The sequence below is a fragment of the Numenius arquata genome, chromosome 2 (assembly GCF_964106895.1).
Source record: "Numenius arquata chromosome 2, bNumArq3.hap1.1, whole genome shotgun sequence".
Lineage (NCBI taxonomy): Eukaryota > Metazoa > Chordata > Aves > Charadriiformes > Scolopacidae > Numenius > Numenius arquata.
In genome coordinates, this window is record NC_133577.1 from 45967185 (window position 1) to 46108110 (window position 140926).

Genomic DNA, 140926 nt, shown 5'->3' on the forward strand with positions numbered 1-140926 from the left:
GCTTCTGCTCCTGTTTGCCATGTTTGTCCCACTGTCTCCAGGCTCCCTCCCACCAAAGGCTGGGAAGGGAAGATACTTTACTCCTGAAAGCCCTGGAGAAGGCGGGACGGGCTTCAGCTCGGTCTCCAGGTCGCTGTGGGACGTGGTCGGTACAACTCACAGCAGTGAGCGTTGTTTGCCATTCTGTTCCGCATACAAATTCTGGGAGGGATAAAATTTACTTTCTCTTGTGGGAGTAATGTGTTCATTTAAACAGGCCATTGTGGTTTAACTGCTAAAAAGTCCAGGAATGCCTGTGTCAGTTCTTCCCTTCCAACATTTTATTCTATCCTGTCATTTTGTCAATTATCTTTAAGGCTATTCTGCCAGTTCAGTGCAGTCAGCAGAAAACAAAACAGGGAGACTGCTTTTTTCTGCCTTTTTTTTTTTTTGGGGGGGGGGGGGGGGGGAGGGGGGGGGTGGGGAGAGGAAGAAGCAGAGATGAAAAAAAAAAAAAAGCCCCCAACATCCCAAGCCGTTTAAAGTGCCTAAAGTGGTAGAATGACTCAGTAAAAAAATGAAACCCAGTCCACTCAACAAGGTATCTTAACCAAATAAGATATTATAAAAATTTGAAATAAAAGTTGTCCTAAATAAGTAAAAAAACATTCACTCACACAGACACACACACACGCTCACATCTTGCAGTCAGGAGTTTAGCTCAAATCTCTTTTTCCCTGGTCACCTTAAAATGGGGGAGAGGAAAGGCCGCTGGAACTGCCCTCACTCACTGGGGGTTACGGGGCGCCTTTGTGACAGTTAGAGACTTGCTGTTACAGAACCATTTATTGGATTAGCTCATGTCAAACCCTGAAATTATTCCTAGGTCACAGGCTGTTTTGGTTTGGGTGGGAACCTGTGCTGCTGCAGGACAGCTCTGCACCTCTTCGCATTGACAAGCTCTCGTTGCGCTACTGTGGAACGCATCTTCAGAATTAGATCCTGCCAGGGACGGCAGCCCCATTTAGCAGAGAGGTTCTGTTTCCACAGAAACCAGACCACTGAAGGCTGCAGAGGGCAGATGCAGAGTGAGAACATCTGTGACCACTTAGGTTAATTGCCTTTCCCAACTCTTCTCCCAGCTCTGGTCTCTGGTGGCCCTCTGAATATCAATGGCAGATCACCAGGCATCTTGTTGCAGGCTTTCTGCCATCCTGCCCCATCTCCTGAGGTTATCTAAAGCTGGTTTTAAATCTGTGCCCAGAGGGTCCCAAAGGGCTACTTACAGAGAGTCTGCTGTCTCCTTTGTCCCCAGCTCCCTCTCTCTTCCTGGGCCTCATTTAGGCCTCTGCTCCTCAGATCTACAGCTGAGCAACATTTAGGGAATCTTCCTAGCTTCCCAGGTCTAATGCAGCGGTGCATGATGTCTTATGCGATAGCTCAGGTACAGCTGTGATAGGAAACATGTAAGCACCTGCTTTAAATAGTTATTTTACTCTTTAACATGCTTTCATAACAAATAAATATTTTCAGATAAAAGGGATACAAAGACACTGCGTTACATTACAGATATTTCCAACATGGTACTCTATGCTTTCATTGTTACTACGCTCTGATACAGTTTTTTCTAAGAATTTAATATTTCCAAAAAAAAAGAATATCAGAAAAGATATTGTCCGTGCTGGTGCATGAAAATGATTCAAGCCTTACCTCCTCTGCCAAAATACTTAATCTAAACTCAAGCTACAAACAGAAAGAAAAGGAGATTTTTAAAAAGCAAGTTTGAAACCACTCTTGAAAGCCACAACAGTCAAAAAAAGACTGCAGCAAACGAAAACAGGGGCTGAAATTCAGGCAGTTGCCATTGCCCCAGGTTTCGTTGTGGTTCTACCTCAGTGCTACAGTGGCTTGGTAGTTTCCTTTCTGAAACTCTTCAGATGTGGGAAGAAGTTGGCTGTGGCTACAGGGACTGGGGGCGTCAAAAGAGAGGTGAGATATCAAAGCTGAAGGAAACAATCGAAACTAGTTATTTTTAGCAATGATTATTAAGCGCCGATACAGAGATCTTTAGCAATGTAGGACCAATTTATGACATCTCTCTGTTTTTTCAGGCCATCGGAGGCGTACCCGGGACAGAGAAAATGTCCACACCAGCTCCTTCAGACCATGGGCTACCCGCACATTTTAGAGGTAGCCTTCCTTCTGGGGAACAGATTTGCTGATACTGTTTTAGAGGCCCTGGGGATGTGCAACAAAGCTCTGTAACTACAAAGTTGTACTATGACTTTATTCTACTCCTCCTGGACATCCAGGCTGATCAGTGACAAATGCTGCTTTTATTTACTGTTTTCATGTGAAGTTCTTACATGGACATTCTTATGGCAGTTCCTCATAATGGCATCAAAACTATAAAAATCTTCAGTACTCAGAAAATGTGAAGACACAAACCTACCTGCATTTAGGGACAAATTTCAATACAACTGACCTTGGGACAAATTCTGGCCCATTAAATGTATTTAAACCTCTCTTTGCATGTAGCTGATATAAGTATTCTCAAGAGGTATGTGTTCCTATTAAAATGAAAGAAAAAAAAAACACACCAAAAATCAACCAACAAACAAACGCTTACTGGCTTGGAGGCTTAAAGTATTTAGGGCAAGTTATACATTATTTAACTTTTCACCAAGACTGTACTTCCTAATGATTCTTATGGCAAAATCAGAATATTGACTGTAACTAATAATATACTTACAAAGTCCACATATATTCAGACTACATAGAATTTTGTCTTGTGTTTCTCATGAAAGTAAATAACCCATAGAGCCCCGTACCTGTAGTTTGTAATGACCTCAGGAGTCCTTAATGCTATTGTAGCCTTATTACATGCACCTGGAGGCCTATTACTCTTACATTTTTGCCAGGTCTTCATTTTGTTTTCCACACTATAGTAGATGTCCTGGTGCAATGAAAGGCAATAAAGACCAAGATTTTGCTTTATTTTATTCACATCTTAGCGGTCGCTTGTTCCTGAGTCATTTCTGAACCTCCCACCCTTTCGCTGTTGAGAATTAAATTTGAAAATTGCGGGAAAAGGTTTCATCCAAATTAGTGTCTGAAATCGCTGCTACAGCGGTGGGTGGGATTCAGGTGAAGGTGGCGGGACACTCACCTTTCCAGCACTGGAGTTCAAGCCAGTCACTAAATGAACCGCAGACCTCCTGAGGTGGGTGCAGAGGGAGCGCCGGAGCTGGGAAGCCGGGCTGGAGGAACAGGGGTTTCGGGGCGGCTCCCATCCAGCACATCCCTGCAAAGAAAGAGCAAAGCGAGCCCCAGCACCAGCCGGCTGGAGGAGGAGGCATGTGGGATTGGCTTCTACAAGGCACGAAGCAGCGAGCCCGATGTGCTGTGTGCTGGGAAGCTGCAGCTGACTCACGGCTGGAGCTCCCCTTGGGAGGGACGGGTGCCGACAAAGCTGACTGACACCTCAGCTTCCTCACGAAACAAAGTTGTCTAGTCATAAATAAACATGTCATTTCTGGCAAAAATGCAGAGAATGAGTGCATTTCAGAATAATACTGGTGTAAGAGCTTAAGTCTCACATGCTGCATCCTCTCTCTCTGCCTGAACAACCAGCTGGGAACAAAACAACGGGGTGCTTGCCCAGGCTCGAGCTGGGGCCTGGGCAGGTTTCTTGGAGCTCGGAGTACAAGATCACAACCATTACCTAGAGCTTTCTATTGACACGAGTCCTTTTCACTTCTGATGTGAGGAGCCAAGGCTTCCTCCAGCCCCTCAAAATGTGGATCCCAAGCAAAATGCTGCAGCTGGCTCCTGCCTTCCCAAAACGACAGCCTTCCCCCCGCTGCCTGCTGTTTGCCCCCTCTCCAGCTGCCGTCCAAGCCCAGCTGGTGCTCTGTGACTCACGCCGGGCACCAAGCAGGACCAACGCCGCTTGAGGCAGCAATAACCTCCTGCATATGCTAGTGCAGGTCTCAGACAGTTTAGAGCATACTCGTTCTAGGCCGTTTTTGTGCTCAGCCCATTGCCCACCTTCTGTTTTGTCTCTCTGGAGAGCACCCGGGGGTCAGCAGGACCGTCTCTGTGGTCACCTTCACCTCCACGCAGCTCCTCAGTCATTGTCCCTGCATTTTCTCACTCAGGGGAGACGAGAGGCCTGTAGGAATAACAGAACAAAATTAAACTGAGCTATTAAATGAATGAGTGACCTTATTTACGTGAAAAGAAGATGATAACAGTAGCAACCATGGCCAAAAGAACTGCAAAACAGATCTTCAGATAACAAGAATTATTAAAATTTTACACTTTTAATTTCTGATGAACCAGCATTTTCCTATGAATTACTGACCAAAACATATTCCAATTCTAAGGCAGGAAGTATTTCTAAGCTTTCCCTTAGTCAGTGGTGCCATTAAGCACATTTAGAAGACATTTGAGTTTACGCTCCTTTCTTCTCTGACCACAAGCACACACACAAACCCATACCACGACAGGCTGACATCAGTGGGACCAAGTAATGGTTGCAGAGCCAGGCCCCACGCAGAGCCCTAGACACAGCCTTGTTCTTATTTGGGATAAAAGTGAATGCATTTTGATGAGCTAAGCAACCAAACTGGGTTAATATCCAGTTTGTCAACAAACTTGTTTTGGCATGTTGGCTAGACCATGGCTGCTTACCCTGAGTAAACCCAATCTTGGGTTATTTTGTTCCAGGAAAAATGAAGGATCCTGAAATTTCCCTTGCAGTCAGCAGCGCCAGCTGTGTGAGGAGAGAGCTAGGAGCTCAGAGAGGCCCTTGCAAGGATTTGGGAAGCGTTGGGCTGAGGACTAGCTGGGAACGTCTGTCATTCCAGACAGACAAATCACGCACGCTCAGAGCAACGTGATGCTGAGCGTGCAAAGAGCGAGCCCAGGCCCTGCTCGTACAACAAGGGGATGTTCTCTGCCTGCACCAGCTGCAGAGGAAGAGCTGTTTGCACAAACATCTGGAAAACTCCCCTGTCAGCTGACCAGTGCTGAGGAGCCGAGGAGGGCAGCCTGAGGAGCCCAGGAGCTGAGGGCACTTCTTGAATCACACCTGAACTAACATAGCCAGAACTAAATATACTCTAGTTAGTGTGTTTATCTATAAATATAGACACATATATATATATATTATCTATGAGTAATAAATAACAATCCATTCCCTGTCACAAGCACATAAAGGCTTTCTGGAGATAGACATACAACCCATCAGGTGCCTTCCAAAGTATTTTTCATAAGGAAGGTCTTTCAGGATCAGGACCATGTTTACAGCCTTTATGAAGATGTTTACAGCCTCAACTACAAAAATGTCCAAATATTGCAATGGAAATTCAGACACATCATTTTTATTTTGTTTTTGGTGCAGAGGAGTGGTTTTTTTTTCTTATTTTTACATTTTATTTTTAGAATTTGGTGAAGGGTTTGGCTGGTTGTATAGCAAAAGCTGCTGTCATGTAAACACTAGTAACTTCTCAAAGACAAAAATGTGTGTATGGTTCTAATTTTACGTACATGAGGTCATCGGTTGAGTGTTGGAGGACCCAGTGCCGGTCGGACACGAGCGGATGGATGGGTCGCACAGCGGCTTCTTGATCGGGTTTTAGCTTCAGGCGGGTACCGGAGGCCGGATGGCTGCGCAGGGAGCGGGAGAGAAGGGCTGGATTTACAGATGCTGACACAGGGATTTTACCAGCCTTCAGAAAGTCCGCGCCTTGTGGGCTCGGGCCCGCAGGAGGCGAGCGGGGCTGCCGTGACCCACTCGTCCTGGTCACGGGCGAGTCCCGGTGGCAAGCAGCTCGCCAGGCTGCAGCAGTCCTCCTCCCTTACGCAGGGGGGGCTGGGGGGTCCCCGGGCCACTGACTCCCCGAACCCCGTTGGCCTCCTCCCGGGGCTCCCTCCGCATCTCGGGGGATGAAGGCTGCGCCCGGCCGCACTAGTGGGCCCTGACCCTTCACGAAGCAGCACACCTGTCCCGGCCCGCTTCACCCCGGGCCCGCCCCGGTCGGGCCTGGCGCCACCCGTGACGGCCGCCGCGGCGGGGAGGGACCGCGGCGCCGACGCAGGCCGCCCGCCCGCGTTTGCCGCGCCCGCCCGTACCGCCCGGCGCTTCCTGCGGCGCGGGGCGGCGGAGGCCGGGCGGAGGCGGGGAGGAGGAGGGGAGAGACGGGGAAGGGAGCGGCGGGGCAGCGGCGGGAGGAGGAGTCGGTGCCGCTGCCGCCGGATGCTGCGAGGAGGCGCCGCGGCTCCCCTGCGCTGCCGGCCGCTCACCTGAGCAGGGAGGAGGAGGAGGAGGAGGAGCCGGCGGCCGAGCTGCACGGAGCCCGGCGGCGGCGAGGCGGGCGGAGGTTCAGCCGGGCGGGCTCGGCCATGGCGCCGGGCGCCTAGCGGGGCCGGCAGCGCGGCAGGAGGCCCGCGTCCCGCCGTGTGCGCCCGGCTGGCGGCGGGAGGGCAGAGCCGGCGGCCTCCGCCGCGGCCTAGGAGAGCGGGCGGCCTTCCCTTCAGCGCGCCGGGCGCGGCGGCGCCGCCGCGGCCCACAAGATGTCCACTCGGACGCCGCTGCCCACCGTCAACGAGCGGGACACGGAGAATGTGAGTGCCGCGCCGGGCCTCTGCCCCCGCCCGCCGCCCTCGCCCCGGCACCTGGCGGTGGCCTGGCCTGTCCCGCCGCCCGGGCCAGGTGCCCGAGGGGGGGGCGGGCGGGCCGCGGCCGTCCCCTGGCCCGCCGGGCCGGCACCCCCGCCTCAGGCTCTTCCATGCGGCGTTGCCGGGGCGGGTCCGGCGCGATGGGCTCCACGTCGCCCCAGCCCGGCGGCGGCCCCGGGCCTCCCCGCGGGGTCGGCGGCCGGACAGCCCCTTCCACGCGTTGTTGGGCCGGGCCGGGCTGGGCTGCCCTTATATGTACTTGGCTGGAGCCGGCGGCTGTGGGCGCACACGGGCGGTTGGCTTCGGTCCCCCGCCGTGGGGAGGCCTGCGGCCCCCCGCGGGCTGCGGGCCGGGCTGCCCTGCCTTCAGGCGTCCCCCACGGTGGGCACCCCCCTGCCTGGGTCGGGGCACCCACTCGTGGGCCTTCGATCTGCCAGGCGCTGGGCCCTGTCTCGCCTGCCGGGATTCAGCCGTACTTGCTCTTTGTTTGGTTTGCACCTCGGAGATGGTCCCCGGCCTTGCTGTTGCTGTATTCCTTCCGCTGTTCTGCTTTGTGCTGCGTCTGGGAGAGGCTGTCGTCGTGTCCTTGGTACCTCCCCAGTTGATTGTTTGTTTCTTCCTTTGTGCTCTCTTTAAACATCTTTGCGCTCTTCCTCTGCTCCGCCCGGACTTGATGGAGTAGAAGCGCGGTGTTATTCTCTGTTGCGGTGGTCTTCCTGCAGAAAAAAACCAGTCTTGGTTCGGATAGATGGTGGACCTGAGATATCTTAAAATGCTGGCCCGTGTCTGGTCCTGTCCATTGGTGGTGATTATTTAAATAGGCAGTACCATGGGAGGTGTGAAATTTGCATCTTAGGAGAGGGGACCAATGTTAGAAGAGATATGTTTGGAATGTGCGCTAGATATCGTTACTTGCCTTTGGGAAGGTGGCAGAACATGCAGAAAAAGGAGTCATAGGAAATTTAACGCGTGCAATCATTGCAGCCAACTTTTAGTTGGGTGGAAAGCGATCAGTAAGACACAAAGGAAGATGGCCTGGTGGTTTGAAATCGGTTGAAGAAGATGCTGTTTTGTATTGGTTCAATCCATAGAGGTTCTGGCCAACACTAGGAGCTCATAACGTTTGTTACTGTACAAGCCAAAGCAGCAGTGCCTGCTGAATAGGTTACTGAATTATATGAAATGAAAAGTGCATATGAGAAGAGGGTTTGGAAGACAAAGGTAACAGAAATGAGATAATAAAGAAGTGAAACCCGAGCTTGATGTCTTATTATAATGAGCTTATAATGAGTTATCAGTCGCTCAGTGGAAGTCGAATTGACATAGCTGGTTCCTAGTTAAAGCTTAAGGCAAGTAGATGCATTTGGCCCGTCCTTACTCTCCATAGACTGATGATCCTATATTAGTGTCAGAACGAAAGCAAGTGCTTGAGATGAAATTGAAAGTTTAGTTAGATTTAACTAAATGACAAAGTCCAGGTTTGAGTGATACATGTTACTCCTGAGTCTGCATTTCAAATGTGTATAGGAATGTAGATGAGAGATGACAGGAAGGGATAAGAAATATTTATGCATATATCCAGTAATATAGTACATAAGAATTACAAAGTACATTTACACAAGGCAAATGGAAATATTCTCAAATGTCATCACCTATAAAATGAAAACTTCAATTAAAGCGTTAGTAGTTCATTTAGGAAATAGTATGCTACTTTTGGATGCTCTATTTTGACACCTAGAGATAAGTAAAGATTATTTTATTATTATTATTTCAGGGAGTACATGGAGTATCTAAAAAAAAACACCACAAAACAGTTTTGTACAGGATATCAAAATATTCAAAATTGCACATTTGGTCCTGAAAACCTTGGTGTAAGTCTGTAACCTAATACCAATAAATATACTCCTCCAGTCAGATGAGCAATAAAGAGCTGTGCAGTGGGAAGTTCCCAAACCTGCACAAAGTAATTCTAGTGCTGCCATCAGTATGGCCTCTGCTGCGTTCCGGAGCAGACATCTCCAGGAGGTTGTTGCTTCTGCCCTCTGGGGAGCCTCAGGAAGCCCTCTCCAGTACCTGTGGTCTCACCCACCAAAGACCTTTTGCTGAAGTGGCCAATGTGGGATGGAGGAGGAGGAGGTTGGTTGCTGACTTCCCAAAGAGCAGCATTCCTTGGTTTAAAATGGACTCTGTCAGGGTGAGGTGATACTCGTAATTTACTTTTAATGTGCTTCCTCCTGCTAATAAACGCTAATGGACTGGGTAAGTGTTTATGCTGATGGGCCTTGATGCCCAAAGTTTGGCCAGTCAGCTCTGGATAACTGAGGTGGTGAGAAGTTGTTGGAAAGAGTGAAGAGTTAGAGAGCAGCGTAAGTATAAGTGGTTTTGGCCTGGTAAATAAATCCATCTTTGTAAGGCATATTTCTAGTTCCTGAGTATGTATATTAGCAAAGCTCTCCCAAGTCCTGCAGCTAATGGTGATCTTCAGAAGAGTGCTCTTCTCTTCCCGTCTCACACGTGGCCATCTCGGCAACGTTGCTCCATTGTGTGACTCTCAGGGGACAGAGTAGCTCTGTATCCCGGAGAGAGCTGATGGATGGCTCTGGGTACAAACCTTCGTGCGCGCCCAGCTGCGCTGTGCACGTGGTGTGAGGTCGTCCCATGAAATCATGGGGAACTGCCCCGCCACCGCCACCCCTGCCTCTTGGCAGTTGCTTTCAGTGCTCTTTAAAACGGAAAATAAATAAAATTTCAACGTATGCTCTTCTCATTTGAATATGCAAGCGTATGTTCTGTCATTTGGGAAAAAAAATTATAATAATTGGATATAGCACCTATCATAAGAATATACATTCCTTGAGGAATTATGGGAGTTCCTGGGGGATGGGTGAAAAATATGCATATTTCCATAATTCTTTGTGCCTTTTATCCATCAGCGCCCTTTGAAATAGCCTAGAAGGGATAGGATCGTGCAGCAGATTACTTGATAAGGTCTTATCAGGAAGCTGGAGTGAAAGGTACAGGGGCCACCGACAACGGACAAACAACAGGTGGAGGGAAACGGCGGTTGTGAACAAGTCAGGGTGTTATAACTGATAGGTCTGCTCTAGAGAAATTCACACCCTTTTTTTTTTTCCCTGCCTTCTTTTCCTTTTTGCTATTCTTTATGTCTCCCTGTGCTGCATTTAACTCTTCTAGCATATGTCCATAAATATTTTTCATTGGAAATGCTATTTCTCTTTCATGACAGCTATGTTTAAGGAAACAAAATAGAATATGATTGTCAGGCAGTTATTCCCATTGAATGGCTTATTGGGAAACTTGGGGAAATGAATGGGTGGAGGCAGTACAGTAAAGATTGTTTTCATGCCTATTGCCAGATTTATTTCTTTCAAGTGAGGGGTAAGAGTAGTTTTTAAAATAATAATCTTCCTGTGTTTTGATTTTGTACGTGTCATTATTTACGGCTTCTCTTGAAGCTGTAAGGTGGGCTGCGGCAGGTGATGTCTCGGTATGTTCAGACCCTTGCAGCTGGGGTTAGTTGGGGTGAACTGAGCTTCCCATTGCTGCTGAGGCTAGAGGAGGAGAGGGATGGGAATCCAAAGCTCTGAGCTAGAGCAGCTCTTTTGTTTTCATTGAGTTGGTATTAATTGAGGAAAGAGGAGCTTTTCTGTTTTTCCCTTCATATTGTATTTTATCGTGCCATTAAATTATGGGGTGGTTTTCCTGAATACAACAGTAATAGATTCTCTTACATGTTTTTGGGGAGCTCTGTATAAGAAGACTCATAGAGACTCAACAGTCGGCTATATACTACTTGCTTTAGTAAAATTAATAATGATGAGAATGCTGTAGTTTGCTTTTTCTGACATAAGGACCTCTTAGTCTGGCATAAGAATACATTTATATTTTTTTTTCTATAGTAAGTGTAATTTAATCTTTTGAAGGCATTACTATTATTTGTGAAGGGATTACTATTTATTTGTGTTGTGATGTCGCCCCTCTAGCTAAGTTTTAAGGCATTACTTTGCTTTGTACTTTTTAGACACGTAAAAGTTGTTAGTTCCGTTGCAGAGATTTCGCACGTTCAGGGCGGAGGCAGGAGCCATCAAGGCAGGAGCGCGGGACGGTGACGCCGGCCGGAGCCGAGGAGGAGTGTGGGAATCCTGGTCTGTCTGACCTTGCCGGTGCCACGTGAGAGCAATTGAGAGGTGTCATAGCAGAGGGAATTTTAAAGGAAGGATGATACGGTGACCTATGATCACGTGATTTGCTTCATTATCATACAGATAATTATAATTTTGACACACGCACACGCGTTTGCAGCGCTGCGAGGGAAGGTGATATCTCGGATGCCAGCTAGCGTGGGTGTGGTTAAGGATGACTTTCTGATAGTGGGGGCTACCAAGCAGCTGCATTTTAAAGAGAAAAAAAATTGATCAGGGCAAGAGACAGGAGGATGGAGTGGTCAGGTTGGGGTAATAATAATTATACCATGCTTAATTTCTTTCTTTTATTTTTTTTTTTCCCTTCTGGATTTGCTTTTGCACAATAAGAACACATGGTTTTGATTTGGACAGAGGGGGCGTGGGAGAAAGTATCTGACAAGAATTCCTTAGTTCAGTGCCTTGAGCAGAAGACTGGCCTAGTTTCCGAGCCTTCTGGGTTCAAGAGTACAGCTGTATCTTTCTTATCCATGGGAGATTGGCTGTAGCAAAGTGGAGAATGCCTGTGTTTTTTCCTTGTGAGATTATTTTCCTTGATCATAAATACACCATTAGGTTGTATGTTTGTTTGACCGGTAAGAACAGGGCATGTTCTCCTAATCTTATTTTAAAGGTTTGTGTTTTCTCTCTGCAGCTTTTTTGTTTGTTTGTTTTGGTTCAGGTCTTGAGCTTCGATGTTGAGAGCATTATGCATGGAGAGAGCAAGGTGCATTTTGGTATGAAGTATCCATTTTGAAATTAACCTTCCAAGTGAATCATAGAGAGCCATGGCACAGCTGATAGAGACATTTAGTTTCATTTTCCTTCTGTAAAGATAAATATTTTGGAACAAACAAGTGAAAATGTAGCTTCACGCTTCAGTGTTCTTTCTAGGCATTGTAAAAAAGTGTAAAAAGTTCAGAAAGAGTTAATGCAGTTTGATTGTACTACTTGTTTCATTTCATACTTCATGGGGTTTGGAAGTTCGTAGGTAAACATAAAGTTAGATTGTTTGTGGTTGGTGTTCTGAGAACTGTCCTTACGTGGTCAGTGGAGTTGGACACTGAGATAGAACAAGGAGATTATGTTCCACGGAGCCTTGTTACTGGTGGGGTCTCTACCATCATATTTTTCTGATCACACGGACTTACTGTTTATATTGATACAGCTTTTTTTAATTTTCGAACTCTGCACTTAATGTTTTCATCATCAGTAAACGTAGGATTATTTTTTTTTCTGATGACACCCAATTATATTTGGAAAGTAACGTTTCTACTATAAACATGGTAAGTTTCTATCATCACAATTGCTGTTATTTAGCAGAGGTAGCTCCTGCTAACTTCTAAGTGGTATCAATTGTTTATACACAGAGAAAGCAGTAATTTAGTTTCTCTTTTAAGTGCAGATACAGTGATTTCTGTAAAATTGCATTCTCGGTGATTTGTATTTGCACTTGCAGAGGTTTTTTTCTTGTTCTCGGAGTTCAGTATAGACTAGCCTTAATGTCTTACTGATGTTTGAGAGAGAACTTTAAACGCTGCTTTCCAGTAGAGTGGATTCATTGAGAAATGATCCTGTAGAAAGGAGAGATGATTTTACTATTAATGTGGAGCTAAAAATCTATGGTGTGACTAAAGCCCTGAGACAGATTTCCTACAGATTTGCCTACTAAAAACTTGAGAGTTCAAGCAAACTTTCCAGATATTGTGGTATCAGAGAGAAAGCATTTTCTTGCTTCTGTTTAAATATTATCTATATCATCTTTTAGTAGCTTCAACCTTTCCTTTTCTCTTTTTTTTTTTTTTTAACATGTTTCGGCTCTCTGCTGCCCTCCAGGTTAAATACACTACTTGTAAGTTGCTGCAGACAGTGACATGTTTCAAACTTAGCTTATTTGTGTTGTGGTCATGACATAATCTATTAATTTTTGTCGTTGTTGGAAACACAATGCTTGCTTTTTGTGGTTTGTTTTTTGTTTTGTTGTGTTTTTTTTATCTTTCTGGAATTTCAGAATCACCAAAACTTTTTTTTTTTTTTTTTTTTTGGTGGGTCTTTGTTCTCAAATGTTTGCTGACCTCTAGGTAGTGGTAAATTAAGAAGTTTTCTCCATAGTTGAATATTTCTGAAAACAACTATGAAAGCAGTAAAGTTCCATCGAAACATTCATGTTGTGCAGTGTAATGAATATAATGAGTATATAATGCATCTGAATCTGAATTCTAATAAAAAGCTCTTTCTCCACATCAACTACTAAGCCTGTTTAATTGCTAACATTTTTCTTCTTTTTTTCACATTCTAAATTAACATTTTTTTGGTGTTCTGTCTGCTCAGTGCTAGACTGAGCTTTAAATTGGGCCAGTTGTATTTCATCTAAGAAAGAAAACTCCTCTCTTCTGCTTTTGTTTTTGTTTGTGTTTGTTTTTTTTTTCTGTGAATAGCTTAGTGAAAGCTTCTCATAGCTTTTAGGTAAAATCAAAGGATTGCTGAGATCTCAGTGTCAGTTTAAGGCTTCAGAGCCGAACGTCATGACGCAGCTTAGACAGTTTTGGCGAGCATCCTAGCGGATCTAAGGTTAAACATTCCAAGAATAAGATGGTCCTTGTTCTTAAGGCAGGTTTCCCTGTGCTTCTTTCATCTTATTTTTTCCTAAGTAGTGACCAAACATGCTATAGCTGTCATGGTGAAATAGTTCAGGGAGAAGTATTGGAAAGTACTCTCTGTGCTTGTCATAATCGTAGAATCATAGAATGGTTAGAGTTGGAAGGGACCTTAAAGGTCATCCAGTTCCATCCCCCCTGCCGTGGGCAGGGACATGTCCCACTAGAGCAGGTTGCTCAAAGCCCCATCCAGCCTGGCCTTATACCCTGCTTCTTTTTCAACTGAGATGCCAGTTGAAAAAAAAAAAAAATTTGGTTGTTTGCTTTTTGGTTTGGGGGTTGGTTTTTTTTTTCAGATGAGTGTTTAGTTAGGGATTTTTCTATGTATGCTTTCAAAGAAAGCACCGACTTCTGCTGAAAGACACATGTTCACAGTCAGTAAGGCAGCTGCACAGTTAAATTCAGCTGGGCTACAATTACCCTTTAAAGGAATGAACTGGAGGTGCTCATGAAGCAGTGCTGTGGCTTAGGCTGTAACGATTGATCCATAGAGTGTATTCATGTAAAACCCAAAAGTGCAGGTTTTCTGTGCATCTCTGTAGAACAGAAGATCATTATGTTATTCTAAAATTCTCCATCGTGTCAGGACGGCTGATGGACAGCCACTGGACATGGTGGAGAGCAGAGTTCCTTCTGCTAGAGCGAATGTGTTATCTGCCTGTGTTCAAGTTCTTCCATTCTGTTGTTTGTTGTATATGGGTCCAGGAAAAAGTAATTTTCCTTCTTTTATCTTGCTGTTCCCATGCTTCTGGGACAGATTAGGTGTGTGCTGTGGGTGTCACAGTGAGAAGTGGGCTGCACCCGGCTCGTGTTAGCGTCCATGTGGCTTACAGCAAGGTGACTTGTAAAGGCTGCTGCTGAGCTGTGGAAGATGTAGGTGCTCAGTACCAATGACTGCTGGCCCTCTGTGTGCAAACTACTTTAAGCTTGCAACGTTTTATAAAAGTGTGAGACGTGTTATAGAAACCTACATTCATAATACAGTAATACAACATGTTTTGAAAGAAAAGGATTATTTTTTCTTCACGCTTGCGTTCTTCAAAAGACTGGCAATATATCAGAAAGAGGAATCTTGGTTACAGTAAACTTTAGCCAGTTTCACTGTTGTAATTTCTGAGCTGTATACCAACTCTAAAGAAGCACTAGCAAAATATCAAAAAGCAGTAAAACGTTCTTTACATTGTTCAGTCATTTTGAATGCCGAGTAAGTATAATGCCCCGGTACGTGTGTTCCTAGTCCTAGAGGTTTCTCAGGTAAGGATTGATAAACATGGCTGAGCTCTACTGAGGAGAGAATGAAACACGTTCCTGACTTCATGTCAGTGTCTGCCTTGTTCCTCTTGACCCCAGTTGTGTGTTAGCAATAAGTGGAATAATCTGTTTTACATTTAAACATGTGGCCTGCAGAATTCACTAAAGTAGAAAAATGTTAATTGGAGCAGAAAATGATATCCAAACTTATATTTTAATTGAGTCAACATAAGGCGCTTTATCCAGTTCTCTTGCAGAACTGTATTTTAAACCTATATAGTTGTGATGTGGATGGCTTGAATAATAAGACAGAACTTTATTTCACCTCTGACAAAAGCACTTGTGTAGCACATGGATGTTCCCGTAGCTGGACATGCAGGGTTATGGGACAGCCCATGGCAGTCTTTTGCAAGAGCAAGTAACGATAATATTACTGGTGACAAAGTCTTAATTGTTTTTGTATTATAAAGTAATAGTAGTGCATGATAACTTTTAAGATATCAAGCAGAGACAAAATTAGGCAAGGTTGTTAAAGGGAAGTGATGCCTTTTGTTAGGCGGATGTGGCTGGAGAAAACAGACAAGATTTGGATAGCTGAGGCTCCAGCAGGGTTTGTTGTAGGGGCTGCTGCCCGTGGCCAGCCTGGCTCTCCAGCCAGAGGTGGAGCAGAGGCAGCTCAGGCTTCACCCCCAGCAGGAGTGTGGTTTTACTGCTCCCCTCGGCCTCTGGAGAAGGACCCATCACTGTGATGTAGTAAAACACGGTCCTTATCCTAAGTGAAGGCACGGCCTTAGTCCCTGCCACAGAGCACTGTTTCCAGCTCTCTTGGGAGCCTTACCCCAGCTTCCTCTCTTCCCCACTGCTGGCTCTTATCTCTTGCATCTTAACCCAATGCCTAGGAAGAAAGTAGAAGAAAAATAAAGTAAAAAATCTTTTACTTGTCTCCAAGCAGCCCGCTTTTTACAGGGGAAAAGGCTGTTTATTTGTAACCTTAAACTTAAGTGTTATCACGCAGACCATTTTTCTTATTTAGTCCCTCAAATATTTGACCAAGTTTGTTTCAGACCTGATGATAGTTTATAACCTGCCATCACAGCAACTTTATCCTTGCATAGTTCCCAATATCCATCTTTCTGAGATTTCATTTACTCATCTTCATTAAATTGCTGGCCATTTAATACCTGTGATTTCATACCTTATCACATTCTTGCCCCCCCCACCTTGTTTTCCCCTGCATTTTGCTTACTAACATGCTTTTGTGCTTGAGCTTGCGGACTAGTTGCCAACTTCCTTCTGCTTCTCGCTGTTTCTGGGACCTTTTCCAGTTTTGCTCATTTAATGACATAAGCAAAACCAATACAAAGCTTTGCTAAAGCTACGTAATTGTAGCTCCTGTTTATCCTTCAAGTAATATCTTTTTGTATGAATCCCAGGGAGCGTTTCAGTATGGGAATAATCTGAGTTGTAAAGTGAAAGGGAGTGAAGAAATGCTTTGCTGTGGGTGGCTGGGGGAGTTGTTTTTGTTTTAGGGGCTCTTCTTGAAATTATGAGCAAAAAGGATTGTTACAGTCTAACTGACAAGTGTTTGAAGTTGTATTTCTACATTGTTAGACTGCAATCTGCATTGCCTTCCCTCCCCCAGTAAAGTTACTGTGCTTTCTTCTCTCAGGTAACAGCAGAGAGGAACCAAAGCTTTACAGTGATTACTTAGAAAGGACATATGGTTTTATAATGGTCTTTGTGGAGAGAGGTTTTCATCGTGAACTCGGTAGATATGTGAGGAATTTAATGTGCGGGAATGGCAGAGTTGGAGAAGCGAAGTACGGGACGCACTGCGGGATGTGGAGCTGCAGTGTAAACGACTGACTGGTGCCTAAACAGTAAATATCTGAAATTCCTTTTGAGAGTGCATGCTTGGCTTCAGTTATGTATAAGTATCTTTCTAATTCTTAGATGTTTCTGTCATTACTTAAAATAAGCAGAGGCATAGCTCAAAAATTCAGAGAATCTCGCGAGTTAAGAAGAGTCTGATTTTTGCTGTGGAAATTACCTTAGCCTGTTAAATGGTGCGTTGAGCTCTTACAGAGGATATGGTTGTTTTCCACAAATGGATTACATGTGTAATGTATTTACTCATATCTCTATTCCAGATAATATTATCGATTGAAGGTAATAGAATTCTTTAAAGCATTTGGGTTTTTATTTAGTAATTTTTTTTCCAACAGTAATCAGATTTTCTTCCCCCTGCAATTATTACAGTAAGGACTGTCTACCAGTGGTTAAAAAGAATCAGGAAAACGTCATTACTTGGTGAAGGACTAAAATAGTACTTTCTGCTTAAGATCAAACGCCGGAAGGAATAACAATTGTAATCATTCAATACAATGAGATGTATACAGAAAGTATTAGTAATAATGTCTCTGAGTAGTCTTTACCAGGCATACCTAGGTATAATAACTTTTCAAATTTCCTTTTCTTAATTTGATATTAAATGAATAAGACTGGCTGCTCTTTGGAGTTCTTTCTTCCAGTGATGGATGAACGTAAGATGCACACGAACAAAGAAAATTTATGAAAGCATTTCACAATGAAACTCTTGCTCCATCTACTCCATCGTCCAGAGAAATCTTATCTACAGAAAGTTGGTGTGAGCGATGAGGGTCGAGCTGATACAGATGCTGGAGTTAGTCAATGGAAGATGTAACTATTATTGGAGAATGTGTGCCTGCAGCAGTGTTTGTAGACAGGCTCAGGGAAATCTAATTCCTCAACCTGTGCAAAGCAAAGTAGACTGATAAAATAAAAACTGCATTCAGAGGTCCTTTTTAAGAAAGCTATTCTTGCTTATCCAGAGATTGCAGAAGTATAGTGTTGATACCAAAATCAAATTTGATGTTTTCTAAATACTACAAGATAAAATATTTATTATTATTATTATTATTGCTGCTGTTGTTATTTTTTTTGTGTGACCTTTTGTAAAACTGTGTTTTGGTATTGTGTACAAGCTTTTTCACTGTTAATCGTTAAATCCATTTCCCAGTGGTATATAATATTTTGTTTAAATAGAATTATTTTCAAAATTAGTAGTGTCAGGCCTTCTGGAGTAGCATAGAAGAGACAAACTGGATTCCTGTATCCCTCTGTTTGTTTTCATTCCCTTCACATAATAATTACTGACCTGAAGAAGCTGAATTAAATACAGCACTTGACTATTAGGCTAAAGTTATTATGAAAAAGTGAGATATTAATGATGCATGAGCCATTTTCCTAATATTGTCTTGATTTAATTGAAGGTATTTCTGAGGCTACCTCAGGGGGTGATAAACAGAAAAAAGAGGAAAGCAAACCGGGAGACTGTCAAGTATATTGGCAGGTAGTACAGTTATCATAAATAAGTTTTATTTTATTTTTAATTTTTATTTATTTTTATTTATATTTATTTTTAATATTTTTAATCATAAGTTAAGTTTTCCTCCAGATAATTTCTGAGACAGATTAGAAAGCTGTGCCTGATTTCAAGACAGTTATTGGGGGGCAGAAAGTGATCAGATTCTTTGTTGGCTGCTTGGTGAAATGAAAAAGATACTTAACACAATAGCTCTCATCCCCTGGGACTGGAAGGGTTGTAGTTAGTTTGGTAAATTAAGGGAAAAAATATTACAGATGGGGTTCCCAGTGAGGCTGTGATAATTTAGGGATCACAACAAGCTGCTCTTTCCCCCTCTCTTAAGAGGGAAGGAGCATCATAGGACTGCGGATGGGAGAGGGACCCTTGGCAGGCTGATGGTGGAAGACACAACGTAACTTTGCTGTCTGACCCGTCCTAAGGCTTGGAATAATTCAGTGATGGCCATTTGAAATCTGCATAAGGATGACTCGCCTTTAAGGTTTTGAGGATGGATTCCCAGTTGCTGGTAGGGAGTCCTTGTCACATGCTGCCGTTGTCCTCGGTTCCCATGACTTCTCTGCTTTCCTTACTTTCCCTCCGGTAAGACTGAATCAAATTAATTCCTGTTTTTAATATGAGACAGCATCTGATTAGGTAAGCCCCCTCAGTTGGGGATTTCCAGACTGTAAGACACCTTGCTGAAGCATTATCCAAACTAAATCATACTTCATACTTCTCTTTTTTTTTTTTTTGAACCTTTTCTCTTACTTTTGAATTGGCTGCTTGTTTTAATGACTATTCATTTTGAATACATACTGGTTTTGTTCAACCCTTTAATCGTAGATTCTTTGGCTTGTATTCTTAAGCTTTATCCATATGTATATGCACATTATTTCTTCCACATTTTCCTACCTCTTTATTTTAATGGGCTGGGTAAATCCAGCATCTATTGTTTTTAATATTTCTTTTGCATCCTGTGATGTTTTTTCTTCCACTTCCTCTGCTCACTTATGTAACATGGACTATTTCATTTGTTATGTTCATTCTTTTTCTCATGTTTGGCTTTCACATCTCAGCTATACTCACACGTGATTTCTGTTTATGGTTTGAATTCAGTACATTGACAGGTACCTATGGTGTATGTGTAATTGTCAGTATCATCATCTACTGTACTACTGCATCTGCCAGTTTAAAGCATATAAAGAAATATATTCTTTTTTTTCTAGCTGTACTACGTACTTTGCAAAATCTTTGAGGGATATTGCTGCTGGTTGCCTCTTCTTCCCTCCCCCCCCCTTTTTTAAGTTTAGCTTTCTAGTTCCACATATTTCTAAAGTGCTAAATTATGGTAGTTTGTGATCATAAATAATTGAAGCCCAAAGGTTAAAAAAGATTGTTGCATGAGTTGAGAAACAAGGGGCTCTGAGGAGATTGTGGTCTGAGCTCTGTGAAGAGCTCATTCTTTGATCATAAGATATGAGCTGGTCCAAGGGGTATACGGTGTTTGGACAGCTTAAAGTTAAGCGTAAATCTGTGTGAGGTTGGGAATATATTTGCTAAGTTGAAATGTGGTGTAGTGTTATCCACATAAGGGTAAATAGTTACTACAGCCCAGCTGAGGACATCTTATTTGATCTGTTAATTAATACTTACATGAAAAACAGGGCAGAGCACTCAGCAGAAGACTGTCTTCATTTTGCTGTGGGTTTGTTGTTTTTTTTGAGTTCACCATGTACCAGCTGGCTTGCATACATCATCATAATCTTGTGTGTAAAACGTGGTTTATGCTGTCAGAAGCCCAGCTAAGTTTAGTGGTGTCCTTATAACTTTTACCTGCAGCTCCCACCCTCAGATCAGGCTCAGCTGGGCTGTTTGCAACAGACAAACCCATTGTAACTGGGTGCTGCTGTGTGCAGGCTTGTTGCTAGATGTGTCCTATGCCGTCTATGGTGCTTCCTTCTTTTAGGAAGGTGGTTGGTTTTCCTGTGCCAAAATACACTTTACTCCTCAAAGTCAACCTTTGTATCGATGCTTATGAAAAAAATACGTCTGCAGAATGCTGAGCCTGATTATATCCTGGCTTAACTATTGAAACTGCATCTCCATGGCAGACGGTAGGCACTCTGCACTTCAGCCTCCTGAGGTGAGACTTTCTAACGACATCAGAAGGCCCTTGCTGCAGAGGGATGGGCCGGAAAATATTACTAAGCCTTCAAGCTGAAGAAACTAAGCCAGAATGCTCCAGTGCAAGAGGCCATGGAAGTGCTTTCCAGGTCAGGAAGGATGCCCTGGCCCACCCCCCGAGGCTGCAGCTCCTGTGGAAGGGCATGAGGTGGGCCCTATTAATCTGCTGTAGGGCTGTGCTTTTTTTTTTCCTTTTCTAATTCTCAAAATTAAGTAGTTGGTTGCCCAACTACTTTTAGATACATTTGTGTTGTATGTACTATTTTGTATGAAGGAAAACGTTAAGATGAGTGTCTGTACCCTTTAGATTAAACTTCCAAGATCCGTAAAAGGTGTATGTCAAATGAATATTGTGAAATCCTTCTGAATATTGCATAACTTCATTTGAAACATAACTTGACATGATCCTCAAACATCGCAGAGTCCTACACTGCCCTACAGTTTCTTTTCTAGGACATGTGTGCATCAATTAGTATGTATTGCTATCAGGTTGGATATTTTAATTGGTCATCTCATCACTTCTTAGAAGCAGGCTTTACTTCAGGAAGTTAATAAGACCTTGAGGTAAAATACTCTTCAAAATAAGATGGTGATCTGTCTTGATGGATTCATCATTGGATCCATTGGATGGATCCAGTAATGGCGATGTAAGACTTTAGAAATCCTGTCCAGCTTGCTAAAGGAGTAACTTAATTTTCCCTTTCATGTAACAGAAATGTTAAGAGTGCTTTGCCGATGCGTTTCACTCCTAAAGGGTAGCTTCTTAAGGTCACATTTTTGTGCTCATTTCACACACCCATGCAGGTAAACAACACAAATAAACAAGTCTACTTACTTGTTTGTGGGATTTCTTTTGTTTGGTTTGGGGATTTTTTGGTTTTTTTTTTCACCAGTCCTGCTGGTTTTTTACCTTGTTGTGGAATAGGCATAAGTATCTCCTAGCTAATGTTTCACTACTGGTGTCAATTTGCCTCTGGATTATCAAGAAAAGTGGTTTTCTTTTCCACGTTGTTCCTGTCCTGCCAGTGTGGTTCCTTGAGAGCTTAACATGAGCTAGTGTGGCCCCGTCTGAATGGTGCTGGGGGTTCCTCATCCACCTGGGGCCTGTGCTGGTGCTTGGGCATATCTCTGGTTGGGTATGTACTCCAGGAGCTGGAGGTTCCCCTGGCAGGGGAGCTGCTGGGTTCTGTCTGGCCTGGCTCACTGGGTCGGCTGTCTGTCCTGCTGCCCCAATGGCAGGGCAGGCACATCAGCGGCATTGGCTCGGTTTCAGCAGCCATCATGCTACTTGTCGCTTCTTCCAGAGTCGTTTTAGGTATGCAGCGGGCAAGGAAAAAATTCCCATTTCATAAACGTTGACAGGAAGAATGAGTTGGGATTCGGAGCCTGGTCCCAATTAGCTGTGTGTACGCTTTCCTTCTGCAGAAAAAACCTCCGCTGGCCCAGAGGATGGGTTGTTTGATCATGAGTATCAGAGACACGTAGCTCTGTAATCTGGTCCCTCTTTTGTGAGTAAACCCTGCCTCCCACTGCTGTTGTCCTTGTCTGGAGGCAAGCCTTGGGTTTCCAGATTGTAGTCTCCAGACTGTAGAAACAGCCCTTTCCCCTCAGTTTTGAAGTTTGATATGAAAGCATTTTCCACTTCTTGTACTCCTGCAAATGTTTGAGAGGCTCCATGTGCCTGATATGATCCTGAACTGTAAGTTGTTTCATGTCTCTCTTCTCCTGCCTTTCATCAGGCCGATTGAAAAATGACCTGGCTGCATCGTTTGTAAGTGCAATAAAAACTCCTGCCGGTTTCCTTTGCCAGAAGTTTTGCTTTCTGGGTGTGTTCAGTGTGTTCCTGTTCTTGTTTGGTTGGTTCAATTAACGATCAACATTAGCATTTTGTTTTCTTTTTGTTTTACTGAAGGTTTTGGAGCAGACTGTGAGTGCCGTGGCGTTCAGCAGCAGTGCCCCGTCACTGCCGGCGTCTCTGGGTGCTGGCAGGATGTCCTGGGTGAGCTGGGAATGCTCCCTGGGTTTGAAGATCTCATGAAATAAGTCAAAAAAGACCAGCAAGGTTAAACTGATCCCCTCCTGAGGAAAGAGCAGTGGCTGGCAAGAAATGTTGTAAGAGCTCTCTCTGTGAAGGGCGGTGTTTAAATGTGTCCAGGAGGCTGCAGCAGGAATAGCCTTTCTCCTTCCTTCCCGCCCCCAAGTGCTTTTCTTCAAAACCACACATTTGTGTTAGGTTTCATGGGTGAGGGACGTTAACCATTTTATTTTGACAAGATAGGAAATGTTTTACTCTTCTCATTGCTAGGGCTGACTGTAGCTTCTAGTATTATACCAAATGACAAAATAAAAATGAGTAAACCCAAGAGGATTTTAGGAAAAACTTGTGGGTTGTTTTTTTTTCTGGTGGGTTTTTTTTCCGGTATTTTTTTTTTCCTCCCCTCAGTCCCACCTGTGGTTTTACTGCAGCAGCTTTTAGCTGGCTTGTCTCAGTTTTCACTGGGCCTATGGGGAGGGTTCAGTTTTGTTGTAGCAATTAGTGGAGATGATATGGGCCGACTGTCCTGAATTAGCCCTGGAAAATCTTGTTTGTGTGTTTGGGATGAGTCAGGAAGGAAAATGCCAGGTTGAAATAACTGTGTTGATTCTGAGAGCAATGGAACAAAGGCAGGAAGGCCCTGTCCTGCTGCACCTGCAGCCTGGGCCTGGGAGAGGAAGAAGCACCTTAGCTGAGTTTGAGTTACCAGACGTGATTTAATGCTATGAAGGTATTTGTTTTTCTGAAAAGTTTTGGCTGAATTTTCAGGGGAGGACCGGTGCTGCTTTTTTTTTTTTTTTTTTTTTTTACTTTTTAAATAAAAAGTATCTGTGATTCAATGTGATGATGAGCTCCACCCTTCCATATGGCATAAGTGGTGTGTTTAAAATAAAAAATAAAAAATTGGGAGCAAGGTTACTATAACATGGACAGGATTTGTGACAGGGTAGTGTCACCATATGAAAATGACAAGTACTCAGAAGAACTTTGTGTGTGAAGTTTAAAGCCATTGGTTAGCTGTAGGTGATGCGCTGGTTTCTATCCTAGATGGCTTCAAGTAGGGAGCTGTAAACACTGCATCCTGTGTAGTTTGAGACTGGGAAAACAATTCTGTGTTGAAGTTGGCAAACATATTTCTGATATGTCTCACAAAGCTAGGTTGAGCATGTAAAACACAAATAATCAAACAAAAACCACAAACAAACCAAAAAAACTCCACCAAAACTTCTAAGGGGTTTAGATATCATAGTAAATCTGTTCCTGTGCTTGTTACTTAATGCTCCGCATCAGTTTACCTGTCACCAGCATAAATGTATGCTTTTAGAAAGACATCTTTATTGTGTATTGACACTAAGGGATTGTACTTCATCTTCCAATAGAAATATTTTACTATTAGCTTTGACGTGGGTTTTTTTGGTGGGTTTTTTTTTGTGTGTGTTTTTTTTTTGTTTGTTTGTTGTTTTTTTTAATACAGAATATTACAATTGGGGAGAAAAGGAAAGAGATACAAAAAAGAGCAAGGGGAAGTTACTTTGTTTAGCATTTCACTTGATAGTATATATTGAGCTCCATGATTATAGTTTTGGGTTTTTTTAAAAAAAGTTTTATATAAAATGCTTTCCAGAGTTGCAGCATCAGTTAATGAAATGTTACCAGCTTTATTCATAAGCATTGTTTCTTACTGCTGATAGCTTCATGCTCTTTCAAAAGTTCATGCCTGGAATTCCTGTGTATTATGTAAATCTGATATAGACAGAAAGATGCACATGACTGTGTTTGATTATTTTCTTTGTGCACAACTGGAAAGCCTGTGTGAGCAGGCTCAGGTTTGTGTACAAGTTAAAGATAAACTTTTCACAGTTTTGTGCCTCTGCTGTGCACTGGTCTCGATAACCAATTTAAAATCTGTGTATACATTTTCCGTTTCCCTCACTGTGGTTTTTGTTTGTTTGGGTTCTGGGAGGCCTTTTTGAGCTAAGTCCTGCATACTACCCTGTTGCAGTGGAGTAGGTTGATCACCTTAAATATTTGGGGGTTTTATAACAAAATTTCGTCATACATTCACAATCTGGTATGCATTTAATTGCTGATAAATCATTAAAAGGATCAGTGTGCATACACACACATTCAGTCTTTTTAATTGCCCCCTCCAAAGCACTTTTGTACAGGTCTGAGAGGTAAGAAAAGCTACAGTAGATAGTGCTTAATGTTTTGGTTGAGATCAGAGGTGCATTAGAGACTGTAGTGTGATGTGACGGGTACATGTGGCAGGAGTAAGCTGTGGGTTTGCACAGGTGTGGGTTTACCTGGAAGAGGACTGAATCCTCCTTGGCACTAACTGATGGATCAGGTACTGTCATCTTGTGCAGTTCACGGTTGCACCAGGCTTCATACCTGGAAGCCTGGACCTCTGGGTGCTCTTGATACGTGATGCAGAACAAGCTGATTAGAACATCTCTGTTGGGTTCTACCTTGAGGTTTACCAAGGTCTTTCAAAAAATTGAACCCTTGTTATTACAAAAGAAAAAGACTTGCCTGAGTGGTTTGCTAGAAGCTTCTAGATCCTAAAGGAATGGTTATGGGCAGCAAGCAGTTAAACACAAAAGCAGCTGGACATCCAGGACACTATTTCTCATCTTTCTCCCCTTTCCTTCCCCTGGATTGTGAATCAAAGCTGTTGCAGATCAGAACCAGTTAAAAGACGGTCTTCTGAACCCTTCAGAGACCTTCTATCTGGGCTGGCTATTTTGATTGCCTTGCAAAATCTGACAGCTGTTACAAGCGTTGATGTGTATGGCACATGCTTGAAAATGTTTGCAGTTCTGAATATAAAAATTGGCTGCAAGAAACTTAAGTTCAGGAGATGATATTGAGAGAGGAAGTGTGGTGATGTGCCTTTTCCAGCACCGTGTGTGCGTGCTTTGCTTCCAGGGGCTGACTGTACCAAGGAATTTGCCTCACGGTAATTTAAGCAGGGGAAAATTGAGGACTAATATGTTTGCTTAATCGAGTGAGGTGTATTTGTAGGCAGATCAATGTGTGGGAGTTACCCTGTTACTCAGAGGGACTAGAGAGGCCTTCAGTGTTGTTTGAGAAAGACTATGTGGTTTTGGGGCCAGAATAGTTCTGGGGACTTTTTAAGACTAAGCTGTAAGAGCAGTTAATATGTGTAATGGTGTAAGTTTAATTGCAGTGTACAGTCCCTGGGAATACCACCCCAGTGGCCAGCTGAGTGGTAAAGGACACTGAATAAGCCAAGTAGCAGAGCACATAGTTTGTATCTGCTTGGTGGGACTAGTTCTTCTGCACTTTCTCAAAGAGAACGTGCCTGGGCATCACCTCATCTTGCTTTTGGGTAAGCAAGGAAAAGGATAGCTTTGAGTCTCAGGGAAGCAATGGGTCTGGTTAACTCTCTTGTGATTTTTGTGCCATTGACTTTCTGTAATAACTCTAATAGAACTCAGAAACAAACCTAGTTAGGCGTGATAAGTGTTAATTGAGCTCTCTTCAGTCACAATATAGAATTGAATGCTAGAATTACTTTATTGAGATTTCTGAAAAGATGGTGGGTTTTGTTTTGTATGGGGTTGTTCTTGTTTGTTTTTTGAAGTACTTGGCTAATGTGAAAAATATTTAAATGGCTGCTCTAATATACTGTTTCAGCTCTAAGCTTTCGTTACTGCTGTACCTTCTTGTTTAAAATTGCATCTTATTTTAAGAAACATCTAATTTTGTGTTGATTTCTAGACATTTTAACACTGACATAAACTGAACATACAGGGTGTCATGTTTATGATGTACCAGTAAGGTAGTGTTTCCCACTAAACTATACGTATGTTAAGATATATTATCAAGAGAAATAGAATGCCTAATTAAAATTCTGTGTAGGAAATGCAGGTTGTTAGCTGGAATTGGTTTTAGATAGCAGTGGACTTCAAGGAGAGTGGTGGTTTTTACAGCTTGCTTGTTTCCAGCACCCTGAAAGATTTCTCAGAATTTAGAGATCATTCTGAAATGGCATTTTTAGATAGCCACATAGTAGCTGATGCATAATGAATGAGTTTATTGTAATGGACCAGAAAGATTTTAAAACTACGTAGCCTGTCTTTCTAGCCAGCGTGGATATTGCATGCTTCTGTGGAGTTCAGCTTTAGCATTGTTTGGAAATAATCATTGAGATACCATTATTTGACCTCACTTGATACTTTTTTTCCAACATCTTAAACTTGTTATGTTTCAATTTAGTTGTATGCTGATTTCTGGAAGTTGATGAGTTTGTAGTTTAAATTTCTCTGTACTTTCCAACAATAGTAAGCTGTTTATGTGCAAAAGAGAGGCCTATTGCAAGGCTTAAGAAGAATAACTTGAATTTCCTTCAGTGCTGTTCAAATTCAGAAATTTTATATATATATATATATATATGGTTCAGAAACTAAGAAACGTGACCTTTTTTATGCATGTTTCCTGTTATCCTTGGGCAGAGCTGGGGAGAATGGTTGACTCTAAAGCTAATCTCTCATAAGAGGGAGTAAATAAGAAGCTATCCAGAGGGGCTTAATTTTTCTGTCACAAAAAGACCAAAATCCAGAATCGTTATTACCATGAACCTTGTTACTTTTTTTTTTTTTCCTCTTCAGATTTGCTTCTGGTTTATATTGTCATTATGATTAAATAACTGTTCTCCCTGTGAAATCTCCATTGAAATGCTCCATCCTGTGAAGGCACCTTTCATTCTGCCTGTGGCACTGGGTTTGCTCGCCTCTCCCGCTGTTTATCTGCAGGATCCCTTCGGTACCTGCTGGCGTGGGCTGGTCCCAGGGTAGCCTGTGGAACTGGCAGTTGATACCAGGGCTGGTAGGCGTTGTATTTCAAGCAGCGAAGATCTAATTGTGTGTATATGTAGGCTCCAAGACTTTTCAACTTGCTTGTGTAGCATCGTGCCATAGCTCTGGATGGGATTCTAGGTACGACTTTATTATTACCACCATATAAATACTGATCTTGCAGAGTGTTTTCTTAGGCAAGACTTTTATTTGGGCTCTGATTTATTGCATGTAGGACTAGTGTCTGATGTTGAAGGAATGTTTCAAAGCCTCTTTGCCTGGAACTGTCCTTCTGATCCTCTCTTTCTAAGTCCATGGAAAGTATTTTAATTGTGTGCTTCTAAAGGATAAATACTATTGCTTGCATGTTATTTCATGGTTGAATAAATTTGTCTGATATACAGAATCTAAACATGCCTGGCTTGCTTGGTTCTGCAGTAATTTGGAAAATGGTTTAGCAGTGGGGGTAAAGTAGTATTTTGCAGAGAGACTTGGGTAACGAAAAGACAAACAGAAAATTATATTTAGGACTGTTCTTCTGGCTGTGGTGAATAATTAATAACGCTGGAGGTGATGTAAGCAGAGTTGTGCTACATTTGGGAAGAACGTTCTGGTTGTATACTCCTTGTTTTTTCCGGTTCTGTTGCAGCTGTTTGCTGGTTTTCCCAATTCTACTGGTGCTTCTGTCCCAAAATAACTCCGCTTGGCTCGGTGGGACTGTCTGTGAAATCTGGGTGTTTACAGGAGGCAATTGACTTCAGTCTGTAATAAATATGCACTGAAGTTGGAAACACTGCTTTAAATTCTGTTTTGTATAAAAAATAATGAGTTGCCTCAGGAATGACAGGTGAGATCAGCACAGACTGGTGTTAGGTTGGGTTTTGGGAGAAACGGGGCCTTCTGACTCTGCTTTCGGCTTAAGGTGAAAGACCTAGAAACGTTTGGTCTGTAAAGAAACAGGCTTGGTTAGCGCTCTGTGCAAAGATAACGAGATACCTGCTTTGTGATTGAAACATCAATCGGGAAAATATTAAAGTGTCTTGAGTTTTGTTGGTGCTTTATGCTTAGCAGGTATGGAGTGAGCAGGGAGTAAGCGCACCTTTCTGTTACAAAATCTAAAAACTGGTCTGAGAAGACACTGTTTCTACCTACAGTATTTGCGCGCCTTAAAAATCTGTAACTTTAAAGATGAGAGGCTAAATTTTACCTTTTAAACATTTGTACCTATCTGCCACTAATGTTAGAAAGTGTTTGAAATACTGAAACACTTCACACCCCTTTGACACCTCCTGTTGTTTTGTTTTCTCCTTGGAAGGTTCCCAAGCCCCATCTGTATCTTGCCCCTTACACACTTGGAAGCTGAAGAGTACAGTAGCACTGCAGGTTTCAGTGACTAACAGTTAATGTGGGATGATGTGTTGGCATGCATTAAAAATACCATCCTTTCAGTTCTTCAGAATTTTGAGTTTTAAAACATATTTATGAGAGAGCATGGGGTTTTCTTTTTAAGAATAGATTAATTTTAAATAAAGATGTACATTGCTCATCACTTGAATGAGAACTTCTGTGACTTACAAAAAGATGCAAACGGGTTCAGGGAACAAAACTTACATGAAAATATATTTTTCACAGTGTTATTTGAGATGAACAATTGAGTGAAACCTTGTTTCCAAATATGCCAAAACACAAATATTTTTGTACTGGGTATTTTTAAAAGACTAAATTTGTTTATTATTAGACAAGTTTATTTGCAACATAGTAGTATAGTGTATAGTATGGCATAGTTTCATATTAAAAAGTCTGTAATCGTTTGTTGATTACTGCCTGGCTGTCTCCTGGTTTTACTTTTGGAGCTGGTAAAATGTTTCTGCAGACCTTTTTCATGAGACGTGCATCAAACTCTGCCCAAAGACCGCATGTTCTGCTTAAGCTACCATCCAAAGTTATTAGTTATACTTGTAAAAGTAAATAAACTACTCCGCTCTGCACCTTTTTTAAGCGTTTGGTCTATTCTGCTGCAGCTGTCTGAAATTCAAGTAGCTAAATTCCCAACTCTTTATCTGCCTTCCAGCACACCTCTGTGGATGGCTACACGGAACCACATGTCCAGCCCATCAAGTCCAGCAGCAGACAAAACATCCCCCGGTGCAGAAACTCCATCACCTCTACCAACGAGGAGCACCCTCACATTGGAAATTATCGCTTACTGAAAACAATAGGAAAAGGAAATTTTGCCAAAGTGAAGCTGGCAAGGCATGTGCTTACTGGAAGAGAGGTAAGCCTTTAAAGGGAAAAACCTGCCAATGGTGTTTTATATTCTCTTTATAATGTTATCTTTATAATAAGTCTTTCTGCTATTATTCTGCCTTTCTCTTCTGAATAGAAAAAGCACATTTTTGTCATCATAAAGGAAGATGCAAAGAGGCTGTTTCAGGATATAAGAAAAGTTACCCGAGGTGCCCGAGTTCTGTCCCTTTAATCACTCACCCCTTTTTTTAAAATCTAACTTCTTGGTGAAGAGATGAAAAAGGTTGTTGCTCATTAAGGGGTTGGGGCTGGGAGGGGGTCCCTTCATCCCGGAGCGTTTCCGAAACGGAAGAGAAATCTATTGGTAGATAGATTTCATTGATATTGATAATCTGTTGATAGATAGATAGATCCTTGCTATTGAAATCTATTGATAGATAGATCTTGTGTTTGAAGGGCCTGGTTTTGCAGTGGACAGGATAACCTTGTTCTGTCCAAACACTGACAGAAGTATAAAACTGATTCCTTGCTGGTACCATCTGGTGGCAAAGTTCTGAGCTCCTGCTGGTAGATCCTAATAGGTGAGAAATTTTGCTTGATGAAATGCATAAAAGCAGACATACATGCATGTCTTATGGGCATATCTGTGCTTTTGCTCACAGAGGTGCGATATATTTTTTTTCAAACTCTTTTCTGAGTTTAATAATCCGTGGTTGTTTGTTTTTTCCCAAGGTTGCTGTGAAAATAATAGATAAAACCCAGCTAAATCCTACTAGTCTGCAAAAGGTAAGAATATACCGTAGTATCTAAAATTCTATAAACAGTTGAACTGTGACCTTTTATTTACTTGACAAAAATATTCAGTCTCTTAATATTGCTAAACCAGCCTCTTTGTGTACGTGTGGCTTTGGGAGACAGTGGCGTTCTGCTGCCTGCCTGTGCTGTAATGGGCCTGTGCAGCTTGGCTGGGGGCAGGTTCTTCACGTGGTTCCCATCGAAGCATCACTGCTTTGCACTTCCTTCCTCCTCTGGCTTTACTCTGCTGACAATAGCATTTGTAGCTAATTGGGTACACAAGTAGTTTGTCTACATACTAAATCAAGATGCAGTGATGTACAGGATAGTATTTTTCTTTAATGTAGTAATTGGTTTACAAGAGTGCCAATTTTTATGTCTTTAATGTTTTTTTACCTTTGTTTTTATATTCTTTCAACTTTTAATGAAATATTTGTTAACCTCAAGGGACCTTTGGCAATACTTTTTGTGTATATAATTGACAAATTGTCTGAATGTAATCAGAACATTGTTGTTTGTTTGTGCCTATAGATGGAAATTCAGGAGTCCTTCATAACCCTTGTGATAAGTGTTTCAACAAAACCCTGGGGTTTTTTGTTTGGCTTGGGTTTTTTTACTATTTAACTGCTCATATGTTTGGTTTTGGCTGAAGCGCTGAAATTTTGTATTGTCCTACTGGAGGTTGCCCATTATAAAAATTTGGGATGTTTTTTGTTTACAAACACTAGGCCGCTGCTGTCTGTAGCTGTGAAATGAGAGAAAGAGACTAGGGCTTATTGCTGGGTTTCTGTCTCTGGCTGCCGTTATGTTTATTTTATTGTGTAACTTTGGTTATAGGGAGTTATAAACAACTTTGCTTTAATTTCTTTTTTCTTTGATTTCTTTTAATTCTTTGATTTATTTGCTTTAATTTCTCATCTGTAGTGTTTTTGTTTGAGTGTGGGTTCTTCAGAATTTTTTTTTTGATTCAACCTGCTGTTCAGAGTCCGTGCAAAAGCTTTGCTATCCTTAAGTCCTATATCCTCTATTAAGCAAATCTCCCTGCTAATATTTGAGCTGGTGAAGAGGGATGTGAGTGAGCATGTTGGGGAAATCCTGCGCTGCTCACAAGCTTAGTTCCTACCCATCTGGGTATTTACTCTTGGAGAACCAGGAGAGTTTGTCTCGTTGAGACATGAGAGGGTAAAAAATGATAGCGCTTTTGAGAAAACTAACTGTGAAAACCTTACTTCTGGGATACTTGCTTTAATGAGAAGTAAGCTGTATTTCACACACAAATATTCAATAAGTCAATAAATTATTCCAAGTATAAATGAAACTTTCATAGCCTACAAAAGATGCTGTCCCACTGCACAAGTAGTACACAAAATACTTGTAATAGTGCATTGCTGCTGTTCCTTGGTTTTTGAGTGGGAAGCTGATAACAGGAGAAACGTTTTTAGGTGCAGTCAGAAGCAGCTTCTGGCAGAACTAAGGACAGAAGTTAGTGATTTAACCACAATGCCATTCTTCTTCAATAAATTCTAGAAATATTTATCCCATGCATCTTCTGCTTACTCTGAAAAATGTGATAATCTGTTGGTATAAAGTTCTCCTTTGTAATGTCTTGATTGTAATTTTCGGAAAAAATAATCTGTTTTGAAGCTCTAAACGTCTTCAGCTTCCTGCAATTTTCTGAAAATTTTGAGTGAAACTGAATATTGATTCCCTGAAAGCTTTTAAGTAAGCTTAGTCACAGATTTTGCACAGTCACTCAAGCAACTGTGGTTTTTTTAAGCAAATAAGGGTGGGAGGGTGGTTCATCAGCGTGCTTCTGTTAGTATTTTGATAGGTCATTTTTGTATTGTAAATAAAACAATTAAAAATATTTTTGTTCTATGAAATCAGTCACCTTTATTTTTCTTTCTGCACTGAAGTATTACATAAAGTTTGTGATTCTTTATGTGCTGTATAGGATCACTGTAACGTGGATTTGTATAATTTTGTCATCAGAGTTATGCTGTACACAGGATTGTTAAGTAGTCCGTTTCCTCTTCAAGAGGTAACGCTGGGAATGGGAAGCAGCGATAATATTGTTATAATAGGACCAGAGGCTTTTCTAACAAATGTTCATAGAGGAATGCTGGAGTGTGTGTGAATAGTCCTGGGTCTGAACTCATTTAAATTAACGTAGTTGAGGGACAGCCTCTGGAACTTCAGAGCTGGTACTTTGTACACAGCTCAGCAAAACTTTTAGGCCTTCAATAACTATTGGTTATTATGAGTCAAAGGAGACGTGACATATGCAGTCTTAGGCATATCCTAGGCACGGGTTCATTCACCAAACCGTCCCCTTTCCATTCGCTTTAATGTACGGGATGCCAGGGGCAAGCAGATTTTGCCGTAGTCCTTGCCACTGACTCATTCAGCAAAACGAATGGAGCTCCCCGCTTGGGGTTCTGTTTTGTAGCCTGAACTGTCTGAGCAGTGCGTGAGCTGCTGCCAGCCTCCCGCAGGCCGGTCTGCGGTTACTGATGGGTTCGAAAGCAGGGAAAGCATCTAGTTTGTTCTTAGCCACTCTCCCGTGTTATTTGTGCCCGATGGGATGGACAGGACACTTTGCAGATGTAGTTACTTTAACTGAAACCATCCCATGTGAGGAGATGACACAAGCAAGCTGACCATGTGAATTTTTAATTTTGTATCCTTGTGCGTGCAACGTGGTAGTCTTTAGTTACATTATATTTCTCGCTTCAGGACCTCTACCTCCTTGAATAGATAAACAATGTTGAATTAAGGGCACTGCCTCTTTCTTCGTTTTGAATTTGTTCAGTATGTGAACAAATCACATCCTACTCCGTGAGAACCTGGATAGAAGACAGAGCTGGCTTCTTTGTGAACTTGCTGTCTTGATAGTAACATATTGTACTGACTTAGCTTTTCCCACTGTCATGGTTGTAATTTGTTCCTAAATGTAAGTATTTGGGTTTCATCATAACTAGAAATTACATCAAAACAGCTGTTCTGTTTTCTGCATGTCTGCTACATGGACACTGTTGTCTTATGCTGGCTTCACTGGGGATGTGGCTGCAGTAGCGTTCTGTGGCTCTGCTGCAAGATGCTGGTGGAGCAGAAGAGGCTTTTTTGCTTAGTGGGTTTGATTACAAGTGGCATTTCAGTGTTTCCCCTTCTAGGGGTTAGTGGGCTTCTTTTTATTCTTTAAACATATCCAAAGCCTCAAACTTAGGTTCTTTCTGTTTTTGAGAAAAGCAGAACAGAAGTAAAGAAGTAGTAGATGATTTTGGACAATTTTGGTGTTACCTATTGGAAGTTACGCTTTTTTGCAACGTCCCTTCTCAGTAATGATTTAGAAACTAGAGACACATTCAAGCACGTCTTTCAAAGCCAGAAAAAGCTTGGGTTAACTGAAGATTTTGAGTTTGATTGTAGTGACTTAAAACAGTAAATCTTACACGTAGATGTCAACCTGACAGCAAGTAGTGGTGTTAGCAATGGTGTGGCAGAAGTTATTTGTCCTTTCTGCATTCTCTGCCCTGAAATATGAAACTGGAAAAGCAGGAATCAAATTTTCAAGCCTTGTGCCTTTTCCATAGGTAGAATTTGCTATAAGTGAAGCTATCGAAGCTATAACCCATTCACAACAAGGAGGTGCTTGTTCAAGAGCATTTTTGAATGGTAGCACTTTAGGAATGAAGAACAGCCCTATAAATGGGGTAGGGGGACAGAAGTTGGAGAGCACTTACCCCCTCTGGGAGAGCAGTATGCTGCTGCTTGAGGAAAGAGAGGTGTCCCTGAATCTGAAAGTGCTATTTTTTTAATCAGTAAAATAGATCACTGTATAATCCTGCAGCTCGCCTTGTCATGAGAGCAGAACTGATCTCACTGTTCTGTCCAGATATCTATAAAATTAACAAACTTGGCTTTGGAGGAAATAACTGTGGTCTTGTCGCTTCAATGCATCTCTTCCTTTGCAAGCAGAGGTTCCCTGAGTACGGCTGAGGGATGTAGTGGCTCTGGGGTACAGACATCTCAGCTGGTAAATACAGAGTTACCAGCACACTTCTGCCAGGGGAAAGTGTGTGTGGGAGATTTATCCCACAGTAGTGCTCCACAGAATGCGGAGTTTCAATATAGAATAACATACTCTAATACTTGAATACTGGTAAGGCTTTTATCCAAGTGTTACCCATTGTTCAGAGATTTTTCTGGATTGTTTCTCTCTTGTGAGAGGAAAATTGGAGGAGTGAGCATTAGCATTTTCTTAATTTGTATAAATGTGCTTTTGTACTGGACCAAATAAAATCCTGAATATACATCAGGACTCCGGAGAACAGTTCGTTTTCCCTGTTTCCAGCCCGCTCCCCCTCTGCTGTTGTGAATACCTGTATTGAAATCAGGTTCCCTGCTCTCCCCACTCCTTAGGTAAGAGACCGTCGCACATCCCCCTGAATGATACGGGCTGGGAACCACACACGGTGTGACCTGGCTGCATTTGTGGTCTCTGCACAGTGCTGCTCCCTATTTCTCCCAGCCTTTCAGACAATTTCTTTCTGCCTGGGTTGGGAGGTCTCTGTCGCGATGAGCTTCAGCAAAGCTGCTTGACTTAGTTACGTAGCAGCATTATGGGAAATACCGACGTTATTTTTTATTATATATATATTTTTAAATATATATTATTTAAATTGACGTTACATTTGCCTCAATTGAGGAATGCCTATACCTGAGTTACTTCAGAAGAAGGTCTGAAACTGTGAGTTTCCAGGTAGAGAATTGCTGGAAGCTTGTCAGAAGCTGGTCACAACTGCAAAGCACGAGCTCTGAGGAATGTGGATCTCCCCATGAAGAAGGCAGCCTTGTGTGCTGTGGTTTCAGGGCAGGCAGGTAGTCAGGAGAGGAGGCTTGCAGGGAGTACAGCCACTGAAGGGTTTCAATCTTTTCTCAGAGCCAGCCATTCAGCCAACAGGTACCGACAGGTGGGTTCCAAGATTTCTACTATTCTTTCAGTTCTTACTCTGCTGATTTCTCTCTTTCCCTGCTTTTACACATTCATAGGGAGGCTGGCATCATCCTGTATGTAAAATAAAACAGCCAGTTTCCATTCAGTTTATGCTTTACACGATTTGTGTGGACAAGCATCACCTGAGATCCAGCTGCTTCAGCCTTGTCCAACTCTTGCTGGAAGCGTGCAAACGCATTTCATCCCACATTAAAAGAGCCTTTGAGTCAAAATCCCCAAACAAACAAGCAGCCTGCCTCAGAGCTACTAACCAGCAAGAAAATACTGACTCTGAGTTCGTTTAGAGTTTCTCTTGGAATAGCTGCTTTCTTTTCAAAGGTTGAGGCTAATTGCTTCCTCTTGATGTACTCATGGTGACTACCAGGACTGTACCTGCTTTTGTATGAGAACATGGGCTTCAGTTTTCTGAAAAATGTCTATTCAAGAGAGTATATAATACAAAGTGTAGTAAAAAAATTTTATTGGTGTTTGTATGGAATAAACCTAAACCCATACTTTGGGTCTTGGTGATGTCTTCCGTTCAGAACCAGAGCAAGTGTTTCTTTCATATAACAAAGTATCTGCATCAGGCTAGAGGTCAGTAATGTTCTGTCTTGAGAAAAGCAGAGTTTTATGTCTCTCTTCTAATAGACTTTTTCCTTTATGGAAGGAAAAATTATACATATAACGTGGAACAAAATTTCATGTCACTGGAAGATCAATCTGAATCTTAAACCAATTAGTAAACTTCTAAATCCTGTGAGAATATTGGATAGAATAATGCACTTCTTTTTTTTGCAATTACCGTGTGCTTCACATTACATGTAAAATTGTGCTTCTTAATGATCTTTTTTCTAGATATGAAATTATTTTATTTATAGAAGTCTAACACTTTAATCCTGCTTATGAAGACATGCCTTCATTGCTGTAACTTTTATACCAGCATTAATACTGTTACGTTATGAAATATCTTTAGAATCTTCTGGCAGGAATTGCAGTTTTCCACATACTTGCTTAGAAGCTCTTCTGAAGTTGTGCCATCTATTGGGTTAGATTTGTTCGCTTCTGACTAATTGATATCGATTGAGCTGAGAAACGTTTTCTTGTGCAACAAATTCAAATACTTAGAAAAACAAAAAAAAATGCACAAAGAATAGCCTGGTATGTTTTTTTTTCATGGGAACAACTGCTTTACGAGGAAACAATATTTGCTAAAGTTAATTCTATTAATATCTAATAGGATTAGGTATCCATGTGTTACATTTTAAACACAAGCAAACTGCATCGTGCTGTTCATGTTTTCTCAGAGAAATGCTTTTATAGTCTTTACTCCCATCTGAAATTGTTTTAATGGCAATTTTAAGGCAAGTGGATAGTAACTAGCTTGAAATACTTAAATAATGTAAATATAGAACTCCAATAATATTGCTTGATCACAAGCTGAATTTCAAAAAGATGTTGCTTTGTAGTCTTAACTTGTAGAATAAATGCAGAATTTTAGAAATGTTATGATTAAGTTGCACAAATGGAGTAAAAACCATCAGTGTTGTCTAAGCAAAAGAATTTTAATTCCTCTTAACTTGTAGCCTCAACCGTCATAAAGTAGAAACCAAAGTGCTGCTCTCTGAGGAGCTTTGGTCTCTGGGTCACATCATTGCACTCTTCTGCAGAGGCAGCGTCTGCACAGATGGGACTGATTTTGAAAGTGGAGGGAGAGGTGTCCTGGGGCACATGGCCACACACTCCTGCACTGGGCCAGGGCTCTGGAAGGAGGGCTGGAGTGAGAAGGTGTTTCCAGAATGTTTCAGTGTTACACCGAAGCCAGTGAAAGTCTCATCCTTTGTCTCTGCACCCTACTTCAGCCCAGTGCAGGGCTGCGGAGCCTGCAGCCCCGTGCATAGGCGTGAGGAAGGGGGTGTGCTGTTCACGTGAAGTGAAACAGCGCGGGCTTATTGGTATTGACAGCCTCACGTATAGAATAACACAACCGTGTAGTCATTTGGGATTCCCTTCCTCTGCCTTCTGCCTGTTGAGGCCGTATTAGTCTTACTTCATCTCTTATTTAATCAATAAACCCATCAATGCTAGAAATTTAGGAGCGGAGACCTTTTGTTTCTGGTTTAAAAAAACAAAAAGTAAACCCACTGTCATCCTAAGTGTATACACTTAAGGCTGTAAGTTGTCCAGTTGTTTTTAATTGTGTGAGTCAGGATCATAAAGTGGACTTTCATCAATCACAAACCTCCAGGCCTTGCTGGGAGGGGAGGGGGCATCGTTGTCTGTGACCCAGGGTGAAATCTGGTAGTTGTGAGAGAAGTGAATCGCCCACTGCACCTCTGCGGAGCAGCAGGACTGGGGCTTGTCAGCATTCCTGGTGTCTAATTCCATTTTCACATCTGCATGTCCGGCTGCCCTGTGGTACCACAGCTCATGTTTGCACCCCCAGTTCTGTATGTGTTCAGGGTAATGAGCTGAGCTCGCCGGTCGCCAAGGCCGTTGGTCTGGTTTTGGTATGTAGTTGGTATTGGGGTTTTTTATATAACGTATAAGATGTAGATTATGTTTTGTAGAGTTCACTGGTCTATATTTATCTGTATTTTATGCTAATGCTATTTTCTGTGGCTTACACTACTCCTTTTTGTCATCTAAAATTCCATATCTTGCGTCATTTTTCCCTAATAAGCACAGTCTTAAGAAATTTGTCTTGCTTCCTTGACAGTTGTTTCGAGAAGTACGAATAATGAAGATACTGAATCATCCCAATATTGGTAGGAGTCCTGCATTTCTGCAACCTTTTTTTTTTTTTATTATACTGTTTATGTTTTACTCTCTTTGGCTTTATTTGAATGTACTTTACTGCTATGCTTCTGTTTGTTAAACTTTTTTGAGCTAACAGGACAGCGAGCATTCAGTAAGTGTTTCATTGTCTCACCTCCTGTATTGACTCTGCTTGAAACAAGAGTTTTGCTCTGAGGAGATAAACTGCGCAGTCCTGGAAAGCCTTAACACGAAGTGGGAAATGCTGAGCACGACGGGCTTTGAGGGCTCCAGATCCCCTCTTCCATGGAAATTACTCTTGAGGCCAAAAACCATGAGTTCCTTGGGCGAAAGTAGCAAAACTCCATTAGTTCAGTCTAGGAAAGACTCCCTCTGACTGCAATTTCCAGAAAATCAGAACTACAAAGTATGTACTTTTCCCTTTCTGCTTTAGTTCTGTCACCTGCCCCGCAGCTTCAGGGCCCTGCCTTGTGATGACAGCTCTGGCTGAGGAGGGCCGGATGGGCCTGTTCAGAGACAGTTAGTGGCCCTGGCTTCAGCCAGGGGGCTGGTGGCACAGAGGTATGGCTGAGGAGTAAAGGTGTCACCTGCCAGGCCTCCCACCCCCTCCCCTGAAGGCTTGTGTCTTACCTCCTGCTGGCCTTGGTTTTCTCAGGGTGGCAGCGGGGTGTGTTTTTTTTAAATAAGTGGTTACTATTAGGAGCTGAGGAAAGTCTTTCAGACTTAATGTTTCTGCTATTCACTGGGTTTTCAGTTGGTCAGACTCTCAGGTTTCTAACTGGGAGCGGTTTACTAGCGGAACAGGGAAGGTTTGTGTGATCTTAAAGACGCCTGTGTCAAATTAAACACTAATTTCAGCATGAGCTTATTTGTACAGTGTGCATAAACTTCTGAGAAAATTGTGAATTAATATGCTTTATTATCAACTGTGATTTAGAAATTAATTTTGCTTTTTTCCCCTCAAAAGAATGCTAACCTAAAGGATATAAAGTTTTCATATGGTTTAGTGTTATCACTGGCCATAAATTATACTCACTTCATAAGTATGATTTTTTGTGCTTTTGCTCCTTGCCGCAATCTCTCTCATTCATTTTTCTTGCAGTAAAATTATTTGAAGTTATTGAAACTGAAAAGACGTTGTATTTGGTAATGGAATATGCCAGTGGGGGTAAGTGGATTCTTAATTCTGCTTTAAGGATAAACTGAAATACAGAAAGCCATGCCGGTTGCATGCTTAGGAGTGATTTAAGACTTTTATGGTTAATGGATTATTCCAGTCTGACCTTCCTGGCGGTCCCAGCAGATCTCCTGGGACAGGCTTTCTTGTGTCATGTTCCATAAAGTAACCTGTTGGGTTTGTGCTTGAGGGTACTTAGCGTTCTGAGGCTTCTGCTGGAACTTCAGGGGATAATCTGGTGCTGAGTCAAGTTTTTGCCAGAATCAGTATTTATCTGCTATATTTAGGCAAGCACCGGTGCCTCATTTTATCTTGAAAACATGTGCCAAAGCCCTGGGAGCAGCAGATCCAGGGGACAGGAATAAGGAGCACAGGAATGGGGACCAGCAGGGCCATAGGAAGTGAGGGAGAGGGTGGGTGTCTGCTGGAGAAGCTGCTGAGCATCTGGATGGGAGAGGTTTGACATGTAGGCAGGGAACCCAGCACAGGGGTAGTGGCCAGCTGGGGAAGGGTGCTCCTCAGACAGCGCAAAGGTGAGGACCTGGAAAGCATTTGAGCAGCTTTATTGGAAAGGGAACAAGAAGGAAAAACCAGCAGTAATGTAGATACTGTTAAGTGAAACCACTAGACATATGCAGAATGAATCTGGTACGAAACAAGTGCCTGTTTCCCAGTGTCTTAGATACAATATGAATGTTTTTCATGATTAAAGTAATTTTTTTTTGTTTTAGTTTTTAAGTAGATTTATTTTAAAAATTGAAGAAGCCTTAGTATGAAGGGTTCCAGTTTTATATTTGTTGACTATTACATGTCTGAAAAGTTAAATCCAGTGCAAACAGTAAAAAGGCTGCTTGTATTTCCTTTCCTTTCAAGAAGCCGGGGGTGGAAGGGAGGTGGGTGTTGTTTTCAAGCATGATTTAACTGTGTAGGATAGTCAAAAATCAAACCTAGGCAACAGGACTGATGTTCTGTCCTTGTCGTGGTCAGGAGAAGTGTTTGACTACCTGGTTGCACATGGAAGAATGAAAGAGAAAGAGGCTCGTGCAAAATTCAGGCAGGTACGAAATTAACGTTCACTCTTGCTTTTTTTTCTATTGATGCTGTTTTCAGATAGACATGAGTGTGAGGCACTCCTTTTACTTTAAAAAAGTATTCATTGTTGTGATAATGTTTATTAAAGCTGGAGTGGAAAAAAAATCCCCAAAGAGAAAAGTATCTGCTTCCTACATACTGTCTAAAAATAGTAACACTGTTTTACATTCTTCTTTAGTGGATGTTCCTATGAGTCGCATTCTTTATTGTGACTCACTTGAGGTTTCAATCCTTTTCTGAATATTTTAGAATTTAACAGATGTTCTATCTAGAGATGTTGATATGACGTGTATTGCTGTGTCATGTCACACTGTTTTGTATGAAGGGTATGCCGTAACAGGCTTTTATATTCTTATTATAGACTTTCTCGTCTTAATCTTTTTCTTAGCCTGTTTTCAGTGATTATTTTGTGAAAAGTTTTAATTAGATAAATAAACAAAATTTGGTATTTTTCAGAATTAAGGTATATAATTAACAAGTAAAGAAACTGCTTTTAACTTGCTGTTTCGGACTTGTTTTTTGTTATATGTATGTGAAAAATGTATTTGAAAATATTGAATGAACTGTTCTGTCAGGGATGAATTGCAGAGATATGCGGCAAATATTTCAGAGGATAAAATCTGAAATGGTACATCCGGCTATTGGGGTGGAGGATGGAATAATTTCCTCTTATAGTTACTGCTAATGGGTGATCTGCATTTAAAACAGGTGTTTCTCCTATTACCTTGAGGAGTATCCGTTAAACTTTTTTTAATAAGAAAATGAGCTGCTTTTAGGGACCTTTTTGTTTTAGTATTTGAGCTTTAATGAAACTTACATGAATGTTTTCTAGAATGAAAGGTTTATTTATTAATTTATTGTGTTCTACTGAATCATATCAGGAGCCAAAATTACGAAATTATATATGAAAACTTAGACTGAGATGGAAATAAAATATTTCACTGATCATCTTGGTGTTTCAGATTGTGTCTGCTGTGCAGTACTGTCATCAGAAGTGCATAGTTCATCGTGATCTTAAGGTAGGCTGTTACTTACTTTTCGTTTTGTTCGTTGACAGTATAGACTCAATTCCATTCTATATACTTTCCTTGCCATTGTCCCTGAATACCTTAAATATGTGAGTGAGGGAACTACCACATGTATTTTATTCTCAATTTTCTGAAGCACACAGGTCATGTAGCGTGGCTGTTGGAACAGGGGAGAGACAAGAATAGAACATGTGTTACTTTCATTCCAGTTATGGCTTTAGGAAAAAGATGTGCTCTCCAAAGAATTGTATCTGCTGGCATGCGGGTATCTACACACTGGACTTGCAGAAGTTCAATGATACCAGTCAGCGCTACTTAATTAAAACATTTTCAGTTAAAATATATTGTGAGATACATAAAATGGTCTTTTCTTAGTGATACATAAGAAATATGTTAGGTTTTTAATCCATTTGAACTTCTGTTTTGTAATCTAGTGTTTAATTCAGGCAGAAAAATAAATTGAAGGTAAACAGAAATTAGTTGAATTTCCTTTTTTTGATGCTTTCTAGTAATCTATGTGTATAAACATACCAAAGCATGTTAAAGAGTTCAGCAATTGCAGGTACAACCTAAGCCTTCAGTCTGAAGTTGTCTTCCTGCCAAGTTTAGGTGTCACCGGACTTGGACACAACATCTTCACCTAGTTAAAGACTGGCTTGTGCTTTTGCTTTGGTGTCTTTGTATGTTTACAAAGAAAACACTGGTGTAGGTTCTTTTTTACTAATGTATCTAAATACTTGTGAAAAGCTGAGGTTGAATAATTCCTACGGGTTCTTTTCACCGCTATCTTCTGTCTTAACTTTCTTACAATACACTGCGGGGTGCTCTCAACCTCTTTATCACAAATCCGTTCCCTGATACCTGTCGATCTGCCAGCTCCTGCATGTGCATATGGTGCTGGATAACCCATCCTTTTCTGCAGAGTCCTCCTGCCCCAGGACCATTGTCATCTGGTGGTGGGTGTGCCTGGCCAGCACCCTGAAGTCAGAATGCAGGGAAGGAAAGGGCTGAATCTCATTGAAATCTTGATTTAAAAAAAAAATCCTCCCTGTCTTGCGTGGTGTTTGGAGCCCATGAGCGTTTTGTCAAGCTCCCTAAAGGGGAGTGTTACTGGGTCTTATGGCATTAACCCTGCAGTTATTCAGCATCCTGCTCCTCGCTCTTTCTCCCATCACAGCTTCCCCCCTCGTTCATTCCTTCACTGCATAGTTTGGTGCAGCTCACTGCGCTGCTCACAGGACTACACTAAACTGCTCCACAGTGTTTGGATGGGTCCCTTCTACCGTCTGTCACAAGTTCTCTGCTGCTGGTCTCCTTCCTGTTTGCAGCACAGGCAGGCTCCAAAATAATCTGCTTGTTTGCTTTTTTCTCTGTTTGCTCTTGGATGGAGTTACAATAAACTCACCTGAAGAGTTCTGTGTCGGATGTGATTGAGCACTAGTCAGCCTGGCTAGTGAAAAATACAGTCCCCAAAGGAAAAAAGGGCTAAAGGTGTGGCTTTGAGAAGGTGGTGTTGCTTCATGTCTTCTTTCCAAACCTTATGTGCCATCTCTGTCTCATTCTTCTTATGGAGCTGCAGAGAAGGAAGAAGCAACTTTAAAGTTGTGTCTGAATTTGCAGCTGCTCCTGTTGACCATCCCCACGGTATGGGCACGCTGACAAGGGACATTTGTTAGCACTGCCATGAAGATTTGTTTATAAGCCTTTTTGGCTTTAAAATGGTAAGGTAAACTCCATCAAATGTAGGTTACTTCAGACCAAACCAGGAAGATGTATAAGAAAGTGTGCAAGTTTGTCAAGGCTGTTCTGGCAGAAGAGGGGGTGCAGGGCCCACGGCTGCTTAAACTCTCTCCTTTTAGTTTTCTGTGATTATAAACAGCTTGTGTAGAAAAGGCTATAACCAGTTCCAACTCTGCTCATCCCGTGATGCACAAAACTTAACTTACTTTTTCAGTGACTGTTAAAACTTTTTGCTCTGATCATGTAACCAGCAAGAGCATTGTCTTTCTATTTGGCATGTTAAAAAGGGTTTTTTGGTGTCTTTGTTTGAAGTAAGAAACTTAGAAGCGTGGGGTACTTGGGTAGCAGAGCGGTGCTGCACGGGGAGGACTATTGTAATCACAGAGCAGCTGCGCTGACAGTGATGTTTTCACCACAAGGAAAATGAAGCCTTTGTGCAGTGATGTAGAAGGCTGTCAAATCTGGAAAATATCTCTGTGGGTCCATCTGCAGGCGCATCAGATGGAACCAGCTGAGATTACAGGTCATGAATTGGGAAAATAAAATATTTTCCTGGATAGTTAGTTTGTAAAAATGGGTTCTATTTTATTCCTGTAAAGGCTAAATTCTGTTGCGTGTCTATTGGCGTGATATGCTGGTAGTTAATTGTCTCCTGTTCTGTTCATTGAGTGCAAGTGAAATTATTAAAAATGAAACAAAACGAGCAAACAAACAAACCCAAACAAAATCATGTTTATCCTTTTAATCAAAGCAACTAACAAATTGTTTGCTGCTTCTCTAATCCTGAACTAAGACATTTTTTTATTTTCTGGGCGCAATTTGGAGTGCAGCATCCCATGAGAGATGTGTGTGTTTGCTGTAGAACTGGTGTTTGGTAATGAGGTGAATCCTCTGCTCTGGCTGAGGCCTGTTCTCCCGTTAAAGGAGGGCTCCTGCACTGCTGGTGCTGCTCCCATGTCACTCGTGCAGATCAGCAGCTGGGACCCAGTTTTGCTGTGCTCCCTGCACAGCATCTTTGTGTTTTGAGGCATGCACCTTATTTATTTCCAGTAATGTGTTAGTATTTCTCCAGTCTCACTCTTTAAATCTTCTGACCGACCTGTGATACTAAGTATAAGATCCTGTTTACTGATCCTGCTTTACTGACCCTTCCTGTACTTGCACCTATGTATATATGACACGTTGCATTCACATGGGGATTGCTGCACAGGCATTACTATTCTTAGGTGTGTAATACAAGCATTTCTTCATTCACAGTGTAATATTTGAGTGTTAAACACCTCGGTGGTGTTATTGCTAAAGCAAATGCTAATTATAAAGGGGAGAGAAATTTTTAGTACAGTGTGTCAAGATACAGCATGTAGCTTCACATGTTCCATCCTGTGAGCAGAAGAGGTCCTCTTTTAAAGTCTTGGATCCCCTCTGACATTGACTCCACCAAAGCAGTAGATGGTGTCTGGGATTAGATTTCTGTTCCTCAGCATCAGAAGTTGGCACGAGCCTGTCAAAAGCTGAAACTGCTGTTTTGAGATGCCTGATACTTCAGTCTGAAGCCGAACTAAGTTATTTCTTCCAGAAAAGAAAATCTCCATAGCTGAATCACTAGCTGACTTCCCAATCCATTTAGCTGCTTTGAACAGTTATATTTTCCTGAATAAGCATAGTGGATTTTCAGTCTTTGTAATATATTCAGGGAGATTAGTTTCTTCTGTTCTGCCAGAAAGATACAGATGGTGAACCACTTTAGAAGAAGAAACATTTTTGCACTTATTGATAAATAATACACTGTAATATATTGATCTTACTGTGATGCATAAGTTGTTCTTCTCCTGTTTTATTTTTCTCTTAGGCAGAAAACCTTCTACTTGATGCAGATATGAACATTAAAATAGCGGACTTTGGTTTTAGTAATGAATTTACAGTTGGTAATAAACTGGACACGTTTTGTGGAAGCCCGCCTTATGCTGCTCCTGAACTATTCCAAGGGAAGAAATACGATGGCCCTGAGGTAGATGTGTGGAGCCTGGGGGTGATTCTGTACACACTGGTGAGCGGGTCGTTGCCGTTTGATGGTCAGAATCTAAAGGTACAGTCACAGTATGAAAGCTTGGCTTTTACTCTCTTTAAATTCTCTTTGCCATTAGTGGGCTCACCTTTTAAAACTTTGTTTTAAAGGAACTGCGGGAGAGAGTGCTGAGGGGGAAGTACCGCATTCCGTTCTATATGTCCACAGACTGTGAAAATCTACTGAAGAAGCTACTAGTACTGAACCCAATAAAACGAGGCAGCTTGGAAGTAAGTCATTTCATCTTGGAAAAAAAAGAGGTTTCAGATTAAGAAAGAATAAAATACAATAATTGCTTAAGACTTCTGTATTTTTCACAGTAGGTACTTTCTGTTTTAAGGGCCCAAAAGTCTTGTCAAAAAAAAAGATAATGAGGAAGTGTCCTAGCAACAGAGCAGCTTGAAAACAGAAAGTGTTAACAAATGAAAGTCTAACCTTAGTTGCAGCTGAGTAAAGACTATAATCTAAGAGCATTTCAAACTGCAAACTGCTCCTGCTTGTTCCAGCCAGAGCTGGTTCGGAATGTGTGGAAAGCAGGAAAAGATTGGAAATACCTTCTGCTTGGAGTTTCTCATGAAAACAAGACCAGCAGCAGGCAGTTCCATAAGTGTTTTCGACTTAACTTACTGTTTCCAGCATGACTTGTTAAAAAGGAAAGATAGAAGAAGAATAAATGTGATCAAAAACTATGTGGTTTTTTGTTTGCTTTAGTGCCATAATACAGACAAACACTAAGAACACTGAATGATAAGCTAATAATTGCTAGTTATTTCTCTTCAGTCCCTTCTTTTCCCCCTTCTGGTAGCTTTGTTTCTGAATAGCTGGAAAATTAATGTATATAATAATAACTGCTGTGTCCCTCAGCTAAAATCTTTTAGGGCTTCTGCTGAGTTATGGTTAAGGTTTTTTGTTAGTAAATAAAGTTTTCTCTTCAGGGGATGCAGAGAATATCCGTGTATAACTTGTAAGGTGTCTAAAAGGTTTGGTGTTTCTAAGGGGCTGTTTTGTTCAGGATTGCTGTGTTGGCCTGTACTTGCTGGGTAACTCTGGAGCTGATATTTAACAAATATTTTGTGTGAAGTTCAATCTAAATGCTGCTCTGTTCTATTTTGTGAGTTCTTTAACAAAGAGAGACTTTTTAAAATAGCATCTACTTACCATAGAGCTGGAAGTAGAGCAGAAAATAGAATGGTTTTAAAATAGTATTTGCATGAGTTAATCACCAGTGACTTTTGTTTCATCTTTCTGTGCGCACTTGCGCAGCACTGGATGGTGTTCCAGAGAATAAATCCCATTTCAGCAGCTTTTTATTTGTAGTGGCATGACTTACGCTCCCTGGCATGGATGCTACCTCTGCGGGGAAGCATGTACTTCCTGAGCGCTGTCTGCACGCAGCTTATTTCAAGCTGATGCTGGTTTGTGACTTGTTATGCGTAGTTTTATCTTGAATAAAATCTGCGCTGAAGAGCATAGTGAATGGTGTCTTCTACTTCACTGATACTCATTAATTATGTTGTGTTTATTACTGTCTAGGGGACATAATGATAAGAGTGTCATCACTCGAAGATGGTGAAAGATAGCTTTTTTCCTGTGTCATGTTTTAAGTTTTAGGAAAACAGATTTTTCTTTTATTGAACTTTCCTCTGGATTTTCAGCAGTTTCTCCTCAGATCTAGTTTCACTTTCCTTCTAGATACTGTAATGTTACCAGCTCTCCCTGTCCCTGCAGAGAGGTGTTGGATTAGCAACCTTGCTGCCGTAGTTGTCAGATTGTGCAGAAGAGAGCGAGAAAATGTGATGTGTGACAGAGGGTCTTGAGCCAGCACCAAGATACTGGTGCTGACTGGCATTGATCAGTGTGCTAATCGAGGGGGAGACACCATAAACTCTTTTAAAATGAATGTTCTTGAAATCACATGTCTGTTGAATTAGAAAGCTATGGTACATGGTTTGGAATGAAATAACTGTTTCTTCTGTATGAGCACTTGTAAAAAGACGTTTAGAATGAAAGTATATATTTATTAGAAGTTTCTGAAAGTGGAAAGACAATATTGTCTTGGGTGGGCAGGATTTTTGTTTGTGCTTTGTCTGTTAATAATTTGCTCAGTCCCAGCTGTGCATTTCCCACATGTGCTCTTCCTGGAGCATCCGATGGGATGTTTGTCTGATATTAGCACCGAAGCTGAGACTGACCTGGGATCAGCACCGTGTCGGTTAGACTTAGCTCTTCTCCTCTGGCAAGGATGAGGCAAATCTTCATTAAAGTGGTTCATCTGGACGCTTTTTCATGGTTGCAGCACAGAGAAAACATTTTAGAAGCAAGAGAATGTTGTTGTAAAGCACTAAATCTTCTCAGGAAGAGATGGGAAAAATGCATAGTCAGAAAAAAATTGTGGATCTCCTAACTATCAGGATTCCAACAAATTCCTCCTCACCGCCCCCAGTCTTCAATTCTTTGCAAGGCAACGCTATGTGAAATTCCCACAGAGCAATGTGGGAATTTTTACTTACAGAGAGTAATAAAGTAAATAATTTTGAGGCAGACAGGTCTTGAGCTAGGCCAGATCTTTATTAGACAGTTCTCCTGAAAATTGAGGGAAAACTCATCAATAATATCTAGTTGATTGAAATTCAGTTCGGGTTGATCTTTAAGAAATAAAGTCTGTGTCAATCTTTAAATACCCTGACCAAGGCTGCTCCCCTTCAGTCAGCTGCCTGGAACCCCAGCTGGACTTACCCAGGGGTAATATGGATCATTTGTGTCGCTTCAAAATGCTCGATGGTAAGAGCCTGTTTTAGGAGTTGTACAATAACTCAGTGTGCCCATGAAATCATGTATTTAAAAGAGAGAAGTTGGCAAAAGTTTAGTTATTTAGCAGATGGAAACCTAGAGGAGATCACACTGAACTTTAGATCCACCTACTGAAGAGAAGTGAAAAACTGTTAGTGGGAATTGTTGGGTCCTTCAGGAAGGATCAAGAAAGGGAGGTAGGATTTGAGCAGTGCGATTCCTGTCACCCCAACACCTCATTGTGCTTAAACTTTAGATTTGATGAACAGTATCTTTAAGAAACTGTAATTGCAGACCCTGCATAGTACCCTTTGGGGAGACTATAACGTCACTGCAAGGCTACAAATATGTAACCAAAGTCTGTTGTCAAATACACTCACACTCTGTGTGCCAGAAATGCAATATGGCAATATGTGTTCACAGTCTCTTTCCCTTCATCCCCCTCAAAAAAACAAAAAATGAATTCTATGGCACAACTTTGAACAAATCCTTAAGTCTTATTGTCAGCAAAATGTTAACTGGCCCAAGGACAAACTTCTCTCTTGTTCTTGTAAGGATACAGCAATTTGGGTCTGTAATTTGGCAGCAGCGCTATATACAAAGAACTTGGTTTTATCAATGGAAAATTGAGTTTTTTGCTCTTTGTGAGAAATAACTCAATTCAGTACTTGCAAGGCATATTTGGAGCTTGTGGGAAACTTGACTTGCTGGCAGTTGTTTCACTCATCCGTCAATCTAGTGAGTGATATTGGTGTCTCTCCCTGTGTGCCTGTTGCTGTAGCAGGGAAAATGGTTTTAGCTGTTGTAAAAAAGATGAATATGTCCTTAAGGAGAAATTGTGGTGATGGTTGGGGATTCCAGCTGATTGGTTCTGCAGGAATATAAAAGATCCAGGCCACAGCAGCAGGAAACTTTCCAAAGAATGCAGGAGAGAGATTTAAAGTAAATGCCTGCATGGCAGAGGGAGAGTTAAGAGGCGTTTCTCCCTCCAGCCAAACTGAGAACATATTTAGGTCAAGTGCAGTGAGAAGATCCACAGGAAAAAATGACCAGTTGGCATCGGGATCTTGAAACAGATGACTGCAGGAAGCATCGGCATATTCCTGAAATGTTCCTTAGTTTCCAAACGCTTCCTCTGTTGTTATTTGAAGGAGTTATTTAATGTGGTAGAGTTGGTATTCTAGTAACATCTGGGGATCCTAACCAAGACCAGGGCATGAGTGTCAAGCACTCGGCAAGAGGACACTAAGGTGGAGTGAAGGGTACAAAGTTAAAGGTTTTTGTGTGTTGGAACTGCAGGGTGTTTTTTTTTCTCCTCAGTATTTTTTCTGATATTTTGGGTGGGGGTGTTGTATTGTAAAAGGTAAATAGTAAGGGGGAATGAACCAATGGAAACAAAAGGATGTGATAGATAAAAGAAGAAACTAAGATGTGAGGGGAAAAGGTTTAAGGGGAAAAAGCAGTATTCAGATTATTATGAATTTTAAGTTGTTTTTCCCCAGATCAGGTAGCACAGATTTAATTGGATATCGTAAATGGCATATTGACCTAAAGCTCCTTTCTTCTCTTAGCAAATTATGAAGGATCGGTGGATGAATGTTGGCCATGAAGAAGAAGAACTAAAGCCATATACTGAGCCTGAACCGGACTTTAATGACACCAAGAGAATAGGTAAGGTTTTTACAAGGATTTTGCATCTGATCTCTGTAGGGAATTTTATCTTGTAAGTCAAACTAAACTTTCTTAGCAAATTTGAGATACAATCTCATTGTACAAGTAAAATGTTTTCATTTAAATGCGAGATTTCATTACAATGCCCTCTTTATAACCACTGTTGTGACTTCACTGAGCTGACATGAATCTCCAGGCATAGCAAAAGACAAATAAGACTACAGAGTCCAACAGGCAGAGGGAAACAGATTTTTCTTATGAGGGCAACAATTTTTATCCGCCGTGGTCAGAGAAAGATACTGTGTTGGTCCGGTAGCTATTCATAGTTCCTGTTTGCCAGTGGCTTATTTGTTTGTTGAATAACATTTAATGTTGAATAACTGTGTTGAATAACATAGTTGAGAGTTTCCAAGAAGAAAGTAACAATGAAAGAATGGAGTTGTAGCCTTTTTGATTTTCCACAGCAAAGATGGTGCTAGTTGAGTTGAATCCTTTTTAACTGTTAGATTATAAGGGTGTTTTTCTATTTTCTTTGTTCTTAAGTGGTCAGTAAACCCAAGCATTTTCTCTGCTAATGTATCTAGCTCTTTTTAATTGTAGACATTATGGTCACAATGGGCTTTTCAAGAGAAGAAATCCATGAATCTTTAGTAAACCAAAAGTATGATGAAGTCATGGCAACTTACCTGCTTCTTGGTAGAAAACCACCTGAGGTAAGTGCTGTCTAATTTACATCTTCTATTTTGGCCTTTATATTGGGCTGGGTTGAATATTCTGGTTGTTGATGTTTTTGTGAACTATTTTGTAACATCTCTCTTAAAAAAAAAATGTGACTGATAACTTATTAATGCCTTTCCTTGGATATCTTGTTAGTTCCCATATGAAGAAATAGACTGAATATAGTATCTTCACGTTTGCTTGTAAATACGTTGAATTGCTTTCAATAAGGTAGCTGTTAATCTGCAGTGGCATGTCTTCTAAATGCTAAGTCGTCTTTCTGTTGTGTGTGTTTACAGTTAAAATCTGAAATAGTTAATTTGACTAGAGCAATTATTCTTCTGACTACTAAGACATGACATCCTTTATTTCTCAGAAATGTACTCATACTTTCTCACTTGTATACTATATTGTAGTATATTCTATTGATTTATTGCATCGTAATCATGAAAAAAATTGTGATAGAAAATCTTTTGACTGTTCTGGAACTAGAGGGATCTGTAGATCTTTTGGGACCACAGGGATTTTCAAGAAATCAAGACAAGACCAGGGCTTTCTTTTTTTTTTTTTTTTTCTGCTGCTTCCTTGGCCTTCCTTCATTTCCAAGATGACGTAGGTCTGATACGTGCATCCCTGATTGCATTTTCCCACAGCGTCTCTGAGCCAGAATTCCCTTGTGATGGCAGAGCGTGGAGGGAATCTCTCTAAAATGATTTTGATTCAGACTGTTTGGAAGAGGATATTTGTCTTTCCCACTGCTCTTACTTACAGGTTGTGCTTCTTGGATACCAGCAAACTAGTGGCTGAGTCACATACCTTATGAAGATATGTTGAAGGCCATAAAGAATCCCTGAATCAGTAGTACTTGCTGTTGTAGCCCTGCTGACTCAATCCAGTGCATTTTGAAACAGTTCTGAAGCTATAAATGCTCTTTAGGCAGTAAAACAAACAAACAAAAAAAGGCAGGGAGAGCCATTCTTTGGCTTGGGTTTTAAAATAGCACAGGTTTTGGTACTGTCAAGATTCTTGTAATTTTATTTTGAGCATTCATTAACTAATTAGCTTTAGCTGTGTGTTTTTAAAGCACATTAAACACAGATGATGTGATAATTCATCTAGAAGAAAATTAAACTCTGGATACACTTTTAAATTTAAAAAAAAAAAGGCCTTTGATTGGAACTCTTGGCTTTATTATGCCATAAAAGTACCAGTAACGTTGAGTTTTGTTTATGCTTTGAAAACCTGTTTTTCCTGCAGTTTGAAGGAGGCGAGTCCTTGTCCGGCAGCAACTTGGGCCAGAGGTCCCGTCCGAGCAGCGACCTCAACAATAGCTCTGTGCAGTCCCCCGCGCACCTGAAGGTCCAGCGGAGCGTCTCCACCAACCAGAAGCAGCGGCGGTTCAGCGATCATGGTGGGGGTGACATTCCAACAAGTAAAGTAACACACACGATTTCAGTCTGGATGTGCAGTGGTTTGTGACCCGGGCAGGTCCACGCCACTCTCTGCCTTTGTTGTGTATCTTGTCCTGCTCCGCTGTGGTGCTGCTGTTTGTAAACGCTTCCGTGGCAAATCTGGGTCTCTGTAATTCACACACTTAATTTTTTGGACTTGTTACTTGGTTGACTCATTAAATAAGAGCCTGAGGCTGTTTCCTGTTCAGGAAGTAATGGCAGAATATTGGTCTGGATAAACTCAAAGGCAGCAAACCATGACGTTTATCAGTATATTTGGAGTTGGGGCCAAATTGTTTGTTTCCAAGAGACTACAATTTTACCAAGTACTCAGGAAACGTTTTCAGGTGAAAGTGGTTACATCAAAAAGGAGTGCATATCTAAAACATTAAATGAAAGGTGGTTTGGGATTTTTGCTCAAAGAAAACTATCACGTTACTAAAATAGTTCTAAAATTGCCCTTTTCTCTGCCTAATTTACATGGTTATTTCTAATTTTTTCCCCCTTTTTTTTTCACTATTCTCCATCTGTTAACAGGGTGCTGTTTTTTTCAGAAAAGTAACCAATATTGTAAAGATCATCAGCTGATGTGATTTTATTTCAAGGGACTGTAAAATTCTATTGATGGAGGATTTGCCCCAAAGCATTTTAATGAATGATGAGGGGGAAAGAATTGTAATTTTTTCCAAGTATAAACATGCTTTAAAACAAAGTAGTTCTAGGGCTTTCAGGGGAAAAAGATCCTTTGTAGGGTTTAGAGGAAAAGATATGTGGCAAAAAGTACTAAAACCAGATAATTTGAAAAGTATCCTCTAATTCCTTTTTTCATAACATTGCACAAATTGCACAGGTTTAAAATGAGAATTAGAATTGTAGGTTTTACCTATTGATGTGAAATGGATACTAACTCTGAACTGCAAATGGGGAATGAAGAGGGAGCAGGTAACAAGAATAGAGGCTGTGGAAGCTCAATTTAACAGGTTGGTGTTTGTGCCGGGTTTGCAGTCATGGTCGCTCAAATGCTTTTTTTGGACTCGGGGAATTATATTTAGACTATTTTGGCCAAGAAGAAAGCCATGATTATTTTTAGGTATTTATTAAAACTGTTTTTATTTGGCAGTTGGTCCCTCCATTCCTCCTGCCGTGTCATACACAAAGAGGGGTCAGGCGAACAGTGTGGAGAGTGAACAGAAGGACGACTGGGACAAGGATGTCTCACGCAAGCTTGGCAGCACCACGGTGGGATCCCGAGGAGAGATGGCTGCCAGTCCCCTTGTGGGTCCCGAGAGAAAGAAATCAACTACAGTTGCCAGTGTGAGTGTGTGTGCTTTTGGCTCGTTATATTTATTTTTCCCTATTTAAACCAAATCTGCTGCATGAGGTTACTATAGACATGATGGTTACTGAGTAAGCCACAAAGTCTATTTCTGGTTCCCTTTGCTGGCAGACAGAAATAGGCTACAGTGGATGCCTTTTAAAATAAACCTTTCCCTTCCCCCCACAACTTCACTTTTTCTACCATTAACGTAACAGTGAGCACAAGAATGCTGTGCTTAGGCAAACTGATGATCTGTCAAGACAAATAGTAGATATTTAGGGAAAGAATGTCAGAATGGAGCCAATATGGAGCGCTCTTTTTTTGGTTTCTAGTGCTTGTGTCTCTGCAAAGAAGTCAAAGGACTTCCTGAATCAGAGATTTCATCTGAATAAATCTGCATAATAAACATCATGAACTTTTTCTCTGTAAATTTGCCTGTTTGGCTTTCTGAAACCACTTCATTTTGCCCTTCAGAGATGGGGTGAGGTCGGGGGGAGCAACCCACTCGTTCCCTGGTGCGTGTGCCTGTTGATGTTATGGGTTACAGCCTGGTTCTTGCATTGAGAATGATTAATTTGCTAGTTCTTCTGTGATGATATCACTCGTAGTTCTGTAAACCGCTATTGTATTGCTGCCTCAGACATCTTTGTTCCAAACAGGAGAGTCTGTCTCTCTATTATAAAAGCATCTACTTTGTGTTGTGGAAGTCCATGTGCAGTAATATCTGTGTTCAGAATGCACAATGAAGGAATATTCGCTGTGTTCAACAGCTACTTGGGAGCAGGAGTTCTTGTGAGGGGTAAAAAACCCACCACCAAAACCAAAGCCTGTAACATGCATTAGTCGTAATTTAAGATTTAACTATACTTTTTGCTATTTAGGAGACATGCTGTATTAAATACAAAAATTCTGTCTGTCTTTTAGTACAGTAGACAGGCAGCAGGAATTCTCTTTGTCCTTTGGGATTCTATGCCCTTTGGGATTCTCCCATCTTGGATGTTCTGGGAAGGTGATCTGCATTTCTGCTATAGTTCTCTTTAAACAAAATAAATGCTGAAGTTCACTTAACTCCTGACAGCCTGCAGGCTGTGTCTTCAGTACACCCGCAGATGCTTTAAATGCTTTTGTTCAAATGTTAAATAGAGGTTTTTCCCCCACAAAGAGTCTAGGAACTGACGCTGTGCGTTGCGTGTGGGAGCTCTGAGTCCTCTAAGATTCAATTTCCTATCTGAGCTTTTCCAAGCTATTGCCCCAAAGCTGATTGCAGTCACGTATGGCAGAAGCTGATATGTCAAAAGCATTTCTCTGCTTTGTGAGAACTAATTAAATGGAGTATCTTTGCTACGAAGAATGAGAAATTGATTTACTTGCTAATGGCAACCTCAGCATTTGTACATTTTTAGTTCTGTTGCTATTTTGGGGACTTTGTGAAAGGCTTTGTGATGGCCAGCAGTTACGGTTCAGCAGCTTACACAGAAACAAGTGAATATTTATCACCTTCAGTCATACTTGTCTCCCTTCCGAGAGTTTAATTTCCAAACCAGTTCCTGCAGTTGTGAATCTTCCTCATGAGCTGGCTTTGGGACTGTTTACTCAGTGGCTGCTGCGGGGTGATGCTGACACCAAGAAGCTGTGGGTGGAGGACACCAAACATGGGGTGAATCTTGCGGAGTCCGTGGTGTCCTACAGAAGGAGTCTGCGGGGTTCATGGGGTCCTGCCTAGGCTTAGTGGATCTGAACTCTGTTGCCAGCGCACATCAGTATGGAATGCTAGCACTTTGCAAACCTCTCCCACCCCAAATTCAATATGTACTGGGTTAAGAACTGAGAACTGTATGTCACGTGCTGAAAGTAAGTGTTCAGCAGCTGATCTGTGCGTGGCGGGGGCAGGTGGAGGGTGTTTGGGGGTGTTTTATGAAGTATGTGCAAACGGAAAGTCGTAACAGAAGGTCCCATTGGTATTTGTTGCTACAAGACCTATTTGCCACGTTAATCTGCATTGTAATCTCTGGGGTGACTGACACAGATCGATAATCTTTTCACTTTTCTCTTGAAAACTCTCCTGACGGGGGGCAACAAACTGTAAGGCTGAAGCTGTAGTTGGCAATTGAACCGGCACACGGAAGCCTGTAGCCAGCCAGACGGATACGTTCTCTGGGATCCCAGTGTGTTCTCTGGGTCCCGGAGACACATTGTTCATTAACACAGCGTATGGGAATTAAATAATAATACTTAGTAAAGCAAGATTAAATTTCTCTATGTTTTCTTTTAGCATACTCCTAATGGCACAGTAATGCAATGGTGAATGAAGCTATTGGGGGAAAAAAAGTAGCTCATGAGAGAAGTAATTTTTGTCAACAGATGAACCTGGTACATTTGAAGACATTAAAAATATACATAAACGGCTGAAACTGTTTTGATTTGCTTCCAATGCTTACATTTTTGTACAATATAATATTTAGTAGAAGAAAGTATTTAATTTAATTTAACTTTCTTCTAGAATAACGTGTTTTCTGGTAGTGGAATGACCAGGAGGAACACATATGTTTGTGAACGGTCTTCGGATCGCTATTCTGCAATACAGAATGGGAAGGACAACAGGTAATCTTCAACCTTTCGTGCTTATTAATGTGGGAACAGGAACGGGGCACAGAAGCAGCAGGTTGTGCAGTTAATGCCATTATGAACGTGGTGTGAAATACATCATCCAACTGTGTGTTTTCACCTCCTCTTCTCCCACAGTTTCTGTTTTTGTGATGAAATTTATAACTAAAAGTGTGGCTCTGGCTTTGCTTCTTTTTATGGAATGACATTTATCACCAGGGATTGTCTTCCAGCACAGAGTGAGATAACTGCTCACGGCTCAGGGGCAGTTCTGCTGCAGGGACCCGCACATGGATTGTCTGATCCTGTTTCGTTGCCACTAGAAATCACTCCAATTGGACTTGTCCATCCTTTTTGATATCATTTCCTGGCCTAAATAGTATTTTCATAGTGGTGGTAACCAGTACGGATTTGTATGGGGAGTGAGAATTACACTCAATTTAGTATGTTTTGTTAAACACACATTTAACATTGCCACAATTACTTTTTTTAAAATGTGTTCTTTGTTCATCCCTGGTGTTAGTTAATCCCTGTCCCTGACTTGGTACGGGGGTTAACTAACAAAAAAATAACCAATCAAAAAAACCCCAACTAAACCTAAACAACAACAACAACACCAACAACAACAAAAAACCAAACAAAAAACCCAAAAACCACAACCATGTAGGCTTTAATGGAGAGTAGTAAATACTGGATTATTTGTTTGTTTGTTTAAAGCAATAGATCCTCCTCTGATTATTTTTTTTTTAAAGCTATTTAAATAGAACAGTTAAGGTAGAATGAACCAAAAAATCTCTATTGTGAAATAAATATCTAGTAAACTTGTTTGAATTTGTTTTCTGTCTTAGTGTTTGGATTTTTTTAAGATGTATTTAAATTTGGAAATAGGAAAAGTATAAAGCTGTTGATCTCTTTACCTGTTCCACAGCTCATCATTTTAAGTACAGCTATTTAAATTGCTTTAAGGAGGTACATTAAAAAGCAGAAAACTGATTTTCAATATTTAATTAATTTCAAATCATTAGGTGGGTGTTTTCAGAAGTGTCTTTCTGAATTTTTGTGTGTAGTTTAAAATATTTGAATGAAGTTTGTAACAGTCCTTTTAAAAAAGGAAAACATAACATATGTATTTTTAGATTTAAGGTTAAAATATATACTAAAATATTTTTTCTGATCTCACAAAAATTGATGATGTTTTTCCTTCAATAGATTTAATACCAAAACCACTATAATGAGAAGGGATTTTATTTCAAATTTTTTTTATTTTACTGTTTATATTTAATTTTTTCCCATAATATTGAAAAGATGGGGGACTCTTAATCCCTGTTCCTTTCATGAGTGCAATAAATACACTCAGCTCTTTGAGCACCTTCTGAAACATTAAGAAGGCTTTTCTTCCGAGCTGTGTGTTTGCCTTTCCTGCAATATGTTGTGTAGCAGCTGAGCATCCTGTGTCATCGCACTGTTCACCCAAAATCTTGGCCTCTTGGCTGCAGATACTGTTTGGCTTTGGGGCTGTTGATGCCGATACATTATTAATGTGGTTTAATTTATGCTCGTAGAGGCAAAGCTGTAGTTTGGCTTAAGTCGTTCGACTTTTTTTTTAAAAATTAATGGCAATAGTTTTGCCACTGCTTTCATCTCTTCGTTGCCACTGGGGTGCAGCAGGAATAGAGGCACCGGCATCAGGAGCCACATCTTGAGGGGGTTGGCTCAGCTGAGCAGGGGTGGGATGGGCCAGAGGAGACAAACAGCATGACTCCCAAGGGATGATGTGACAGCAGTTCCCGTGTTTGATGTTTTGGGTGTTCGAGTCTCAACTGAAAATAAGGGTATCCATTTCACAAAAGAGGAGTCTGTTTAATCAATCTATTTCAGTCTTTTGCACATTTCTTTTTCAGTACTTTTTTACTATTTCCATGTACTATTTGTAGTCTTTCCTCATTACTTCAAATAATGCGTGTGTAAGCATTAATCTTGGGAGGAATGAAGAGGCCTAATTTAACATATATGGTGATGTGGTTTATGGATGAACATAATTTTCTGTCTTGTGTTTACTTTACCTGCTGGAGGCAGCCTGGTCACTCAGTCTTCCGGTTATTTAGACAGCGCTTGCTGTGTTCTAAAGGCAAAAAGGAGTTGTTATTTTCACTGTTTCTCTGGGGCTTTACACAAAACTTTCTTTTCCGTTTGTCTGTCCTGCTGCTGTGCAAAAGCCTGACGGAGATGTCTGCCAGCAGTACCTCCTCTGCGGGCTCCGCGGCCACTCCCGCCATCTCCACGCGACCACGCCACCAGAAGTCCATGTCCGCCTCCGGCCACCCCATCAAAGTGACGCTGCCGACCATCAAGGATGGCACTGAAGGTTACCGGCCCAGGTAAGGCATCGGCTGCTGTTCTTGCAACACTGTGCACCTCAGGAACGTTGTTGTTCAGTTCATGGTGTACTTCAATGCGTTTGTAATCTGTTCCAAACCATCGCTCAGCTTTGGAACGTAGCTCACTCGAGCAGTGTTGGGTGTTACAGGTGATTTAAGCCTGAGTTCATCACTCATGTTTGCATACAGTTACAGAAGTCCCTTGACTGCCTCCCTCTGGAAGCTTCTGGAAAACTTAAGTAGTTAAAAATGTAACTAATTTGGACAGGACTGTCCAGTACAGGCCACCATGAATTCAAATGGATACTGAAATGTGAAGCTCTTGGGTTTGGGAATTGCTAGTGTCATTTCTGTCGAAAAGCACTATCGTGTAGTTGCTCTCACTATTAAGTGCCCAATAGCTTTGTACATCTATTTGTGCCAGGTGGTTACTTCTTAAGAAACATCCATTAAGCTTTTGGAGCACTTGTGTGTTAAAGGTTTTGATGAACATGTTTTTCAGAAGGAGGGCTGGGGACACTTCCAGACCTTACTACAGACTTTTCAGTCTTTTTCCTTTGTTCTGTTACCTGTGTGTACTTTTTTAACTGCTCTTAATCCTCGAGGTAATTTGATTTTACAATGAAAGTATTTCTGGATTATTTGTCAGTACAAATCATAAAAGCAAATCAGTAGCAGGTTTAGGTTTTAAAACAACAAAAAAAAATAAAATCAAGAGCGGTCAATCAAACCAAATCTCAGGCTGTCTCTGAGAAGCAGTTGCCATGTTAGGAGAGGGGTTCATTCCAGCGTGGTCTTTCCCCGTGCTTACGCTTCTGTTCCCCAGCAGCGTCTCTCAGAGAGTGCCCGCTGCCTCCCCGTCTGCTCACAGCATCAGCACGAGCACCCCCGACCGGACCCGCTTCCCCCGGGGCAGCTCCAGCCGAAGCACCTTCCACGGGGAGCAGCTGCGGGAGCGGCGCAATGCCACCTACAACGGCCCCCCCGCGTCCCCCTCCCACGACACCGGGGCGTTCGCTCACACCCGGAGAGGGACCTCCACCGGCATAATAAGCAAGATAACTTCCAAGTTTGTTCGCAGGTGAGTACCTCGGGATTTCAGAGGGGAAAAAAGCCCAGCCTGTAACTAGGGCCACTGAGAATTTCCAGTTTAAGTCTGAATTAAATGTAAATTTAGTTAGAATGCTGCTTGGTGTATGTGTTCCTTCCAGCACCTGCCTCGTTTTGCTTCTCTGTGTATATTGTAACCCTTACGTTTCACCAGCTCTTCTGCTGCTTTATTTCAAAGGAGTGAGAGGATGCTATTCCAAAGGGGTTTTTTTGCTCACACCTTACAGCTAAAATACCAAGCTGCTACAATTAAGTTAAAAGCAGATGAACTTAAATACTGAAAGCAGTGCCTTAAAAATGGGTAACGATATTTTACTTTTTTAATGGGACGCAGTTGCAGGGGCTGTATTTATAATGATTTTATTGCCATGCTTAGAGGGAATAGGTATTAACAAATTATTTCAGGGAATTCTAAAACCTGTGAATAAATGAGAAGCTTTGAAGTGGGCAGAAGGCTGGATGTCTGGAAATACTAATATTTCAGTATCGTGCAGCCTCTCACACCATGTTACCAGGTTCTTCCAGCGTGAGTTCGGGATTCTGAAAGAAGAAAATTCACCCGTCCTGGACAGTCATCCCTGTGATGATGCTGACAGTAATAATACTGTAGGAAAGGTGCTGGGAGAGACTTGCAAATGCACTGTTTAATAGCAAGTGACTGTTGACTTAGCGGTCACAACAGCTTTCCCAAAAGGGGACTAAATTCACAGTTTGCCTCTTTCTGACAGTGATTTACCTGTAATTCTTAAGCCTGTTTATGGATGTGTCCGTACTGCATTATTGTCAGTTTTACAACATACTTGGATCTTGGAAGGCTCTATTTTCTTTGCAGATTCATGCAGTTTTGTACTGAATTCTATCATTTGTATGTAAACAAGAAAAAAAAACACACCCAAAACAACTAAAAAAAACATCCCAACCCCCCCCCAAAAAAACCCCACAAAAAACCAAAAAAGTAAATTCAGAACTTGCTTAAGCAGTTGCAAGTCTGTAAGTAAAATATCCTGAATTGCATGAGGTGATATTACATGAGTTTCCTCATAGAACTGATTTAACCTGGTGAGCCGATGGCGCCTCAGTGTCAGAGTCACACCTCCTGTGATGACCTAAAACAAACAAAAAAAAGTACGTGAATTACTTTCTTTTTTCAGAAACCTGAAGTTACAGGACTGTGATCCTCCACTGTTGGGATCTCCAGCACTTCAATACTTGGGGAGAGAGAGTTTGTTCTCTGGTTTTAAAAAGAAAAAAAAAAAAAAAAGTTACAGCAAAGTTAGTGAAGCGGTTGTCAGTGCAGATTCCCAAATGGGAAGAAGGGTTTTTTTTTTTTTTGGTAACTAACCAATTCCAAGAGCTCAGGCTGGTTTTTTGCATTATAGCTCATTGTTATTTGCAAGGAATGGTATCTGGAATTTTTTTGAAGAGTCAGATCAAAGAATTAATATTTTCGTTATGTTAAGCTACAATATTAAAATTATACTATGAAGTATGTATTTATAATTAATATATTGTAAATTGATGTCTTTTAAAATTTTAAAATTATCTTTGCTATAGAACATTTTTATTCAATTTCCTATTATGTTTTATACTTCTACAAATGCATTTCCCTGTAGTGAAGGCCTTGTAGGGTTTTTGTTTGGTTTGTTGCTGGAGGGGGGTGGTTGGTATTTCTATGTGTTTTTATTCTTTTTTTAAATTTTGGGTTGTTTGAAACTCATAGTGGCTGGGGGTGATACGGGTGGAGGTTCGGGGGTGGGGTTTGCTGTTCTTTTATTTGGCTCACGTAACTGCATGCCTTTAACTTCTGCACTGTTCAGGAAATAACAGTTTAAAGCGTACTTTGATTAGAAGGTGTCATGAAAGACTTTTTACTGTCTTTTGGCAAAGGTAAATGCCTTTTCTGGTAAGTATGTAAAATAAATGCATAATGAGAATACTTAATGAACAGGGTATTGAAGCATTTTGTATCAATGGTTTATGTCAAATGATACTTCTCTGATGTTAGTTACTAAATTGTTTGTGTTTTGAAGGTATTAAATTAATTAGCTCGTTTAAATTGGGTGCTAAAATGTTTGTACAGCAGCACTAGGAACATACCCGGGTGACTTATACAATCTACGGATATTTTTCAAGTTGCTTCAGACTAAAATGCCACTATACAAAACCAGTTCCTCGGTAAAGTACAGCTCTAGTTCAGCAACAGAAAAAAGATGTGTTTAACCTCAAGCTCACCGATAATCTCACCAGAGTCCATGTAACAGCTGATTTGCCTAAAGTTGAGCAGATGTTGAAGTAACTGTTCTGAACTGGGCTCCCAAACTCTTAGGCATGTCTGAAACTTTTAATTTCTGGGCGCACTGAAGTGGGGCATGTCCCTGAGTGCTCCCTGGGCTGCGGCTGAAAGGCCATGCCCGAAGGGTCTGCCCTGATGGCAGCTCCTCTGTGCTGGCTGGAGTTACCCCTGGGCATCGCTCTGTCTGCGGCGGGTGGAGAACATCATCTTGGTTTTACCAGCAGTTTAAAAAAACAAATTAAACAACTGAAAGAAGTTAAGGTATCGTAAAAGGAAATTAAAACTAGAGCTGTGAAAAAAAAAAATATTAAACAGTATTAGGCTTGGCATTATTATACTGATTTATTTTAATTTTTTTTTGATGGATAGCTATTTAACATTGTTCTAGATGTAGGTTTTCTTAACTTTTATTTTTCACCTTTATCATTGAATCTCAACCTTAACTTTGTTTTGAGGGATCCAAGTGAAGGCGAAGCCAGTGGCAGAACTGACACCTCAAGGTGAGGAGCCACTATTAATACTTCGCTCCTAGGTCTTTCGCATCAAGGTTTAAGTGATTTCTTAAAGACTTTTAATCAGGATGTAACATAGAATAGTGCTTAAGTAATCTGCATTTCAAAAATGTCTTTATCTGGAGGGAGGGGGGTTGGTGAGGTCCTTTATCCCTCACTTTTGCTTTCTTGCGAAGTATTTAATATAAAACTTTATTTAAGCATATTCCTTTGAATAACAAAGCCCCCTGCAGGAGTTAACCGATCATTTAGGCACTTAAAATCATGGTTTGGCTTATAAATATTTAATGGTGTTTACTTTTGGTTTCAGTGGAAAATGTAGTATACTTTGTGCGTGTCTGTGTGTATATATGTATATATTAAATTTTGACTATAGTTACATCCTGTGTTCATTACTAGAGCTGCTGTTTGCCAGAAGTAAACACCTTATGGTCCCCAAGAAATGAATGTCACTTTGCACCGAGAAATAAAATACGTGACATTCAGAAAAAAAGGGCAGTGACTGCTAAATATTGAATTTGTACAGCAACGGCTGTACACAAATCTATAGGTGCTCTGTTAGTAATTAATAAAGCATTCCTTCATACGCTCATTTTCCAGTATATCTGCTCTTTGCCATGTTTCAGCGTCTGGTTCTGCATTTCGGTGTGCTTAGCACAGTGCATCACATTATCTGTGCGCTCTCTGATGAACAGGCATTGTAGTTTGCGTTCTGAATCCCTCACTTACAGAAAGTATCGACTTCGTTTCCAAAACAGAAAGCTTTTATTAAAAAAAAAAAAAAAAAAAAAAAAACTAAAAAAAAAAAAAAAGGAGCATGTTCGTAACAAGGTACATAGTATGATACACAATGCATTTTATCTACATTAGCCCTTTACAATCCAAAGTCTATTCGCTGTCAAATTCTTACCTGGAAAGGGAAAAGCGATTAATCGAACGTTCAAACGAGGGAAGTGTGAAGTCACTTTCAGCTCCTGCTCTCGTTCTCTGGCTCCCTCTGCTCTGTCATCCTACAGTGTCTGTTTGGGGCTAAACGTTAGAGATCTTACCCCTGCCGTGCTCTGTCCTTCAGTATCCAGGTGGTTCTCTGGGGATCGCGCTGAAGCTTGAATTAAAAACACTTGTTTTGACTCCTCTCTGAATAGTGACAGTTTATGGTGGTGGGAGCAGCCCCTTCCCCAGCGACGGGGTGGGGGGGAGGCCTCGGGCATCCGAGGTGCCTGCAGCAGGAACAGAGATAGCTGGTGTGGAATTACTGTAAAACAATTAGTGCTGTTCCTCAAAACGCTTTCTGCACTGCAGTAAGTGATCTGTTCGGGAGGGAAGGGTTAGAGCAGGAACATTCATTGGAAATTGCTCCCTTGAAATTTTGTCCCAAGTCATCATATCAACTAAAATACTTTTATGTCCACACGTCGCTGTTTCTCTGTGGAACACTGCTGGCTGAGCGCTCAGCTGGTCCGCAAACAACCTGTTCACAACCAAATTAACAACGCAAAATTCTGCTTCATCAGTCAAAATAAAGCGCATTATTATAAGGTCTTTTTACACAGAGAGAGGTCAAAAATCCATGATAAACGCAAAAGGGGGGAAAGGTGGAAAAGAGGGGAGGGGATTAACCGAGGACTTGTGAATCGCAGGGTGGGATTTCTTCCTCTGCTGCTTTCACGGTATGATTTCCGCTTCAGGACTGTGTCCCTGGATTCAGTTCTGTGGGTGTATGGCATGTGCCGGGTCATGCAGAAACTTCAGCCATGCTTCCACAGCCCCACGCTGCCTGGGGCGGTCTGGAGTGCCCTCTGTCTGCTGCGGCTGCCATCGCACACCTTGTCATCACAGCGCTCCCGAGCAGGGGTTTCCAAACGGGCTTTGCTGGTCCGCCACTGCTGGAGCTGCTCCAGCGCTGGTGGCATCTGCCAGTGCCCCACAGGAGATGGGACACGGCTGCTCCGACAGCATCCGGCTAATGCTGAGTTGGCTCGTTGGCCAGTGGCATCAGTGGCGGTTTAGAAACCCCTGTTCGAGAACTGTATTTCTCTTCTGTCTCTTGGCTGCGTTGCGTTTCCTTCTGACCGTTGTGTGTGTCACCTCTTCCAGGAGCGCTTCTGGGGAGCCCAAGGACCGAGAGAAGGAGGATGGCAAGGATTCAAAGCCACGCTCCTTGCGGTTCACGTGGAGTATGAAGACCACTAGTTCTATGGACCCGAACGATATGATGAGAGAGATTCGGAAGGTGTTAGATGCGAATAACTGTGATTATGAACAAAAGGAGAGGTTTTTGCTCTTCTGCGTTCACGGCGACGCGCGACAAGACAGCCTTGTCCAGTGGGAGATGGAGGTCTGCAAACTGCCGCGGTTGTCGCTCAACGGAGTTCGCTTCAAGAGAATATCCGGGACTTCTATCGCCTTTAAGAACATTGCATCCAAGATCGCGAACGAGCTGAAGCTGTAAAGAGAACCTTCGTCTTCTGGGATCAGGGAAGATTCAAACACGATCTACGCGTTGAATGTACTGGTTACGCCTCGTGATTGGCCTGTGAAACTCCCCATGTAGAAACGGCCCTTATTGCAATAAGGTTATACATAGTTATTCAGAATTGTAAAGTTAAATCCAGTATGACCTATATTAAATAACTGTAGCTAAAGAAGTTATGTTCACATGTACAGGTAAGTATATAGAGCATTCTGTTCATTTTATGTTCATAGAGTTGTATAATAAAGAGATGACTGCTTAAATTCAGATCTTGTATAGTTGTCTAGATTTCTGCACAGAAATGTATGTTTGATGCTTTGAGTTGGAAAAGTTCTTCCCTATCATTTACATTTTTGGTGGTTTTTATAAGTCTTACCTCTATCATGCGTTTTTTAAAAAACTTGTGTCCTGAGTCAAATGCACAAAACCTAGTTCTCACGACTGTAGCATGACCATTTTTAATTATTTAAAGATTGTTCATGATTTGAACGAAAAGTCGATGAATAATCGGCTTTTGTTCTACTCGAGACTGTTCCTGCTTATCTTTGGCTCTTATCCTTGTTATTGGACAGTGTTTAGTTGAGAGAAGGAAAAAAAAAAAAATAATATACAAACATGTTTACAGTGTTGGCACTTACAGTTTAAGAACGTTGTTCTGCCTCGGGCCGGCTCAAGAGCGGTGGGAAGGGAACCGGGCGCTGGGTGATGCTCTGTCCCTACTGACAGCGCTTCCCTGCGGCTCCGTAACCGATGTAGCACCGACCCGGAGAACCGCAATTGTTTCATTCGAGTATCATGGTGTAAAATATCACTTGTTTGCTGCCTTCAGAAATACTATAAATTCCATTTTATGGAAATATATTAATATTGGAACTGTTTAATAGCACAAGATAATCTGAAGTGTTGACCAATTGTGTAAGTTAATAACACCACCTCAGGAATTAGCTCGGCTTTTGGAACATGTGCCCCCAAAGAGTACATGCGATTCCACGTAATATTTTACAGCTAAACATACATTGTTTATAATGATGAATTGTTGATTTATGCTTTCGTGGTTGTACAGTTTGTTCCCATGTAACCTGTTTGTGTTTAATATTTTACCAGATTTCTCGTATTTATTCCACATCATTATGCCTGTAATGTGCAGCTTTGTAATTAGGCACTTGCCTACAGAAAAGAAAAGAAAAAAAAAAAACCCACATTTTTTTCCTTCATAATTAATGATTATAAACTATGTAAAACCACTAGTACTGGTACATTTTAATACTTGTTATTTTGTACTGAATTAACCATAGAGGTTGGTTGTGCAATGTTATTTAATGTCGTAATTACTGTAATATCAACATATGGGCCCCATCTGCACACTCTTGTGAAGAATAGAAAGTTCATTAAGAAATTGTCACTTTAAAAAAATAAAAACTAAAAAAAAAGCTGTGGTAAACTCTGTAACCCTAAGTTAGAAGGCTGTAAGTGTAGTAAATGTGCCATTCGCTGATGGCTTCTTGGCCGAGACGGACTTTACGTTCTGTACGTGATGTAGCTTTTCCTCTGTAACCGCTGTGGTGGGAGATGGACGTGTGTTGTTGCCTTAGAAAAAGGGTGGTGTTTGGGAAGAAAGAACTGTAGCCCCTTTTCTTTTTTTTTTTTTCTTTTTTTTTTTTTTTTTTTTATCTGATGTTCATTGAAACAAAATCTGATGCAAGTCATCTGGATTCACTGGTGCACTCTATTAAAACTTACTTGAACAGTTCTCATACTAAAATACTTGTTGTTTGCCCTTTATAAAAGCGCAGTAATTACTGCAGGTGGTGAAATGGTCTATCGTGTACAGACTTTCATCTTTTACGCTGGGGGAGTTCGGGGGTAGCGCTGCATCGGGTTGGGGCCCCTGCCCTCTCCAGAAAGTTGGGGGGGGGGGGGGGTAGGGAGAGGGAGGTTAGCACTTCTTGGAAATGGAGCTTTTCCAGAAACTCGCCCAAAATCGGGCTCGGGAGGGGTTTGTGTGTCTGCTCAAGTTACCTGTAAATGTTCAATTACCCTTGAAAATATGCCACTGGAACGTAACCCTGATGTTAATCCAAGATCGTGTATTAATTTAGTCATGAAACCAAACCCCTTGCCTTTTCCGAAGGTTCAGTGGCAAAAATATAGGTCATGATGTGGGAGGGCGGGTGACGTCCTCAGGCCGCTTCCCCTTTCCTGGCCCTGTTTTACGTGGCCAGCTTTCCCCTGGATTGGGGCCGTTTTCAGCTTCGTGTGTCCGTGTCCACAACACACAGGGAGCGTCGCGGGAGGAGAGAGGTTCCCCCGTGGGACACGGTCCCCCAAGGGCCCGGTTAATGTCTGTGTGTGGGGACAGTTTGCAAGTGGCGTTATTTCCCGAGACGGCCCAGACTCCCAAACCTGCTCCCTCCTTCCCCCTTTTCCCTTACGGGGAGATGAGCTGTGAACCCTTGTTGTGTTCTCCGTGGCAAATAGACGACGTGCTTCAGCGAGGGAGAGAGGGGAGCTGCCCCCCGGCCTTTCCAAATCCCATGGATTTGCCTTTCCAAATCCCCTGTTCCTGGCAGGAGTAAGATAGGAAGATCCGAGAAAGAGACTTTTCCAGAGCTGCTGGTTTTACTGGCAGAGCGGAGCGTACCCCAGTACGGAAAGCGGTGAGATGCCGCGTGCTCAGTCCTCGATATTTGGGTGCCTCCTTACGTACCTGTTCCCTACAACTTACCGCCCGGGGCGGAGCGGGATGAGAACCCTTGGATCTGAAACGCAGCCGGAATTTCACGCAGGAGGGGGATGAGCGTGGCGTTTTAGCAGCATTTCGGTGCTTCACGGGTGATCGCGGCGCGGAGGCCGAGGCGCTGCCGGGGCTGCGACGCCCCGTCCCGCCGCCAGCGCCGGGCTGGGCTCCCCCTCTCCCGGGCTGACGGGGGTGTGGGGGGTGTGGTGTGTGTGAGTCCCGGGCTTCTCCCGGCGACTCCCCGCTTTCCCAGCACGCCCAGACTCGGTTTTCCGCCCCAGAGCCGCGGTGGGACCGGGGGTTGCCGCTGTCCCGGGGCCGCTTTCCGCGGGGACCGGGAGAGCCGCTTCCCGCAGCCGTCCCGCCCCGGGGAGGGGGCAGCGGCCGCTCCGGCCACACCTGTGCGGCGGCGGCGGCGGAGGAGGAGGAGGCGGCGGCGGCCGGAGGGAGGTCCGTCCGCCCGCCCGCTCGCCCGCACAGACGGGTCGGGGCCCGGCGGCACCATGACGGTGGGTTCGCGGCGGGGCGCCAAGGTGAGGGGCAGGTTCTCCCGCCGCCCGCACGGCGACGACCAGGTCTCCATCCTGCCCGGCGAGGAGGAGGAGGAGGCGGCGGCGGCGGTGGTGGGGGGCAGCGCGGGGGCCCCGCGGCCGGCGGCGCTGAAGAAGAAGAAGGAGGAGGAGGAGGAGGAGGAAGGCGCCGGCTCCAGGAAGGTGCGCTTCGCCCTCCTGCCGGACTCCTACGAGCCGCTGAGGCCGCCGCGGGCCGCCGGTAAGCGGCCCTACGGGAAGAGGCTGAAGAAGTACGGCAAGGTGAGGAGGGTAGAGCCGCCCACACCGACCCGGGGGCAGCCGGAGCGGAGACCCCTGGGCCTGGGGCGAGTGGCGCCGGCCGGGGCTCGGCACCGGCTTTTCTGGGGGGCTCTCGCAAGTCCCCCCGGTCCTCCAGGCGTCCCAGGCGCCGGCGCTGGGCTGCGGGGCGGCGGGTAGCCCGCTGGCTTGCGCTTGCCCCCGGCGGGGAGGAGGCGGTCCGGCCGGGGCGGGCGCGGCACCGACCCTCGCCTGGATCAAAGAGCAGAAAATCTGCCGTTTTGTAGCGAAAACGACAGTAAGCTGATCCGTGTGACGGGCACTTTGCCTTCCTTTGTTCTGCGTTTCCCTCGGCGTCATTGTTTTGACACCGGTCCTTAAAACTTCCAGTTAATTAGCCTGCGGTTTTTGTTTTTGTTTTTGTTTTTTAATTCTTCTGTGTAAGTGACCGAAAGAAAGGGTAATAACACCTTCGCAGTACACTCATTTGCCAGTTTGCCGTCTAGGTGTCCCCTGAAAATCACTGGTATTAGTTAAAGGGGAAAAAAAAAAATAAAATGCAACACATTCTTCATTGTGTAACTGCTACTTTGGCTCAAAATTGTTGTTTTGCTTTCCTGTGTGGAAAGTCACAAGTCCCGCAGTCTGGTGGTTTCTTTCTTTTCCCCCCAGAGGGTGGGTGGTGCCTTTGCTTATAAAAGTGCTATTTGGAGGAATTTGATTATTTTTCTCATGTTCATGTCGCTTAAATACAGGGCAGATATGTCCTGTAGAAAAAAAAAAAAGAGGTTCTGTGTTGGCAGGAAAAATCTGTTGGTGCCTGGAATCTTTTCCTACTGGAGAGATTGCAGGTGTCCGTAGGAGACCTGACTTTCCACTGCATTCTTTAAAAAATGATGGTTTTGGTAAAGATATGCTTGCTGTGTCTGACATGCAGCAAATGTCACTTAGCTTGGCAAAGCTACTTTTGAAATTCACAGAGTTTACAGATGACAACGTAGTCAGGATCGGCTTCACAAATACCACGGTTTCATAAAGAGATGAATAGAACATTTCATTCTTTCCTGGCGGGTTTGATACGTGGAGTTTCCGGGACTGGGATTCCCAGCCGGCAGCAAACACGTGTAGCACGAAGCAGTCTCAGGTCTGAAGAGCTCCCAGCCCAGGCTGGCGTCGTTCTGTGAGGGTGGCTGTGTGGCAGCAGTCCTCTCTGCTGGCTGATGTCCTGTCCCTGTGTCTCGCTGTTCCTCTCGTCCACTGTCCCCAGGCTCGGCCCCAGGGCTTCAGCTGACTTTTTATCTCGCCATCCTGAATCCTTCCAAGTGAGTTTCCGTAGGAGTAAATACAGTAAAATTCAGCTCTGCAGTGGCATTGTGACAGCTGAGGGTTTTCGTGTGCCAGTACCACTGTAACCCAGCTTTCAGAAATCCTGGGGAATATAATCGATATTGACTGGATTTCACCAATTTCATTATATTTAAAAATATATCCTATATAAAAATATATTCAGTGTTTTCTGTATCACAAGGGATAATTTTGATCTAGCCCCAAGCAACCATGAAATGTTACTCACAGCTGATTCTGATATTCCTCCCAAACTGACCACGTCGTATTGACTCCCCTGTCGTGACCAGCCTTATCAGCAAAAATGAGCAAGAGGGAAATTAAACTTAGATTAAGGTTTTTAGTTCAAATTATGACAATTTACCTCTAATGCAGTACAGAGATGAGCTGTTAAATGTGTATGGGTGTGAAAGTGGGTCAAAACAGTATTATTTTGACAAAAAGCAATGAAATTTCCATTATTCTCAGTGATTTATTGCCTTCGTGTTCAGCTCCAGTTTTGAACAGTTTATGTGCTTTTAAGAGTTACTAACATACTTAGAATGCGTGTGTGCGGGAAATACCTCTATAAAGTAGGTGTGAATTTCAACTAATTTTACTCCTGACTAGAAGCCCGTGTAAAAGCCTGGCTTCCTGTGGAGGCTGCATCCGTTCAGTTTAACTCTACGCTGTGGGTGTGTATTTCTATATAAAAATAGATGGTAAAATGTTGTTCCATGTTCAGGCCCTCATGAGCAGTGGGAGAAGTTCATTTTCGGGGTCGGTGACATTGTCTGTGGGAACGATTTTCTGTGAAGGTATTGCCTATCACCTTTCCTTTTGTATCGCTTTCCCCTCTCTCCCCCCACAGAACATCGGGAAAGCCCTGCAGAAGGGCTGCCGCTACTTGGTGGTGGGCCTGCAAGGACTGGCCACGGCGTATTCTGCTCCCTTCGGGGTGGCAGCCCAGGTGGCATCCTTCGTCCGCTAGCGCAGCTCCAGGACTCGCCGGGCAGGACACGGGACCCTCGCTGCTTTCTGAGGATTGCATCCGAGACCTGCATCCGAGGAACCACTTGGACAACCTGTTCCTGCCCCTTCCCCGGACTGAGCGCTCTTCTCTGCAAAAGCTCCCACCAGCGCTTTGTAAAATCCGGTTGGGTTGAAGAGACGCGCGGGTGAGGAAATAATCTTTGGCTGATTGAGGTGAAGTTTGTTCTCGGACACGAGTTGGTTTTCCGAAGCTTTGGGCTGTGCGTGGAAGGGAGCCAAGGTCGGACGGAAAAGCAAGTAGGTGAGGGAGAGAGAAGGGAAGTAGAGGGTGGGGGCAGCTGGGGAGATCCCAGCCTGGCTGGTGAGAGGAGTCGTCAAAGCAGCGGAGGATACAGATAATGAGGGATCAGGAAAAGGTAGTCTTTGGTTTTCTGATGTTTTGGGTTTTTCCCCAAGAAGGTTAAGATTATGAGTATACTCAAAAATGGACCATGGTCTGAGACGTGGTGAGCTTTGTTGCATCAGTGTTGTTCATCTCAAAGACTGGAAATCATGGGCCTTTAAATATTAAGACTGTTGTAAAAATCCAGAAAGAAAATGAGGTGTGGTTTGTCTTCTGATTTTGGGCATTAGAGGTTCACTGTGATTAATACTTTAAACTTTTCCTCTGCTGCTGTGAAACCTGCCTATACTTCTTTTACTGAGAACAGAATCTATATCTGAGAAAGGTAACGTTGGAAGCTGGGGCTGTAAGACCACCCAGTTCTGTGGTGGTCACCAGAAAAGAAGATGGATTACCAGCTGCATCTGAAAAAAACTACGTACAGCGTTTGGTATAAGAATGTACAACCGTTTTGTGGAACAACCTGCCAGCTCCACCTTCGTTCCTTAGGTGGAAGCTGTAGCTACAGAATGCCAGCATCAGATGCTCAGCTTGATGGGGCGGATGGAGCAGCTTCTGTCTCTCCAGGGACAGAAATTTTGCATTGATGACACGGGAACAAGGAGGGTTATGGGCCTTCAAAATTCTGTGGGGTTTGATTTTTATTTTTATTTTTATCAGTCTTTCATGATAGCAGTAAAAGTTGTCCCTCCTAGCACTTTCTCTGTTATAGACCTTTCTAGTTTTGATAGTGGTTTTATAATCAAGGAGTTGACTTATCTGTAAAAAAAGGCTGTTCGTTTGCTTTCTTTGCCTTTATTGAGTGAAGAGGTTTGCACGTCTTAGCAAACCACGCTGTATTTCTTTTAAATGTAGCAAATGAAAGAAAGGTGGGGGGAGGGGTTTAATGCTCTTTTCTAACTGGACTGTAAATAAAAGTGATGTGATCCATGTCTGGTGATTACCTGCAGAGGCGGCGTCTCTCGGCAGCGCCCAGGCAGCCAGGGAAGCTGCAGTGAACTCCCCCGCGCTGCTCTGCCCGGGGCCTCTGCGCTCCCCTGGAAGGAGGTGATTGTAGCCCAGACTCCCTGGAAACACTCAGGAAAAGTCAGGGGTGGAGGTGAGGCTGCAGAGAAGGATTTCGGGCTGCAGGAGCTGGGGTAGGACCAGCCACAGAGGGATTTCACTCTCTGATTTCGTGCCTTTAGTTGCTTCCCTTGAGATTTTCTGTGGGGACAGACCTGTCCCTCGGACCTGCCCCACCAGCACACCAGAGGGTGTTCCTAACTCTGTGTCTTCTGCACTAAGGGCTGTCCTAACACCTGCACGCCACGCCAGCTTGGGTGTCTTGGGATTAGCTTCACATTTTGTTACACCACTCTGTGTTTTAGTGTGAATCATTAGAGTTTGGTTGGTTTTTTTAATGACTAAAGCAATGCAGGGGGGGGTTGAGTCTCCATTTTTGTGTGCGAAATGAGAGTCCTCCTGCTTGTCCACATGTCCTCTGAGTAGCCAGACTGCTCCCTCATTGGAACACCCGGGGTTCAGCCCATCTGGCGCACGGACTTGCGGTGAAGGTAAACATGAACTTCAGGTTGTGAATCGCTCAGCACAAGGGTCACCGCTGACTTCTGCCTGTGACCTGTGGTCTCTGCTCACCCGGGGCAACGTTGCGGGAGCAGCCTGGCTGCCGTCCACACAGAACCCCAACGGTACGTAAATGCTGTTTCTGCGTGAGCCTGAGAGGAGAAAAGCTTGATGCGTGTTGGCAAGTCAGCTCCTGCCGAGCGGTGTTTCTAAAATAGACCAAAAACAAAGAAATAAAGGAGAAAGAAAAAGTAAGCAAGTGACCTGTGCTGTTGCTATAAACCAGCCGGTGATTCATGCCAGCCTGTTCTCTTTCCACAGAATGAGCTGATGGCTCCCACTGAGACTACCAATTAGTGCTGCTTATCAATGCTCTGTGAGCAGTAATTCCCTCCTTGGCTGGTGGAGCGAGTTCCTGAGGCTGAGCCCTGGCCTGAGGGTTTGCCTCGCTCTTCATCAGCATCGAGGGATTCCGAACCTGTGGGCGAGGTTCATTTCCCAGCAGGGTGGATGGCAGAAGCTCCTGTCAATGATCACAGTGTCCCCACCGTGCTGGGTTTGTGATGCAAACAGTGGGACAGGGCAGATCTGGCAGTCTTGTTGCTAGATGTTGTCTCGGTGACGTGAGAGACAAGAGGAGATACTCCCCGGCTTGCTTGGCATCGTGTGGCAGGTCACCCTGCCCAGCCGACCAGAGATGGCCACCTCTGTCCAAAGCAGGGCCGCTGTGCTGGAATTCTGCAAGTGGCTAGGGGGAGAGCGAGCCGTTGGTGACGGTGAGGAGGCTGGGCTTTGGGGACAGCCGCGACCTCAACGGCATGACAGGCCAGGAGGGATGGACTCCTGGCTTATGTGCTCTTGACCAGGCTTTTGGAGGAGTCACCCCGGCGGGGAGAGCTTTTGGCCCACGGGTGCAGGCGGGCTTGTCAGCAGCTTGTTTCCAGGCTCCTTTTAGAAATAAACAAGGCGTTTGACCCTCTTGTTGACAAAGGCAGGATGTGGAGGATGTTGCTGCTGGATGAAATGTGTTCCTCCCTTCAGGCACTGCCTGGGCACCTCTGCCCACCGCGCCACCTCACAGGGTTTTGTTTTCAGTGGTGTGGCTGCTGCGCTGTCTGGTTCCCTTCGCATTTCTACTCACCTTTCACCGTGTTTTATAACAAACGGCAGGATAAGTAAGTTCAGGAAGCTCAATACATGCAAGAGTGTCAAGAAGAAGTCAGTTCATCCAAGTTTCTCTCAGGAATGCACTCCGCTAACCTGACAGCCCAGCAAGTCGCTTTTACATTTAATCCCTGGCTATTCCCAGTGCCTGACCAATGAGTCACGGAGCAGAAGAAAGCTTATTTCTGCTGTTTTTCCCAGAACATGTAATTGCTACTCTGGCTCACTGTAGGCTCTAAGGAAATGGCGGAGGACTCAGGGCTATTGTCCTTTGTCCTGCCACGTTAGCAGCAAGGCAGTGTCTGGAAGCACTGTAAGGGAGGAGAGCCGTGCCACACCAACCACCTCACTTGGGCGCTTCCAGGGCTCTGCCAGTCCCAGGCCAAGGTTCATTGCAGGGATGGGTGACCTTTCTGCCCGCTGCCTGGCTGTAAGACTGCGATGGGCCATGTTTTGTGTTGGGGTGCTATAAATAACCAGTTGTCTCTTTTTTTTCTGTATTCTGAGCCCCTTGTTAGCTCGGCACTGGCCTCTTCCGAGACAAAATTAGTCCTAAAATCTGTACCACGTTGCTGCAGTTTCCTGTACGCAGTCTGCTTTGGAAACCTTGTTCTCTTCAAGGGGCAGCAGAGAGCCTAAAGAGCTTGTAGATTAATAGAGATAATTAAATTAAAAGAAAGCAATGGAAGCAAATTCTCCCTTTCTTTCTCCTTGCAGGAAGGAGCTATTGGGCTGCCAGGCTGGTTTCGAGGTGAAGTCTGGCCTGAGCTCAGAGACGGTAGTGCTCTGTCCTGAAGCCTGTGTCATCTACAAAGAAAGGCTCAGGGCTCATTCAGCTGGAGGAGGGAGGAAAACCCAGGAGGAACCTCACAGCCTTCCAATACCTAAGAAGGGGTTACCAACTAGATGGAGTCAGGCTCTTCACTGAGGTCCACAGCCAGACAACAAGGGGCAATGGTCATAAATTGAAACTAGGGAGTTTCCAGCCGGATATAAGGGGAAAAAAAAACAGTAATATGATAATTAAGCATGAGAAGAGGTTGCCTCCAGAGGCTGGGGAGTCCCTGGAAGCTTTCAAGGTGTGACTGTACAATGTGCAGAGCAACCTGGTGCGAGTTCAGAGCTGACCCTGCTCTGTGAGCAGGAGGTTGGAGGAGAGACCTCCTGGGGCCCTTCCAGCCTGGGTGACTCTGTGCGTGGAACTCTGCCGTGATAAGCAGAAAGCTTGTATTTACTTACTGTATGAAGGTGTAAAGGACAGGTATCCTCACCCTTGCCAAAAGCACAGACGCTAAGAATAAAGCTTTGCCTCTAATAAGGAGGAGCGACCGGTAAAGATGGCAGTGCAAGCTGCCCCTGGCAAAGTTCCGGCTGCACTGCACGGTGCTGGTTTAAAGGCAATTGTCCTTTAGTGCCATCTCCTGGGAAAAAAACAGATTTCCAGCCTTGTCAGCCTGCCTCGTTGTGCTGTCTCCAGCTGGGATTTTCTGCCCTGCTCTAGACTGGCCTCCTGGTTTGTCCAGACCTATCTTCAGGATGCTGGGTCCCAGCAGCGTAACGTGTCTCTGCGTACCAGTGTTCTCTGCCCAGCTGAACCCTGAGCCTCCTGTTTGCAAGGGTTTAAAATGTAAAGCCATAGGAACATCGTTCTCATGATAGTTTTTTTTCCTTCAACATCTAAAAATTCATTACATTTTGCCCTGAGGTTCTTTCTTTGCCTTAAAAACATTCATTAAGGATGCTTCACTGGAGGAAAGGGGATGAGCAACAGCCACTTCTTGTTTCTGATTATCACCCTCCGCTGGAGAGGTGACCGCTGCTCAGGCCAGGATGCGTGATTTCAAACACTGGGGGAGCGGAGGACGGCAGACTGGAATGACCCTGCCAGGAGCTGCCTTGCACCCCGGCTCCACGTGCCATCCTTATCTTCCTCCTGGAGCTTTTTCTGTTCCCCTGTCTCTACTGCCTGTGCAGCAATCCCTGCTCCGTCCTTTCCTGGGACACTGAACTGACATCAGATTGCTTTTCCAGCTGCGCCTGAGGGAGGGTGGGGACTTTCCTGTCCCTGGTGAATCCCATCCTCCCCCGCATTTATGATTCTCTGTGTAGGAAAAGCCTCACAAAAAAAAAGATCCCTATATCTCATTGCTCCGAGTCCATTAAAAGGCATCTATCATTAATGACTTTATTTTTAATTCTATCATCACAAATTATTCGCCTGAGATTTTTCCCTACATGAATTTCTCTGAGCTCATTTCTAGTGCATGACTCACTGAACTCTGATTTCCTTGAAGATTATGAGAGGAAACAGCAATGCTTTTATCTCCCCCGCCTCTCTAGAAAGGAATTTTTTTAATTTATTGTTTGTTCCGAGTTTGGAACAAACTTTGGAAGAAGGATATAATTTGTGTGTGTGAGTGTAATATAATTTTTATCATATCTTGCTGGAATCAGCATAGGATGACTGCACACTTGGCCGTGTCATCCCCTCATCCCCACCTTTTGCTGAACTACCGGAGAGTCACTGGAAAAATAGCTGGCATGTCCCTGGTGTGGGCATTTAACCCCTGTTCCTTCACTGAGACAAGCTCAGTCTGCATTGACCTCTATCCTGACACCCTGTCACCTAATCCAGGCAGCTTTTTGCTGTCTTTCTGCCCGGGATTTTTTTTTTTTTTTTGTAATGTCCATCCAAATCACTCCCTTGGTGCAGTATTTTATGCCCATGCTTTTTAAAAAACTTGTGGCTAGCATAAATATTAGCATTTTTTTCCATTTATTGCATTTGATGCATTGCTTTTACTGTTCAATTCCAAATTACAGCACTCTGCACGTAACTGAAGACCTACAAGATCCTCAGTCACTTGTCTTTTTTTTTTTTAGTGGAAACAAGTAAAATGTTTAAATCTTTCCTCATCATTCACCTTTCTTTGTGCTCTGATTGATCTGCTGCTACAAGAGTCTAGGATTGTCTCTAGAAGAATTATCTCCAGTTGCCCACTGCATCTGAAGGCGGATACGTCATTGCTTTTTCCATAAAATCTGTTCCACCAGGAAATTTGTCGTGGGGATGCTTCTGAGCTGACACCGTGCTTTTCCGAGGTGCACCAACATCGCCCACTTCCACGGCCGAGCGAGCCTGGCCACCGTTTACCATGGAGTTAATGCTGCAAATCCTCCCCCTGAGCAAACACATTTTAAGCAGCCTGAGGGCGGAGAATTTCAGCACAACTCTCCCAAAGTTTGATGAAATGAGAAGCAATTGAAAACACGGTCATTTACTTTTAAGTGCAGGTTTACCGGTTGCCCGCTCTGGCTACGGCAAATGCAATCCTGTTGCACGAGAGGTTGTAGGAAAAGCAGTCCCTAGTTTTGTCCAAACGGCTCTGTTCCCATGGCTTTACAGCAGAAGGAGTTGGTGGCCCGCGGGCCAGCAAGGCTGTGCCTGGGACGGAGGATTAAACAAACCTGCTGTTTGCTGGAGGCTTTTTGAGAGGTGCCTGGTGTACAGGTGAAGGGGGCTTTTCTCAAAGGCTGCAGCCTCAGCCCAGAAACATTAAGCCACAGCCATGCTCTCTGCAGCTATTTCTAATTTTACATACCTTGTATTGCAGCGGGAGGGGAGAGATTATGCAGATACTGCCGCCTTCTGTTATTCCTCTCTAAACTCCTTCATGCCACAGTCTACAAGAAGAGTCAGGGCTGAACGTAACAGCTGCTTTTTGGGGCTGGTCGGAATAAAATCTCCTTAGGCTACGGGCTGGTAGATTTAGGGAATAAAAGTTTAAGGTCCTTGTTGGATTTAGAAATGACATTTTCTCTACATTAATATGCAATCATTAGCAAAGGTGAGATATTTCTGAATTTAGTTAACAAACTGAAAGACTCTGGTTTTGCAGACCATCGTGCTGCCCATAATGTAGAGCTAAGGAGTTACATCATCACACTATATAGGTCCATGCGTCTCCAAATTCTCATGCTGGTTGAGTATAAATACACTCCAGACCTATTTTCTCTGGCACCCAGAAGAAGGGAGCAAGCAGTACATCACCCAACGCTTTTCCTCTTTTTCCAAATCCTGTCATTTTGATGCCTCGTAGACCAAAGTTCAGAGGGCAAAAGCTTCCTGCATTTTGTGATTTGCACAGCAGAGAACACTACCAGTGCTCGAGAAATCACTGGGGATAGTTACTCATTCTTGCCTTAAGCTTGTGAAAATAAGCATCAGTGTTGGGCAGGAATGCCCATGCTTTTTTAAAAACTTGTGGCCAGCATAAATATTCTTTTTTTTTTTTTCATTTATGGCATTTGATGCATTGCTTTTATTGTGACATTCTAAAAGCAGTTTGTGTTTTTGTGTTTTTACCCTTTTAGTACTTACGCTAATTTGTTTTGATTCATGCTTGTCAGCACTGCTTATCAGACAGCGCTTACTAATTAGACAGTCGTTGCAGTTCTGCTGAACACTTACGTAGTGTTAAACATTACACCTACATTAGATGCCTTGTTCCCCTTATAGCGTTTTTCTGCTCCTGTGGGTGCAGTTGTAGATTAAAGATCTCTGTGTGAATTCAATTACATTACAAAATATTGACTCCATGTTAAATGAGAAGATTAATGGTTATCAAAGAGCGCACAAGGTCTCTCAGTCTGCTTGGCAGGGCTGGCTCTCCTCTCGTGTTTCATGATCTCCATGCCACAGGTGCAAGACAGGTAACATCTTGTAAAAAACCCAATTTGCTCAGTAAAGTAGCGTAAGAAGGGGTTTCCAATGATATGGGAGGCGAGCAGGTGGCAGACTGTCTCTGCATGTGCCTCCCAGAGAATTCAACAGGAGCACAAGGCTCTGCTGATCAGTAATTAATCTCCAGAACGAACTGGCCTTGTTCGAGGGGCAAATTAAAAATAAGCAGTAAGTCCTGCTTAGGTCTCGAAACCCATGGATGGCATTAAGGCATGATTTAAACAGCAAAATGATGAACAAGAGGGCAAAGGGATTGCCCTCGTTCCTGCCCTTTCACAAAGCTAATGTTACTAGAGTCCTTCAGTCTCAAAATCAGTCAGTAAAATGAGAATAACAGGGAGCAACTTCCCAAGATGGCCAGGAGACCACTCAAGCGACACTGAGCATTTGGTTGAGGAATGTAGACATTACCCCCTTCTGCAACACAGCTGGTCAGGTCCCTGTTAATGTTGCAGCACTGCTGCCTGCCCAGCAACCCTCCACCTGAAAGAAGCAGGCAGCAATGTGCAATAAAATTAGGTTTATTTCCCTTCTCTTCTACAGTAACGACTGTGCCCCTGTGCTCTGGCAGAAGATGTCTGTCTCTTTGGTGCTACTTGCTTCATGCATTCATGCCCACAATCATACTGTGGACCTTTTTGTTGAGGGCTCCTCCATGGACTCCCTTCTTGCCCATCAGGAAGATCAGGGCTTCAGGGGTCTTGCCAATACAGATGGATCTGCTGTCACTGCCTTTGCTTCTGACATCCATCATGTTGTCTCCATCCACCAGCAGGTTGTCACGAATCACACTGCACTTTTTGCCAGCGACGGTGATTCCCGTTAGCAGGAACGTTTTCCGATCCTGGCCCATGATCAAGCCCACTTCTTGAAGCGAGATGGCTGCAAGGAGACCTCCTGGCTTGGCTGCCCACAGGTGCTCATTGTCAGAGAGGCCCACGATAGCCATATCTTCAATGTTCCTGTCCACCAGGATGCCGTTGAGGTAGTACGTCCAATAATCCACCATGGCCGGGCCGCCCAAACCTCTCAGAAATGCCCAACACCGAGCTTCCCCGTCTCCCGCCTGCTGGGACTTGGGTCTTGGCACAACGATCCTAAATATTTGTTTGTGAGCTTGACCTTCAGATCCCAGGGAGATGCTTGAATGGGGGAACTGGGGGAAACCAACTTGCTCTTGCCCTGCCTGTGAGGGGAGGCCTGTGAGGATGGTGGCGTCCACCACTCCGGCGCCTGCTCTATGCTGTCATAGTTGCCTCGCAGCTGGGTGTCCCACAAAGCCACTTCCCCACCACCCGAGGGGGGCTCTGGAGCAGCTCTGACGGGTTTGGTACGGGCTGACACCCCAAGGGCACGGGACCCCCCACCCCAGCCGCAGGCACTGCCATTTGCTGCCCCTGCCCCAGCTCTTCGCCTCCAGCTGCAGGTTTCCCCCTTTTTCACCCCAACGGCTGAATTTCACGTACTCATGTTCATATTTTTCCCTGCCACATTGCTTTTCATTAAAGCCCAGATACTAAAAAAACAAAAAAGGCACTTGCTGCCTGTAGTTTGTATTCGGACACTGAGAGCCCGCACTCAAACGTTCGCTGTCCGCTCCGTGATGGCAGCTCTTCCGTCCACCACGGCTCTGGCTCCCGCGGCGGCCTGTGCCCCGGGCAGCGGGCTGCTGCCGGACAAACGCCCGGCCCCCAGGCCCTGCGGGCGGCAGGGCCGGAGGGGGGCGGCCGCCGGCCCTCGGCCCGCCCCCAGCCCCGGTCCCGGCCCCTTCAAGCGCTGCGCCGCCGCGGCTGGGGCCCAGTCGCCATGAAGGGGACGCTGGGCAGGCTGGGGCTGCCGCTGCGGCCGGGCTGGCTGTTGGGGGCGGCGGCGGCGGCCCTGCTGGTGCTGGGGGCCTGGCGGTGGGCCGGGGGCCGCCGGCGTCGCCGCCGCCGCCTGCAGCGGGTGGGGACGGTGCTGAGCCTCTTCGTGTACCCGGTGAAGTCGTGCCGGGGGGTGGCGGTGGGGCGGGCGCAGGTGACGCCAATGGGGTTGCGGAGCGGGGAGCTGCGGGACAGGTACTGCGGGGGCGGCGGGGCGGGCGCGGGGCTGCTGGCCCCAGGCGGGGGCAGGCCCTGCGGCCAGGCCTCCGCTACGGCCGCACGGCCTTCGGCGGGTGTGGTGCCGGTCCGGCCGTGCCCGGCAGGCCGCAGGGCTGCGGGGGGACCCCCGCCACCCGCCTCGGCCTCCGGCTGCTGTTGAAAACGCGTTTCTGTGTCGTCCCCCCCCCCCCCCCCTTTCACGCTACAGGTTTTGGCTTGTGACTAAGGAAGATGGGCACATGGTTACGGCTCGCCAGGAGCCGCGGCTGGTCCTCATTTCTGTCAGCTGTGAAAATGGACACCTGATCCTGGAGGCCCCAGACATGAAGAGTCTGCGCCTGCCTGTAAAGCTCCCCCGGAAAAACCCCGTGCAGAACTGCAGGTACTGAAAAAGGGTTGGTTTGGATTTTTTTTTTTTTCCCCTCCCTTCTCTCTAAATACTGTCTCTCACATACCTGCTTTGTTTTTCAAGACTGATGGTTTCTGTTTTCTTATGCAGAAATTGGAGGGTGAAAGTTGGGTGTCTGCGCTTCTTTTCTGTAGGGGTCTGTCTCCCCATCTGCATAACGGAGAGGGACTTCAGATCAGTGCCTGTAGTGACCGGGCAAGTGGCAGTGCTTTTAAACAAAAACAGGGTAGGTTTAGATTAGACACAAGGAAGAAATTTTTCACTATGAGGGTGGTGAGGCACTGGTCCAGGTTGCCCAGAGAAGCTGTGGGTGCCCTGTCCCTGGAGGTGTTCAAGGGCAGGTTGGATGGGACTTTGAGCAACCTGATCTAGTGGGAGATGTCCCTGCCTGTGGCACAGGGGTTGGAACTGCATGAGCTTTAAAGCTCCTTTCCAACCCAAACTATTCTGTGATTCTGTGAAATTCTCTGCCATGTGTTATACAGGAGCCCAGGATTGATTGCCATTACAAAAGGTCTAGTTTTAATCTGCTAAACACTGATGAAAACAAATCTCTGGAATAGATGATGCAATATTCAAAAACCATACGTTACACATCCGCCAAATGAACTGTGATCTTCAGTCTTTGTGGACTGTCGTGTTTACTCGTTTGTGTTTACTTCCAGTGTTTTCATTTTTCCTTGCGTGAGCAATTGCATCCCAGAGCCTCAGTCATGCATAGTGGTATTTCTTGGTCACCACTAGTATATGCATCAACATTTTGGGATACAAACTGGCCAGTTGGAATTGTTCAGCTGTTGGGGTTTAAATTCCCTCACCCCTGTCCATAAGCATTTAACTGAGTTGCCTAAGTTAGTAATTTGGTTGCCCGAGGCTCACTCTGTGGTCACAGGGGAAAGACGGGCATCCCCAGAGAGCAGGTCATTCCCCGTAGGTGCTGTCTCAAAAGGGGCTTCAGGTGAAGGGGTTACAAATGTAGTCATTCAGCTGTGTGCAGGCCTGGTTATTTTATCCACATATTGAAATCCTTGCTGGAAAACTGAAAAGGGGAAGCAGGAAACCTTTTCCCTGTTTAAATGTCAATTAATATGTAAGACTGTTTAGTAACTGTAAGTGGTGTTAGCTCCTACAAAGATACTAATAAGTGTTTTTCCTTTGGACAGCAGAGAAGGTTAATGTACCAGCTGCTATGCTTAAAACTGAAACAGTGGTGGAAAGGAACTGCAGTCGCTAGCTTTTGGCATATATCTGTTGCTGTGGAAACTCTTGATCAGCATAGCTCAGTATCTCTGTATATACAAGGCAGGTGCAAGCTACAAATGATAGCATTTCTCTTGGAGAAATAGGACAGTCTTTTAAAATCTGTCTATAGTGTGAATATGTTAGCCAATGAAACATACACTACAAAAACATGTGCTTTTCAAGATTTTATTTTTCTGGAAGCTGTTGTGCCATTAGAAAAAATATTTAAATAGACTAAATACATTTCAGTAATGAAAAATTATCTTGGATTTTCCAGTTTTAGATCTCAGTGACTTGTTTGTCTCTTAATTCTCTTCTTTCTTTGCCTTAATAAAAGATTACACTCTCTGGCTTTAAAATTGCTAGAATTTGGGAATGCAAATAAGCAAAAGTTGGATGCCTGTAAACAGACTTTAAAGATTACCCAGTTGTCTGATATTGTAGGTGGTGTCATATGATGTGACATTAGCAATACCCATAGTTAAATGTTGTCTGGTAAGTTTCAGGAGAAATCCTGAAGTTTTGTGTGACTCTGCTGTGCTTAAGCAACTTGCCATTCGTCAGCTCGAGGCTGATTCTGATCCACTCAGCCGTTCCGAAGAACGAGGCTTGGGAATGGTACTGTGTTCAGGCAAATGAAGATTTGGGTTTTTGCTCCAAGATTCTTCCCTACCAGCCTGTGGGAGGGAGAAGCTGTCTTACTGTACAGACTTGGATTTATTCCGCTGCTGGGTGAGCATGGTGCCTTCAGGTTGTGCCCGGTAGTTTGGGGCCAAGGAGATGCAATAGTGCAGCTGGTTGCAAAAGGCTGTGCAGGTGCTCATCTTTAAAACCGGTAAGTCCTGTTGCAGGTTTTACGTGGATATGTAAAAATCCTGTATTTGGGGGAGTTAAATGCAGGGTTGAAGCCATTGTCTAGGCACAGTTTCTATTTGTGCAAATATTGGAGGGTTTTTTGTAGCCTTCTGGTTAAGAAGTCGCATGTTCTTCTTTTGTGCTCTTTGTCATTATGTGTTGCAATACTTAAATTGCACAGTGGATGCCCATGGATACCTATAGCACTGAGTGCTCAGGGCAGATCTGCTTTGTGGGTGGAAAACAGCAGTGTTGGGAGTTGTGAGACCCTCACCTCCGTGGTCAGAAGGCACACAGGGACTGAGAGAATGGAGGGAAGAGAAAGGCAGTTGGGTGCTGACTGGGGCAATGGCGTTTAGTCCCAGCTTGTGCCACAGAGCTGGTACAGGGATCCCAGCAAAGAGGGCAGGGGTGTTGCTGGCAGCACCCTAACCATCTGTCTCTTCCCCAGATGCGTGAAGGAGGGGTCCTGGAGCTGCGCTCAGGCCAGATAAACTGTTTGGGCATCTCTGGCCTTCCAGCTGTGTAGCGTATGGTTGCAGAGGTAGAAGGAAGCGCAGTGCATTAGGTCAGAATCACTACTTTGAAGAGAGTAGTAAAACTATTAGTGACTGTTGTTGAAGTTTATTGGAAGGTTGAGATTTACTTTTTTTTTTTTTTCCCAGGAAAGTGTTTCTTGCGTAAACTTGTTTGTGTTCTGCTGCCAGTGGCTTTTTATGCCCCATGGACTTTGCTTCCGTTGTGAATTTTTAACCTCTTTTAGCATATAGAATAACTCTGTATCTTAAGTTTGAGGTTAAGAGTTTCACTCAGCTCTGGCTAAATTTCTACGGCACTAAAATCTGAAGGAAGGCTTCCCTAACAATTAGGGATATTTACAATTAATAACATTTGTAAATGTAATTTACAGTAACTAACCACATCCTTTGAAACTATCATTCATTTTCTGAAATTAATTACCTTTCAGTTGATTTCTGGGTAGAAATCTTTTGGTGTTGCAGTCATGGGCAAATGCAAGAGCGGACCCTTTTTTTTTGCTTACAAGTATGGCAAACTTGTATTGCAAACAAAAAAAAAGTTAGGTTTGTTACTGGTCGTTAATGTGACAGCTCTGGGCGCCTAAAGGGTGTCTCATGGCTCATTCTTTCATCAGCTGGTGTCACCTGGCCACGTCCATGTTACTCACCTCCCAAAACAAGGTGACCATAAGAAGATTGCACGCTGGGAGTGATCCCTGTGCCAAATTCAGAAACCAGCTTCCACCTCATTATAATCCAGACGGTTTGATTACTGTGTCTTGCTGCTACTTTAAAACAAGTTGTTTGCCTTTGCATAATAAGCACTCTTGAGCCTTTGGCTTCCCAACTAACTTGCTGATATGTCTTGTGGTCCTTCAGGGTGTTTGGACTGGATATCCAGGGCAGGGACTGTGGCGATGAAGTGGCTCAGTGGATCACCACTTTCCTGAATTCTGAGCCATATCGACTGGTGCACTTTGAGCCCTCCATGGTACCAAGAAAGTCAAAGGACGTAATAAACCTTTTCCGAACCACAGATGAGGTAAATGAATGTTTACTCTCAGAAGTACTTTATTTTAACCATTTTCCGCCCACCAACACCTGCCCATTCCATCATTGGTCTTGGAGCCCAGTTTACAAAGGGTGTAGTCATGTACTTAAACCATGTGAATATTCTCCTTTTCTGTGATGACTTGTTTAAATTCTACTTTAAATCTGTTCTCAGCTAAAGAGTCTGATACTGATATTTGAAGAGGAACTATTACGTTGCAGAATAGCATTCCTTCTGTTCCTCAGTGAATAGAAGAAAATTAGGTTTTTAAAGATGTTTTGATGGTGCATCTGTGTTGCAAAGGAACCTCCGTTCCATATCCCTGTTTGGTCTAGGAGTTTGCCAGTAGGAGTGGTGTTGCCTCGTGGCTTTTTGAAAGGAAAAAGACTTAACCTGGGGCCCTATAGTTTTGGGCCTAGGAATTAAAATTTGAAGAAGGTTACAGAGGTGTCGTCTCTCTTGCTGTGGGAAGAGGCTTAAAAGTGTGATACTAGAGAAAGTTAATGAAATGCTAGAATAAGAGAAACACAGGGGGAGGGCTATACATTAAAATTCTTGGCAAGATTTTTTTTTTTTTTTTCCTGTGGAACTAGTATATATAGGAATATAGGAGTTTTCTTTTAATACTGTCCATTGGCCTTGTTTGCTGGAATGCCAGCCCTTCCACTTCCAAGCATACTTAGGCTGATGAATGGACAGTTACAATTTAGTATTGCTATTCTGTATGTGAAACTCCCTCTGGTGTTGTGATAAGATAGATTCATTACATAGAAAAATCCAGGTAGTTGGTTATAGTCAACAAGAGAAGTTCAGCAGGTCCATAAATGTCTTAAGTACCTTTCATAACTTTTTTACTGATATACTTAGTTCCATCTGTAACACCCAGAATAAATGTCTGGGACGTGCATACGGTATTTTTTTGTAAGAAGCTGTGGTAGCTTATGTAACTTCAGTTTAATTCTATAAGTAGAAGCTTAACTTTACAATTTGAGCAAATAAAACTTGCTGTGGTTAATGAAATAGGAAAGGGCATGTTGTTTTTACTTGTTAACCTACTTCCAGGAAATGAAAAGCTGAATGCAACAGCCTGACCGTCAAGCCACCGGTTCCAACGTATCTGTCCTTCTGCCACTCAGTAATTCTGATCCCATGCTCTTACAGCAGCCTTAGGATTTGTTTGTGGTTTTACGTAGGTTGCCTATCCTGACTGTTGCCCAGTCCTGATCATTTCAGAAGCTTCGCTGGACGATCTAAATAGCAGGCTGGAGAAGAAAGTTAAGATACAGAACTTCAGACCGAATATTCTTGTGACAGATTGTAGTGCTTTTGAGGAGGTAAAATAGCTGTCTTCAGTGTTGTCTTTTTGAAGGCTTGGTTATGTTTCTTTGTAACTCAATTTCCTTGTCTGATGGTGTCTATGAGGATGAGGAGAGCTGTTATTCTGTGACTTTTACAACTGGATTCCAGAGAGATACAATTTCTGCTCACATCAGTGCAGGGAGGAGACAGGTCTGTGAGTGCTGATTTAGCTTAGCAAAGGATAAAAGTGTATTTAAATGACAGGCTGCTACTGAAAATTCATCTGTAAGTGCAAAGTAGGGGAATCTGTGCATGCTGTAATTGATCAATTAATGATTCAAATGAACAATTTGGAAATTGACAGTGTGATGTTTTATAGCCTTTGGCATAGGAGTAAAACTGACCCTTGCAATACTGCGGTCACTCACTGCGTCTTTGACGCTATTCTGGTAGTTCAAAAAACACTTGTCTAGGAAGGTATCTGGTGATGAAATGAACTGGTGATGGTGGCTTTTGTGTTTTTTGTCATGTCGCCATTTTTCCAAATAATTTGCTCTGGATAGATCTGATAATTTCCGAAATCTAAGAAGTTCCTAAAATGGGACTGGGTTTTTGTCTTCCAAGAAGGATTGCAATAGGAAGCTGGTGTAGACAAGAAGCGAAAACTTATTCCCACTAAAAATTTCCTTTCTGCAGAAATGGTGGCTTGGCAGAGGTCACAGATCAGATTATCACATGTACAGTAAGAATAAACTTGCTTTAGGTTCAGACAAGGGCATGATGCGGAATAGGATTTATTATTTGTGTGTCTTTCTTTCCAGATAGTGGGTCCTGAATTGGATGAATGTAGTTACTTTAGGGTTTTCATTAAAATAGTACCCTGATATGTACTTGTTTTGAAGGTGCAAGTAGAGGTGATGATCAGGAATGGTGCTGCTGCTTCTAGGAGTGACTAAGCCACTCCTGGGAAAATGGTTGCATGCAGATATGCCTAATCTGTGTGTAATGTTTACCTTTCCTCAGGACACATGGGAGGAGATTGTTATCGGTGACGTGGAGATGAAAGGAACAGTGTGTTGTGCCAGGTAACCGTTTGAGATTGTTATTTTATATAGATGTATAGAGATTTATAATAAGAAGCCATTGTTGATTTGGTGCTGTCTGTCATTGCAGGTGTATTTTAACAACTGTTAACCCAGACACTGGGGTCCTGGACAGGAAGGAGCCCCTGGAAACACTGAAAAGGTTGTAAAAATACCAGTGCTGCTTAGGTTGTGGGAGAGGGTTTAGGCTGGGTCCCAACAGATGTGAGACTAGTGTTTTAAAAGTGGTTTGAAGTATGTGCAGGACATAATAACGTAGTGTAAAGGTCTGTGTGTATTGGCTTCTGTTCTGCTTTCTGCAATTCTATATGGTAGGAAAATTCAGGAAGTTCTGTCTTTGTTCTTGCAAACTTCACATTCCCTGTCTCTTTGATCTCTGTTAGGGTGAGTGCCTGGGGTAACAGGTATTTAAAGGTCTAACTTTGCAACTTTGGCCCTTCTTTTTATAAAGTCTTTGTATATGTATTATACACAGATGTATGAACACAATCAGGCTTTTTTTCCTGTATTTTAACTGCTTAGTTCTCTTAATTGTAATATTTATTTAGTTTTTAGTCTGGTATGGTGACCAAAACAGGCATCGCTATTCATATGTCCTCTCTCTCATCACTGATACTTTGAGGTTTAGAATTTGCTACTACTAATTCTAAAGAAGTGCGCATGCTCTCTCTCTCTGCAGTTACCGCTTGTGTGACCCGTCTGAGCAACACATATACAAATCCAGCCCTCTCTTTGGAAGATACTTTGCCATTGACAGAACTGGAACGATTCGAGTTGGAGACCCTGTGTACAAGATGGTCCAGTACTGAGAGAGATTGTGGTCAGAAGATGCCTTCTCACTTTGATATGCAAATTGTTTTCCCATGAACACAGTCACCAGCATAACGTTTTCTTACTCTTTGCAATATTTTTTGTGCTATGTTCCTTTGTGAAGTGCAGGGGGGGCTTTGAGGCTATGAAGTGCCAATCATTTCCAATCATGTCATGCCTGTAGCAACCATGTCTTTAGTTTTTCTGGAGGCTGTGATAGAAGAAAATCTAACCCAAGACAGACTTCACAGCACTACAGTGAGTATCACACCTCCTAAAATTTTGTGTTAAGCTTGATATTGGAGTCCAAAACTGTACAAGGGCTTTGCATCAACAGGGGGGTGCAGATGGTGAGGCTCTGTCTTAGATTCCACCCTTTGATCCTAAGCATCTTACCTTATCTGTGTCTGGAGGTACTTTCTTGCCGTGTTTCTCATCCTGCAGTCATTTCCTGAAGACTGTTCTTGTCTTTTGAGGTATCAGAAAAAGGATTGTGAGCTGACTAAATGCTGCCCTGGTCTAGAGGTGGGAACTCGGGCTGATGGTGTGTAAGGCTGGCGGGTTCGTTTAATTTGACTTCTGCTTTACAGAGTTTGAACCATAAGTTTTTTCTCGTGTGAAGCATACCGTAAGGGCTAGGCTGTAGGGGAGTGATAACATATCAGTAGAACTTCCAGTTTGACTAAAAGTTGGATGATACCAGTAGTATCTTTTCTTTAAATATTACTTTTTTTTTAAATAAGTGGACTCCAAGACCAAAGCCAGCCATCTTTCAGATGCTTGACTACCTGTCACTTTGTTACGGATTACTAGATCTAGAAAGAGTGCTCAACTAGCCAAAAAGAGGAATCTAATTAAGTGTGAAGAAGGACAAGTCATGACCCAATTTGGTGTTTAGGTTCTTTGTTTTCTTTTGTGAGTATGAAAATGGAGTTTTGCTGCATGTTCACAACTCAGACCTGTAAAATGAAGAGTCTTTGTGACTTTGAGCAAATTCGGATGGATGTATGGGGCGAGCCTGAAGCAAACGTGGGGAAGGTGGTTTTCTGTTATTTTTCAACTCCGAATTGCTCCGAATATCCTTTTGTTAGCAGAATGCTCTGTGAGTGGTAAGTTTTCCTGTGACAGACCAGTGCCCGGTTCAGGCTGCAGGTTGCGTATTTGTGTGTTGTCATGCCTGATGCAGCAGCCAGTGGGGGGAAGTGACAGAAAAAGCATCTTTTGACAAAGACAGTAGTCCTGAGGTTCACTTTTTAAAAGCATATGTTGAAGATCCTTAATATTAAAACTGAAACCTTGTGGAATTCCTAATGGTATTATTAACAAAGACAGCCTGCTGGCATGCCAGAGCAATTAGCTAAGTGTGTGTCTCTTCATTAAGTCAAAGAAGTGGAAGGAAAGAGAGCTGAATTTTTGCCTCTGGCCAAACATACTTTTTCACTGTTGTGTTAGCACCTCATTAGGACTTAGGTAACACAAACTGTGTGTTACAGATCATGCTGCCTCTTACTATGCTTGCGATTGGGGTAGTTTGGAAACAGGGCTGTCTCTCCAATGAGAAGCTGCATCCACATTCCTGTTAAGAAGATGCCATAGATCTAAAACCCTGGTATATCCCTTCAAAAGCCCCTTAGAAGAATTTGGCGAGAATCCTAAAACAGGTGTGTGTCTGAGTACAACACCTCACAAATGACACTTAATTATGTGGTGAAAGAGGGCCATTCTGGCAAGCAGAGAGTGTAACTCATGAACATTACAATATAAATATCTTCAGATAAATGTTGAACTACTGTAACTGTAGGAATTGTATTTGATTTTGTTAAAGCCATTTATGAAATTGACTGAAAACATGTTAATCATAAAACACTGCTTTTTAAATTGTGTACTTAAAAATTTTAATTGCTTTTTTAACTCTAGAGCAAGAAAACAAAAGTATAAACTTCTGTTGAATCCAAACTCTTGTAAGGTGTAAAATTTGTGAATCTTGTTTGTTCTTTGTGTGCTGTTTTGGCATTTGACTTCTGCTGCTGTTTCCAGTACCTCGTATGTAATTAACAGTGGTGATTATTCTTTTTTTAATCTTTCCTCTAAGTTCAGGAGAATATGCAGTTAACCAGAGGAAGCTATATGCCTAAGAGAGCAGAGCCATCAGATCTAAGTGGTCTTCAGACACAATTTTACAACCCTTATGATCTGGATGATGAAAAGGATGTTTACAGACTCTCTTTTCCAGTCATATGAAAATAGGGCAAAATGGGTTTGAAAGGAGGGAAGTTTGGTGCACTCAAGTCAGCACAGGGGCATCTCAGCCAGCTTGGGCTGAGCTTGTGGTGAAGGTGGGTATCTCCTGCCACAGCTGAGGCTGGTGTGAAGCCATGAGACAGAGAGAGCTGAGGAGGTTCCATCTGCAGTGAAGGGAAGGACGGTGTCAGCGTGGCAAGTGGCGGTTTGCTGGGTCAGGAGGACCAGGAGTGGTTGGAGGAGGAAAGGAGATGAGCGAGGCTCAAGCACATAGAGTGTCGGGGCAGGAGCTGTGGATCGAGGCAGGGAACTGGGTGGTTGCACGTTCTCCAGGTGATTCTGTGCAGACAGGTTGGGAATGAGCCATAGTTGTGCTTCCCAGCCGCAGAGAACAGCAGACATGGGTGGCATGGCTGAATATTCCCCTTGTGTGAGGAACAGAGGGGGTTGGCCCCTGCACCCCAGGAGGTTGGAGGGAGCAGTGTGTCTGAAGCCCTGCGCTTCCAAAGCGTGGCTGCAGCTGGGGTGCTGCCAGAGACACTCCAGAGCCTCAGTGCCCGTGGCCCTGGCTGGGAGCACCTGAGACCCAGACCCCACAGGAGCTGTGGGCAGGGTTCTGGTTGGGGCTTCTTTGGATGCTTTGGGCAGGGCAGGTGTCCTCCAGAGTGGTGGGAGGTGGAACTCCCAACTGTGCTGCAAGCTCAAAAGGGGCCTGGTACCACCCCTCTTCCCATGGTGTCTCATTTCCACACAAAACCTTAGTTACTTAGCTTGACCATATAATACACTGCTGTTAAAGCTTTTAATATTTTTTTCATTTGCTTTTCAAGAGGGCAACAGAAGATTATCACTTCGTTATTTGCACAGGTATGTGAAAATAGGATTTCATTTTACTTTAAAAAAAAAAAAAAAACAAAAAACACCAACACAAAACACCTCAGCCCCCCAAAAAAACCCCAACCAACCAAAAAACCCCAAACCCTAAAACCAAAGAACCCTGGGGGTTTTTTTGTGTGTGTTTTTTTGTTTGTTTGTTATGAAAAAGATTCCCAACACCTCGGCTCCAAGCAGTAGAGAAGCTGTATTGCTGATCAACAAGTGCAGTCCTTTACTTAATCCATGTAATCATTACAGAGCCATCTACCAGCATCTCTTTACTTAAAAAGCGTTTTCCTAAAAAGCCCTGTCACGTTTAGCGTCCTTACAAGAGCCTTGGAACGCTGATGCTTGCCTTGTGTTCCTCTGACCTTTCTGCGACCCAAAAATAGTTCTTCCTACCCCACTGAACTGTCTACGCACATAAATACATTTGATGCCAGCTACGTTTGAAGAGAATAGGCTATATTTAAAGCTGTTAGTTAGCATTGCAGATAGTTCCTGCCCTCCCCAGCCCCCTCTGGGATTGTTTGCCCTTTTTAAATGGAGTAGGTTTGGATAAAGTATGTGTCTCTGGCATGGCCTGTTCTGAAGGGGCCTTCCACAAATGCTATTTAATGTATCCTCTGTTAATTGGGGTAGGAGAGGTCAGTGTGTTTTATCTGTTCATCTCGATGGAGCTGGATTTGAAGACATCGAGATACATACATTTAAAAAAGGGGGCAGTGTGCCCACAGGTGAGTCTGAATACAACCACGCTTCTACCAAGCTCATTTATTCTTTTTAAAAAATAAAATGTGATTGTTCATTTTTTTTTAATAATAGACTTCAGATAATGCTTTTGATTTTATTTAGAGTTTTTGTTTGGAGTGTCAATGTGTAGTCTGCATATTCTCCCCAAAATTACAAAATCCTGGACATCTCTACAAAAATTGTACAACACAGATGTGGTTTTGAAAAAGCAATTCAGTTCCTGCTGCCCTTTCTTGCTTTCTGTAGGGAGTAATGCAATATGGACACTGCATTTCCTTCCCTCTGAAGCCCTTGCTGTAGTCGTATGTGTGCACATTTATCCTTGAATGTACAAAAAGTCAACCTGTGCTTCAAAATGGCAGGGTTTGCATTTGTACTCAAATACTTCATTTCATCAGGTTCCCCTGCCCCAAACAAATGTCTGAAGGCATCTCAAGTTGGCAAAATAATCATCTCTGACCACTTTATTTCCATCCCTGATTGCTTACTTTTTCCCATGAGAAAATCCCTTTGAATGACATATTTAACTTGTATAAGGGAATTGAAGCTCCTTCCCTGCAAATTGTGAAGGTTCCATGGCTTGCTGTTCTTGTGCCGTGCTCACCACAACCTATTACAGAGGTGTGCGTGGATTTTTTATTTTCTTCCCTGGCAGGTTTACACCAAAAAAATGGAGACATCACTTTTGGTGTGTCCTCTGGACTAGAAGGCTCCTGGCGTCTGGGAAATAAAGTGAGATGGTACGTAGTGTCCCAGGCCTGGATGGAGTTGTGGTGATTAACTTTTGAACCTTTCAAACTTGTCTTTTTTTTTTTGTCCCTTTATTTTTCTCAGTTTATTTTTCTTTCTCCATCTTTAGTGACTGAACATGACCTGGTGTAAAGGACCTTAAAGGAACCTTTCTCTAATTGCCCAGCCTCAGTGGTCCCTGCTGCGCGTTAAGTCCCTCTCCATCATACAGGTGGTGCATCCCTGAGTGTATCTGAGTACTCGGCCATCTTTTCTGCAGGTTGAACATCTTTCCCAGAACTGTAGTGGCTCTTAGTCCAGTTGCCTGTGTAGCCTTTCGGGGTATCGTGTAGCCAGATGGGAAGCGGGCGATGGGATGGCATTGGGAGACTCTGCTCACCTTAGTATGTAGTGAGGTCAGGGAGAGGAGAGGGAGAAGGAGGTTGTGATAGGACGAGGGGTGATGGCCTCAAACTGGAGGAGAGTAGATTTAGATTAGATATTTGGAAGAGGGCAAATGTCTGGCCTTCCTTTTGGCCAGAAGTTCAGTGTTTTTAACATCATTCTTTTAACATCCTTTTGATGGATAAGAACAAATGGAAAAAAGCAGTCTTTGTGTGTAATAAAGGCAGGTGCACTTCCACTACATTTTGGGAGGGCGCTGGGGAGATCCCTCCTGGGAAGCAGCAGGACGCTGCGCTGGCTGCCTGAGGTTGGCCTGCCTCTTGGTCTTTTTCTCGGTGGTCACAAGCTCATGGAACTGTTGTTGGCTGTTGTTTCTGCAGCCAACTGGTGGAGCAGGAAACCACTTCTGAGTTAGAGCCAGGAGTCACTTGTGAAACACTCTGGTGGCCAACCCGTGAAGAGCTTGTGGCACCCTGGGCGTGCTAATGTGGCACCTGGCAGGCCTTGGGCTTCTGTTAGACCCTGAGGGGAACGGGTGATTGTCCTCTCTCAGAGAGGGGCAGAGTGGAACACGGGAGGTGGAATCCTCTGATGGTGATGGTCAGTTCCTGCCAGTGTTTCGCAGCCAGAAAGTGGTGCCTCCTGGAGGGCTCCCAGGTGTTCCCTAGAGACAGGGGGTGTGTGTGTCACAAAGGGTATGTGTGGTGAGCCTGCAGCATCCAGGGCCTCCAGTGTGCCTGCGGGCAGACTGCATGTCACCTAGGCCTGGAAGCCTCATGGTGGTGCTGGCCAAGGGGATGCCAAGGCAGCGGTGGGTGAAGGCTGGCACCCAGAGCTTTGATGGGTTGAGTCCAGAGTGGAGGTAACACATGAGTCCTGCTGAGGACCATCTCTGCTTGGTGCTCGGCTCTGCTCTGAGGATCTTGGGTTGGTGCTCCAGGGGGTGCTCTTGTCCTGTGCTCAGCTTTGTGGGATAGAGACACCTTTAGCTCCTTTTCCCTTGAGGTATGGGTTGTAATTGTTTCCTTTTCTGAAGTGAAGGCTGGTGATAACGGTGTGTTGTCATCATGGGTGGCCAGGGCGGATCCACACCTTCTATGCAATGGAAGCGAAATTGCATTTTGACCCTTTGAGGAGGAGGGCAAAAGGCTCTTCCAGGATTTAATGCTGTCTTCTGGAACAGGAGCAGGAATGGCCTCTCTTCTCTGCCAGGCGCCCAATCTCCCTACCTCCTCTGCAGCCTGGGCATTCTGCCCTCACAAGGAGGTAGGGGTTGAGCAGACCCATTTCTGTGCCAGCCCTCAGTTAGTGGTGGCTGAGCTTGATGAGGTTCGGCTCTGGGAAAACCTTTCTGAGGGGCAAAGAGGGGCAGAAGCTGGGCTGGATTGTGCAGGCACCAGGAGAGGGTTTGCTGTTGGAAATTTTTAAGGACAAGTTGGACAAACCTTGCCCAGACATAATTTAGTAGCAGATCCTGCCTTAGCACTGGGATTAAGTTGGATGATTTATCAGTCTTTTCCACCTCCTTGTTCTGTTCCTTTGCATTGCTACTTCAGTTTGTATGTAAGTACGAGTGCAGCACCACAGCAGTGGTGTCCTCTCCCAAGGGTGCTGGTGGCACAGACACATTGTGACCTCCCTTTTCCCTGCTAATAAAACCATGTCAGGCTGTGCTGATGCGCTCTCCCAAATAGAAGTGGTCTTTAGGGGTGTAAGTAAAATGTGTGCACAGGTATAGCGCAGAGGGCAGGGCCTGGAAAGGTGCTTAAAGCAGTGTAGTCTGTGGGTTCAGCCACTTACATTATAGATCTGGCATTATAAGTCATTAAAAACAGATGCTAATTCCTGCCTGTGCTGAAATAAATGACTTTGGATAGAAAATTCTATCCAAAGAATAAACAGACTAAAAGGGATTTAGATTGTTATTGAATCCTCCTTGCACCTTCGGGGGAAAACCAACCAAACACACACAGCCTTGGGGATGTGTAATCTGTGGGCACAATGAGAAGCTGAATTAGCCTTGTGTATCCAGAGAGCACAGCAAACCTGTGTGGTTTCACTTCAGTTCTCATTTATACTTGTCAAAACCCACAGCACAATATGGTACATTTTCACCCTCGGTTTCCACTGGAAATTGCTTTTAGAGTGACTCATTCCTTATTTGTGTTCTTCTTGTGGTTCCTGACATGTTCCACGTTTCAGTAACTCTTCATTTGAATACACACAGCCTTAATCACTGGCATTTTCAGTTCCCTTCTTTGAGCTGTTAAGGGTTGTAAACCCTGAGAAGCCACGCATCCAGCACCTCCAAGAGCGAGACCTGACACTGAAGAATCATTTCACCTGAATAAGGTGAGTAGGATTTGACTTGAGATCTCTGTGTGCTGCAGGTGATCTCTGCCTTTCTTCGAGATGTTTGTGTTGAACAGCACTGCAGAGATTTGTGGTGGGCTTTCTTCAGAGCTGTTTTTTTGCGTGAACTGATGAACTTTCAGCACAGAGCATCCCTGGGTTTGTTACTGTGTTATTTATATACAAAAATGCAGCACTGGAAATGTGGTACTTGTGCTGTGAGACCTGTTCCAGCAGAAGCCCACATCCAGGAAATCCCCATGTGGTGTACTGCCATGTACTTGCTCACTGGGACATCCATGTGGGTAAGTAAGAACTGTGGCTATCGGGGACTTCAGTGTGAACAAACTGAACTCTGCCCATTTTTGACCATCTTACAAAACTCATAAAAGAATTCGGCACTAGCTGTGTAGCCTTAGTACCGTGCATGAACTTTAAGCTCCCATAAATATAACAAAGCATAAGTTTCCAGGAAAGGGAATCATTAATTTGAGGGACTGATGTCCTTTGCTGTATCTCAGAGGATGGATCCAGCTGAGGATCCTTCGCTCTTGCCTGGAGAGGCTTTGCATTTGGCAGCACCGGGTCCCAAATCTGTGCTAGCTCTACAGTTGTCAGAAAACTATTCTCCTACCCCCTCCTTTTCCAGATGTTCAAGAAGTAAAGCTGCATTTTATGCTTATTGTCAGCTGTTTGACAGCGCTGCTGCTTTTTAAATAAATACAAAAGTTAAGATCTTAAATCACTGATAAAGTATAAATACACTTTAAAACCACATTTGAATAGAGTGGCTGTTGCTCACCTGTCAGGGCTCTGTTGCTGTTATTGGAGCTTGGATCACCCTTTGGCTGAGGGTTTCAGGGAGCTTTGCTTTGCTCCCCTTATTATTTAGGTGTTTTTGTGTTACTGAAAATGCATCTCTTTTGGCTGGGTTCTTGGGAGAGTTCTCTCTCTGTCACGTGCTGTTTGCGATGTGTCCAAAGGACACCGCTGGCTGTTTTACCCCTGAGTTGCTTGCCCTGTTTATCAGTGGAAGCTTTGCCGTTGTTTTCAATAGCAAGAGGATCAGGCCTTTAACAGTTTAAGATTTTACGTGCTTTCCTTGTTTTACAGCATTTCAGTTCACTTGTTGAACCCTAGGAAAAATGCATAAGAAACCCGGTGAAAGATGCTGGCCATACTCGGCAACCTCTAGCCTTACACTTCTCAGCTCCTTGCAAAGCCAGAGAGCACCAGCTCTTTTTGGTGCCGAATGAGGGGTTTCTGATGATGAACTGGGAGAGCAAGCGGGGCTCTGCGTATTCCCAAGCAGGCATTGAAAACACGTTATACTGCTATAGATGTAGCCCTCTTTTCTTGCTGGGGGAAGGAAAGTGCCAGCTAAAAACCACGCTTTAGAAACAGTGTTTCTGCTTTTCTGATGGCGAGTTTAACTTTTACTGGTACTTGAGGCACAACTGAAACGATCTGTCTCTGAATCATCTTAAACCGGTGTCACTTCCAGTGAGGGTCTGTCTTAAAGCATGAGCTGCTTGGAGAGGCATTTCAGTGTGGAGGTGCCTTCCTGAAAGCTTCCTGCCTGGCAGCAGGGTCCGGCAGAGGAGCCTGGAGTTTGCGAGACCAAACCACCCTCCAGAGATGCCGCTGCCTTTTTCCTGACTACGAAGAAAGCAAAGACAGTCTGATATGTGGCGTTGGGTGGGAGGAATTCAGGCTCCCGCTTACAAACTGAGCGAGGGAATACACTTTCAGCAATCTGACAAGAATTTTTTCTGAAATAACTACCATATTTGGGTTTTTTCTTTGATTTGGGTTTTTTCTTTGCATAGAGCTCTGGAAAAATATTATCCCTATATGGATCTTATGACTTGCCAAACTTTATTTGTTCTTTCCTGTCATGTCACCAGGTGATATATTTATGTTCGATCTTCAGGTTTTCTTTACAGCGTGACCTTACTCCTTCTAGCAGAACAGCAGCCCTGAAATGAATACGAAGTATGTTTTAGACCATGTTTTATCTGATCAGCAGAAAATGAGGCAGAAGGAATACGACAAGGGAGGCAGTTCTTGTTTACTGTACCTTTTCTAGCAGACCAACAGTTAGGTTAGATGAGACGGATGGGATGGCTTTGCTTTCTTTCCTGTGCCATTACAGCTCAGGCAATGTCCTGGAAAAGTACGGTCAAGCAGAAGGAATGTTGAAGTTAAGGAAGGGGTTTTGATTTGCTAGCAATTGCGAAAAATCAAAGTCTCTAACTCCATAATCAACTCTTTTTGGTATCACAGGTGGCATCATGAGAATCCAGCCTGAACACAGCAGGAATGTCAGCATGAAAGGCTTTACTATTTCAGGTTTTTCTCAGTTTTATTTAATCTATAAATCTTAATGGAATTCAGATGTAATTTGGTGAAGTCTCATGTAAAATATTTTTCTGCTATCTGCATTTATCCTAAGCTTTAGTGTTGCTCATCAGCTTTATCGTGTAGAGGAAACACTTTAAATAAATTTAAAAAAAAAAAAATCTTAGCTCTACTCAGATCAGCTCTTTTTATGTGCTTGCTTTGCACTTTGTTACACTGTGTTTATGCCCAGATTTTCTCAGTTCCTTTTGAGTGGCAGTTTTCCATAGTTTGGATGGTTCTTTTGAACCAAAAAAGGCAAAAAGAGCATTGAAGAGGGCTGAAGGTGTGATATTTAAATCTCTTTAAATCTTACTCATTTGTGGTTGAAAAAGCTTTCAGTATAACAACATTGTTAGAGCCTAGGGTAAACAACCACTACAATATGAGAAAAATGTAATTGAATCAGAGGAGATTAATTATGTGTATTAATGCGATCAGAATGTGTATGTGTATCCTTGATACGCCGTATACAGGAGAGCTTACTGGGGATTTCATGTGCGGAATTCTGAGCAAGAGCTGGATTTTAGCTGCTTGAAGGTCCTTTTCTCTGCCCCGGTCTCCCATCTGATCATCACCCCAGCCAGGTCTTTGATACTTTGACACCTGCTGGGTCTCAGGTTGAACCCAGTTAATTAGTCCATATGTTGTTGTTTATTTCAATAAAAATACCAGATTACTTACAGAGAAATTAAGCAATCTTTTCAGCCTCTGAGCACAGCCTCACGGGACAGCCAAGGACAGCTGTAAAGTTCTTCTTTTTAAGCAGTTCTGGTTAATGTCAGCTGAGAAAGCTCTCGGTAAACAAATGAATAATTGATTGCTCAGCTTTCACATAGCTACTGCGTTTCTGGGCTCACATGACTCATTTGTGAACCATTCCTGTCCTCCTAATGCCATAACATTGGAGAAATGATGATTGTTTCTTGGAGGATTCTTCTGTGGACATAGTTGCCAAGACCAAAGCTGTAATGGTTTGTTATTATGACCTTTGTTATTCCATTAGGCTCAATAGCTTTAAAAAAAATGATGTGTGCATACTTTAGGAAAGTTTTTACCCTTTACATTGACCTGACATCATAGTTTATACTACAAAATGTATTAATGACAAAGTAGTGTTTTCATGTCAGGAGGACAAATTTTAACAACTATAATCTGCCCTTAGTCATCATAAATACAAATGTATTGGTAAAACAGACCTTGTTAATGCAGCCAAGACAAATGCTACACCATATTTCAAATCAATTGAAGCACTAGTCTATACAATCCACAATTTTTTGTGTAGCTTCAAATACATTATTGTCAAAGCGCTGTTAACATGCCTTTTCCAGCGGGTATTGTAGAACAGTAATGACCCGTCAGATGCAAACAATCTGGGTCGTTTTTTCTCAATTACTTGAAGATGTGTAAATGTCTTTGAGGACATGGAAGGGCATAGGGAACATTCAATTAATATTATTTTGATGGTTTTTTAATACGTGAAAAATCAACAGTAAAAGAAAAAAACCTTGTGAGCATTGACAGTGCTTGCAAATTGCCTTGTACAGTAAACAGTTTACTTTGCAATAAATTCTATACATTATCGTCAACACTCTATTCAGTAGCCTCTGCTCACTGCAGTGATTATATGAAGTAGGCTCGCTATTTTCAGTTGCTCTAGCTCTTCAAAGGCAATAAGCTGTCCACAAGTGCTCCTTTCTAGTTCTGCTCCCATAAATTTGTTAACCATATGCAAAAGGCAGGTTTCCTTTCTTCCTGGGCTTCCATCCTTCCTTGGGCACACAGGTCTCTTGGGGGGAAGAGTGGGACCCTGGAAGGAGCTGTGGCACAGAAAGGCTCCCTGCTTTCTCCCAGCTCTCATTCATGTGTTCTGCTTGGTGTTTGAAGAGCTCTTGTCACCTGGAGGGACCTGCTCTGAGAAGTCCTGGGGAAATGTGTAAGAAACTCTTGGTCTCTGTTTTTTCCTTTCTGGAGGGGGAACTGCCTGTTGCTGTGCCCATCTCTGACACCAGCGTGCTACCAACACAACCCAGTCTCTCCTCCTGGAGACTTTGCTGGGAGGAATTGATGCAGAGAAAATGAATAATGAGCTTTCAAAACTCTCTCATAGATTTGCCAGGCAGCAGAATCAAGGCAAATCTGGGTGTTCATGCGTGGGGTTAAGGCAAAGGGAAGTTTCTTCACTCCTCTTGCAGGAGATGTTGAGCTGACCAAAGAGGTGTTTACAGGAGAAACGCTCCAGAAGGTCTCGCTCCTGTTAACAATGGCACTGAGGAAATGTTTCTGTCACTCAGAATGACACTGCAGTGAGAGTATTTGTCCTAACCAGAACGTAACCTGAGGAGCAGGTATTTACTGCTGCAAAAAGTGATGAGTAATTTTTAATGCCAGGGAGCAAGAGGAAATTTAGCATCTCTCTGCAGGGAGAAAAGGTTCAGTTCATGTTGTTATCCCGTGCAAATGGGTAAGAGCATATTTAGAGACTAATTTTTCTGGTTTTAGACCCTAAATCCTCGTGGAAAACAGTATGCGGCTTAGGAATCCTGGATGTAAAATTATCATGCTTCTGCTTGGTGCTGTTTAACTGCTGAATTAATCAAATACAATTGCTCAAGGCCCTGGAGGAAAGGATGTAATAAATCTTGGGAGTATTTGTTCTGGTTTATGGCTGGGAGAAGCTGTGTAACATTAAATCAGATGTTATAAACATCTGCAGTGGCACATTTTCCTTTCTCGGGGCATTGTGGCATGAGTCTTGAGAAACAGGAGAGGGTATGTCCCACGGGCTGGGTGCATTTCTCTGCATTTTTCCCTGACCTGCGGCACGGCTCTGGGAGGGGTGGGATGCAGCTGCAGGCTGTACACCCGGTGCTGCCGGGTAGAGGGCAGTCAGAGACCAGGGACGGTGTGGGGACCCCCGCTGCAGGCTGAGCCTGCTGCCCTGGGCAGAGGGCAAGCAGCACCCCCCTATCCCCAAACCAACTCTCACTTAGTGGGAGAGATGGAGAGATTGGCTCGTTATACCCAGAACATGATAATTCTCCGGAGTGGGACAAATTGCTGGTGGTGTGTGGAGCTTGGCGCTGGGAGCAGGAACTGCAGGGACTGCGACAACCAGTTGCAGGATTGTCCTCCATTAAATTTATGTCTCCTCAAGTTTCAAATGGAGCTGGAATAAGCTGTTGTCCTGGCTGCCGTGGAGACAGCCCCAGCCTGCTGCCCCCAGCTCTTCTCATGCCCAGCACGTCCTGCCCGATGGGACCTTGGTCCCTGGAAGCGAAGGAAGGAGGCAGGTCCTCTTCTTTCAGAGAAGACACGTGGCAGCCGTTCCAGAAAAGGGAGCTGTGTCCTCAGACAATGGTGGGTTTTTTTCTCCTCATTTCCAAGTACCTGAACAGGGCTGGTTGCACCATGCTATCTCATTGCGTGCTTTGCTCTGAGCCCTGAAGCTGCATTGCAGGATTTGAGCTTTTATTGTTCCACTGGTTTTAAAAAGAGGCAGAAGAGGGAAAGGCGACTGGGCTTTTGTGGTGGGGAAGAGCACAGTGATCCCAGCATAAATCAGTGTGTTGTCGTAAGTCCGAGTCTGCAGCTGGCCTGAAACGAGAAGGGAACAGCCCTGTTTGCCTCAGGGCTATTTTAAAAATGTCAGTGCCATCCCTTGGCTTATGGCTGTGTTTTGGCATTTCATGGCCACATTGCCGGCTACGAGGTGGATGATAGGCTAGGTGACCAGGGACAAGAGTCTGCTGCCAAGGCTGAGCTGATACCACTCACCCATCCCCTGGGGCTGTAAAAGCCCAGCAGGGACCAGTGACATTGCCTTGCTTGTGCCAATCCCCAGTCTGGTCCCAGTGCTGCTCCGTGTGCTGGGTCATCTCCCCCAGCATCTGCGGGCTCCCTAGACTTTCCCAGTAGGAGCTGCGCAGTCACCGGGCAGCCTATCAACAGAGAAACCAGCCGTGCTTCAAAAATGCAGCTGAAACATAAATGATGCAGGATGGAGCTGCATTTGGGGAGGGAGCCGGGGGCTCTTCTGCTTCATGTCTCGCAGTGGCTGCAGCGTAAAGCACATCCCCAGAGCTGCACAGGGCAGGAGCCACGGGCTGGTGTGTTCCCAGCTTGGGAACCAGCTGGTGGTGGAAATCCCGTCAGGAAAGTGCTCCCAGCTGAGGAGCTTTTACTCACCAGAGTGATATTTCTGTTGTGCTTCCTACCGGGTTGGTGAGAGCGTGGCTCACCAGCGTCAGGGTGTGCTTGGGCAGTGGAGAGGGCAGCCAGGCAGGACCTGTGATGGTGAAACACCTCAGCCTTTAATCCCAACAAATATATCCCATCCCTGTCTCCGGCAGCGCTGGGGATGCTGCTGGTGCCTTGGCTGGTGTCACCATCTCTCTGCTCCCCGGAGCCTGCCCTCCCTGGGGCAGCGCATAGGGCTGTCTGGGCCATGTGTCACCACGGGTCTGCATCTCATACCTGCTGCCTCCGTCCTGGCAGCGCAGGGCCACACTGGTTTTGTTTGCCAGAGCTCTAGAGAGCAGCAAGGCCACACCAGGAAGTATAATCATTTTTTTTATTAGAACAATTTCCTGGGAAGCCTTTTTTTTTTTCTTTTCCCCCCTCTCCTCCCCCCCCCCTCCCCCCCTTTTTCCTTCTGTAACACTGCCTTAGGTTTTAAGAGGGGAAGGAAAATAATAAATAGCCTAGAGAAAATAGATCGGCACGACTGTGTACTGTAACACTGGAACAAAGGGGCATTCAATGAGATTAAAAGGTGGCAAATTCAAAACAGATCAGAGGAAGTATTTTCAGTATATTCACAGTATTTCAACTGTGTTCAGGCTGAGGAGCTCCCTGCGGCAGGAGACGGTGAAGGCCAGCAACACGGTGGGTTTTGAGAAGGGCTGGCATTTGGATGGGCAGTGTGAATGCTGAGAGTTCACAAAGTCAGGGGAGGGCACGTTGTATTAATTGGGTAGAAATACTAAGCTTTCAGGCAAAAGATGGCCTCTGATTATTGCAGGCTGAGATCTGAGGTTCTTTCAGTGCTTGGTGGGACTCCAGGAGCAGATCTGAACGTCCCCGGGACACACCAGTGATGTGGAGAGGGTCTCGCAGGGAGGCTGCGATGGCACCAGAATAATGAACACTGGTCCCCTGAGTGCCGGCCATGGGGCCACCCTTCCCTTCCTCTCGCAGCCAGCGCTGGCTTCCAGAGGGGCTCCTCACGTGGACAAGGTGAGCAGGGCTTGGCCACAGACACGCTGGACTGGCCTCTGGTGAGAAATTGTCATTGTGAGTGTCAAGACACTTGGGTTTTATTCCTCTGCTTCAGTGTTGTTATAAAAATAAATCTCTTTGGAGATATTCATAAAAGTTAATGGAAGTTTTGAATAGAGCTTTTTTTTCCTCCTACCAACCTAATAAAACATATTGCTTTTTCTCCCAAGTATTTTTATATTAGCGGGCGGTGGCTGCTGCTGGAGGAGAAGTGTTCTAGGGCTATAAAATGACTCCAGATGGAGACCCTCTCGCCGGCCGCTGACTTCAACTGAGACGTAACACTTGTCCTGATGGTCACCATCCTCGGCCAGGAAACAGGGGAATGTGTTTGGCTCGGGGAACAGCAGCGTTCTCCCCTTGCGATGTCTGATTTATTGCATGTCTGCTAAAACAATAGTTTTGGAATAGTTTTTAGATATACTTTAAGAAAAGTAAGAAAATGAGGATGAATGAGATGGGACTGGTTCTCTAGGCTTGATGGGCATAGCACAGAAATCGCTCCCCATCGACTTGGTGCTAAAAGTCCCACTGAACCTCTGGATCCAGTGTTGCTGGCAGATTGCTTTTCCGTCTGCTTGGGAAAGTCACTGCTGTTCCCCCCCAACAGCCGATGTGGGGATGCAGCCAAAGCTTCCTCCTGGCCTGCTGAGCCTGCAGGGGATGCGGTGTCACCGCCACTGGGACCAAACACCACCAAAATAGTCAAAAATGCAAAACTTGAGTGGTGCCCACGGTGCAGGGAAGGAAAAGAGACCTTCTTCCTGCGTGTGAAGGTAGGTGGCTGCTGCGAGGGTAGGGAGGTGAGGGGCTGAGCAAGCCCAGGAGGAGCTTAGCCCTGCTCGGGACATCTCCGCAGAGCATCTGGTGTCCCAACAGGCTCCTGCAGCAGCGGGGAGGGCATCTGGACCGGGAAGAGGAGACCACCGCCAGGAGAGGCAGCAGCAGTCACGGGATAAGCATTTTCTGTGCCTTAGCGCTGAGAGGCTTCAGGGTTTACCTATCGCAGTCTCAAATCCAAACAGAGAAAATCCTGGCTCTGGAGAGGCAGCAAACAGATGCTGCCGCTTGTTGCTTCTGCTCTGGAGAAGGCGAAGGAAGTTCTCTATCAGCTGATCCAGCTAAAGCCTGTAGTACGAAGGACCTTTGGGTCATCCCCATTTTCACTCTTGCAAAACCCCACCCTTTCTCCTCTAGCAGGCAGTTTGTGCACGTTGCCTGTTTTCTCTGGAAATAACTTGGCTATGCTAAATTTTGATTCTCTCTTTTTCTGTAGTCTGCCGGGTTTTCTGCACTTCTCCAAGTGACCTGCACTTACACAGCGTGTCCTGGCTGCCGTGCTCTTGTTCCGCACACACAGGTGTGGCATCGCCCCTATTGCTGCCGGACGGTTCATGTTTGGATTGCGTGGGGCTTGAAGGTTAAGCCTCAATAAAACGCTGGGTTTGCGTGAGTTTGGGCACTGCTATGCCGTGGGGGGCTACCTACACATGTGGGAAATTTGCAGGGGAGGGTTTTCTAAGCTTTTCTTTCCTGGCAAGCGATCTGTAAACGCGGTCTCAAAGCCCAGCGTTTGATTTTTCCGTTGTCCTCATGGCAAGATGCTGAGGATCAGCTTGATCAGCTTTGTGCCACCATTTTTTCCCCCTGCAGAAAACCCAGAGATTTCAAGGAGGTGAATTGTAATCCATTGTTGGATACAAAGTTCTGTCGGGTTTCCTTCGCCAACAGGAAAGTAATTACAGGAGCAGATGTGACTTGTGACGTAAATGTTACTTCTGGCCTTTTTTTCTTTTTCCTTCTTTTTTTAAGTAATCCAGTGGGGTGGTTCCAAAGCAAGTCAACTGGTACGTGAGACACACGAGCCTATGGTGGCCATTTCAAGCTTTTCCTTGACTCACTCAGGCCCAGGGACAGTGTGTGATACCTTACAAGTCACTTTTGCAAATGAAATTAGCAAGTAAGACAAATCTTTGGAGCAGCTTCTCTATGTGCCTCCTGTGTAACTAACTGCCTGTGTGAATCCCACCGCTCCCTCTGCTGAGTTACTGATGCCTCTGTCCTGAGCAAGACACTGAAGTGCTGCTTCTAGTTCCCTTGGAGTAGTAAATCAGTATTTTGCATCTCTTGATGTTTCTCCTGAAGACAAGTTAATTCCATAGTCTGAAGTCTGGAAATAGAGACAGACTAAAAGGTTTAGGTCTTTTAAATCACCTTGTTTTCAGGGTGTCATGTAATTTCTGCTGAATCGAATGCAGCTGTAACAGAGCAAGTGTGTTTGTAGCCTTTCTGGATGCTCACTTGCCCGTGTGGTTTGTAAGGATAAGCCCGATGAGCCGTCATGTTTGCTGTTCCTCCGTGCCTGTGCTGGGGCCAGCAGTCCAGTTGGCCAATGGCCCCTTGGCACAGCCCCTTCCCCGAGCGATCTGCTGTCAGTGGGTCACCCCACAGCAGGCTGTGACCTGTCCCCCTGGGCAGCTGCAGCCCCCACACACTTGTGCCTTCCTGCGCCAGCAGCTGATGTGTCCCTGAGCGTCCTTGGTGCTGTCCTTGTCTTCAACCAGACCGGGTTGCTCAGAGCCCCATCCAACCTGGCCTTGAGTGTTTCCAGGGATGGGGCATCCACCTCCTCTCTGGGCAACCTGGGCCAGTGTCTCGCCACCCTCAGCATAAAAAACTTTTTCCTTATATCTAGTCTGAATCTACCCTTTTTCAGTTTAAGGCCATTGCCCCTTGTCCTATTGCAACAGGCCCTGCTAAAAAGTTTGTCCCCATCTTTCTCATAAGCCCCCTTTAGGGACTGGAAGGGGCTCTAAGGTCTCCCCGGAGCCTTCTCTTCTCCAGGCTGAACACGCCCAACTCTCTCAGCCTGTCCTCACAGCAGAGGGGCTCCAGCCCTCACAGAATCTCCATGGCTTCCTCTGGCCCTGCTGCAACAGGTTCATGTCCTTCTGATGTTGGTGGCTCCACAGCTGGAGGCAGCAGTGTCGGGGGGTCTCCCCAGAGTGGAGCAGAGGGGCAGAATCCCCACCTCTCCCTGCTGGCCATGCTGCTGGGGATGCCTGCCCAGGGTGGCTACCAGTATGCTGCAGCACCGGGTGGCACTTGGCTATACCAGGGCTGACTTCCTTTCACATTAAGTTATTCATATGCTCTTATTTCAGGCCAGAAAAATGTCTTTCCAAAATGTGCCTCGTTAACAGTCCCCACCCAGGGACCAGGCTTCCCAGCACCTCGCCGTGGAGACTATCTGGGGACACAATAGCTCCGGACCGTTTATTTCATTTCACTTTTCCTCTGCACTTGGCCGGCAGCCAGCAGAGATGTTCTGCGCAAAGATAATAGTTTCAACTTAATCATTCACCTCTTATAGTGTCTAAAAGGAGTTAAGGAGACTGGAAGTTTCCAAGAAAAATAAATGAACAGAACTCATTTGAAGGGGCCTCTTTAAGGCTGTTTTATTGATTTAAAAAATAAAAAATAAAAAAAGAGCAGCAACAAGCTGTTCCTGCACATCACCCATGCCCTATTTATTTTTTAAGTGTGTGTTTAAATTTAGAGGGACGGTCATGAATGGAAGGATTATTAAGTGTCTCTCTTTGCGAAGGGATTTGCAGTGTGTTTGGAGAGATGGCTCCAACGTGAAATTCTAGCCGTGTTTGTTTTCGGGGCTATAGAGCTGGAGCTGGACCTTGGGGCCTCCTTCCTAGGCCTGCATGTGGGGGACAGGCAAAATCTCACCCATTTATTTGGTTTTGCTGTTTGTTTTTAAGGGGACTGGGGTTCTGTCTTGTTCCTTTTGGGGTGGTTCATCTTGTCACACCCCAAAGGTCTGATGTTTCAGGCAGTTGGAGAACACAGTCCCTTAATGGTGGATCCCATTGCGTTGTCTGTCATTAAGCAGCCACTATCACCTTCTTTTTTTGGAAAAAAGGCCTTCATTTAAGCCACAGAAAAAACATCTTCCTTCCACCCGGCCCAGCTGAAGGATAGTGGTTAAAACCCATATCTTTCTCACTCACATATCCTGTCCGTAGAGCTGTTGAGAAAAATGCATGTCCTTGGGAACTGCTGATAAAAATCAAAGGTTTCTCTTTCAAGAGCATTTAACATGGACACTTTCTAGCTTTGCTGAAAACCTGAAAACTTGGGTGGTTTTGGTGAAGAAGCAAGAGAAATCCCTGCTCACTTGTAGCCAGGGGTAAACTAAGACACCAGCAGTGAGCCTAAACCGAAGGAATGAGCTCCTAAATCATACGACTTCAGGGGAAGCCGGACTTTCGTTTAACCATCAAACCCAAGGCAGTGTTACTGTTGAGCCTAAATCACGGGAGCGTGCCCTGGGAAGAAACAGATGCTGGCTGGAGGGGCCTGGCAAGGAGCCCAGTGGCGGGGGCTGCTTGTCTCCCTGCTCTCTGGAGCAAGGTGGTGGGTGGCTTCTCCAGAGCATCTCCTGAAGGAGAGGTTGCTCCTGCCTCTGCTGGCATTTTCCCTGCCTTCAAAGCAGCTCCTTTCTGAAAAAGCGAGATACCTGAATCCGTTCCTTCCCTTTCCTTGCCCCGGCTCCATCCCCCGAGGGAAGCATCTGTGGGGTGCTCTGGGCTCTCCAGTGGGTGCTGCCCTTTGCCCATGTGTATGTATATGGGAATATATATGTGCTTAGCACCTTCTTCCCGCAGCTATGGAGGGTCTCCGCCCAATCCCACCTTTGGAAAGCCTGCTTTCTTGTGGGTTACAGGTTGGGGGACTCACTTAAATCCCCATAAAATAGTGGAAAAAGGAATAAAGTTGTAACTGTCATCACCTATTCAGAAAAATTCCTGCAGCACAGACACCCATTTTCCAGCCTTTGATGACTGGAGGAAAAATTATCTTGCCAGGTGGAGTGTGATGTCTTGTTCTTCTCCTCAGCAAACGAAGAGATGAATTTAGCAAGTTTGGGGTGAGGTGAAAGTGAAACATCCCTCCTCCTCCCCCCCCTCCTCTCCCCTGGGGCAGGCAGCACCCTCTTTGCCAGAGAGCACTTCTTCACAGATGTGTAAATTTTGGTGAGGCAGTTAATTTTGGGGCTTGGGGCTGGGCACTGGTTCTACCCCCCCCACCCCGTCTCGCTCCAGGAACTGCACGTTGCCCAAGCCGAGCACTTTCTGCATGACTCAGATGGATATTTTTTTTTAAGAACTAGAATCCAATGGACGTTTTCCTCGCTGATACCACTGGGACTAGAAGGTCTTTTTTTTCCCACCAACCTTAAAAACATGCTGATATACTGCAATTTTTTTTCCCTTTTCAATATTTTGTTGTTATTATTATTAAAACAGTACCAAGTCCCACAGCAACAAAGGATGGGATCTCTCCTGCTCTTTTCTCCCTTCCTCAACAGAAAAGGGAAAATAAAAAGGGGGGGTGATTATCCATAAAAGAAAACATTGAAGGACACTTGGACTCTCCCTGATGGCTGGGCTGAACTTGGGGCACAGGGAGTGCAGGATGGGGCCACAGCACGGGTCCCTGCCACCTGCAGCCAAAACACTCCCACCCTGGGGTGCAAACGGACAGCCAAGGACTAGTGTCCCACCACAGCCGGTGTCCTGATGGTGGCTCATGCTGGATGCTTTCCTTAGCCCTGAGGCTTCCGACTGAGGCTGGGCATGCGTCAGCCAATGCCAGGCCAAGAGTGGAAAATGCCTCTGCGAAGGCAAAGATAGCAACCTGCAAACCCTCTGTGATCCAGGACCGTGGTCCCAAGTATGAGCAGAAGAGCCGAGGGGACGATTGGGTTGAACAGCAAAGGCAGGGAGCTCCCAGGCGGGGCTGTCTGAGGCCAAGGAGAGGGGCTTGGCAAGGGCTGGCACCAGCACGTGCACCCTGCGTGGCCTCCCACGCTGGAGACGTAGCTTTGTGGATGGTGGAGGTATGGATGATGGTGGATCTATGATTCTGTATCAGGGCGGATGTGCCTGCTCGGCCGCGGGGATAGCCCAGCCCTCAGATCCCCCCGAAACCACAGGCGACACGTGGAGCCAACATGTCTTTTCTCGTGTGAACCCCGACGAGTTCAGATTAACAGGTTTTGGGGCCACGGTTCCCATCTGACGTCGACTGCTTGATGTGATTATTCAACCCTGAATTGCTCCCATTGACAGCCGCGCTATTTCCAGTCTCTTAGTCAGCATATGCCACTCCGCTTCCCAGTCTGATGAGACCTGGATTTTCCCACACTCCCCCTTAAATGGAAACACATTGTTCATCTTCATTTTATTTATTTATTTGGTACAAAAAAACAAGATACTGCTCTAACTTTGAAGTGCTGGCTCTACAATGGTTGGTTCCTTTTCGGAGCAATGGGTTTTCCTAAAAGCCACTCTCAGCAAGATCCTTATCAAACTTTCCTTAGCGGGAGACAATGAACATTTCACAGCATGAAGAAAAAAAATAAAAAGGTCGGTGAGAAGACAAATGCTCTATGTGAAGAGATAGCCAGGGTGCAGATGAGCTCCCTCAGCCTTGTACACACACATTATTTCCTGTCCAACCTGCGGTTTCTGAACGTTTCACTCATTAAATCAGGTCCAGAGTTTACTAAGGGGTGGAAACGGGGACCTGGGCATTGTCTGGATGCTTCCAGCTCAGACCCATAAATTTCACCCTGATGCATTCAAAGACCAAGGGCCTCGCTGCCCACAGCTGCTGGGGGGGGCATTAGGGTGGGGTCTGGGGGACACACGTGCCTCTGCAGGCTGTTGGGGGGTGACTTTCTACAATAGGTCACTCTGAGACCAGTTTCCCACTGGGCTGAGATGCTGGTGGGTGACCTGTGTGGTGGCACTGTGCTCTACTGCAGTGTGGGGAGAGAAGGGGACTGAGGAAAACCCCTGGGGGAGCCTGGCTACCAAACCCCACAGGGAAGGAGCATCATCTTCTCCCACAGTCTGCCCCAAACCTCTCCCGCGTCAGGGAGCTGCCAAAGGATGCTCTGGGCAGGGACAGCCTGGGGTCTGCTTCAGACCTGACTCCCCCGCAGAACTCTCGGTACCACTGGAGAACTGGTCTGGGAGTCGAGCGAGCACGGTAAGGCGTTGTCCCCTCCAAGACCTGCCCAATTTGACCTGAGCTCTGCAGCCCAGCTCCAGGAGAGCCTCCGCTGGGTCATTCGCCAAGGGTGGCCGATGCTCTGGGTCCAGGTAGGTGCTCCGGTGTTGGTTCTGCTGGGAGCAATCAGTGCTTTGCTCTGGCCATGCTGGAACACCTCTGTGCAGGCGGGTGGCAGCTCTGTGTGGAGGAAACCTGCTGGCTGGCGTCTGACATGGGTTTTTTTTCTTTTAGCCTAATTGTATTTTTAATTATTTGGCGGATGGTTTGGAGCCAAGACACTGCAATCAGTCAATGTTTGTTGGTTAAAATAGAAGTAAACACTAGGTTAATATAAACAAAGGAGCGCTCTGGTTTATTGCCTGGGGATAACGCTGGCATTGTTGCATGGATCCTCATCCGAGGGCTTTGAAGATTGCTCGCTCTATTTATTTTTCTAAAGATGGGTAACTTTGTTCTATTTGCTCAGCTTCTTTCGGGCTTGAGTAGACGAGAGGTAGAGTGCAGTGAAGGTGGGTCTGGCTCTGATGGGGCCTGGAGGAAAAATGTGTTTTTGGATTCTGATCTCATCCAAAAAATGTCCTGCATTTCAATACCCTTAGATAGCTTACACGTTCGAAATGCCAAGGAACCGGAAACTTTCGCTCCAAAGTCAACTCTGGTTTCATTAGTAATTATTTTAAGACGGCATTCAGAGAACAAAACAGTACTTTATGGAGCAGAGGGAGACCCATGGGGAATTTGGGGCTGAGAGAGAGTTCAGCCCACCATCCCCACTCTCACGCTGGATGTCCTGCGATGCAGGCGAGGTGTTCAGGCAAGGTAACGGTGAGGGGCACTACCCCGGGGAGGAAGGAGGGCTGCCCTCTGAACGATGGCAGCAGCAGCAGAGCCCGGCCACTGCTGGGGAAGGCAGGTGCTGGGCCTGGCAGGACCATAGAGGGGCTGAGCCTCGCTCAGAAGAACCTCTAGCACCCACAAAGGCAAAGTCTGGGGAGCATGTGTCCCCCACAAATTTCTTCAGGTGGTAGAGGTGTGTGCTTGACCCCATTTTACAGACGGAAAAACCAAACCACAGAACATGAAGATAAACGTTTTACTGACAAATGTGAGACCTGGCTTTGTCCTTTGGACCTGACCTGGTATCACCTTGGTTTTCTGTCACAGAGTCACCGCCTGTGCCTGTGATCTGCTGCTACGAGTTCTGTAGATCATTACAAATAGTATTAGATTTATCACTTTGGGATGTAACGCGCCAATCCTGGCAGCACGATTTGAAAGCACAACAGCTACAAGAAGCATATGTTCTGAGAGTCAAGTCAGTGGGATTTTTTTTCCTGCCAAGGACAATAATTTTTTTTCCTCTTTTTTTTTTTTTTTTCAAAATAAACATCACGCTGGAATGTGCTGCAGCAAATGGCTTGGGCTCTATTATATTTCATGCAGCTTTCTAAACAATTTTCAACCCTGCTGGCCCTGTGTCAAACAGAAGGCAACCAACAATAGCAAAATCCCATTGAAGCTGAGAAGGTTCCTTCCTGAGGTGAACACGGCCAGAAATAGTAATCTTGGCTCTCTTTTCAATTTGGCATTGGGGACTAATAATGCCTGTTCTCCTAATGGAAATTATCTAATTTCATCCAAGTGCAGCTCCAGAGAGAGCTGGGCTGACGCACAAACAGTCAATATAACAACATTCTTCTTGAAGAGCTGAACAATGGGGCTTTGGTGGGACCGTGATTAACAACGTCAAACTAAGAACAAACAGAAGGTGTAAAAATAGGCATCTGAGGAGTTGACACAACGGACTATTTTTCATCTGTAAGGCCAGAGGAGAATAGCTTGTTAAATTGTATGCTTGGAGCACTTCATCAGATGTTGTGTGGAAGGACAAAAAAAAAAAAAAAAAATCCCATTTCCCATCTGGGTCTGAATGTACTAAGGAACTGCACATGCCTTATTAATATAAATCACACTAGGAGTATAATTCCCATTAGCATTAAAGAGCCATTTTTCAATTAAATACTCTTGCACCGGGAACACCTAATGGGAAATAATGATGTTTGCTTCATTTGAAGAGAATAGTGAAATACAGTGTGGGGATGGAGACAGTAGAGAGCCATTTCTTCCCTCCAACGCTATGGGTTTTCGTGGCTGTTTTAAGACACCCCCTTCCCATCCCCGCAGGGCCATACCCAGCGGTGGGGCAGAGGCTTCCAGGGATGTGGGGAATGGGGATGGGGGCAAAGGGCTGCTCCGGAAAAACTGGAGCATCGCTATGGCCACAGCCCTGTTCCCCCCAGTCCCCCCAGGCTGGGCGAGGGAAGGGGTCCAACCCCCCGCCCCTGCTTCCTCCCCAGCCCAGCCTCACATCTGGAGAGCGCTGGGATGGCTTCGGGCCACCTCCACCCCCTTACCAGCATAGTCCAACCTCACCCTGGAACTCCTTGCCGTCCACCTAAAAATAACACTCCCCAAAAAAACCAAATTGCGGCCCCAGCCATTATTTATCCCGTTTGGATGAAAAGCATCGCTCCCTACATTTCCCTGTAATGTTGAAGCCGCAGCCAGACTCAAAATGTGCCCGGTACATTAAAAAGAAGAAGCATTAGAGGTGGGTGAAACCACACGAAGCTCATTAGCTTTAGTGCCTCGCCGGCTTTTCCCAGGGCTCCAGCCCTTGTCTTCCCAGCCTCTGGGCTGCTTTGGTGTTTGCTCCGCAAGGAGCTGCCTGTGCCTGGGAGAAGGCTCACCCCGTGTCTGTGCGGGCACAGGCTGGCTCCTGAACCTCGACATCGCCTTGGTTTGACACCCAGGGGTTTATTCCCTTTCCCCACCCTTGGCACCGCAGCTCCCTTCTGGCGCTTAATGAAAGGAAGGTCTAGGCTTGAAACCTTAGACAAAATTTCCACCTCTGCTTAAGCAGGTATGGTGGGGTTTTTTTTAATTTTTATGAAATCTCCAGTAGCCATTTACTCGCCATTAGTTTCAGAGCATGAGAGGGGAGATCTTTGTTTTCGTAAAACCCCTAGAAGTGCCCTGGGGCGATGGGGTTTCACGTGGGACATGACACAGTTAACTCAGCTCCGCATTGTGGCCGATGGCATCCAGGAATGACCCGGCTCCCCCTCACCCACCCCACCCTACCCCAGGTCTGCGAAAACCGTGTCATTTTCTTGTTCTCCTTCCTCCTAACAACAATAAAACGGATGAAACCTATGGAAATTGCTAGCAATGAGAGAGAAGCACACCAGAAGTAATACACTACTGCATTGCCCTCAGCTCTCACACCCTGTTGGTCCCCAGCTCGCCCAGAAACCAGCACCGTTCTCCATAAGACAGTCCCAGTGTCCTCTCTACACCCCAGTCCTGCTTCCCACAGCCCGGCCCCAGGCTCAGCCCCTTCCCTGCATCAGCCGACCCCTTTTTCACCCTACTTTTTGCTCCTCCCAAACCAGGTAGGAACCCTCTGGCAGGTCTCAAAACACCCAACGTGTGAGGCAGGCTCCTGGTAAGGGACATCTCTTACCTCCGGGCTTTCTTGGGCAGCAGCATCTCAGAGAAAGGAAGGCAACATGGCTCGATGGCCAGCCCCTGCCACTCGCCTTTAGGCAACGCTGCCGCCTGGCTCTGCCGGGGACCTGGGCAACATTCAGCATCCCACGGGCACCCAAAACATCCATGAAGGTCCAGGCAGAGGAAACCTGAGAGGGTAAGGGAAAAGCCTTGTGGCTGAGCTCATCCCCAGCAGTTCCAGTGGCAATGCACCAAGACCAAATTTGACCTGGGAGGGATGTTGTTATTACGGATTTTATTGTCAGCTTGCGCTAGAGGGTGCTGCTCCGTCAGTCTTTGGGAAAGATCGCAGTAACGAGACTGTCTGCGATGTCGTTATTCCTTGCAGAGTTGGGCTGAGACTCGCAATGTTTTGAGATTCGTGTTACCATTCAGCGTGGCCTCAGAATGAAACAAATTGCTTAGCTGGGAAAAAGAGAATGTCTTGGCTTGGAAAAGAGTTTCTACATCAGAGGAACAAGGGTAAACATTAGGGTTAGACACAGTGACAAACGAAAGGAGAAACAGGGCAGCCTTGCCTTTTTTCTCTCCGCTTCACAATTTCAGGGTGAAAGGATGGCCCAAGGAGCTAACTGAGAAATTAGAAGGAAAAAAAATAAGGACAGTGAATGCAGGCACGGGAGATAATGAACCTTTGGAATTCACTGCTGCAGGACAGATAATCAAAATCTCATGATAAAGTTTTCTAGAAGAAATAAAAGCCAAATACATTTTATGACTGCCACAGTCTTTTGGCTAAGATAAGGGTAACCAGATCCCAGGCACTGAGATACAAAATGATGTGTTAGAGGTATCAGTAGGAAATGACTTCCCCTGTGTGCCGGGCGGCTCCGCTGACTGCACCTCCTCTGGTTTTGTTCCCATTTGCCGCAGGCGCGGAGGGATGGCTGTTGCTGTAGGCAGCATCCCAGACCCACAGTTGGGAAGGGGATATCAGCTCCCAGAGCATCTCCCCACCCTCGCGCTGTGCTTTGCAGGGAGGGGACCTGGTTCTTCCGAGACCTGGTGGAGCCTGGCGTGGGGAAGCAGTGAGCTGCCTGTGGAGCCGAGACGTGATGGCTGGGCTTTATTTAGGGCAGATTCAGTTCCAGTGAGGGAAGCAGGTCTGGAGGGTGCTATGTACATGCAATGTAATTTGGCATCCTTGTCTATTGAGCCGTAAAACTCCCCTGACTCCCACTTCCATTTGGCATCCACCAGAAAGCATCTCCCTTGGGCAAAAAGGGAGCACTTTTTTTAAGGGCCATGATGGCATTATTCTGCTGGGATTTTATATATGCTAATAGCAAGGAAAGAGCTGGTTTCAAAGCTGGACTGATGTGTACCTACTGCATTTAAGTCTACTTAGAGGATGAAAGGAGGGTTGGAAGAAAAACAGTAACTGTTCTCAAATCCAGATGAGTTTTACAGGGTAATTTTGTTCTAGAAACTTGACTTCCTTTAGGGGTTGATTTTGCCTTTTATACAGCTGCATTCTGATAGCTTTATTTCCAGCTTCCCCACATTTCTGACCACTGTCGGCAACAAGGAGGAAAGCGTTTCTTACTAAAACTTTTATTAGGTAGTTATTAGTATTTCCTTCTTTGGTATTGAACGGCTTTTCTGTGCAGTGACTTTAACATACTGCTGCTGGAGGGGCAGCGGGCCTAAAGCATCACCTTGGGTTTGTAGAAATAGATGGGGTTGCTCTGACCAAACCATCGGGGTGACGCCCTACTGTGGGAATAAAAAATCCCCTGTTCGGTTTCCAGCTGTACTTACACCTAAATGTGTTACTTGCTCCGAGACATCCTGAGCCTGCCCTCAACAGTTTGCCACAGGTAAGGAGCTTCCCCTTTGGGTCTCAGGTGAAAACAGGTGTAATTATACCCTCTGGTCAGATTTAGGAAATACCCCTGGGTGAGCCTTCTGTGCTGAGAGTTGGATCGCCTTCGTTTTGTGCAATGATGCTTGTTTTCAGTCGCTGTGCCCTGTGCAAACTAAACCCACCATTTGCACACAAACACTTCTCTCCCCGGCACATCGGAGCAGGGGGTCAGCTCCTCTGCCTGTCACGTCACCTTTAATCAGCGACTGGGGGGTTAATTGCAGACCAGCTCTCCACAGACCTCTCTGTTGGTGTGGCCTGCAAAATTGCAGCTAGCCCATGGTAGCTCCCTCTGCAAGCAGATTACGGTCCAATCGCAGTGTAAAGGTGGAGTAACCTATGGAATCAGTGATGCTGATGGAAAGGAAAGCAGACTCGGGCTCTTTCCGTGCAAGAAGGACCCATTTTAGACTGCAGGAAGTAGCTCCAAGAGGCAGCACTTAAACTAACAGGTGACCTGGTGAGAGGTTAGAGCAGACTAGAAGAGGGTCACAGTGGTCCTGCCACCCCCCCCCTCCCCAAATGTGGGTTTCCCACAGCTCCCTCACCCTGGCTGGCCGCGTGATAAAGAAGGTAGCTTGGGGAGCTATGACAGCAAAAAACCTTTTCTTACTGGCAGAGTTAATTTCCTGCAGTTTGACATCCCCGGGGATGGGAACAGGCAGGCAGGGATGGAGTGAGTGTGGGAGACTGGCACTTCAAGCAGCTTAAACGGCACTGCAGACTCACAGTGCCCAGCTCCCCGTGCAGCATCAGATGCCTAAAAATGGGCTTCGGGAAAGCCAGCACAGTGGGCAGGATCTGCCCGCTCTAACCCATAGGAAACCCTGAGGAAGGGACCGTCCTGACCCTGCTGCTCCTCAGAACACAGCCTCCTTTCCCCAGGCTGCACAGAGAGAGGTGCATCTTTCCAACCACTCTTTATAACCCTGATCCTTCTTTAAGATTTATGTATCTGCAATTTTCATGAAAAAAAAAAAAAAAAAGAGAAAAAAAAGGAAGGAAAGGTCATCCCTTTCTCTGTAAACATGGCTGTGGAAAGACACAGTGCCCTCCCACATCCCAGATCTCTAAGCCAGGCACACAGGGACAGAGGGGAATCAGTGTTTTCAGGTCCCTGCTCTGCCTGAAGGGACTCAAGGGACTACACAGCATTTGGAAGAATGCAAAAATTCTCTCAGGTTGAAATGTATCACCTTTGATAATCTAATGTATTTCATCAGACCGGTGGCTGAAAGAACCACAGAGAGAGAGTGCAAACGTGCGAGTGTGAGAACAAGTCTCCAGCTCAGTGGCTGGTGTGTTGTCCCTGGAGCTGGGAGCCTCCGGCTTTGACCCGTTTTATGATACGGACCCGTTGAGTGGGACCTACTCTGCTGTAGCATATGGACAATTCTCAGGACTGCTCACATGCAGGAAACCCCATGAAGTTTTCAAACAACTACAATATAGGCATTTCAGAGGGATTTTGCTTCGGAGTAACTTTAGCATGCCCTGTGGACTCAATTCTCACCAAGGATGCCTGCTTGTGCACCCCAAGTCCTCTCTGTAATGTGAAGCTGCAAGTGATCAGGATCAGGTGATTCCCTCCGAAAACACCCTGACCCACACTCCAAACACTAGCGCAAACGTACCCACAGGAGACTTGAAATCCTGTCCTACCACCCAGAAACCTAGACCCTGCCGGTTTTCGGGCGCCTTTCGCTTACGCCCAGCACACGGCGTAACAGGAGTCGTTACTTACTGACACAGGTATTCGACTAAATAACGCAGGGAACAATGGAAAGGAAACGTCGAGGAGCTGAGCAGCTTCGTCACTGAATTCACGTGTGGTTCTGGGCAGCTCCCGCCCGCGGCTGGTGCTCAGCTGAGGGAAGCCCGACCAGCCCCACGGCCCACGCCTGTGGCCGGCCTCCAGCTGCGGGTCCCCCGGGGATCGGGGTGGGGAGGGGGGCTGCGGGAAGGTTTGGAGGTCCCGCTGCCGCACTCCCGGGACGGTGCTGGGGGAGCACCGGCAGAAAACCCCCGGCCATCTGCAAAACGCTCCTGCCCACCCTGGAACCACCGGCTTTGCGGGGTGTAGCGGTTTGGAGTGGTGGGGGGGTTGGTTTGGTTTTTTTTTCTCTTTGCGCTTGGCTCCCCAAATTTGCTTTGCTCCTTGCTCGCAAGGACCCAAGAGCGGGGGGATTTGGAGGGGAGAACCACGTCCCGGGGGGTGCCTTGCGGGGGGGGGGGGGTACGGCTCCGACCCGCTCGGAAGGTGGCGACAGAGAACGGGCTTTGGGGCAGGGCCGGGGGCTCTGGCTGCGAGCAGCCCGGCGGGTCCGTGGACTCGACCCACGCGGGGACGGGGAGCTGGAAGGGGCAGGGGTATCCGAAAGAGCGGCCCGAGCTCCCCGTTGGGGCGCGGGCAGGCGGGGCCCGGCCCCTTACGGGATGCTCCGAGTGGGGACGGGGAGTTGCAGCGCCTCGCAGTTAGCCCGTCTATTTTCCCCTCGTAAAAACTCGAATAATTTTTTTTTTTTTTCCACCTCCTTTGTCGGCCTCGGGAAAGAAAGAGGAAAAGAAAAAAAAAAAAAAAAAAGTCCATCGAGATTCCACTCCTCAAGAAAAAAAAAAAAAAAAGGAAAAAAAAAAAGCATCGCTCCTGCCTGCGCAGTTCATTCGCCTCCTTCTGGAGTCCCTCGGAAAGCAAGATTAAAGGGGAAAGTCGCAGCTGTATATTTATGTTTTCATTGCTAGAAGGGAATTGATTTCCTTGCATTTATTTTTGTAGTTGCAATACACAAGGGCGGATTTGCGTCACCAAAGCAACTTGCTGGTCGAGATAAAGTTGCACAAATATTGAAAAGGGAAGTGCTCGCGCTCATTATGAAGTTTTTCTCCGGAAGAAATAAGGATTTCTGCTGTATCCTAAAATACTAAAGCCGCTTCTATTTTGGGATAAATCTCGCAGGCACATCCGCTCATTTAGTCCGAGTTGGAACCTCTCAAAAAACAGGAGATGACCTGGACTGCAGCGAGCCCCGGGTTTCCTGCAGCCTTCTCCCTCCTTGGGCGGGGAGGAGGGGTTGCCGCCTCCCCCGGCCAGCGCGGCCGCGCAGCCCCGCTCCTCCTCCCGGCGGCCGAGGAGGAAGGTGCGCGGGCAGGGAGGCCTGCGGAGGCCTTTGGGGAGAGGGGATAGCCCTGTCCCCCGCGAGAGGGAGCGGCCTGGGGCGAGGAGGCAGGTGCTCCTGGTTCGGCCGGCGGAGGATGCGCGGGGGCGCAGCGGGCAGACCCCGGGAAGGCACCTGCCCCTGCGGCTGCCCAGCTCCCTCGCCCTCCCGAGGCCCAGCCCGGGGCTCAAGCGCTTCAGTGCGACGCATTTAGTGCTTCCTTTCGGGTTGTTTGGGTCCCCGCGGGATGGCAGGGCGGAAGGCGCGCATCTCTGCGCGGCGGCCCGCGGGACCCCCGCAAAGTCGGGGCTGCCCGTGACCCCCGCGAACCGGCGCTTCCCTCCGGTGCTGCTCATCGCCGGGCGCTGCGCGGCAGCGGGGCGAGCCGAGCTTTGAAATAAGCTCCTAAAATAAAGGAAAAAAAACATGTTTTGGTTTCGTCCCTCCCCCCCCCCCCGACTGCGTGGCGAGTAGCCCTGGAGTGGTACAACGACGATGGCAATTAGGGTAATAATTAGAGGCAGCGGTTCGCAGCGGGCAGAGCAGGCTTCGTTGCCCTTCCCTCGGGCGGGCTGATGCGCGGCTCTGCCCGGCGGTGGAAACGCCGGAGAAACCGGAGTCGTTTGATCCGGTTTGAGAGCAAGGGGCTGGCGCTGGGGTCAGCGGCGGGGGGTGGTGGTGGGGTGTATGTGTGTGTGTACGCACAGAAAAGGGGCTTTCCGCTGTCGAAGCAGGAAAAGTTCAAACCTCATCAACCCTGTCTTTCGCCGCCTTCGGTTTTTGGGACGCATCTTGGGACGCAAGCCAGCCCCGTCTTTTATTTTTCGGTTTCGTCTCGTTAATGAAAACCGAAGCGAATCAAAGCGGTGCCTGGGCTTTTCCCGGGGCACCGGCCTCACCTTTCCCCGTGCGCAGGGTTCTGCCGAAGGAAGGCGTTCACCCTCGCTCGCAGGTGGTTTCAATATTCACACAGAAGCTACGGCTTCATACCTGGCCAAAGAAAAATAGTTCGCCTTTCTGGCGGTTCCCCGAAAACCTTCAGAATTTGGGAAGCTATTTGATCAAAAAAAAAATTAAAAAAAAAAAAAAATTGAAACAAAACCAAAGCAAACTTGCAATCATCCGACCCAGGAGCCTGCTCAAAACGGCAGTGACTGGTTTACTATGAAAACTAAAATTAAACAAATGGGTGTTTTTTTCAGAGCCAGGTCGGGACAAAGGTGGATGATAGAGGGGAGAAAAAAAGGCGCAAAAGACGCTTTGATAAATTTATCCCTAAAATATTGCGGTGAATATAGCTTATGACTGTATTTTAAGAAAATGACAGTAATTCGGTTGTCAAAGGTTTGCAAAATTACAAACTAATCTTTAAGGTGAAATTGGTGTGGAAGCAGACGCAGCCACTGGGCTGGAGAACACGGTAAAAATCTACAAAATTACGCTGCCGACAAAATAGAATTAATTAATTAGTCGCTCTTTATGCAGGATCCAAAGCGTCCTGGGCCCAGAATAGCTCAGAGCTCACATAAATACGTAAGTTGCATGCATGAGCATAGACTCATTTTCTTCCAGACTCTCCCAGGCTCATTTATCCGGGAAGGAAACACATATCCTTGGGAATCATTTCCAAGAGGACGGACCTGCCTCCGTTCGGGAAGGAACGGCGTCCTGCGCGTTTCTTTCAAACGTTTGGAAATCGCGGCGGCAAGCGCAGCGCCTTTGCGTTGATTTGGGGGAGGGGGAGGTGGGGGGTTAGGGTTCAAAGTCGAGGGAGGAATTTAAGGACGTGGGGGGATTTGAGGGGAGGGGGTACCTTGTGGGGCAAACCGGGCCGGGCCGCGGGTGCGGGCCACCGCGCCCCCAGCGCGCAACTGCGCGCTGGGGGCGCGGTGGCCCGCACCCGCGGCCCGGTCCTGCGTGGGCGTGTCGGCGGGCGGTGCTGCCCGGCCCCGCGGATCACGGATTGGGCGTGTGGGAGGGAACGAGGGCTGCTCCTCAGCCGGGAGTGTCGCTGCCAGAGAAAGTTTTGGGGAGGGGTGGATATTTTATGTTGGGTTGGGTGGGTTTTTTTTTTTTTTTTTTGGCTTTTTTTTTTTTTTTATCCCCCAGTGCGAGGAAAGGGGGTTTGGTTTGGGTTTGTTTTGTTTGCGCCGCTCCGCTCCTCGCCCGCTCGCTGTCTCCGTCTCGCCGTGGGGTTTTGGGGACTTCTTTATTTGTCTTTTCTTTTTCTTCTTCTTTTTTTCTTTTTTTTTTTTTTTTGGTGGTTGGTTGTTGTTTTTTTTTTTTTTTTTCTCCCCCTTGCCCCTCCGGCAAGTGCTCCGCCAGCCGCCTCTCGCCCCGGCCATCCCTCCCCATGCGCCGGGGGCAGCGGGCAGCTCCGCGGCGCGCACCCGGGAGCTGAGCTGCGCAGCGGAGCGGAGCGGCGCGTCCCCTCCTCCCCGGGCAGGATGTACACGGCCGGGCTGGCTCCTTTCTACGCCTCCAACTTCAGCTTGTGGTCGGCGGCGTATTGCACGGCATCGGGGCCGGCAGCCGGCGGCTGCTTCCCGCTGGACGCCGCGGCGGCCAAGAAGCCTTCCTTCTGCATCGCCGACATCCTCCACGCCGGCGGCGAGGCGGCGGGAGGACCCGCCGACAGCCTACCGGGAGCCGCCGCCACCGGCGTGCCGGCGGCCTTGGGAGCCGTCCACCACGGAGGTCCCTTCCACGCCACCGCCTCGCCGCTCCGGCCCACGCCCGTCGTGGCCCCCGACGCCCCCGCCGCCGCCTTCCCGCCGCGCCTCTCGCCGCTCTCCGCCGCCTTTCACTCCCACCACCACCGCCCCCCGCAGCACCGGTCCCCCGCGGCGGTGGCGGCGGCGGCGGGCGGCGGAGGAGCCCCGGCCCCCGCCCGGCTGCCGGGCGGCCACACGCACGGCTCGGCGCCGGCGCCCGCCAGCAAGGACCTGAAATTCGGCATCGACCGCATTTTGTCGGCGGAGTTTGACCCCAAAGTCAAGGAAGGCAACACGCTGAGAGGTAGAGAAATGGGCTCGTCCGCTTTCCGTGCTAGCGCGCTCCGTGCTCTTTTATTTATCCCATTATCATTTTTGGCGAATATACCCGCGATTTGAAAACTTTTCCCTCTAGCCGAGAAAAGAGTTATTAAAAAAAAAAAAAAAAAAGGCGTTATAAATCCGAGTTTCTAATAGCGCTCACTAAAATAGCCCCCCTAAACGGCAGGACTCGCGCCGCTGGGAAAAATAGCGATAGCGTAAAAATAGCGACTGAAACGGTCTCCCCTTCCCAGAGCGGGCCCAGGATTCTGCCTCGGGGGGGCACAGCCCGTTTTTAAAGGCTTTCGCTGCAATCCATCTCCCCTCGCGGCGTGTAAACACCCTGGCCAAGGGAGCAAATATACCGGAGGGATGTCTGATTGACGGGACACGGCCGCCTCTCCCGAGGAGAGCCCCCGGGGCGAGGAGGCGGCTGCCCCGTTCCCCCCCCCCCGCCCCCGCCCCAGCCCCTTCGGCCGGGGACCCGCTCCGCCCGGCCCCGTCTCCCGGAGGGTGCCGGGGTGTCGGTTTCAACCGCGGTATAACAGAGCTCTCCTTGTTCCTGTGCTCACAGATCTGACCTCCTTATTAACTACCAGCCGCCAAACTGGGGTTCATCTCCCCAACTTGCAGCCTTCCGCCGGCCAGTTCTTCGCGTCTATAGACCCCATTAACGAGGCCTCTGCTATTCTGGGTCCCTTAAACACAAACCCAAGGAGCTCAGTTCAGCACCAGTTTCAAGACACTTTTCCAGGTACATCTCGTCCCTCGTCGACCCTCCCGTGGCGCAGGGCCCTCCGTCCCGGAGCAGCCCCCGGCCCAGGCGTTCTCCTCCCGGAGGGACCGGCCAGGCGCTTTTGGGAAGGCCAGGGCGTATATTTTCTAGCGAGGCTCAGATTTTGGGCGAAAGCCGGGCTGCGTGTCGGGGGGAGGAAGAGCCGGCTAGGGCCCGACCCGGAGGACGATCCCATCCAGTAGAAAAATAATACCTGGGACGAGAGAGAAGGGTCGGGGAGGAGGGGGTGGAAGGGGGGGAGAGGAAGAAATTCGGGTGCAAAACCGCTCCATCCTCGCCCGAGGAAGAGCAGGGTGACAGGACTCGTATCCAGCCGGCAGGCAAGGCCACGCTGGCCCGGGCCTTCCCTGCACACCGCAGTCCTGCTCTTATTTTGATCGATTTAAGGCTCCCTTTCAGGCATCGATATTAATGACGCCGTCCCCCTCTCTCTCTCCCCTGTTTTTCTCCCCCTCCCCTGCCCCCCATCCCGCCAGGTCCGTACGCAGTTTTAACCAAGGACACGCTGCCCCAGACGTACAAGAGGAAACGCTCCTGGTCCAGGGCTGTTTTTTCCAACCTGCAGAGGAAAGGTTTAGAAAAACGGTTCGAAATCCAGAAATACGTCACTAAACCGGACAGAAAGCAACTGGCGGCGATGCTGGGGCTGACAGATGCTCAAGTAAGAACGGCTTCGGTTTTATTTCAATTCTTACTTCCAGTTTGGAGGGATACCGGGCGGGAGGGGGGGGGGAGGGGGGGTGGTGGTGGTGAAGGCCGTTGCAAAGCGTTTTCCCTTCCTTTATCTTTGGCGGGGCTGGCTGAGGAGCGGGACCTCGCCCCGAGCATCTCCTGCTCGCAGGTTCCGCGGCCCGGCGCGAAACTTTCGCCTTTGTTTTGGCCACCGCGGAGCAGGTCGAGCGGAGAGGCGAGCGGGGCCGGGACGGACCATCAGCGTGCGCTTTATTGAAGTGCAACTCGCTGCAGGAGGCAGTTTAGGTCAAAGGAAGTAGTAGCGAGCACACTATTTTTAATGTCCCTTTTTTTTTTTTTTTTCCTAAATCTCTCCCCTCGTTGTGAAATCTTTACTTCTGGGGAAGCGAAAACTCGTCTTCAAACGGAATCATTAAACGCCACTCTGTAATGATTCCACTATTGGGGGCCCGCAGCTCACAGAATTGTATAACGCTGTGGTTTCTTGAGCAAGATTTGGTTTCCTGGAAGAAGAAGTAGAAGGAAAGGAAAAAAAAAAAAAAAAAAGAGCAGACGGGGAGGGTGGCGTTTGGTATTTAAACACAAGAACTAAAAGGAGAAGGAAAAAAAAAAATAAAGCCACCTTAGTCGCGTAAGGGTGGGGGCAGAGGGAGGTGAGGCCGCTGCCTCCTTTTCTCCCCGCGCTGCCCGTCCGCGGTGGAAGGCGCGGTGCGGTGCGCGGTGCGGTGCGCGGCCGGGGCCGTGCCGCCCGTCTAAGGGCGGCGCTGCCGCAGGTGAAGGTCTGGTTCCAGAACCGGCGGATGAAGTGGCGGCACTCCAAGGAGGCGCAGGCCCAGAAGGACAAGGAGCCGCCGCCGGAACCGGAGCCGGAGGGCCAGCGAGCCAGCGGGCCGCCCGCCGCCGCCGCCTCCGCAGGGGAGCTTGAGCGCAGCCCCAGCCGCTCCGAAGGCGACAGCGACAGCAGCGACGCCGACTCCCTCGACATGGCCCCCAGCGACACGGAACGGACTGAGGGCGCCGAGCGGAGCCTGCCCGCCGCCGGGCTCGGCAAGTCCTCCGGCAGCACCGGCCTCCCCTCCCCGCCGCCGCCCGCCGCCGCCGCCAGCCCCGACCCGCGGAGCGGCCTATAGACGGGGCGGCCCCGCCGCGCCCGCGCCCGGGACCTGAGCGCTAATTTATCTCCCTTTCTTCGCCCCGGGAGCGCGGCAAGGGCGGCACGGCACCGGCCCGGGCCCGCCCGCGTCCAGAGACCGGCCCGGTCCGGGGCGAGGGGCCGGGGACGCGGGCGGAGAAGCGATCCCCGGCCCCGGGACGGCTGTGCGGGAGGCGGCCGCCGTTCCCTTCACGCTGCTCGCAGGAGAGCGGGATTTCTCTATTTTTTTTTTTTTTTTAAATTTTATTTTATTCTCCGTCTCCCGCCCCTTGTCCTCTCCAGGAAAATCCGAGCGAGGGACTCCGAGAACGTGCTCCGAAATCCCTCTCTTCCCTCCCAGCCCCCAAACAATTTACAATGTGAAGTATTTTGCCAACGTCCTCAGTGGTTGCAACGTGTTGCTTCGAATAATCCGGCCAAGAAATACTGCACTGACAAAATATATAAATATATATATATATATCTCCTGTAAATAAAATGTTTGCTATGGTTTGTAGCCACGTCAGTCTGTTGACCGGGGGCTGGGGAGGCTGCCCCCGCTTCCTTCGCCCCGCTCAAAGGCAGCCACAGTCTCCCGTCGCCTTGAACGCCTCCCGCGGAAGCCTTCTCCTTTTTTATTTTTGGGTAGTGTGTGTTTTTTGGTTTTTTGGGGTTTTTTTTGTCTTTTTTTTTTTTTCTTCTCCTTCCCCCCTTCCTTTTCTAACGGAGGCGATGACAAGGACCGTATTTGATTCCGCAAAATTGTGCCCCCGGTGAGAAAGTTGCCGATTGCATCCGTAGGTACGCACGGGCGCACATACGCACACGTGTCTTGTGAGGTGGCCTTTGACGCAAGGCGGGACTGGACTGTCCGACTCCCCGTGACTCTCGGGGGGGCTGCCAAGGGCCGGCGGGGCCGTTTTGGGGGGGTGGGTAGGTTTGCTGTGCGTTGCTGTCGCCCCCGTTTTCCTGTACAATCTCCCCAAGCCCCCCGCGGCGGGGTGGTGAGGTAGTGACGTCACGGCGTGGCTGTGCGGCTCCGGGGAGGGTGGAGGGGGGCGCGCTGTGACGTCACGCAGGCGCTACGCGCGGCGCGGGGGCGGTGCGGAGGCCGAGCGCAGGATCGGGCCGCGGCGGCGGGCGGGAGCGCGGAGCCCCGCGGGGCTGCGGCGGGGGGTCACGGCGGCCTCTCCCCCTCCCTCAGCGGGTGCTGCGGAGCTGGGTGCCCGCCCCCGGGAGGGAGCGCCCGGGCCGTGCGGGCGAGGGGCACCGCCGGGGCTCCCTTGGGGTCCAGGCCGGGATCCGCCGGCGGCTCCGCTCCTGGGAAAAATACAAAGCGCTCCGGTGCTCGGTGCCCCGCTCCTCCCGGGGCACGGGGGAGGACGGGGGGGCGCTTCTCAGCCAGCCTCTTCCCTTCCCGAGCAGCATCGGCTACAGCGAAAGCCGCAGCGGTGAGGACCCCCTCTCCTTGCCCACGGGGAAGCGTGTTTTCTGCCTCAGGGCTTCCTGCGAGGCCCTGGCGGGAAAAATTCTGTTTCCAAAGACGCGCGGGGCTGGGGGAGGCCTGATCCTGCCCAGGGAGGTTAGGGGGAGGGCAGGCGAAGCCCCCACGCTGGGGAGACAGGCGCTGAGCCTGTGACACCGTTAGAAAGAAAGGGGAGACGGAAAAATAAGGCGAAGAACCGAAAAATTCTCGGTGTCCTCCGGCGATGTGGAGGCGGGCGAGCGCCTGGCCTTCGCCCGCTGCTTCCCTGAGGGCTCAGGCGAGGAGTCCCCCTGGGCCGGGGGGGTTTGCGGGGGAGGACACGCTCCTCGGGGCCATCTCTGCTCGCAGGGGGACTCCGTCAGGAGCAAACACCTGAGAAAGGTGATAGACGAGGAAATGTCGACAGCATCCACAAGCCCTGGGGGAAAAGGACCTGGGGCAAACGGCGAGCCGAGAGACCGGCTCGCTGGGCCGAGAGGGGACGGGTGAAGTGGTAAATAAGGTGTCACCGGGCGGGCAGGGGCTCCGCCGGAGTCACGCCGGGCAAGAGGATGTCCAGGGGGGCCGTCCTCGACCGAGCCCTGCTGGGACAGCATAGCAGGCGGCATCGGGGGAAGGATCTGGAAGCGTTCTACCTGTAAGACACTGTCAGGGAGAAAACGGGGGTTGTCATGGCTTTTCGGGGCGCGGAGCGGGCTCTGCAGTTTGCTTCTAGCCCCAGAAAGCGGCTGTCCCTAGGGCCGCTGCTGCGCCCATCAGCGCAAGGGTCATAAATTCCGCCAAGAGCAAGTGAAACCGCCGGACTTCGCAAATCCAGCGAAACATGACTCTCTCTCTTCCGATAAACCACCGTGGTGCGGTTCACGGGCACGCAGGGATTCGTTTGCCTCTTGGTTTTGTTTCCTAAAGACTATCCCGTGCGGGAGAGCAGGGTTTGAGATGGCTTTTGTCAGATGAGAAAGGAAAAGCGCGTCGGGAAAGAGTTTCTCTTCCCTTGGGTTAGAGGAATCTGCGCTTCATCCAAGCGCAAGGGTGTCCCCCCCCCCCCTCCTCCCGGCCTCCCCAATAACGGGAGAGCAACGCCCGCCTGGACCCCGGGTCGGGGAGAGAGCAAGGGCAGCGCTTTTATGGCACCTTTTTAAGATAACGCGGCAAAAGGGGGAAATAACACTGCTGGGACTCACGCTACGGAGAAAGATGCTCAGATCGAAATGGAAGAGCTGGGCTAAAATTCCTTCGCCCTGCTCCTGATTTTGCCTCCTGCTCTCACCCCTCCCAGCCTCCAGGCTTTGAAGCTCCACGCACCTCGGGGTGCTGCTCTGGCCAAGCGGAGGAGCCAGGAGGGTTTTTATTTTCCTCGGGGGGTGGGGGGAAATCTCTCTCCCCCCCCCCATTGCTCCCGTTGCGCACGTCCTCGAACAGGTAGAGCAAATCCACCAAGACGAGCTTGGAGAAAGATGCGCTGATGGAGGGATTTGTGCCCGTCTCGACAGGGAAGGGAGTTTGCCCGGTCCTGCGAGGCTGCATTTACTGTTACATTTCTGCGGGGAAAAAAAAAAAAAAAAAAGTCGGGACAGTGTCGTGACTGCAGGCAGCTCGATCGCCGTTCGTCGGCGAAATCGACCTATTCGTAGCGCCATGCAAAACCCCTCCAGACCAGGTCCAAAAAAACCCGAGGGTCCCCCTTTTTTTTTTGTTTGCATTATTATCGCCTGATAACACGAAAAGCCTTTGATGCTGGTTATTTCTCCGGGAGAAACGCCCGAGCCCACGGTTGCTCGACGGTCTTTAAACAGGGGGTCGCAGCTTTTCGGCCGGTCTCTTTACCCACCGCCCCCCAAAATCCGTTGTGACTCTTTTCAGAACTCTTCCAGCCGATCCCAAATCCCTCGGGCTGCACCCGCTCGCCGCAGCGGGTCTCTGTCCCGCGGTTCCCCCTGCGCGGCGGGGGCAGGAGTCCCCTCGAAGGGGCTCGGAGGGGCTTCCCCGGCGCTGCAACCGGTCGCCACGGCCCGGCCCGGCCAGGCGCTCCGGCACACACCCGCTCCGCTTTTCCATCCCGAGTGCCGGGCAGAGATTTTTCGGGCTTATTTTAAATGAGAGTTTGTACGGGAGACCAAGAAAGGGGAGCGATACACACGGCCGCATGGGGACCAGAGGTTTCCCTGCCTCCTCCCCGCGTGGCATGTGTGGGAAATCGGATTAATAACGAAGCGGGAGGCCTCCCCGTGCCGCTCCGACATCCCAGCCCCGTCTGCGAGCATCCACACCCGCAGAGATGCGCAGCCGGGCTGCTCAGAGCCAGCTCCTGCCGAGCTCCTTCCCGGGGAGCAGCTCACCGATACCCCCCACCTTCCCCAGGACCCTGCATTAAAAGCTCAACGAGATTCTTTTCTTCTCGCCTGATTTCTAACCAAAACCCTCCCATCTCCAAAGAGACTCGAGCCAGACTTGGAAATAACAGCCACGTTAGAAGAAGAAGAAAAAAAAAAAAAACTAGCAGTAATTCAACAAAACAAACAGACGCAGTATTTTAAGCAAAAAGGGCCGGGCGAGGAGCCGGCGTTAGGGTCCGCCGCTGCCCCGCCCGGCGGTGGGGGGGGGTCGGCGCTGCCCCCCCCGGCAGAGCCCCGCGCGGGGCCGGCGGCAGCGAAACCTGAGTTCGCCTCCCTCGTTAGCTGAGCGAGACCGGCCCCGCTCCTTAGGAAAATATTTTTATTTTATTTTAATGTCGGGCTTAAGCTGATGTCTTAAAAAATAATTGTTTTCAGACCCCGGTTCGCTCGGCATCGCCGTTTCACACTCACAGGCACACACAGCTTTCCCTGCAGTTCATGCCTCGGGACTGCCTGGCGTCGGCAAGACAAACTGCAATCTCCGAAATGTCAACTTTTGCCACAATCTCGACTAAAAAAACCACCCCCTTCTTATTGCTGTTGAGCGCTCATCAGAAATAATGGCTGTTTACACAAAACCTTTATTCACTTTCTTAAATAAACACCAGTGAATTCAAATAAAGCAAACCCTCAGCTATAATTCAAGCACAACGTTTGCTGTGTGTATTCTCGGCTGCGGACCTGGAGAGACTCCTCGGAGAGAAATATGAAGTCTCCTTTCATAGTCCACATCCATTAGCTAAATATTCTCGCTCACCTCGGCCGAGCTTATCCTACCCGAGCTTTCCTTCCCCCCCACCCCCCCCTTTTTTATTTCCCCCCCTTAGCTGATGTGGAAATATTTCCTCCCGTCTCCCCTGTCCCCTTTTACAGAGGTGAGGTCTGGACGCTTCTCTTTTCAAATAAATTTTGCAGAAGCCCCTTCCCTCCTCTTCCACAGCCCCGGCTCGGGGGCGCGCTCCGGTGCCGAGGCGCGGTGGGGGCTGCCGGGCTCTGCGGAAAGGCGCTGCCGCCGCAGCGGGACCCTGCGCAGCCCGCACGGCCGAGGATGCTCGTAGCTCGGCGGGCTGAGGGGGCTCGGATGAAGGGAGGGGAGGGGGTCGATCAGCCCGCCGAGGGGATGCCGAGGTCTCGTTTAATTTGAAAAAGCCGACTAGAAATGGAGTTTGCGCAAACCCTTGAGCTCAGCCAGGTAACGGGGAGAGCCAGGTACCTGAGGGGGGGAGAGTGCTGCCCCCCCCCCCAGCTCCCCTGCTCCCAGGCCGGGACTCGCGGCCCCAGCCCTAATGAGATCCATTAAGCGTATTATTGATGTGGAGGTTTGCTGTGAGGTCTTGGCTGGAGGAAAGCGGAGCTCTGCTGCAGATACAGGCGCTCTGATCTGCACCACCTGGCTGAAACCAGAGAGCCGCCACTTCATTAATGGGTTTAGCCTTTGCTAATTGGTGTCTTTAGGAGCCTTGCCAAATTCTGCTCCGGGATCTTTGGAGGCAGCTTTTGTTTTTCCTTCTGCCGGTGACATTCGTTGACGGCAATTAGACCCGATACCACTTCTGCGCCGGCGGGCAGCCAGGCAGCCCGAAAGCCCCCGAAGGGGCGGGCTGCGCCGCCGCCTCCACCATCACCATCATCATCGTCATTTACAAAGGAAGTGCCATAGGTAAACCTGGAGGTGGGGGGAACCAACTCAACCTTTCTCTCGTCCCGGTGACGGCTGCAGCAGGTGGCACGGGTGGGGATGAGGCTCCCCAGGCCCCCCCCGCAGAAAGCAAGCGTAGGGGCTGGGGCTGCCCCTGCCCGCCGGGGTAGGGGGAAGGCGGCAGCCCCCGGCTCTCCCTCCCGCCGGGCCAGTCCCAGGGGCCTGCAGGCTGCGGGGGGAGCTAAGGCGGGGGAGCCGCAGGGGCAGTGCCCGCCTCCGGGCCAGCCCCGCGGCCGCAGCAGCCCGGAGCCACCGCGGCTCTCCCCGGCCCGGAGTACCGGCGCCGAGGCCGAGCCCCTTTCGCCACCCGCCCTCGGGGTCAGCTTCATCCCCGGCCCCGCGGGCCTGACCGGGTTTTCCGGGACTCAAACTGCCGTAGTTAATGAAATCCGCTCACCGCAAATCACAGACCTCTGCCGTACGCTATAATCAAATTTCTGCTTGCCTTAAAAAACCCAGGCCACCCTCCTCCACCCCCGTTCTCCAGGCAAACCCCAAATCAAAGGTTTCCAGCCATCACACCCCTCCAGCTATGCCTGGTCCCAGGCCATCTTTCCCGGTCTTCGCCTGTTTCCCCCCCACCGCGATGACCAGTTCCTTCCCTTGGCGGCCAAAAGAGGAGGCTGCCCGGGACCACCCCTGTCTGCCTGGCCGGGCCCGGTGGGGTTAACCTGGCCACCTGCATGTGGGGATGGGGATGATGCAAGGGATGGGAATGCTGGAGGGGATGAGGGTGACGGAGGGGACGGAGGTGCTGGAGGGTTTCCTGAGCCCAGCAGCCGAAAAGAAGGGTAAGGGTGGTGGTGGCGAGATACGCTCCACAAATTACGCCAGCCCCATTTCCCGGGTAATGTGTCACCGGCCATGTAAGTCAACTATTCAGGGGTCAGAGACGGCTGATAAATCACGCCGGGCGGGGATTTTATCCTCCTCACGGCACCGTTGTCACCGGGGTCTGCTGCCCCACTCCGAGGGCCGTGCCCCGGTGCCGGCCCCGGGCGAGGCGGCAGCGCAGATGCCAAATTAAGAGGCACTTTCTTCCCCCCTCATTTACGTTCGCTGGCTCCAGCGGCATCCCAACGCCGTTTCCCCCGGAAAAACGCCGCCGGCCACGGAGCCGCAGCCTCGCAGGGACCGGGCGCTGCCGGTGCCCCGGGCAGGGGAGCGGCGGCGGGGTTCATCGGGAAGGCAGGAGGGGAAGGTTGGAGCCGGGGCTCTCCATTTCTCCCTTTCTTCCCTTGGCTCAAGAATTCTCTCCCTTAACCCTTCGGCGGGCGGGCCGCTGGCAGGCGTGGGAGCCCGGCCCTGCCCGATTTAAGCCGCGCTACGGAGGGCGCTGACCCGTGTGGGAGCGGGACAGACGGCTCTGCCGGGACCCCCGAGCCTCCGGCCTGTGCCTCACCCCAGCCCCGGAAAGCGAGAAGAAGGAGCATGAGATGCGGCACGGAGCCGGGCCGTCTCCCCGAAAACATCCTGGTACAATTCGCTTCACCAGTATATATTTCTAAGGGCAGATCCTGATACGGAGGGTTTGGCCCGAGTGGCCCCTTCCCCGGCCCCGGAGAGCCCCTTTCCGCCCCCACCCACTGGTGTCTGTGACCGCAGCCGTGGCCCGTTAGCGGTTGTGAGGAGGGGTCTCTACTTTCTCCTCAAGCGAGCCCTTGGGGACGTGTCCGGAAAAGATAGAAGGGGTACGGTCCTGATGGCCTCCCCCGGGCTGCGGGGGTGCCCCGGCCCTCGCCACCGCAACCCGCCCTGGGCCGGGGGGCGGCTCCGCGGCACCGGCCGGATCGGGCCCCTCTCTCCGGCTACAGTAGACGTGTTTATTTGTGCGCGCACCCCTCCTCATAAATCCCCCCATCTATAATCATTATCTACATGGAAACTTTTGCCCCCTGCAGCCCTCAGGAACTCCCCCCCCCCCCCCCCTAGTTAGCGGTGATGATTTTAAAAGCATGCGATGATCTAAGCCCTAATACTAATATTATGCATCATTTGGACAGGATAACCATGCCACCTTGTCAAACGCTGCCTCTTTACACAACCCATTTGCTGCATCGCAGAGTCATAACGGCGGTGATGGATGGACCGGGGACCCCCCCGGCGCCCCCCCGGCGCGGGGAGGAATGCGGGCGGGCCGAGCCCCCGCGCCCCCGCCCGGCCCGCACCCCGCCGGCGACAATTTATAGTCTGTATATATTTGCTGGCTCCAGATATCGGCAACGTAATGGATGGTTATATTTTATGTATCCGAGGCTCGGATCTAGGGACTTCGGAGTCCCTTCCTTGTATGGTGCACTCCTGTCTCGTCCTTAATCCGCCCGGCAGGCAATAAACTTCCCGGCTAAATGCGCCGGGAGATAACAGCCAACTTTTATTGATTACAAGAAAATGCTCGAAACTAAATAAAGGGCTTTTATGAGGATCCCTGCGAAGAGCCTTTTCTCCGCAACCATTAAGCTCAATATCGACGTTTTACTGTGTGTAAACTGTGAACTCCTTTAGCTATAAACGTTGGAGCGGGTGAAAGGCAGATGAAAAGCGAAAGGCACCGGCGATGCTCGGCTGAAGGAGCTGGGCTCGGAGGTGCCGCCGGGCTGCAAACCTGCAGGGTGCCCGGCGACCCTCCGGGCTTCCTCTCGGTCCCCTTCGCTCTTCCCTTGGTGAAGGCATCGGGGCGGGAATCGCTCCCGAACCTAAAAATAGGGAGCGCTGGGGAGCAGCGAGAGAGATGCTGAGCAGGGGAAGGGCGGAAAGTCATTTGAAGCGTTTGAAGGAGGACCTTGGGGAAGTTATTGCCCAGGAGTACCGGCGGGGGAAGATGCGTTTTTAAGTAGATGATCGTGGGAGGTTGCTCCCTGTTTCCACGGGCCTGGGTGGCAAAGGTGCGAGGGGAGAGGAGGATTTATTTGGGGTATTTATTTTTTCCCGACCGTCTTCTTTATAGTCTCAGAGGTGTAAGGGGCGTTACAGTTTCCGCCTGGAAGAGGGATGATATTGAGAGGGAGGGGGTTCCGGCACCAAGCAGCCGGGACCTGCCCCAGGGCAAGGCAGGGACTTGCCTGGGGGCGCTTCGGTCTCCCCGGGGGCTGCATCTCCCCTCCCCGCCACAGACGAGGGCACGGAGCCCTTCGGGGGAAAACGGTTTATTATTATTACACGGGATGGGGAGGCTGCCAAAGGTATCACGAAAAAAACCCCTACCCGTGGCAGGATCGAGCCCTGACTTCGAAACAGCAGCGATGGCATACTTTTTTTTTTTTTTTTTTTTTTTTTTTTCCGTGGCGGCGCCTAATATTTTGAGCACAATCCTCTCGTAAATTGCTCAAGATGTTCCGTAGCTTCATTACTGTTGTTATTTCTGTCCGTAGGCGGCCGGCTCGGAAGTCACAAACACATTTTTTCTCCTGCAACTTCATTGCCAGCCTTTGAGAGCCAGACGCAAACATTATTTAGGTTTTTTTTCTCTCTCTCTCTTTTTCTTTTTTTTTTTTTTTTTTTTTTTTCCTCTTGTTGTTCTGTTTGCCACACTTCGGAAAGGTAACTGTAAAATCACTCAGTGTCCACGAGTTGTATCGCATTATACTGGAGAGCTATAAAGCTGTCTTATTCCCTGATGTTTCTTGATTAACTTATGAGCATAAAGGAAATGCTTGAGTAGTGTTCCCTCTGCGGTTGTCTTTCGGCGAGGGGAAGCCAAGGGAAGATGCTAATATTGTCATCTTATTTTACAATTTATACAGGCTGCCCAAACAATGTGTGTATACAAACGAAGGCGCAGTGGGGTTCAGTTTCTTAAATGCAGCCTATATATTTCAGAGCTCACGCTCGCCTTGATAGCCGGACTGGCGAACTATTTAGCCTTTATTGCTGTTAAAACGTTGCCTTCCATTTAAACAAGCAAAGCGATCTAGAGCTATTTGTCAATTCCGCAGAGGTCCAGTTAACAGGATGTCCCGGCAGCGACGGTGTGTGCTTAACACCCCCCCCCGCCCCGAGCAACCCCTCTGCGCTGCTTCTGCTCCCACCCTACAGAATTCCGCCCCCCCCCGCTAATAACCTGCACATGGGCCCTTGGCTTCCCCACGCAAACGCCCTCTCCTCCAGCCTGCCATGTGCTTACACTTAACTTTATCTCTAATACATGTGGATCTCTATGCGTACACATATAATACTATGCTGAAAACACACGGCTGGCCTTTTTTTTAATTTTTTTTTGAAATTGAGCATTTTTTTTTTTTTGAAGCTGCAGCTTCGTGAGGAATACTTAGTCCATTAGGTGAATCAGCTGGTGAGAATCAAACCCAAACAGAAAGAACGCGAGCATTGATACTTGCAGAACTGGAAAACATTTGGAGGGGTTTTATATACACTTCAGGTCGTAAATTAATAGTTGATTTATTCTTCAATCAGGAAAAAGCCATTAAGGTTTGCTCAGCTCTGGTCTGTGGGAAAATAATTTCTTTGATTGAGATCCCCCTAAAGACCCCCAGAAGTTTTCTCTCCTCTGTCATGAACAGTCTGCTCTTTCCTGTCTTCCGGACGGAGGGAAGAGTAGGACCTCCGGAGAAAAGCAGATTTCCAGCATCTTGAATTTCACTTTGCATCTTTCTTCCTACCTGCTGATTTAATTTCTCTTTGCATTCGGGACCTTTCTAAATCCATCAAGAGAAAACTATGGAATAATGAGAGTTGTGTATCATCTTTTATCAGCTTTTTCTTCCTTGCTGGTGGCCAATATTGCAGCTCTGAAGGAAACAGACATTTGAGGGGGGGTGCTGAGTGGTGGGAAAGCATGGCATGGAAAGAAATTCAATCTGAGGAATGAGAGGAATGGATAAAAAAAGGCAGGGCTGATGACTTTTTCATTGCATGGATTTCCTACAGGAGCAGTGGTTACCGATCCCTGGTCCGCTTGTTTATTTAGTGTGTTTCTGAAATGCATGAGCTCCTAAGCTGGCCCGTACTACTGGAGCGCTCTGTGCTTCCATGGAGGAGCCCCAGACCTGGCTCACAGCCTCGCTGTTACAAGAAGCTCTCCAGTCCACTGGAGGCTTCTCCACATCCCCACATCTCCCACCCACAGGCAGCGATGCTAGGTCACTATGTACCATTTAGTGACTTGCTCCCCACCCCTCTGGTGACACATTGAACCCCAGAGACCACCAGGATGCTGCTGCGAGGTTGGGAATTTGATATTAAAGGACCATTTGCCTTGAAGGTAATTAGAATCTCCTTCCCTCTCCCCATTCAGATTTGCAGGGCACTATTTTAGGGTTCCCCTGGCTGATGTTGATCCAGACCTCTGATCTCTGAGGCACAGGAGCTGGCAGTGCCTGGATGGGAACCCAGCACGGTGGCCGTCTGTCCCCAGGAGTGATGGGGTAAGTGTGAGCTGCATGGTCCCCGTGCCAGGAGCAGACATGCTGCTAAAGCCCTGAGTCCTGTCCAGCTCTCCTTCAGTAACTGCCCCATGGACTGCTCTAAACTCATACCTCGCTATCCCTCCTGCCCCAAATTTCAGTAGGGCCCCAAATGCTAGTCTGTCATTTTAGCCTAGGACTGGTGATGGGTCACAACAGGACATGGTTGAGTGGGAATTAGCCTGAGCAGCAGTGCAACCTCACAAAGTTCCCATTGTTAAAAGTCGGCACATCAGGAGCCATCCTGAGAAATGCAGAGCACTCTTTCATTCCATCCTCCACTGTTTGTAAAGGTTGAGGCAAATCCACCATATAGATCTGTGCTTTTGTGGGGACCTCTGCCCGTGTGATGAGACTCACTGAGGTCAACAGCCCAGGAACCTGCAGCAATGAAAACCCTCAGCAAGATCCATCCTGTTAAAGGTGGTAACTCAAGTCAGGGGTTTTCTGCTGGGGAAGTTTCAATGCTGGGCCCGGGTTTTACAGGGATAATGCATCATGAGCCTGGCTTATTTAGGCCCAACTTTGTCCCAAGTCATTTGCCAGTTCTACTCTCTGCATAACCATGAACGAGGCAGAAGAAGAAACAGGGCAAAAAGGAAAAGCGATAGCACTAAGCTTGCCGGGGAAGAACAGATTGTGTTTTTTTAATCAATTTTTGACCTTTTTTTTTTTTTTGGCAAGATCAAGTATTTTAAAGGCAATTTACACAAAGCACAGCAGGTAAGATTCCTCAAATGACATTGTTTGAAAAGGCTGGTGTGGAATAGTAATCAGAAAAATGAGTTAAATGAAAGCCTAGGCTCCTCCCTGTAGGAAAGAAATGCTAAGTAAGTATTTTTCATCCATAGTTGTCTTTTTTTTTAAAGCAGTTTCCTAAAATGTTCCTTGTGTTACCAATAGCGGGCCTTGCACGCATTTTCTTGAGTAACTATTTGATCTGCCGTTGCACTGGAATGTTGGGTTATTTTCAGGTTTGGTTTTCCTACAACTGCCTCTAGTGCAGTGAGAGCTTTGGCCTCGGCACTAACTAGTTGTGTGCAAGACCTGGTTCCTTGGGTTTTGGTGCCCAAAGCTGCCAAGTGTGAGTTGGAGACAACTTCTGACAGAAGGCTGACCTGTTCCCCTCCGAAACAGGCTTGCTAAAAGGCAGGAGGCAACTTCTGTAAATAAGTAATTCTGGGAATATTTTTTTTTTTTTTCTTTCAGATTTATTTTGGCCCTTGAAATGTGAGATCAATCCAAAGTGCCTGAGAGGGTATTAGAGAAGGTTCATCTGAGGTAATGACCTCATCCTTGTGATGCTCGATAAGACAATGTTAGCTGACAGAGGTAGTGATGATGAAGTGATACATACTCACTTCTTATTATGAATCTTACGATTGATTTAATTGTCTCTTACTACATGGGAACATGACACGAAAATGCAGAGGTATCCCATGCCCGAGGGAGATAATACATTCCCATCCACGGGGAAGTCCTGAGAGACAATTCCTTGTAGCTCCCCTTTGCTGACTGACAGATTCAGTTTGCTCCCGCACAGGCACGTGAAAGGAATCCAGCTTTCAGCTGCTACGTTTATTTTTTGTTTCCAGTGCAGATCCATTTGCTTGGTATCACTTTTTCAAAACTTAGACTTTTGGATTGCACTGTTGGTGTTAATGTAGGAGAGCTGAGCTTGCTCTGCTGGTGGAGGTTCCCCACTGCAAGACCACAACAAAGGCTTGGGCAGCACGTAGAGCACGTTACAGTGAAAAGCCACCTGTTGAAATAGTAGAGGTCATGCCATTTTTCACATGTGCACAGTAAAAACATGGAAAGATGGGCTGTCTGAGATATTTCCAAAGCCAATGGTTGTTGAAATCTTGATGGAGGAACACGCTCCTTCACTTCTATGCCATTGAAATACAAAATATCCATTAAAAGTGACAGACTTGAAGCCAAGGCAAACAATTTCATAAGCTAAACTTGAACACTTCTACTTGCAAATACTGATCTTGCGATGACAGATTCATTTTTCCAGCTCCGGCAAGTTTGTTTCTGCTGTAGCCGTGCTGGAAATTACCCTGCAAGTGTTTATAATCCTGTCCTACTGTGAAGGACTCCATGTAGGATACATTACTCAGATGAAGGGAGGACCTCATGGCTATCAACGAGGTGGGTCTGCGTAAGTATCATAGAATGGTTAGAATTGGAAGGCACCTTAAAGATCGTCAAGTTCCAACCCCCTGCCCTGGGCAGGGACACCTCCCACTAGACCAGGTTGCTCAAAGCCCCGTCCAACCCGGCCTTGAACAGTTCCAGGGGGAAGGCATCCACAGCTTCTCAAGAAGTAGTTTTGGGTTTTGCCTTTTGGAATTGAAAGCCCTCGTAGTCTGGGTTTCCTTCAGATTCCCACATGTACCCTTTTATCTTCTGCTTCCCACCTTGTCTGCTCAGTCCGCACTGAGTGATTCCCCCCGTAGCCCACTTCTCCTGACAGAGGCTGACCTGTTTAGCTACTGGTCTCACTGACTGGGCCAGATATGGGGGTGGATTGACCAGCCAACATTTTTTGTCCCATGTTTGGAGGAAGGTCTTTAGCTATCTGCCCTGTTCTCCCAGGGCACAGACACACAGACTCAGACCCCCAAGAAGGATGCTGTGTGGATGGTAAGAGAAGAGTGTGCCTTGCTGTGACATGTTTCATCCAGATACACTGTCAGAGGGGAGACTTGATCTTTAAGAGCCCAGGGTGGCCTTGAAGCTGAGTGCAGACCATCAAGGTGGCTCACCTCATGGCTGCCATCAACAGGGATTTGCATTAGAAGTCCCCAGCTTCTGCTGACTGTGTTTCAAAACAGTTTAGATCTGTTTGGCGAGGAGCAGATGCTTATTTATTGGTATGTTCACCAACTGCTAGAGCCCCAAGATGTTCTTCTCTTCCCTGGAAACAGTGTCCTCAGAGCTGGGTCTGACTGACGTTTGGTTGCTCACTGAAGCACGCAGTAACTCTCCTTCTCTCTCCCCACCAGCCACAAAACCCTGCTGCTGCTGATAATGTGCTCTCTCTCTGAAAGTCTTCCAGGCCCTTGAGCAACATGGTGTAATAGATACTAGGAAACAATCTACTGCAGTGTTATCAGGCGGTAATTTCCCGCCCCCCCCCCCCCGCCCCCCGACCATATCCCTCACCCAGAGCTGTCTTACCGCTCCTGCTCTCTGATTGTATGTGTCACACTGAGCTTTCCATTAAAAATTGACACTGAAAATAAACCAGTGGCTTTTTTACTTAGCCCCCCCGAGTCTAAAAAAGCCCAACAATCCAAATAACCAGCCGAAACACCAAACAAAAACAGATGTGGAAACCAACAGAAAAAGGGGAAGTAGGAATACTCTTTCTTTTCCTAAATAAAATACCACAATTTTTTTTATGTCTGCATATGTATGAGTGCTTGAGGAGGACAGAAAAGTCACTTTCATTGGACAGATAATGCCATTCTCAATTCCCTCGTGGGGAGCTGGGGAACCCCCTCAAAAATCTTGGGGCCACCTTTAGCCATGGGGTGATGGGCTGATGTGCAGAGGCCGTGATGCTCAAGCATCCCATGCCTCTGTGCTTGGCCCTTTCCCCAGGGCCACTCATTCCCACCTCCAAACCATCTTATTTTTTCACTCAGGGCATTTCCCAGACCAGTTTGCCACCAGTTTGAATGCTACCCTGCATAGAGCTGTGATGGAGAGGAGCGAGGTGATGCTCGACCGCTGCTGGAGAAACAGCACCATGTGCATCACCCCATCACCGGCTGCTCCATCACTGCTTCTGCCTCTGCTGCCGTTCCCACCACCCCATGGCCAGGGCTGCTGCAAGGGCTGAATGCTCACAGTGGCTTTGAGAATGACCTGAAAGGTATTCATGCCTTCTTCCACCACAGGCACCTCGTCCTGTAACTCTGAACCTCCGTTTCCTATCATTAGGTGCGGTGGGAAAAAGGGCTATTTAAACACCGGTGAAGACTGGATTCAGGATGAGGGTATGTTTTAAATTAAGGTGTGATTTTAAACTAATAAAACTAAACCTTACCAAAAGGCTTGGACATGTACTTACCTCAGTTTAAATTTGGGCCATTTAGGTTGCCCTTAAATCACACTATACATATAACTGTATTTTGACTTGCTTTTAAACTAAAATAAAAATATCCAGACAGTCCTTTGCACAGCTGTTTAACAACTGTTAAATACATAAATAGACATCACGTACTAAAATACTGTGTTGATACGAGCCATATAAACAGAAGAGAGCCGAAACACAGTAGTCTTTTTACCCTGATCTAATTTTGTGTCTAGACAAGCTTTACTCAGCATTGGAGTCTGCCTCAGTGCTGCTTTTTGGTACCTGGCGAGAATACGCTTCTGGTAGGTACAGCAGCGTCTTGCTTCCCAATGTTATTAATTTTTTTTAGTGGGCTGGTGTCTCTAAGAAAAAATGGCAAAAACATTTTCAAGATGCCGCTGGAGTCACAGGGTGTTTTTCCTGTGGATCCGTGGGTCCTCGGTAACAGCAAGAGCCGCTGGATGGAGCGAGAAGTTTGCAGCCCTTTTAGCACTGTCAGTACGATGGTTCTGCTCGTGGCTGGTGGGATACTTTGAAGGCAAAGGGAAAGAGTAAAAGATGAGAAAGAGATGGAGGAAGGGTATAGCACTTTCCCTTTTATCTGCATTTTTCTGTGCAAAAGAATAGGACTTCTGCCAAGGCCTTTATTTATCCGTTGCTATGAAAATCACTTTGTGTCCTAGTTTCAGCAGCATTAATATATTTTTTTTTCAGTAAGTGATTATGTTTTATGACCAGTTTAGACTTATATGGAGGTGCAGTAATATGCTATAAAACTCTACACCATAAGCTGTATACAGGACATATCAACTAGTCTAAAGTGATTACATTAATAAGAGAAGAGCCAATCCTTCTTACAGTTCCATGTTATAGCAGATGAGCTCACTGCTCCCGAGGAAGACATTAAATCACGTTTGTGTAGAAGGTAGAGGGACCCGTTACGCGACTACTGTTTCCAGAAAATATGATGCAGATACAGAGCTAGATCCAAGTATGGAAATTGTCTGCTGGGCCCCTCAGGCTCTCTGGCAACCCTGTGCTATGGAGGAAGAAGACACAGCTGCTCCAGCTATCGCTGGAAAAGATGACAGTGAAGGGAATTGGGCCTCGCAAAGGGGTCCAGGTCCTTGTGAAGGAGCTGCGGAGCCTGGGGCCGGTACCGTCAGGGAAAGCTGTGGCGTCACCAGACGTGGCAGCAAGCCGAGCCCCTTGTCCGGCCGGCACTGAGGCAGAGGAGAGCTTTGCTGGGGGCTTTGAGAGGGGACATGCACCCATCCCACCCACCGCATCCACAAACACCTACCTGCGCCCTCCTTGTGCCTGGCATTCCTTGGCAAGGGCAGGAGATACCAACCTTCATGGTCAGGCTGGTCATGACGAATCTGTACGGATACAATAAATAAATGTGACTGAGGTTTGCAGTTCAAACAAGCTACGAGGAGCCACCACAAATCAGCTTGTCATGTTGCCACCAGCTTTACAATCAATCTCCCACAAAGGGCTTAGGCTCTGACTCCTTTCTTCAGTTTGCTTATTTTTGTGGGCTAACTGGCTGCAAGGGAGGCACTAAAAGATGACTGGACTCAGACCTCTCTGTTTTAAAAGGAGCAAAGCACTCTTATACTTCAGCAGTAGAGCCCACTTGGGAAAAAAAAAAAAAAAAAAAAGGATGAGAAGAAAAGCAAACAAAAGCCATCCACCTCTGCACTAATGGTTTGGGTCTGAGCCTGACAGTCAGAAAGGCAGGTTAGAAAATGCTGCTGGAGCAGTTGTGTCCTACTATAATAAATGAAGCCCTGGTTTGTACCCTTTGAATGCCGTGCAGTTAATCTCCATCCCATGGTTAAAATCAGCTTTTGGATCCCCTTCCTGTTGCCTCTTTCCCTTCTTGCTTCAGTCCAA

General features: G+C 46.2%; 5 protein-coding genes across 6 annotated transcripts; 4 read left to right on the top strand and 1 right to left on the bottom strand.

Moving 5' to 3' along the window:
• The first annotated feature begins 6558 nt into the window (after positions 1 to 6558).
• On the top strand, positions 6559 to 65838 carry MARK1 (microtubule affinity regulating kinase 1). 2 transcript variants are annotated; one of them, XM_074144414.1, is made up of 18 exons: positions 6559 to 6609; positions 29275 to 29478; positions 30183 to 30236; positions 37961 to 38009; positions 39122 to 39187; positions 40184 to 40254; positions 41251 to 41307; positions 44906 to 45142; positions 45232 to 45351; positions 49483 to 49582; positions 50183 to 50295; positions 51557 to 51731; positions 52871 to 53064; positions 55569 to 55669; positions 57889 to 58050; positions 58877 to 59131; positions 61909 to 61953; positions 64063 to 65838. In XM_074144414.1, exons 1-18 carry the CDS (start codon positions 6559 to 6561, stop codon positions 64415 to 64417), a joined length of 2409 nt encoding a protein of 802 aa, XP_074000515.1. In that variant the 3' UTR covers positions 64418 to 65838. The 2 variants fall into 2 exon arrangements, with proteins under 2 accessions (XP_074000515.1, XP_074000514.1); XM_074144413.1 differs by lacking the exon at positions 6559 to 6609 and adding an exon at positions 20348 to 20434 and having other exon boundaries at positions 51557 to 51710.
• Positions 65839 to 67659: 1821 nt separating this feature from the next.
• C2H1orf115 (chromosome 2 C1orf115 homolog) lies at positions 67660 to 71632 on the top strand. Its single transcript, XM_074165380.1, has 2 exons — positions 67660 to 67987; positions 70179 to 71632. The coding sequence occupies exons 1-2, from the start codon at positions 67679 to 67681 to the stop codon at positions 70296 to 70298; spliced, it is 429 nt and encodes a 142-aa protein (XP_074021481.1). The 5' UTR covers positions 67660 to 67678; the 3' UTR covers positions 70299 to 71632.
• Positions 71633 to 78778: 7146 nt separating this feature from the next.
• PFN3 (profilin 3) lies at positions 78779 to 79647 on the bottom strand. Its single transcript, XM_074162265.1, has 2 exons — positions 79644 to 79647; positions 78779 to 79299 (listed from the first exon to the last, which is right to left on the bottom strand). Exons 1-2 carry the CDS (start codon positions 79645 to 79647, stop codon positions 78779 to 78781), a joined length of 525 nt encoding a protein of 174 aa, XP_074018366.1.
• Positions 79648 to 79983: 336 nt separating this feature from the next.
• Positions 79984 to 89499, top strand: LOC141474414 (mitochondrial amidoxime reducing component 2-like). The gene is made up of 7 exons (XM_074162289.1): positions 79984 to 80234; positions 80467 to 80640; positions 84162 to 84324; positions 85527 to 85667; positions 86656 to 86717; positions 86806 to 86877; positions 87415 to 89499. The coding sequence occupies exons 1-7, from the start codon at positions 79984 to 79986 to the stop codon at positions 87542 to 87544; spliced, it is 993 nt and encodes a 330-aa protein (XP_074018390.1). The 3' UTR covers positions 87545 to 89499.
• Positions 89500 to 120718: 31219 nt separating this feature from the next.
• Positions 120719 to 123925, top strand: HLX (H2.0 like homeobox). Its single transcript, XM_074169014.1, has 4 exons — positions 120719 to 121289; positions 121881 to 122060; positions 122579 to 122763; positions 123569 to 123925. Exons 1-4 carry the CDS (start codon positions 120719 to 120721, stop codon positions 123923 to 123925), a joined length of 1293 nt encoding a protein of 430 aa, XP_074025115.1.
• Positions 123926 to 140926: the final 17001 nt, after the last annotated feature.

Excerpts from the sequence above, each read along its gene's own strand:
- HLX (XM_074169014.1), top strand. The coding sequence starts at position 120,719 with ATGTACACGGCCGGGCTGGCTCCTTTCTACGCCTCCAACTTCAGCTTG. Across the intron at positions 121,290-121,880 it reads GGAAGGCAACACGCTGAGAG|ATCTGACCTCCTTATTAACT; the intron begins GTAGAGAAATGG and ends CTGTGCTCACAG. Across the intron at positions 122,061-122,578 it reads GTTTCAAGACACTTTTCCAG|GTCCGTACGCAGTTTTAACC; the intron begins GTACATCTCGTC and ends CCATCCCGCCAG.
- MARK1 (XM_074144413.1), top strand. The coding sequence starts at position 20,348 with ATGGGCCGGAAAATATTACTAAGCCTTCAAGCTGAAGAAACTAAGCCA. Across the intron at positions 40,255-41,250 it reads CTCGTGCAAAATTCAGGCAG|ATTGTGTCTGCTGTGCAGTA; the intron begins GTACGAAATTAA and ends TTGGTGTTTCAG. Across the intron at positions 41,308-44,905 it reads TAGTTCATCGTGATCTTAAG|GCAGAAAACCTTCTACTTGA; the intron begins GTAGGCTGTTAC and ends TTTTTCTCTTAG.
- LOC141474414 (XM_074162289.1), top strand. The coding sequence starts at position 79,984 with ATGAAGGGGACGCTGGGCAGGCTGGGGCTGCCGCTGCGGCCGGGCTGG. Across the intron at positions 80,235-80,466 it reads AGCGGGGAGCTGCGGGACAG|GTTTTGGCTTGTGACTAAGG; the intron begins GTACTGCGGGGG and ends TTCACGCTACAG. Across the intron at positions 86,878-87,414 it reads CCCCTGGAAACACTGAAAAG|TTACCGCTTGTGTGACCCGT; the intron begins GTTGTAAAAATA and ends CTCTCTCTGCAG.
- C2H1orf115 (XM_074165380.1), top strand. The coding sequence starts at position 67,679 with ATGACGGTGGGTTCGCGGCGGGGCGCCAAGGTGAGGGGCAGGTTCTCC. Across the intron at positions 67,988-70,178 it reads GGCTGAAGAAGTACGGCAAG|AACATCGGGAAAGCCCTGCA; the intron begins GTGAGGAGGGTA and ends CTCCCCCCACAG.